Below are 133,944 nucleotides of genomic sequence, written 5' to 3'. Positions count from 1 at the left end.
AGCCACAAGACTGCATGTCATCACGTTTACTCACATCTTCAAGCAGAGTATAACACTTTGTCTGGATTTTTTGGGTTATCCTAGGTAATTTACACTATGTATACTTGTATTTATGTGTACCTGTGAGACAGAGATAGACAGTTAGAAAGAGAGACAGATTAAAAGAGATACAAAGACAAAGACAGACAGAGACAGAGACAGACACAGATAGACAGAGATAGAGATAGACAGAGGAAGACAGAGATAGAGATAGACAGAGGAAGACAGAGATAGAGATAGACAGACCCTAAACTTGGGGTTAACATTACTTTCCTCTTAAAAGAGGAGCGTTAATATGACATTACATAAGTGAATCCTTGGTGTTTGCTGCACTGTTTGCTCTAGCTGGCGCTCAATTTAACTGGCGCTCCCACAAGGTACTAAGTGGTCCCAGGTTTTTTAATACTGCGCACACTGAGCAATAGGACCCATTCTATGCTGACAAGGCATTTCAGGCCAATCGTGCCAAATTTGAAGGCAGGAAAAATAAAACGTATATAGTATACGTTTGAGGCGCTACGCATAAGAATGTATATATACGTTTGGACAGTTTAAGGGTTAACTCCCCTCAAAGAAGGTTCCTTGATGCTGGTGAGGGGCTCTTGATCTAGGGAATTGGATCTGTGCTCCAGCTCCCTGAATTAAGCCTGAATACCTTCCCCCCCCCCACAGGTGCTGCATAATCCTACGGGTTTAGTGCTCCCCCTTTATAATAATAATAATAATAATAAGGGTTAACTACACTAATAGAATAAAACCCTGTTAACTGTGTGGCTGATGCAGGCCTGGAAAATAGTTAACCAAGTTGATATTCATTTGTTTTTGATATTTTATATTAACTTTTTATGTTTATAACCAACCCAAAAAATGTAGATAATAAAAGCCCAGGACAGGTCATAACATAATATACCTTTATTTCAAATTTGTTGGTTGTAGGCTGTTCCAGTCATTGTTGATATTGTTTTTATTTATTTTTTTTTTCAACAAGTCGGCCGTCTCCCACCGAAGCAGGGTGACCCAAAAAAGAAAGAAAATCCCCAAAAAGAAAATACTTTCATCATCATTCAACACTTTCACCACACTCACACATTATCACTTTTTGCAGAGGTGCTCAGAATACAACAGTTTAGAAGCATGTACGTATAAAGATACACAACATATCCCTCCAAGCTGCCAATATCCCAAACCCCTCCTTTAAAGTGCAGGCATTGTACTTCCCATTTCCAGGACTCAAGTCCGACTATATGAAAATAACCGGTTTCCCTGAATCCCTTCACTAAATATTACCCTGCTCACACTCCAACAGATCATCAGGTCCCAAGTACCATTCGTCTCCATTCACTCCTATCTAACACGCTCATGCACGCTTGCTGGAAGTCCAAGCCCCTCGCCCACAAAACCTCCTTTACACCCTCTCTCCAACCCTTTCGAGGACGACCCCTACCCCGCCTTCCTTCCCCTATAGATTTATATGCTTTCCATGTCATTCTACTTTGATCCATTCTCTCTAAATGACCAAACCACCTCAACAAACCCTCTTCTGCCCTCTGACTAATACTTTTATTAACTCCACACCTTTTCGTAATTTCCACACTCCAAATTTTCTGCATAATATTTACACCACACATTGCCCTTAGACAGAACATCTCCACTGCCTCCAACCGTCTCCTAGCTGATGCATTTACCACCCAAGCTTCACATCCATATAAGAGTGTTGGTACTACTATACTTTCATACATTCCCTTCTTTGCCTCCATTGATAACGTTTTTTGACTCCACATATACCTCAACGCACCACTCACCTTTTTTCCCTCATCAATTCTATGATTAACCTCTTCCTTCATAAATCCATCTGCCGACACGTCAACTCCCAAGTATCTGAAAACATTCACTTCTTCCATACTCCTCCCCAATTTGATATCCAATTTTTCTTTATCTAAATCATTTGATACCCTCATTACCTTACTCTTTTCTATGTTCACTTTCAACTTTCTACCTTTACACACATTCCCAAACTCATCCACTAACCTTTGCAATTTTTCTTTAGAATCTCCCATAAGCACAGTATCATCCGCAAAAAGTAACTGTGTCAATTCCCATTTTGAATTTGATTCCCCATAATTTAATCCCACCCCTCTCCCGAACACCCTAGCATTTACTTCTTTTACAACCCCATCTATAAATATATTAAACAACCATGGTGACATTACACATCCCTGTCTAAGACCTACTTTTACCGGGAAGTAGTCTCCCTCTCTTCTACACACCCTAACCTGAGCCTCACTATCCTCATAAAAACTCTTTACAGCATTTAGTAACTTACCACCTATTCCATATACAGTACTTGCAACATCTGCCACATTGCTCCTCTATCCACTCTATCATATGCCTTTTCTAAATCCATAAATGCAATAAAAACTTCCCTACCTTTATCTAAATACTGTTCACTTATATGCTTCAATGTAAACACTTGATCTACACATCCCCTACCCACTCTGAAATCTCCTTGCTCATCCGCAATCCTACATTCTGTCTTACCTCTAATTCTTTCAATTATAACCCTACCGTACACTTTTTCTGGTATAATCAGTAAACTTATTCCTCTATAATTTTTACAATCTCTTTTGTCCCCTTTCGCTTTATATAAAGGGACTATACATTTTCTCTGCCAATCCCTAGGTACCTTCCCCTCTTTCATACATTTATTAAACAAAAGTACCAACCACTCCAACACTATATCCCCCCTGCTTTTAACATTTTTGTCATGATCCCATGAGTTCCCGCTGCTTTACCCCCTTTCATTCTACGTAATGCCTCACATACCTCCCCCACACTTACATTCTGCTCTTCTTCACTCCTAAAAGATGGTATACCTTCCTGACCAGTGCATGAAATTACCGCCTCCCTTTCTTCCTCAACGTTTAAAAGTTCCTCAAAATATTCTCGCCATCTACCTAATACCTCCCTCTCCCCATCTACTAACGCCCCTAATCTGTTTTTAACTGACAAATCCATACTTTCCCAAGGCTTTCTTAACTTGTTTAACTCACTCCAAAATTTTTTCTTATTCTCATTAAAATTTCTTGACAGTGCCTCTCCCACTCTATCATCTGCTCTCCTTTTGCACTCTCTCACCACTCTCTTCACCTTTCTTTTACTCTCCATATACTCTGCTCTTCTTATAACACTTCTGCTTTGTAAAAACCTCTCATAAGCTACCTTTTTCTCTTTTATCACACCCTTTACTTCATCATTCCACCAATCACTCCTCTTTCCTCCTGCCCCCACCCTCCTATAACCACAAACTTCTGCCCCACATTCTAATACTGCATTTTTAAAACTATTCCAACCCTCTTCAACCCCCCCACTACTCATCTTTGCACTAGCCCACCTTTCTGCCAATAGTCGCTTATATCTCGCCCGAACTTCCTCCTCCCTTAGTTTATACACTTTCACCTCCCTCTTACTTGTTGTTGCCACCTTCCTCTTTTCCCATCTACCTCTTACTCTAACTGTAGCTACAACTAAATAATGATCCGATATATCAGTTGCCCCTCTATAAACATGTACATCCTGGAGCCTACCCATCAACCTTTTATCCACCAATACATAATCTAATAAACTACTTTCATTACGTGCTACATCATACCTTGTATATTTATTTATCCTCTTTTTCATAAAATATGTATTACTTATTACCAAATCTCTTTCTACACATAGCTCAATTAAAGGCTCCCCATTTACATTTACCCCTGGCACCCCAAATTTACCTACTACTCCCTCTATAACATTTTTACCCACTTTAGCATTGAAATACCTAACCACCATTACTCTCACACTTGATTCAAAACTCCCCATGCATTCATTCAACATTTCCCAAAATCTCTCTCTCTCCTCTACACTTCTCTCTTCTCCAGGTGCATACACGCTTATTATAACCCACTTTTCACATCCAATCTTTATTTTACTCCACATAATCCTTGAATTAATACATTTATAGTCCCTCTTTTTCTGCCATAGCTTATCCTTCAACATTATTGCTACTCCTTCTTTAGCTCTAACTCTATTTGAAACCCCTGACCTAATCCCATTTATTCCTCTCCATTGAAACTCTCCCACCCCCTTCAGCTTTGTTTCACTTAAAGCCAGGACATCCAGCTTCTTCTCATTCATAACATCCACAATCATCTCTTTCTTATCATTTGCACAACATCCACGCACATTCAGACTTCCCACTTTGACAATTTTCTTCTTATTCTTTTTAGTAATCTTTACAGGAAAAGGAGTTACTAGCCCATTGTTCCCGGCATTTTAGTTGACTCTTACAACACGCATGGCTTACGGAGGAAAGATTCTTATTCCACTTTCCCATGGATATAAAAGGAAAAGTAATAAGACCAAGAACTATTAAGATAAAATCAAAGAAAACTCAGATGAGTGTGTATAAATAAACGTGTACATGTATGTGTAGTGTGACCTAAATGTAGGTAGAAGTAGCAAGACATACCTGTAATCTTGCATATTTATGAGACAGACAAAATATCTTTATTAAAATAAATAATGACATCTCTGCTTAGGATATTATATTTAATCTGCATCATGTGTGTACAAAAGGAGAGAATCAAGAATATTCTTAATTTCTTATAAATATGACTAAAAGTAATACGTACCTTCAGTGTGGAAGACTAAACATGTACTGTGGACCCTTGGGTGTTCGGCCGTTACTGTTATTGGCCAACTCATTGATCAGGTGGCTTTTTGGCTCCCGGTGATTGGCCGTTATTTTGGTGACTGGCTGTTTCAGACACGTCCATCCACTGGCTGAGGCCACTTGTGCGTCAGTTTGGCTGTCTCTCTTGGTGTGTGTGAGGAAGTTTCTGCTCATACATCCAAACATTTTGCTTGTTTTCCATTGTTTTTGTGTTTTTTTGCAGTGCAACTGCAAAACAAGTAACCATGACTCCAAAGAAAGTTCCTAGTAAAGTTCCTGTGGTAAAGAAAGTGAGAAACACCATGGAATTTAAGTGTGAAGTGTAGCAGGCATGCAGGAAGTGTAGCAGACATGCAGGAAGTGTAGCAGGCATGCAGGGAGTGTAGCAGACATGCAGGTGGCCCGGTGGCCTGGTGGCTAAAGCTCCCGCTTCACACATGGAGAGCCCGGGTTCGATTCCCGGTGGGTGGGAACATTTCGACACGTTTCCTTACACCTGTTGTCCTGTTCACCTAGCAGCAAATAGGTACCTGGGTGTTAGTCGACTGGTGTGGGTCGCATCCTGGGGGACAAGATTAAGGACCCCAATGGAAATAAGTTAGACAGTCCTCGATGACGCACTGACTTTCTTGGGTTATCCTGGGTGGCTAACCCTCCGAGGTTAAAAATCCGAACGAAATCTTATCTTATCTCTCTTAAGTGTAGCAGGCATGCAGGGAGTGTAGCAGACATGCAGGAAGTGTAGCAGACATGCAGGAAGTGTAGCAGGCATGCAGGAAGTGTAGCAGGCATGCAGGGAGTGTAGCAGACATGCAGGAAGTGTAGCAGGCATGCAGGGAGTGTAGCAGACATGCAGGAAGTGTAGCAGACATGCAGGAAGTGTAGCAGGCATGCAGGGAGTGTAGCAGACATGCAGGGAGTGTAGTAGGCATGCAGGGAGTACAGCAGACATGCAGGAAGTGTAGCAGACATGCAGGAAGTGTAGCAGGCATGCAGGAAGTGTAGCAGGCATGCAGGAAGTGTAGCAGGCATGCAGGGAGTGTAGCAGGCATGCAGGAAGTGTAGCGGGCATGCAGGGAGTGTAGCAGACATGTAGGGAGTGTAGCAGGCATGCAGGGAGTATAGCAGGCAGGCAGGGAGTGTAGCAGACATGCAGGAAGTGTAGCAGGCATGCAGGGAGTGTAGCAGACATGTAGGGAGTATAGCAGACATGCAGGAAGTGTAGCAGACATGTAGGAAGATGTCACATCTAAGGGCAGTGTGTAGTGTAAATATTATGCAGAGAAGTCATAGTGTGGAAATTAGGAGGTGTGCAGTTACAGAGAGTATTATTCAGAAGGCTGAAGAGGTGGTTTGGTCATTTAGAAAGGATGGAGCAAAATAGAACAGCTTGGAGTGTGTATAAATCTGCAGTGGAGGGGAGGAGTAGGGGTCGTCCTAGGGAATGATGGAGGGAGCGGATAAAAGAGGTTTTGTGTGCAAGGGGCCTGGACATGCGGCAGGCATGTGTTAGCGTGTTAGATAGGAGTGAATGGAGACAAATGGTTTTTGTGACCTGACAAGCTGTTGGAGTGTGAGCAGGGTAATATTTTGTGAAGGGATTCAAGGAAACCAGTTAGCCAGACTTTAGTCCTGGAGGTGGGAAGTACAGTGCCTGCACTGTACTGTTGGCTGTTTGGAGTGACATCTAAACTGTCATATCTGGGCACCTCTGTGAATGATGGTGAAAGTGTTTCTTTCTTTTTTGGGTCACCCTGCTTCGGCAGGAGATGGCTGGCATTTTTAAAAAAAAATGAACACCGATGCAATGGATATTCCTGCTGTCCCTTAACATTATGGAGTTAATTCAAATTTAGTGACCAGTACATACCTATTGGAGTGGGTTGCCTATCAAATAGGCAATGAATACTGTTGTCATGTGTAGATAGCTGAAGAAGGCAGGCATGGCATGGTGTGTGGCCACAAAGCAAAAGGTGGGGTAGTTTAACTCCTCCCAGACTAAACCCATCCTCACACACTCGGCATTCTAACTGTTAAAAGGAACAAAATACTGTAAGTGTATATGACAAATACCAAAAATTTTACATTAGTTTAAATTCACATTGCAGCCAATAATTACAAACTTTGTCAAAAAAAAGAAAATACATACAGTGGAACCCCGGATTTCATCTTTAATCCATTCCAGAAGGTCGGTCTTAATCTGAAAAGGATGAAAACTGAAGTAATATTTCTCATAAGAAATAATGCAAATACAATTAATCCATTCAAGACACCCAACAATATTAACAAAAAAATATATTTTTTAAAGAATAACTATAGTTTTACATACAGAAAACAATGAGAAAGAAATATAAATGACTAATGAAATACATAAATGAATATTTAACCCTTTCAGGGTCGGAAGGACCTCTCCCAAACCTGTTCTCAGGGTTGGTAAATATTCGGAAAAAAATTATTTTTTCTTATGAAAAGATAGTTTTTTTTTCTAAATTTTATAGACTAAAAAAAATTTTTTTTGCTATCAATACTTACCAAGATATGGAGGCATGAAGTTGACAGAAATTGAACTGCATACGGCAACATCGCCGACTGCCAGTCAACCGGTAATAGTTTATTTTGTTTTTCTATTATTTTCCTTTATTTTATAATTTATTTTTTCTAGTAACTTTTATGGCCTCTGAGACCGATATAAAGACTATTTGGTATATATTCACTCATTGTATACTACACAATAACAGCACAAACTCTGCTGTCATTATATTGTTTACAAAACATTTTACACAAACCAACAATAAAAAATGTTGTTTATTACTATTTTTCTATCATATATATATATATACAGTGGACCCCCGGTTAACGATATTTTTTTCATTCCAGAAGTATGTTCAGGTTCCAGTACTGACCGAATTTGTTCCCATAAGGAATATTGTGAAGTAGATTAGTCCATTTCAGAACCCCAAACATACACGTACAAACGCACTTACATAAATACACTTACATAATTGGTCGCATTTGGAGGTGATCGTTAAGTGGGGGTCCACTGTACTCATATAGAGTCACTGGACAGGTTCCTATAACTACAAGAGGTTGTGAAAGCTTGTAGTAGTGTGGGGGTGGACTTGTAAATGTGCTGTCACCAGTGTGTCGTGTGTCACAATGATGCATCATACCACCACTCACTAACCTCACTGCCTTCCACAACACATTCCTTTCTCCCCACACACCTACCTTCCTACCTACTTTCCCTCTTTCCTTCCTTCCCTCCTTCCTTCCTTCCTTCCTTCCCTCCTTCCTTCCTTCCTTCCTTCCTTCCTTCCTTCCCTCCCTCCTTCCTTCCCTCCTTCATTCCCTCTCTCCTTTTTTCCCTCCCTACTTCCTTCCCTCCCTCCCTCCCTCCCTCCCTCCCTCCCTCCTTCCTTCCTTCCTTCCTTCCTTCCTTCCTTCCTTCCTTCCTTCCCTCCCTCCCTCCCTCCTTTCTTCCCTCCTACTTTCCTTCCCTCCTTTCTTCCTTCCTCTCATCTCTTCCTTTCTTCCTCTCATCTCTTCTTTCCTTCCTCCCATTCTTCTGCCTTCCTTCCTTCTTCCTTCCTTCAGGTTGATTTCCTGGGCATTGCTTTCGGTCACAAACTCCTCAGAACCATGAAATTCATCTTCACTGATACTTCCATCTGTGTTTGAACTGTCACTCGGGAACAAAAGAGCCCCAATTAGCTGAGGAGTGAGGAGTTTCTTACCGCTAGGCATGGTGAACAAGGTGTAATAAAATGGCTTTCCCACAATGCACCACTGGGCCCCCAATTTTTTTTTATACCATGCACACTGACCATAGAGACCCATTCTCTCACATCCAGGACTACCAGCCTTTTCCTGCTTGATTTGAGGATGCTAGAATTTATGCGTACTAGTACAGCACCAACCCTGGCACGTAAGCCGTACTAGTACGGCACCAACCCTGAAAGGGTTAACATCACACATACCTTTATTAAAAACTTTTTGGGGTATGGGTGAACAGGGGAGGGAGAGGGAGGAGCAGAGGTTATTGTTTGGAAGGGGAATCCCCCTCCATAAGGACTTCAGGTATCAAAGCCTTATCTGGGGTTATTTCCCTTCTTTGTCTTTTACTGGCACTGGATCCCTGTCACACTAAAAATCTGTCCAGAGAGCTCTGTTTCTGGCGTCTCTTTAAGATTTGCCTAAAATGGGACAAGGTATTGTCATAGAACATGTTGCGGATACGGCTTGTATCAACTTGGTCAGGATGATATTTTTCCACAAAAGTTTGCACCTCATTCCACTCATCACTGAAGAAGGCACGTTCTCCCCTCTCTCTCTTCCTCCTCCCCCTCTGAAGCAATTTCCTCAGCTGTATTCCCTCGAACGCAGGCGAGAGAGAGACATGATAATATACACTTGGAAGGTCCTGGAGGGATTGGTACCAAACCTGCACACGAAAATCACTCCATATGAAAGCAAAAGACTTGGCAGGAGATGCAACATTTCCCCAATGAAAAGCAGAGGTGCCACGAGTACACTGAGAGACAACACAATAAGTGTCTGGGGCCCAAGACTGTTCAGTTGCCTCCCAGCATACATAAGGGGGATTACCAATATACCCCTGGCTGTCCTCAAGAAGGCACTGGACAGGCACCTAAAGTCAGTACCTGACCAACCTAGCTGTGGTTCGTATGTCAGCTTGCGTGCAGCCAGCAGTAACAGCCTGGTTGATCAGACCCTGATCCACCATGAGGCCTGGTCTCAAACCGGGCTGTGGGGGCATTGACCCTAGAAACCCTCTCCAGGTAAACTCCAGGTGGTCTGTTGCTGTTGCAGATGAAGGTCTTGAAAATATAAACACATATGCAGTATAATGTGATCCTTTATTGACAACGTTTCGCCCACACAGTGGGCTTTTTCAAGTCACAAACAGATCTACCTGGGGTGGAAGGTACACGAGTGTTTATAGTCAGGTTCAGAATGCTGAGGTCAGATGCAGCATTCTCCACCTGACCTCAGCATTCTGAACCTGACTATAAATACTCGTGTACCTTCCACCCCAGGTAGATCTGTTTGTGACTTGAAAAAGCCCACTGTGTGGGCGAAATGTTGTCAATAAAGGATCACATTATGCTGCATATGTGTTTGTATTTCCATTGTGTTGGTATTTTATACCATTTATTTCAGATGAAGGTCTTGCAGCCCTGCAGTGGTTAGCTCTTCCCTGTGGTCCTCCACCAACTCTTCCACATCCTGGTCACTCACCTCCAACCCCAGGGACATCCCCAAAGACACAGTAGATTCCACAACAGGCGTAGGTTCATCAGGGTCAGCCTCAAACCCTTCAAAACCCTTATCGAGGACACATTCTGGCCATAATTTTCTCCAAGCAGAGTTCAAAGTCCTGGAAGTCGCTCCCTGCCAAGCCTTACCTATAAAGCTTATGCAGCTGAAGATATTGAAGTGATTCCTCCAGAACTCTCTTAGGGTCAATTCAGTGTCCGAGGTCACTTCAAAGAACCTCTGAAACATTGCTTTCATGTAGAGTTTTTTTAATTTAGAAATGACCTGCTGGTCCATGGGCTGGATGAAAGGAGTGGTGTTAAGAGGCAAGAACTTATAAAACTGAAGTCCTTAAACAATGGGCCTTCCAAGTCTGGAGGATGAACAGGAATATTGTCCAGTACCAGGAGGCACATAAGTGGCAAATTATTTTCCAGGAGGTATTTGTTCCACACTTGGGCCAAACACTTCATGGATCCAGTAAATGAAAATTTGCCTTGTGACCCATGCCTTATTATTAACTTTCCACATCACACACAATTTACTCTTGATGACATTGTTTTTCTTGAACACTCAGGGATTTTCAGAGTGATACACCAGTAAAGGCTTCACTTTGAAATCCCCACTAGCATTACCACAGAACAAAAGAGTAAGCCTGTCTTTCATAGGCTTGTGTTCTGGCAGTGCTTTTTCCTCCTGCATAATGTAGGTCCCTTGTGGCATTTTCTTCCAAAACAGACCTATGTTGTCACAACTGAACACTTGTTGGGGGAGGAATTCTTCAGCCTCTACATACCCCTTGAATTACTGCACAAATTTTTCAGCCGCACATTTGTCAGAACTTGCAGCCAGCCTTTGCAGCGCCAACGAAAAAGCCGAGGCTCTGTGAGTCGTCAGAGAGCTCGTATTCATCCCTCAGAAGTCGACTGTCAAAATGCTGTTTAACTACGTCAACTTTCTTTCACTGCAACACTAGGATTATTTCTGACCTTCCGCAACAGTGTTTCACTTTATAGACAGTTAACCCTTTCAGGGTCGCCAGGCCCTCTCCGAGACTTGTTCTCAGGGTCGCCCAAATTTCAAAAAAAAAAAAAAAAAAAATTTCTTATGAAAAGATAGAGAATCTTTTCCCAATCATAATGACACCAAAAGTATGAAATTTGATGGAAAACTTACAGAATTATGCTCTCATAAAGTTAGTGGTCTCGACGATGCTTACGCATCAGCAATTTTGCCCACTTTGTGCCCTATTTTCGGCCAATTCCAGTGTACTAGTCGACAAAAATCATAACTATTTTGCTAGAACTCCATTTTTTCTATCGAATGAGTACAAGAAACCACCCATTTACTGATTTCAACCTCTTCAAGGGAGGCTCCTTGGCGTGGTGAAGAGGCTCTTGGTCTGAGGAATTAGACCTGTCGGTCTCCTTCCTCAGACCGAACCTAATTACCCCCATTCCCTATCCCATCCTCCCCTTTTTCCTTTCCTCCTCCTCCCCACCCCTCTTTTTTGCCCTTCCTTTTTGGCCTTTGGTTTTTTTTTTTTTTTTTTTTTTTCTCCCCACAGGCACGCTGGTTCCTGGGTAGGGGAAAGGGTACCAGGGTCCATCCCATTCCGTTGAGGTTCTTGGCGGTGGCGTAGTTTGCCATGGAATCTGGATTGCCTGGGGATGTCCTGATCCCTCTCCGGTATCCCGGAGAGTGGCTTTGGGTGTCTCTCGGGCGACGAGTGTATCTCTGGAAGCCACCTTTCGGATTCCGGGGGTGGTGGTCGAAAGAGGTATGCTTTGTGGTGGATTTCCGGCCGCCCTCTCTATTGTCCACCGAGGTAGCTCGGCAGATGTGAGGTTGCTATCCCGGATTGCCGGTTTACTGGCATGATGGGTAGGGTATGGCACGGGTTCCATGCTGCATCTGCGCTACTTGCGGTGCTGAGGTCCTCTTGGGCACGGAGGGAGATTTCTCGCCCTTTCATTCCTCCTAGGAACTATCCCTCCCTGGTCCCCCCTTTTTTTTATTCTTTTTTTTTATTTTTATTTTCTTTTCTTCTTTCTTTTTTTTTTCTTAAAAATAAAAAGAAAGAATTAACCTAACCATGGAAGCCCCAGTCCATGAACCTGCTACCCCCGGGCCCCTTCTTGATACCGCACCCCGTTCTGACCCCGCCTCGTCTTTGGACCACTCTTCGGACACTCCTCATGCCTCTGTACCTCTTGCCGGTGCTGTTTCCTCACCCGCTTCAGGTACTGAGGCCTCGACTGACTCCTTCGATTTATCTGACCTTTGCTCTCCTCTGACTATGCTTCCGGCCTCTCCCTCTACGGTGCGGCAATTTTTGAATCGCCTGCCCATTCCATGTCGGACCAACTCTGGTCCCACGCTTAAACGCCAACGACAATTACCTGCTGATGATACTTCACCACCTTCTCGTTCTTCTCAGAAAAGATCGACACGTCCTTCACTACCATTCCACGCTCAGTTTCAGACTGCACAATGGACTAAATTCTTCACTTTACGACCGACTTCCTCTACTGCCTATCTTTCTGACCACAGTATTGGCAAGGCACTCCTACGCCATGTTGGTAAAGATATTTCTTTTCATGCTCTTAAGAGCGGTACATGCATCATCACCGTACAGAATGCTACCCAGGCTCATGAGCTTTCTCGTCTTTCCCATATCGATACTGTTCCTGTCACTATTGAAAAACATCATTCCCTCAATTCTTGTAGTGGTACCGTCATTCTGCCCCATACCATAGTTCAACAAAATTTCCAGACATGTGGCACTGACATTCTTGAACAGCTGGAACTCCAAGATCTCCCAATCCTCAAGGTAGACACTTATGTTCTTCCTGCCAGCGGGCGGAGACGATACCCTAGCAATGTGGCTCGTTTAACTTTTGACAGCCGTGAACTCCCATCCTCAGTTTATGTAGCAGGACATCAGTTACAAGTTCGAAAGGTGATCCCTACACCGCAACAGTGTAGAAATTGCTGGCGATTTGGCCATCCAGCAAAATATTGCAGATCTATCGCCGAATGCCCGGTCTGTGGTGCCGATGACCATTCTAATATGTCTTGCAATCGACCTCCCTCTTGCCTTAATTGTCATGAGGCTCACCCTTCGTACTCTCGCCGTTGTCAAGTCTACTTAAACAAGCGGGAAATCCGTTACCTCAAAGAGGCAGAAGGTCTCCCTTATGCCATGGCAGTTTCTCATCTCCGCCTCCAAGGGAGACTACCTCGTGTTTCTTATTCCCGTGTTTCAAAACGTCCCCCCACTTCTGGGATCCCATCTTCTGCAACCACCTCTGTGGTTACCTCTCCCACAGTCACTCCTGTATCTAATACTTTTGCTGTCCTAGGCTCAGACGTCCCTACTTCAACGCCTCAGTCTGATCTCGCTTCTTCGTGTTCTCCCTCACAAGCCTCAGTAGCGACGAGATCTTGTGTGACACCTCCTCCTAATCGTCCCTCTACTTCTCAAAAGTCAAAAAAAGGTCCGTTAACACCTCCTACCGATCTTCCACCTCCTCATTTTAGCTTCCCTGTCTCTGTACCTGGTTCTTCCCCTCTCACTGGCTCTGTTACAAGTGTAGAGGTTCACCCTCCTCCTCGTACTGTACCTTCCTCCCCTGTTCCCTCCCAAGTTTCTTCCTCTTCTGCCACCTCCCAGGTTTCTGCTTCTTCTGTCCCCTTCCATGCTTCTCCAGTTCCCTCCACCCTTTTGCCCCCCCCCTACCTTGGTACAGTCCATTAAAGTTCCAATCTTTACTCATCCTCCCCTACCATTTCCAATATTGTCTCCCATACGACGTCTCTGAATTCCGAAACACTTGACGCAATCTCTGAATATATTGCAGAGACCAAACCATCAAAGGACACTGATCCACCCTCCGTTCCTTCTCTCTCCTCTGCTCCATCTGCACAACTCCTTTCTTCACAGCGCACCATTCCTTCGCTGCTTGAACGTTTTCCACTGCCTCCGCATGTGGACTTTTCTAACCCCTCTAGTCTGTAGGAACCCTTACCTGCGGATTTCAGGTATCTTTATCATTGCCAATCATGGCCTATTTACAGTGGAATATACGCGGCCTCAGGGGTAATCGGGGTGAGCTTCAGATGTTACTCTCCCAGTTTTTCCCTGTTGGTGTTTGCTTACAGGAACCAAAATTACACTCTGCTGTTATCTCTCCCATCTCAGGCTATAATTTATTGTATTCTTCAGATCCTTTTCATGATGGGACCTTTAATGAAAGTGCCCTTCTTCTACTCACTGATATTCCGTACCATCAGCTATTTGTTCGTACTTCGCTGCATTACACAGCAGCCCGTATCCACTTGCATAGGTGGTATACGCTCTGTTCTTTATATCTCTCTCCTTCTCGGGCATTATCTATTCCGGATATTGCCTTTCTTGTTTTGTCATTATCGCCACCGATTCTGTCACTTGGCGATTTTAATGCCCACCATTTCCTCTGGGGGGGTCTCACTGTGATTCCCGTGGCATTCAGTTAGAGGCTTTTCTTGCCACCCACCCCCTCCATGTTTTAAATACAGGTACTCACACCCATTTTGATCCTCGGACTCACACTCTCTCTTGCATCGATCTCTCAGTCTGCTCTTCCTCCGCTGCATTAGACTTCACTTGGTCTGTTCTCCCGGACTTACATGACAGCAATCATTTCCCAATCATTCTTACTTCCCCTTCATATTCACCACCTCTTCGCATCCCACGCTGGCAATTTGATCAGGCAAATTGGAACCTTTACTCACACCTAACTGTTTTTAGAGAGGTTCCTTCTTCGTCCTCCATCGATGAGCTTTTACACCTCTTCTCGTCCTCCGTTTTAACGGCAGCTTCTAATTGTATACCCCAAACTTCGGGCAGGCATTCTCAGAAATGCGTGCCTTGGTGGTCTCCTGCTTGTGCTCGTGCAGTACGTTTGAAACGCGCTGCATGGGGCAGGTACCGGTACAATAAAACCACGGAGAGACTTCTTGATTTTAAGCAGAAGCGTGCGATCGCTCGCCATATCATCCGTGACGCTAAACGCACTTGCTGGCGAGATTATGTCTCCACCATCACCTCTGCTTCCTCTATGAGTGCAGTCTGGAAAAAAGTACGAAAACTGAGTGGTAAATATTCTCCTGACCTGGCTCCTGTTCTGCGGGTTGCCGGTGTTGATATAGCAAACCCACTAGATGTTGCCAATGAAATTGGCAATCATCTGGTCCATATTTCTCAGGGACTCCATCTATGCCCCTCATTTCTTTCCTCAAAGCCTGCAAGAGAATTAGCACCCTTGGACTTTTCTTCTATCAGAGAAGAACAGTATAATGTGCCTTTTACACTTTAAGAACTGGAGGCAACACTCTCAGCTTGCTGATCATCGGCAGCTGGGCCCGACAACATTCATATTCGTATGCTACAACATTTACATCAGTCAGCCCTTGCAGTCCTATTACGCCTTTACAATCTTTTTTGGTCACAAGGAGTTCTTCCACAGCTGTGGAAATCCGCCATTGTTCTCCCTTTCCGCAAACCAGGCACTACGGGACATGAAGCCTCCCACTATCGTCCCATTGCTCTTACCAGTGCAGTTTGCAAAGTGATGGAGCGCCTAGTAAATAGACGTTTAGTGTTGTATTTAGAGACACACAACAGTCTCTCCACTTGTCAATATGGCTTTCGTAAGGGACGTTCTACCATAGACCCCTTACTACGCTTGGATACGTATGTTCGTAATGCCTTTGCGAATAACCACTCAGTTATTGCCATATTTTTTGACCTTGAGAAGGCATATGACACAACTTGGAGGTATAATATTTTAGCCCAAGCCCACTCCTTAGGCCTTCGAGGCAATCTACCATCCTTCCTTAAGAACTTTTTAACTGACAGGCATTTCCGTGTTCGGGTTAATAATGTGCTCTCCCTGGACTTTATCCAAGCTGAAGGTGTCCCCCAGGGATGTGTTCTGAGCACAACACTTTTTCTCCTTGCTATTAATGATTTGGCCTCTAGTCTTCCATCAAATATTTGGTCATCACTCTATGTTGATGACTTCGCTATTGCCTGTGCAGGCACTGACTGTCAGCTCATTACAGTTTCTCTCCAGCATGCAGTTGACCGTGTTTCCAATTGGGCCACCACACATGGGTTTAAATTTTCCAGCACTAAAACCCACCAAATTACTTTCACTAGACGCTCTGTCATTTCCGATCATCCTTTGTACCTCTATGGCTCCCGTATCCCCGAGCGTGATACAGTCAAGTTTCTGGGCCTCCTCTTTGACCGTAGGTTATCCTGGAAACCTCACATTACCTCTCTGAAGGCAACTTGTCACAGCCGGCTGAACCTTCTTAAAACCCTTGCTCATCTTTCATGGGGAGCTGATCGTCGAACCCTCCTTCGCCTACATTCCACCCTCATTTTATCGAAACTTGATTATGGTGACCAGATCTATTCAGCGGCATCTCCTGCTACTCTCTCTAGCCTTAACCCTATTCATCACCAAGGATTACGTTTATGCCTTGGTGCTTTTCGCTCTTCCCCTGTCGAGAGCCTCTATGCAGAAGCGAACGTTCCATCCTTATCCGATCGCCGTGATGCCCATTGCCTTCGCTACTATGTACGCTCTCATGATCTCCGCAATCCTTCCATTTATAGAATGGTCACTGATATTAGTAGACATTCTTTATTTGTTCGCCGCCCCTGTTTACTCCGTCCCTTCTCTCTTCGCCTTCATTCGCTCTTGTCTTCTCTTCAATTACCACCTTTCTATGTTCATGTAGCATCTCACTTTTCCCTACCCCTCCAGCTGTTCGAGTCTGTTCTTTCTCTCTCCCTTGCTCGAAAGCCCAACTGTCTACGGTCGCTTCCCGCTCTCTTTTTCTTGACCACTTCCACATTCATTCACATGCCATTGCTGTGTACACAGATGGCTCTAAGTCTTCTGACGGCATAGGATTCGCAGCAGTGTTTCCGGACAGCATCGTACGAGGGCATTTACTATCTTCGGCTAGTATTTTCACTGCTGAATTGTATGCCATCCTTGCAGCACTTATCCGTATTGCATCTATGCCTGTGTCATCATTTGTGGTTGTCTCAGACTCCCTTAGTGCTTTACAGGCTATACAGAAATTTGATACACCTCACCCCTTAGTCCTCCGTATCCAACTTTGGCTACGCCGCATCTTTACCAAGCATAAAGATATTGTTTTTTGTTGGGTCCCTGGTCATGTTGACGTACAGGGCAATGAACAGGCAGACACTGCTGCGCGGTCAGCAGTACATGACCTACCAGTTTCGTATAGAGGTATTCCATTTACGGACTATTTTGCTGCAATATCTTCCCACCTTCACACCCGTTGGCAACAACGTTGGTCTACTATGCTCGGCAACAAACTTCAATCTATTAAACCGAGTATAGGTTACTGGCCATCTTCTTATCACCAGTGTCGAGGTTGGGAGACTACTCTCTCCCGTCTTCGCATTGGCCATACTCGTCTTACTCATGGATATCTCATGGAGAGGCGCCCTGCTCCTCTCTGTGAGAATTGCCAAGCTCCATTATCAGTCAGCCACATTCTGTTGGACTGCCCACTTTATCAACGAGCACGCAGAATTTACCTCCGTCGTCGTCTTCGCTCCGCTGCTCTCTCTTTACCTTCCCTTCTCGCTGATGGACCTACCTTTCATCCGGACTCTCTCATTGACTTCTTGACAACAACTGACTTACTTCACAAATTCTGATACCTTCAGCCCTTTCTACTTCAATCTCTTGCTACCCTCTATCCCCGTACTATCCCCTGCCCTGCTGTTTTCTGTAACCTACTGATCATCCCTCCTCCCTTCTGCCATCCAATACCCTCGCTTCCTTCCCTACCCTGCAGCGCTGTATAGCCCTTGTGGCTTAGCGCTTCTTTTTGATTATAATAATAATACCGATTTCAACTATCAAATACAGTGATCAGAATTTGTCAATTTTGCCAATTTCACACAAATTTCAAAAGATGCCAATTTCCAAATAGGGTCCAGAATAAACAAGAAAGACATTCCTGGCACTAAAATAACATTTCCTCTGTTCATTAGTCACGTCCCCAGGCCCCTCTTACATTTCTTTTGCTTTCCACTTTGAATTTTTATTCTCACAAAAAATAGAAGATTTACTGTTATGCAGACTACTGCATTAGTGTAGAAATGGTATAAATAATATCAGCGCACTTGTGAAAGAATATTAGACTCACCAGTTGACGTGTATTGGACACTTGGCATGATTTGCTTACTTTTGAACTTTGGTAAAAATCGAACATTTCTGCTACTTTGAGCTCAATTTCAAGGTACTTTTCATTGTAAAACCAGTCAAAATCATCTCAATTTCTGTAATATGTCTTCCATTCTATAAAATGAGACCAAGAAAACTAGAATACAACAATAAATACCATACGAAAATACAGTGCAAAGTCGCTGTTTTATTCCAAAAAAACAGTCAAAGTTTTTTTTTTTTTCTCATTATGCACTGTGTGCTGCAGGATTTTTTTTATACTGTGCACACTGACCACATAGACCCATTCTTTCATATGTAGGCCTACCAGCTTTCTCCCACTAGATTTGAGGGCACTAGAATTTAGGCGTACTAGTACGTCAAAAACCCTGGGTCGTAAGCCGTACTAATATGGCCAAAACCCTCGAAGGGTTAATGGTAACCGAGGATGAGTCCATCCAGTCTACCATAGCCAGAGCTGAGACTGAACCTCTGCAAAGTGCAGAAGAACCCAACCTCACTGCAAAGGATTCTGCTGATACCAGAATGCCATCACACAAACTAGTTGTGGAGGAGCTAGCCATCCCTGCTAGCACATGTGGAACTACTGATCTGCCACTATTGATACCTATGCCTACACCTGAATATGGGGATGAGCTTGTCATTTTTCCCAATACACACAGCTACAACAATCAGACGGACACCACACAGGTAACCCCCCTGGAAACTGGAGATGAGTCAGATGCACAGGACCTACCTGCAATGAATAATGATAAGGCAGACTTGCCACAGGCACCAACAGAGAACACTAATGTAACCATGGTACCTGTTAAGGTGATAGGTGTTAAAGAAAGCACTAACTCAGAAGTGCCATCCTCCGGAAAGGCATTGGATTCGCCTGACCTTCCTCATATTATAACAAATTTGCAGAAAAAAATTTAGCATCTTGAACAGATCCTGACAAGTTTAATAAATATATGTATGCTCTTGAGTATGGTGGTGATGTCAAAAGTGCAGCAATCTCCATTCAGTTTCAAGCAATTTGTAAGAAAGAAGCCCTTGACTCTTGGCTTCAAGACTTGTCTTTTAACTGGCTGCCAAGATGCCGAAAAATGCTTAAAAATGAAGGTCCTGAAGATAAACAAGTACAAACTATGCTATTTGCTCTTAAGTGCCTGCACACTGTAGCCAAAACATAATAGTTTTACCATCTTATGAGCAAGAGATTGTAAAAACTCACTACAATGGATACATTACAAATCTTTTCATGGCTTAGCACTTCTTTTTGATTATAATAATAATAATTTTCATGGAACATTGATTCCATCAGGAAGCAGTTTCCTGACTTACATCATATTGGTGCAACCAAGAATATTGATGTCATCTGTTTGCAGGAATGTAGACTGAAAGATGGAGCACCTCCACCAAACTTGCCTGGATGTGCAGCTTATAACCTAAGGCCAATCAACTGTTGTGTGATGTATGTCAGAAAGAACTTGTCACATTCACTCCTTTCCTTGCCGAGTCGAGTTAACATGCAGTATCATGGTGTCAAAGGATAAGCAGGCGATTTTTCCATAAACATTTTTAATCTCTATGCCCCAGTGAACCAGCTTCGATCTGATGCTTTACCAGATCACATCAACAGTGAACCTACCATCATTCTTGGAGATTTGAATGCCAGACATAAGAATATTGGTGGGTCTATAACAAACACCAATGGAACTAAACTAATGAAATTGCTAAATGAGCATGATAATGTTCGAATTGTGGGCACTACTGAGCCTACTCACATATATGGTGGCATACTAGATCTGTGCCTTGGATTTAATACATCATATACGATGCATGACTCCGTCATAGTTGATGACCTTCTATCTGATCACTTCCCAAGACTAACAACTGTCAATCTTGATCACATCTCCAGCAATCAAGAAGCTAAATTCAGAAGGAGGAAACATATTCTCAACCAAGAACACAGAGACAACTTTATTAACCACTTGGATCAATGGTATAAGAATTACCAGCCCACTGGCACACAAAAATTTAATGATGATTTAGTTACCACTATTGAGACTGTCCTCACAGATCAAGTGGGCAGGAAAAGGAAACATAGACCCTCCGCTATAAATAATAATGAAAACCAATGTAAATACTATGATGCTCCAAAGCTATGCAATCTAACACATGCAGCTAGGAGGATTGGTAAAGCATACCGTGAATGTAGAACCCCAGACCTGCTCAGAACATTCCAAGCTGCACTAACAAATGCAAGGAATAGAAAGCAAAAACTTAGGCAACAGGAATGGGAACAATTTGTTAGTGGATTAAATAGGTTCACCCCTTTAAGTTTGGCTTGGAAAGGTATAAATAAAATAACCATGAAAAAGACTGGCAATGTTGCTCATCCCTTTCCTCTTGAAAAAGCAAATGACCTCGTAAATGACTGGTCCAAAACATCCAGGCATGAAAACCTTCCATCTCATATTAGAAAAAATTTAGAGAGTACAGTACTTCTGAAGAAATGCCGAAACTGATTAATTTTATGAGCCAAAATATTGATGGGAGTGATTGCCTCTTCACTGAGTATGAATTAGATAATGCATTAACTAAAGGTCAGTCAGCTGCTCCTGGAGAGGATGGTATAACCTATGATATTCTCAGAACTCTAAGTCACATGCCTGATAACCCTTTGTTGGCACTGTATAATACCAGTTACATTGAGGGCATTCTTCCTACTTCCTGGACCAATAGTCTCATTGTGCCTATCCCTAAACCCCAAAAGCCTGATACATTTAGACCGATCTCCTTAACTAGTTTTTTTTTTGTTTATTATTATTATCACACTGGCCGATTCCCACCAAGGCAGGGTGGCCCGAAAAAGAAAAACTTTCACCATCATTCACTCCATCACTGTCTTGCCAGAAGGGTGCTTTACACTACAGTTTTTAAACTCATATGCAACAGTTAGGTATCTTTATTTCTAACTGTTGCAAATGTGTCTTACCTAACAACCTGTCGGTATTTTATACCATTTTAATGATCAGTTTTTAAACTGCAACATTAACACCCCTCCTTCAGAGTGCAGGCACTGTACTTCCCATCTCCAGGACTCAAGTCCGGCCTGCCGGTTTCCCTGAACCCCTTCATAAATGTTACTTTGCTCACACTCCAACAGCACGTCAAGTATTAAAAACCATTTGTCTCCATTCACTCCTATCAAACACGCTCACGCATGCCTGCTGGAAGTCCAAGCCCCTCGCACACAAAACCTCCTTTACCCCCTCCCTCCAACCTTTCCTAGGCCGACCCCTACCCCGCCTTCCTTCCACTACAGACTGATACACTCTTGGAGTCACTCTGTTTCGCTCCATTCTCTCTACATGTCCGAACCATCTCAACAACCCTTCCTCAGCCCTCGGGACAACAGTTTGGGTAATCCCGCACCTCCTCCTAACTTCCAAACTACAAATTCTCTGCATTATATTCACACCACACATTGCCCTCAGACATGACATCTCCACTGCCTCCAGCCTTCTCCTCACTGCAACATTCATCACCCATGCTTCACACCCATATAAGAGTGTTGGTAAAACTATACTCTCATGCATTCCCCTTTTTGCCTCCAAGGACAAAGTTCTTTGTCTCCACAGACTCCTAAGTGCACCACTCACCCTTTTCCCCTCATCAATTCTATGATTCACCTCATCTTTCATAGACCCATCCGCTGACACGTCCACTCCCAAATATCTGAATACATTCACCTCCTCCATACTCTCTCCCTCCAATCTGATATCCAGTCTTTCATCACCTAATCTTTTTGTTATCCTCATAACCTTACTCTTTCCTGTATTCACTTTTAATTTTCTTCTTTTGCATACCCTACCAAATTCATCCACCAATCTCTGCAACTTCTCTTCAGAATCTCCCAAGAGCACAGTGTCATCAGCAAAGAGCAACTGTGACAACTCCCACTTTATGTGATTCTTTATCTTTTAACTCCACGCCTCTTGCCAAGACCCTCGCATTTACTTCTCTTACAACCCCATCTATAAATATATTAAACAACCACGGTGACATCACACATCCTTGTCTAAGGGCTACTTTTACTGGGAAATAATTTCCCTCTTTCCTACATACTCTAACTTGAGCCTCACTATCCTCGTAAAAACTCTTCACTACTTTCAGTAACCTACCTCCTACACCATACACCTGCAACATCTGCCACATTGCCCCCCTATCCACCCTGTCATATGCTTTTTCCAAATCCATAAATGCCACAAAGACCTCTTTAGCCTTATCTAAATACTGTTTACTTATGTGTTTCACTGTAAACACCTGGTCCACACACCCCCTACCTTTCCTAAAGCCTCCTTGTTCATCTGCTATCCTATTCTCCGTCTTACTCTTAATTCTTTCAATAATAACTCTACCATACACTTTTCCAGGTATACTCAACAAACTTCTTTCTTTCTTTCAACACACCGGCTGTATCCCACCGAGGCGGGGTGGCCCAAAGGGAAAAACGAAAGTTTCTCCTTTTGCATTTAGTAATATATACAGGAGAAGAGGTTACTAGCCCCTTGCTCCCGGCATTTTAGTCGCCTCTTACAACACGCATGGCTTACGGAGGAAGAATTCTGTTCCACTTCCCCATGGAGGTAAGAGGAAATAAACAAGAACAAGAACTAGAAAGAAAATAGAAGAAAACCCAAAGGGGTGTGTATATATATGCTTGTACATGTATGTGTAGTGTGACCTAAGTGTAAGTAGAAGTAGCAAGACATACCTGAAATCTTGCATGTGTATGAGACAGAAAAAAAAAGACACCAGCAATCCTACCATCGTGTAAAACAGTTACAGGCTTCAGTTTTACATTCACTTGGCAGGACGGTAGTACCTCCCTGGGCGGTTGCTGTCTACCAACCTACTACCTAGGACTCAACAAACTTATCCCCCTATAATTTTTGCACTCTCTTTTGTCCCCTTTGCCTTTATACAAAGGAACTATGCATGCTCTCTGCCAATCCCTAGGTACCCTACCTTCTTCCATACATTTATTAAATAATTGCACCAACCACTCCAAAACTATATCCCCACCTGTTTTTAACATTTCTATCTTTATCCCATCAATCCCGGCTGCCTTACCCCCTTTCATTTTACCTACTGCCTCATGAACTTCCCCCACACTCACAACTGGCTCTTCCTCACTCCTACAAGATGTTATTCCTCCTTGCCCTATACACGAAATCACAGCTTCCCTATCTTCATCAACATTTAACAATTCCTCGAAATATTCCCTCCATCTTCCCAATACCTCTAACTCTCCATTTGGTAACTCTCCTCCTATTTTTAACTGACAAATCCATTTGTTCTCTAGGCTTCCTTAACTTGTTAATCTCACTCCAAAACTTTTTCTTATTTTCAACAAAATTTGTTGATAACATCTCACCCACTCTCTCATTTGCTCTCTTTTTACATTGCTTCACCACTCTCTTAACCTCTCTCTTTTTCTCCATACACTCTTCCCTCCTTGCATCACTTCTACTTTGTAAAAACTTCTCATATGCTATCTTTTTCTCCCTTACTACTCTCTTTACATCATCATTCCACCAATCGCTCCTCTTCCCTCCCGCACCCACCTTCCTGTAACCACAAACTTCTGCTGAACACTCTAACACTACATTTTTAAACCTACCCCATACCTCTTCGACCCCATTGCCTATGCTTTCATTAGCCCATCTATCCTCCAATAGCTGTTTATATCTTACCCTAACTGCCTCCTCTTTTAGTTTATAAACCTTCACCTCTCTCTTCCCTGATGCTTCTATTCTCCTTGTATCCCATCTACCTTTTACTCTCAGTGTAGCTACAACTAAAAAGTGATCTGATATATCTGTGGCCCCTCTATAAACATGTACATCCTGAAGTCTACTCAACAGTCTTTTATCTACCAATACATAATCCAACAAACTACTGTCATTTCGCCCTACATCATATCTTGTATACTTATTTATCCTCTTTTTCTTAAAATATGTATTACCTATAACTAAACCCCTTTCTATACAAAGTTCAATCAAAGGGCTCCCATTATCATTTACACCTGGCACCCCAAACTTACCTACCACACCCTCTCTAAAAGTTTCTCCTACTTTAGCATTCAGGTCCCCTACCACAATTACTCTCTCACTTGGTTCAAAGGCTCCCATACATTCACTTAACATCTCCCAAAATCTCTCTCTCTCCTCTACATTCCTCTCTTCTCCAGGTGCATACATGCTTATTATGACCCACTTTTCGCATCCAACCTTTACTTTAATCCACATAATTCTTGAATTTACACATTCATATTCTCTTTTCTCCTTCCATAACTGATCCTTCAACATTACTGCTACCCCTTCCTTAGCTCTAACTCTCTCAGATACTCCAGATTTAATCCCATTTATTTCCTCCCACCGAAACTCCCCTATCCCCTTCAGCTTTGTTTCGCTTAGGGCCAGGACATCGAACTTCTTTTCATTCATAACATCAGCAATCATCTGTTTCTTGTCATCCGCACTACATCCACGCACATTCAAGCATCCCAATTTTATAAAGTTTTTCTTCTTCTCTTTTTTAGTAAATGTCTACAGGTGAAGGGGTTACTAGCCCATTGCTCCCGGCATTTTAGTCGCCTCATACGACACGCATGGCTTATGGAGGAAAGATTCTTTTCCACTTCCCCATGGACAATAGAAGAAATAAAGAAGAACAAGAACTATTTAGAAAAAGGAGAAAAACCTAGATGTATGTACAGTGGACCCCCGGTTAACGATATTTTTTCACTCCAGAAGTATGTTCAGGTGCCAGTACTGACCGAATTTGTTCCCATAAGGAATATTGTGAAGTAGATTAGTCCATTTCAGACCCCCAAACATACACGTACAAACGCACTTACATAAATACACTTACATAATTGGTTGCATTCGGAGGTGATCATTATGCGGGGGTCCACTGTATATATATATGCATGTGCGTGTCTGTGAATTGTGACCAAAGTGTAGGTAGGAGTAGCAAGATATATATATATTTTTTTTTTCAACAAGTCGGCCGTCTCCCACCGAGGCAGGGTGACCCAAAAAAGAAAGAAAATCCCCAAAAAGAAAATACTTTCATCATCATTCAACACTTTCACCACACTCACACATTGTCACTGTTTTTGCAGAGGTGCTCAGAATACAACAGTTTAGAAGCATACACATATAAAGATACACAACATATCCCTCCAAACTGCCAATATCCCAAACCCCTCCTTTAAAGTGCAGGCACTGTACTTCCCATTTCCAGGACTCAAGTCCGACTATATGAAAATAACCGGTTTCCCTGAATCCCTTCACTAAATATTACCCTGCTCACACTCCAACAGATCGTCAGGTCCCAAGTACCATTCGTCTCCATTCACTCCTATCTAACACGCTCACGCACGCTTGCTGGAAGTCCAAACCCCTTGCCCACAAAACCTCCTTTACCCCCTCTCTCCAACCCTTTCGAGGATGACCCCTACCCCGCCTTCCTTCCCCTATAGATTTATATGCTTTCCATGTCATTCTACTTTGATCCATTTTCTCTAAATGACCAAACCACCTCAACAACCCCTCTTCTGCCCTCTGACTAATACTTTTATTAATTCCACACCTTCTCCTAATTTCCACACTCCGAATTTTCTGCATAATATTTACACCACACATTGCCCTTAACCGTTTGAGGGTCGACAGGCCCTCTCCGAGACTCTTTCTCAGGGTCGGCCAAATTTAAAAAAAAAAGAAAAATAATTTTTTCTTATGAAAAGATAGAGAATCTTTTCCCGATTATAATGACACCAAAAATATGAAATTTGATGGAAAACTTACGGAATTCTGCTCTCGCGAAGTTAGCGGTCTCGGCGATGTTTACGGATCGGCAATTTTGCCCACTTTGAGCCCCATTTTCAGCCAGTTCCACTGTACTAGTCGACAAAAAACATGAATATTTCGCTAGAACTCCATTTTTTCTATTGAATGAGTGCAAGAAATCACCCATTTACCAATTTCAACTATCCAGTACAGTGGTCAGAATTTAGCAATTTTGCCAATTAAACACAAATTTCAAAAGATGTCAATTTCCGAATAGGGTCCAGAACAAACAAGAAATACATTCCTGGCACTAAAATGACATTTCCTCTGTTCATTATTCACATCTCAAGGCCCCTCTTACATTCTTTTGCTTTCCACTTTGAATTTTTATTCTCACAAAAAATAGAAGATTTACTGTTATGCAGACTACTGCATTAGTGTAAAAAATGGTATGAATCATATTGGCACACTTGCAAAAGAATATTAGACTCACCAGTTGACGTGTATTGGACGCTTGGCATGATTTGTTTACTTTTGAACTTTGGTAAAAATCGAACATTTCTGCTACTTTGAGCTCAATTTCAAGGTACTTTTCATTGTTAAACCAGTCAAAATTATCTCAATTTCTATGATATGCCTTCCATTCTATAAAATGAGACCAAGAAAACTAGAGTACAACAGTAAATACCATACGAAAATACAGTGCAAAGTCGCTGTTTTATTCCAAAATAACGGTAAAAAATTTTTTTTTCTCATTATGCACTGTGTGCTGCAGGATTTTTTTTATACCATGCACACTGACCACATAGACCCATTCTTTCTTATGGAGGCCTACAAGCTTTCTCCCACTAGATTTGAGGGTGCTATAATTTAGGCATACTAGTACATCAAAAACCCTGGGTCGTAAGCCATACTAGTACGTCCGAAACCCTCAAAGGGTTAAATAGGACATCTCCACTGCCTCCAACCGTCTCCTCGCTGCTGCATTTACCACCCAAGCTTCACACCCATATAAGAGTGTTGGTACTACTATACTTTCATACATTCCCTTCTTTGCCTCCATAGATAACGTTTTTTGACTCCACATATACCTCAATGCACCACTCACCTTTTTTCCCTCATCAATTCTATGATTAACCTCATCCTTCATAAATCCATCCGCTGACACGTCAACTCCCAAGTATCTGAAAACATTCACTTCTTCCATACTCCTCCTCCCCAATTTGATATCCAATTTTTCTTTATCTAAATCATTTGATACCCTCATCACCTTACTCTTTTCTATGTTCACTTTCAACTTTCTACCTTTACACACATTCCCAAACTCATCCACTAACCTTTGCAATTTTTCTTTAGAATCTCCCATACCTGGAGGTTACCTGGAGGTTATTCCGGGGATCAACGCCCCCGCGGCCCGGTCCATGACCAGGCCTCCCGATGGATCAGGGCCTGATCAACTAGGCTGTTACTGCTGGCCGCACGCAGTCCGACGTACAAGCCACAGCCCGGCTGATCCGGCACTGACTTTAGGTATCTGTCCAGCTCTCTCTTGAAGGCAGCCAGGGGTTTATTGGCAATTCCCCTAATGCTTGATGGGAGGCTGTTGAACAGTTTTGGGCCCCGGACACTTATGGTGTTTTCTCTTAGTGTACCAATGGCGCCCCTACTTTTTATTGGCGGCATTTTGCATCGCCTGCCCAGTCTTTTACTTTCGTAGGGAGTGATTTCTGTGTGCAGATTTGGGACCATTCCTTCCAAGATTTTCCAAGTGTAGATTATGATATATCTCTCCCTCCTGCGTTCCAACGAGTACAAGTCAAGTGCTTCCAAGCGTTCCCAGTAGTTAAGGTGCTTGACAGAACTTATACGTGCAGTAAAGGATCTCTGTACACTCTCTAGATCTGCGATTTCACCTGCTTTGTATGGAGATGTTAATGTACAGCAATATTCCAGCCTAGAGAGAACAAGTGATTTGAAAAGGATCATCATGGGCTTGGCATCTCTCGTTTTGAAAGTTCTCATTATCCATCCTATCATTTTCTTTGCACGTGCGATCGTGGCACTGTTGTGATCCTTGAAAGTGAGATCCTCAGACATTACTACTCCCAGGTCCCTTACATTATTTTTCCGCTCTATTGTATGGCCGGAGTCAGTAGTATACTCTGTTCTAGTTATTATCTCCTCCAGTTTTCCATAACGGAGTAGTTGGAATTTGTCCTCATTGAACATCATATTGTTTACCGTTGCCCACTGGAAAACTTTGTTTATATCTTCTTGGAGGTTAACCGCGTCCTAAGCAGATGACAGCCTCATGCAGATCCTAGTATCATCCGCAAAGGATGATACGGTGCTGTGGTGTATATCTCTGTTTATGTCTGATATGAGGATAAGGAATAAGATGGGGGCGAGTACTGTGCCTTGTGGAACAGAGCTCTTCACTGTGGCAGCCTCCGATTTAACTCTGTTGACCACTACTCTTTGTGTTCGATTTGTTAGGAAGTTGAAGATCCATCTCCCCACTTTCCCAGTTATTCCTTTAGCACGTATTTTATGGGCTATTACGCCATGATCGCATTTGTCAAATGCTTTTGCAAAGTCTGTGTATATTACATCTGCATTCTGATTTTCTTCCAGTGCATCCAAGGCCATGTCATAGTGATCCAGTAGTTGTGAGAGGCAGGAGCGACCTGCCCTGAACCCATGTTGCCCTGGATTGTGCAGATTTTGGGAATCCAGGTGATTTGCAATCCTGCTTCTTAGCACTCTTTCAAAGATTTTTATGATGTGGGACGTCAGAGCTATTGGTCTATAGTTCTTAGCTAATGCTTTGCTGCCACCTTTATGGAGTGGGGCTATATCCGTTGTTTTAAGTGACTGTGGAATTTCACCCATGTCCAAGCTCCTCCTCCATAGTGTACTTAGGGCACGTGAGAGGGGTTTCTTGCAGTTCTTAATGAAAACAGAGTTCCACGAGTCTGGGCCCGGGGCTGAGTGCATAGGCATGTTGTCAATGGCTTTTTCGAAATCTATCGGAGTTAGGGTAATGTCGGAAATCTGGCATACATTTATGGAGTTTTGAGGCTCATTCATGAAGAAATCATTTGGGTCGTCGATCCTCAGACCGATTAGTGGTTCACTAAACACAGAGTCGTACTGGGATTTCAATATTTCACTCATTTCCTTGTTGTCATCTGTGTAAGTCCCATCCTGTCTGAGTAAGGGCCCGATACTAGATGTGGTATTTGCCTTGTTTTTGGCATATGAAAAGAAATATTTTGAATTTCTTTCAATTTCACTAATAGCTTTAAGCTCCTCCTGCCTCTCCTGGTTCCTGTAAGAGTCATTTAGCTTAAGTTCGATAGTTTCCACTTCCCTGGTCAGCGCCTCCTTTCGTGTATCAGATATTCTAGCACTCCTGAGGAGCTCAGTGACTCTTCGTCGTCTTCTGTAGAGGGAGCGTCTTTTTCTCTCCAGTTTACTCCTGCTCTTCTTCTTTCTTAGGGGAATATGCCTAGAACATGCTTCGGCTGCCAGGAAGTTGATCCTTTCAAGGCACTGGTTTGGATCCATGTCATTTAAGACATCTTCCCAACATGTTTCGTTTAGGACATGGTTTACCTGGTCCCAGTTGATGTTCTTGTTGTTGAAATTGTATTTTGTGAAGACACCTTCACAGGTACATGCATTCTGCTGTTCAGGACCCCTATGCATGTACGTCTGGACTTCGATTAGATTGTGATCGGAATTAGTTGTTTTTGATATTCTTATGTCTCTTATCAGGTCCTCATTATTTGTGAAGATAAGGTCAAGTGTGTTTTCTAGTCTTGTTGGCTCCACTATCTGCTGGCTTAAGGTGTGTTTTTCGCAGAGACTTAGTAGTTCATGTGTGTGTGACCTTTCATCTGCGCTACCTCCGGGGATTGTTTCAGCTATAACATTATTTGCTACATTCTTCCATTTTGTATGCCTTAGGTTGAAATCACCAAGCAGTAAGATGTTTGGGGATGGAGCTGGAAGGTTTTCCAAACAGTAATCAATTTTCAGTAGCTGTTCCTTGAACTGTTGGGAGGTTGCATCTGGTGGCTTGTATACAACCACAATGACTAGGTTTTGGTTCTCGATCTTTATTGATAGAACTTCAACTACCTCATTTGTGGTGTTCAGCAACTCCATGCAGATAAGGGACTCTTTGACATACAGGCCAACCCCCCCTTGTTGCCTGTTTTTTCTATCACATCTAAAAAGGTTGTAACCATTTATCCATATTTCACTGTCAAAGTGATCTTTTGTGTGAGTCTCTGTGAAGGCTGCAAACATTGCATTAGACTCCACTAGAAGTCCACTGATAAAAGGTATTTTGTTGTTGGTGGATGGCTTAAGGCCCTGTATATTAGCAAATATGAACGAGGTTGTATTCTGTGTTTGTTGGGGGGATTTTGTTATTGGCATCAGTAGTTGTAATTCTGGAGGGCCATGGGTGGCCACAGTATCATCAGCAAAAAGTAACTGTGTCAATTCCCATTTTGAATTTGATTCCCCAAAATTTAATCCCACCCCTCTCCCGAACACCCTAGCATTTACTTCCTTTACAACCCCATCTATAAATATATTAAACAACCATGGTGACATTACACATCCCTGTCTAAGACCTACTTTTACCGGGAAGTAGTCTCCCTCTCCTCTACACACCCTAACCTGAGCCTCACTATCCTCATAAAAACTCTTTACAGCATTTAATAACTTACCACCTATTCCATATACTTGCAACATCTGCCACATTGCTCCTCTATCCACTCTATCATATGCCTTTTCTAAATCCATAAATGCAATAAAAACTTCCCTATATATATATATATAATATATATATATAATATATATATATATATATATATAATATATATATAAAATATATATATATATATATATAAAATATATATATATAAAATATATATACAGTGGACCCCCAGTTAACGATATTTTTTCATTCCAGAAGTATGTTCAGGTGCCAGTACTGACCGAATTTGTTCCCATAAGGAATATTGTGAAGTAGATTAGTCCATTTCAGACCCCCAAACATACACGTACAAACGCACTTACATAAATACACTTACATAACTGGTCGCATTGGGAGGTGATCGTTAAGCGGGGGTCCACTGTATATATATATATATATATATATATGTATATATATATATATATATATATATATATATATATATATATATATATATATATATATATATATATATACGTATATATATATACATACAGGAAAGTGGGTGCGGGAGGGAAGAGGAGCGATTGGTGGAATGATGATGTGAAGAGAGTAGTAAGGGAGAAAAAGTTAGCATATGAGAAGTTTTTACAAGGTAGAAGTGATGTAAGGAGGGAAGAGTATATGGAGAAAAAGAGAGAGGTTAAGAGAGTGGTGAAGCAATGTAAAAAGAGAGCAAATGAGAGAGTGGGTGAGATGTTATCAACAAATTTTGTTGAAAATAAGAAAAAGTTTTGGAGTGAGATTAACAAGTTAAGAAAGCCTAGAGAATAAATGGATTTGTCAGTTAAAAATAGGAGAGGAGAGTTATTAAATCGAGAGTTAGAGGTATTGGGAAGATGGAGGGAATATTTTGAGGAATTGTTAAATGTTGATGAAGATAGGGAAGCTGTGATTTCGTGTATAGGGCAAGGAGGAACAACATCTTGTAGGAGTGAGGAAGAGCGAGTTGTGAGTGTGGGGGAAGTTCGTGAGGCCGTAGGTAAAATGAAAGGGGGTAAGGCAGCCGGGATTGATGGGATAAAGATAGAAATGTTAAAAGCAGGTGGGGATATAGTTTTGGAGTGGTTGGTGCAATTATTTAATAAATGTATGGAAGAGGGTAAGGTACCTAGGGATTGGCAGAGGGCATGCATAGTTCCTTTGTATAAAGTCAAAGGGGATAAAAGAGAGTGCAAAAATTATAGGGGGATAAGTCTGTTGAGTATACCTGGCAAAGTGTATGGTAGAGTTATTATTGAAAGAATTAAGAGTAAGACGGAGAATAGGATAGCAGATGAACAAGGAGGCTTTAGGAAAGGTAGGGGGTGTGTGGACCAGGTGTTTACAGTGAAACATATAAGTGAACAGTATTTAGATAAGGCTAAAGAGGTCTTTGTGGCATTTATGGATTTGGAAAAGGCGTATGACAGGGTGGATAGGGGGGCATTGTGGCAGATGTTGCAGGTGTATGGTGTAGGAGGTAGGTTACTGAAAGCAGTGAAGAGTTTTTACGAGGATAGTGAGGCTCAAGTTAGAGTATGTAGGAAAGAGGGAAATTATTTTCCAGTAAAAGTAGGCCTTAGACAAGGATGTGTGATGTCACCGTGGTTGTTTAATATATTTATAGATGGGGTTGTAAGAGAAGTAAATGCGAGGGTCTTGGCAAGAGGCGTGGAGTTAAAAGATAAAGAATCACACATAAAGTGGGAGTTGTCACAGTTGCTCTTTGCTGATGACACTGTGCTCTTGGGAGATTCTGAAGAGAAGTTGCAGAGATTGGTGGATGAATTTGGTAGGGTGTGCACAAGAAGAAAATTGAAAGTGAATACAGGAAAGAGTAAGGTTATGAGGATAACAAAAAGATTAGGTGATGAAAGATTAGATATCAGATTGGAGGGAGAGAGTATGGAGGAGGTGAATGTATTCAGATATTTGGGAGTGGACGTGTCAGCGGATGGGTCTATGAAAGATGAGGTGAATCATAGAATTGATGAGGGGAAAAGGGTGAGTGGTGCACTTAGGAGTCTCTGGAGACAAAGAACTTTGTCCTTGGAGGCAAAGAGGGGAATGTATGAGAGTATAGTTTTACCAACGCTCTTATATGGGTGTGAAGCATGGGTGATGAATGTTGCAGCGAGGAGAAGGCTGGAGGCAGTGGAGATGTCATGTCTGAGAGCAATGTGTGGTGTGAATATAATGCAGAGAATTCGTAGTTTGGAAGTTAGGAGGAGGTGCGGGATTACCAAAACTGTTGTCCAGAGGGCTGAGGAAGGGTTGTTGAGGTGGTTCGGACATGTGGAGAGAATGGAGCGAAACAGAATAACTTCAAGAGTGTATCAGTCTGTAGTGGAAGGAAGGCAGGGTAGGGGTCAGCCTAGGAAAGGTTGGAGGGAGGGGGTAAAGGAGGTTTTGTGTGCGAGGGGCTTGGACTTCCAGCAGGCCTACGTGAGCGTGTTTGATAGGAGTGAATGGAGACAAATGGTTTTTAATACTTGACGTGCTGTTGGAGTGTGAGCAAAGTAACATTTATGAAGGGGTTCAGGGAAACCGGCAGGCCGGACTTGAGTCCTGGAGATGGGAAGTACAGTGCCTGCACTCTGAAGGAGGGGTGTTAATGTTGCAGTTTAAAAACTGTAGTGTAAAGCACTCTTCTGGCAAGACAGTGATGGAGTGAATGATGGTGAAAGTTTTTCTTTTTTGGGCCACCCTGCCTTGGTGGGAATCGGCCAGTGTGATAATAAAAAAAAAAATATATATATATATGTATATATATATATATATATATATATATATATATATATATATATATATATATATATATATATATATATATATATATATATATATATATAATTGGAATGACTTCCTAGGTAGTAGGTTGGTAGACAGCAACCGCCCAGGGAGGTACTACCGTTCTGCCAAGTGAGTGTAAAACGAAAGCCTGTAATTGTTTTACATGATGGTAGGATTGCTGGTGTCTTTTGTCTGTCTCATAAATATGCAAGATTACAGGTAAGTCTTGCTACTTCTACTTACACTTAGGTCACACTAAACATACATGTACAAGCATATATATACACACCCCTCTGGGTTTTCTTCTATTTTCTTTCTAATTCTTGTTCTTGTTTATTTCCTCTTATCTCCATGGGGAAGAATTGGAATGACTTATGCAGCAAGTAGCACCACCAAACAATACGAGCAGGTTGGTGTGGTGACCCTGTAAATTTGAAATTATGCTAGCCCAAATTAGTGCCGAATAACTGAAGGAACCGATTAACTGATTGCCGGATTTGTGATGGTGGACCTGTATACCTCCCTGGCCAGTGCATGAAATTACCACTTCCCCTTATTCGTCGACATTTAAAAGTTTCTCAAAATATTTTCACCATCTACCCAAAACCTCCATCTCCCCATCTACTAACTCCCCTACTCTGTTTTTAACTGACAAATCCATTCGTTCTCTAGGCTTTCTTAATTTGTTTTACTCCAAAAAATTTTCTCATTTTGATTAAAATTTCTTGACAGTGCCTTTCCTGCTCTGTCATCTGCTCTCCTTTTGCACTCTCTCACCATTCTCTTTACCTTTCTTTTACTCTACATATACTCTACTCTTCTTATAACACTTCTGCTTTGTAAAAACTTCTCGTAAACTAACTTTTTCTCTTTTATCACACCCTTTACTTCATCATTCCACCAATCACTCCTCTTTCCTCCTGCACCCACCCTCCTATAACCACAAACTTCTGCCCCACATTCTAATACTTCATTTTTAAAACTATTCCAATCCTCTTCAACCCCCCCCTTCTCATACTTGCACCAGCCTACCTATATATATATATATATATGTATATATATATATATATATATATATATATATATATATATATATATATATATATATATATATATATATATATATATATATATATATATATATATTTGTGTGTGTGTGTTTTTTAACACATCGGCCGTCTCCCACCGAGGTAGGGTGAGCCAAAAAGAAAGAAAATCCCCAAAAAGAAAGAAAATACTTTCATCATCATTCAACACAACACAACAGAATTCTTCCTCTCTAAGCCATGCGTGTCTTAAGAGACAACTAAAATGCTGGAAGCAAGGGGCTAGTAACCCCTTTTCTGTATACATTACTAAAGTTAAAAAGAGAAACTTTTGTTTTTCTTTTTGGGCCACCCTACCTCAGTGGGAAACAGTCGATTGGTTGAGAGAAAAAGAAAGATATACACACACAGGGAATCCTGTGTGTGTATATCTGCCTTGATGCAGATTTTGTAGATTTTTTTTGTGTTGAGTTTACAGTTCTCTGTCATGTTGTAACACACTGGTTGATGGTGTTTTGCTTTGTCAGGAGAACTTAGAAAATTTTCCTGATGCTGGTATTTGTCACATGATTATAAGATTAATGAAGTGTCTGGTGGCTGTACGGAATGCTCTTGCTAGGTTACTCTAGTCTTTTTAAACTTGCTAGCTAGGTATCTAACCTTTTAGGGCAAGAGTTTGAGAGCAAGTGATGAATAAATACTTATGTTGTGAAGTCTTTATTGGTGCAGCATTTCACCCACAAGTGGGCTTTATCAAGTACATAGACCAGTGAGAAAAATAGCTTGTATAGGGCATCTAGTGTGGATAGTCAGGTGTAACTATGTGTAGTTGTAATGCAAGAGGCCTACCAGCCCATGCTAGGTTACCTGTGTCCCACCACGAGGTCAGCTATGGGAGTCGTCAAAGTGAACATACCAAAATTTGTTTTATGGTTTGATTGTATATACCTCCAAACACCTTTGTGCCTGTTTTTCCTTGAAACTGTAGTTTGGCTCTGTCCCACGCCATAATATGGGTGTGGGTGTTGCATCGAGTTGTCCATTCTATAGGCATATTAGACGACTCATAGCAATTTCACCAATGTAAATTCTATAGGGGATGTAGACTCCTGTGTATGGTATGAAGGTTCTTGTGATGTCTTAGATAACTTTTACCATCAAAGCCATCCCAGACATTAAGAAGAACTCCACAGCCAGCCTACACAGGATATGGAAGTCTACAGCATATGATTGAGTTTACATTGGTGAAAATGCAAGGAGTCTTACCACAAGCCTATAACACAAATTCAGTATGCCTGTAGAATGGAGCACTTGACACCCACATCATGGAGTGAGAAACAGCAAGGCTGCTATTTCAAAAAAATCTACATTAAACATAGGTGTTTTGACTCTACAAACTAAATAGCACCATGAAACAAAATTGTGGGGTGTTTACTTTGGCAACTCCCATAGCACACATCTTGAAAAAACACAAATCCTATTATAATCAAAAGCACTAAACTACAAGGGTTATACAGCACACAAATCCTAGCATGGGCCAATAGGCCTCTTGCATTGCAACTAATCGGTATAGTTCCACTTGACCACCTGCCCTAGATACTCTATATAAATTATATTTTTTCTCATGTTGTGTACTTGAAGGTTATTCATGGGTCAACATTGTATCAATAAAGACTAAGTGTATATACCTATTGCTGATAAAACTTTTACAGTCTTTGTCACAAGTTATGTAATTTCACTTTTTTGTAAGACATGACAAGGTGTTTGAAACAGTAATCTTTAAAGAGAATTTTTTGGGACCGAACAGACTTTTGGATAATGATGGCTAATGTCCTCAAAATGAGAATGAGCTTTCGGTAAAAAACATTTATAAATACAATTCTAAATGAGAAATATGACTTGAATGAAAATTTCAGAAGTAAATAACACATTTGTTTAGTAAGTATTTATTATGTGGTTGCACTGAGTGTCGTCATTATAGTTGAAATTTAAATATTTTTGTCCATTTGTGACTTTGTACAGAATGTCACACCAGTTATAAAATGTAATTTTATTTTAGGAAGACAATAGTTTTTTATGCACAGAAATGATCTATCATATATTGCATTACATTTATCAACACTTTTTTTTGTTTTTCACCATACTATGTAGTAAGCAACAGCTTACACTAATAAATGCCACTGGTGAGAGAATTCACAAGTCATGTGCCAAGAAGGCTACCTGCTTACTATGAGGTAATATTAAGAGTACACTCTCATACTGAGGCTTCCTCTATCACTGTAATACTGCGGTTGTTGCCTGATCTAATGTGTGCCCTTTGGTTGTTCATGCTGGAAGCCTCCTGACTGGCAGACATTGTACTTCCCATTTCCAGGACTCAAGTCTGGTTATATAAAATAACCGGTTTCCCTGAATCCCTTCACTAAATATTACCCTGTTTACACTCCTACAGCTTGTCAGGTCCCAAATACCATTTATCTCCATTCACTCCTATCTGACATGCTCACACACACTTGCTGGAAGTCCAAGCCCCTCACCCACAACACTTCCTTTACCCCCTCCCTCTAGCCTTTTCAAGGACGACCCCTACCCCGCCTTCCTTCCCCTACAGATTTATACGCTCTCCATGTCATTCTACTTTGATCCATTCTCTCTAAATGACCAAATCACCTCAACAAACCCTCTTCAGCCCTCTGACTAATACTTTTATTAACTCCACACCTCCTAATTTCCACACTCCAAATTTTCTGCATAATACAGTGGACCCCCGGTTTACGATATTATTTAAGAACATAAGAACATAAGAATGTAGGAACACTGCAGAAGGCCTACTGGCCCATGCGAGGCAGGTCCTTATCAAAACGACATCTACCTAAAGCTACTCAAGAAATAACTCCCATACCCAATAACACCATTCAAACCCAGCCCCTCCCACTCATATATTTGTCCAGTCTCTTCTTAAAGCTACCCAAGGTCCTAGCCTCTATCACCCCACTAGGAAGACTGTTCCACGCATCTACAACTCTGTTAGAAAACCAGTACTTACCTATGTCCTTTCTAAATCTAAATTTATCCAACTTAAATCCATTATTTCTGGTTCTTACCTGGTTCGACACCCTCAGTACTTTATTAATATCTCCCTTGTTTATGCCCGTCATCCACTTATACACTTCAATGATATCTCCCCTCATTCTACGCCTCTCCAGAGAGTGGAGATTTAAGGCTTTAAGTCTATCTTCATACGGGAGGTTCCTTACGCAGTAAATCATTTTAGTCATTCTTCTCTGTATGTTCTCTAAAGAGTCTATATCCATCCTGTAGTAAGGGGACCAAAACTGAGCAGCATAATCTAGATGAGGCCTCACTAGTGATGTATAGAGCTTCAAAATAACTTTTGGACTTCTGTTACTTATACTTCTTGAGATAAATCCAAGTAATCTGTTGGCCTTGTTGCGCACACTAAGGCACTGCTGTCTTGGCTTTAGATTTCTGCTCACCATGACTCCCAAGTCCTTTTCACATTCTGTATGATCAAGCTCTACTTCACCTAGATTATAGCTTCGAGGGTTATTTTCATTACCAAGGGCTAGTACCTTACACTTATCGACATTGAACTTCATCTGCCATCTTTCAGACCAGGACATTAATTTGTCCAAATCCTCCTGGAGTTCAATGCTATCCTCCTCAGAGTGAATAATACGGCCTATCTTTGTATCATCAGAAAACTTACTCATGTCACTCGTAATCCCTTCTTCAAGGTCATTAATGTAAATTATGAACAAGAGAGGGCCTAAAACTGATCCTTGTGGAATGCCACTAGTGACTAATCCCCATTCAGATTTCACTCCATTAATGGTAACTCTCTGCTTTCTATTGGTAAGCCATGCCTCAATCCATGCTAGCTGCCATGAGCTGCCACTTTTTTCAAGAGTCTCCTGTGAGGTACTCTATCAAAGGCTTTACTAAAATCCAAATAAACAATATCATATTCCTTGTCACTGTCAACTGCCTCAAATGTTCTATTGAAGAACGTCAGCAAGTTTGTCAGGCAGGAACGACCTCTCGTGAATCCATGCTGAGATTCATTTATCAAGTTATGCTGTTCAAGGTGACTTCTAATAATGTCAGCTATAATTGATTCCAATAACTTGCCCACTGTAGATGTCAGGCTTATTGGACGGTAATTTGAAGGAACGGACTTATCCCCTGATTTGAATATAGGAACCACATTAGCCATCTTCCACAACTCTGGCACAACACCGGTAAGGATGGACACATTAAACACACTTGTTAATGGCTGACTAAGCTCCATCTTGCATTCCTTAAGTATCCTGGAAAACAACTCATCGGGTCCCGGGGACTTATTTTGCTTCAGTTTGTCTATCTGTTTAATAACCATGTCTCTTGTGACAGTAATATTAGTTAATTTAAATTCATCATTAACTAAATAATTGTTAATTACTGGAATCTCATTTACATCTTCCTGTGTAAAAACTGACAAAAAATAGTCATTAAATAAGGAACACATTTCCATTTCGTTATCTGTCAGCTGTCCATTCCCAATTTTCAGAGGTCCCACTTTTTCCTTCACCTTCGTCCTATACACTTGAAAGAACCCCTTTGGATTAGTCTTTGATTCACTAGCAACTCTAATTTCATAGTCACGTTTAGCCTTTGTAATCCCCTTTTTTACTTCTCTTTTAAGTTGAACATACTGGTCAGTAAGGTCAACCTCTCCTCTTCTGATGCACCTATAAATTCCCCTTTTCTCCCCTAATAGATGCTTTAACCTACTGTTAACCCATTTGGGATCGTTATTATTAGACCTAATATCTCTCGGGGGAATGTATATACTCTGGGCATGATGTATATTATTAAGAAAAAAATCATAAAAGCAGATCCCTTCATAAACATAAGTATGATCATCGCCAATAAAATCATTAGCTAGATAACTCCAATCAAGATTAGACAGATGTTCCCTAAGTCCATTATAATCGGCAGAACGGAAATCAGGGATTTTTACTATATTATCATTATTCTTGCATTCCCAGTTAATGCTAAAAGTGATGGATTTGTGATCACTTGCGCCAAGCTCTTCAGTGATCTCCAGATTATTCACGAGTGTTTCCTTATTTGACAAGACTAGGTCTAGCAAATTATCACCCCTGGTAGGCTCTGTCACGCTCTGCTTCAGAAAACAGTCCTGAACTGTTTCCATAAAGTCACTGGACTCTAGATTACCTGTCAAAGAATTCCAGTCAATTTGGCTAAAGTTAAAGTCCCCTACTATGACTACGTTACTGTGTCCAGAAGCCCTAACAATTTCGTCCCAAAGAAGTCTCCCTCTATCGTGATCCAAGCCTGGAGGTCGGTATATTACACCTAGAATTAGTTTTTCTTGACCCTCCACGAACTCTACCCAAACAGACTCTGTTACTGCTCCATCTATTTTTATACCTTTTTTAATGCAACAATTAATATTTTCTCGAACATACAATGCAACTCCTCCCCCCTTCCCATTACATCTATCCACATTGAACGACTTAAATCCCTGAATATTACACTCAGCAGTCATATCCCGACTCTTTAAATCATACCACGTTTCAGTTAATGCAATGATATCAAAGTTCCCAGCACATGCTACCAAATGTAGTTCATTAATTTTATTTCTTGCACTTCGACTGTTAGCATAAAATACCATCATATGTTTTTTCTCCTGCACATTTTTCCTTTTGATCTTTGTTTTTACACAATTTCTGAAATTATCATTACCCAGAGTTACTCCTTGACAGTTACTATTAAGATTTCATTCCAGAAGTATGTTCAGGTGCCAGTACTGACCGAATTTGTTCCCATAAGGAATATTGTGAATTAGATTAGTCCATTTCAGACCCCCAAACATACACATACAAATGCACTTACATAAATACACTTACATAACTGGTCGCATTGGGAGCTGATCGTAAACCGGGGGTCCACTGTATTTGCACCACACATTGCCCTTAGACAGGACATCTCCACTGCCTCCAACCGCCTCCTCGCTGCAGCATTTACAACCAAAGCTTCACACCCATATAAAAGTATTGGTACTACATATTAACATATTGTCGGTAATTCTACCAACGTTAATACATTTTAGAATGAGCTTTAAACATTTGCTGATTTGCAGGTGTGCCTTAATGTTAACACTGGATATTGTATTTTTATTTCAGACATTGATGAGTGTGAAGCTATCCCTGGGCTGTGTGAAGGAGGTATTTGTAAGAACAGTGTTGGGTCTTTCTCATGTGAATATCCTGAAGGCCAGACCAGGAATCCAGAGACAAATGCCTGTGAAGACCGAAATGAATGCAAGGATGCTGATATATGTCTTAATGGAAACTGTATTAACACTGATGGTAGCTTCTATTGTACCTGTAAAACTGGTTTCATTCCTAGCCAGGATTATACAAGGTGTATAGGTACTGTATTTAGATTTTTGTTATATCCTAAATTTTTTGTCACAATTTATATTTTTCCAAATGTTTCCTTGTTCTCCCTAACATTTCCTTTGGTGAGATAAAAAAAAAGGTCTTCAGGCAGCCTTTATGATCACCAGGATCCTCAAGTCTGTTTTATATTCCTTATTCCATAGATAAACGTTTATTGAAAACAATATTAAACTGACATTTACATAACGGCCATTCTGCATTGTAACAAAGTTAAATGGTTTTATTTTTTATAGTTGCTCGGCAAAGCACCTGTTACACAGAGTTGCTAAGCAGTGGGCATTGCAGGAAACCTCTTCCTATTCCTCTCACTCAGCAAGCCTGCTGCTGTAGCAAGAACATGGGCAAAGCATGGGGAGAAGGACTCCGTGACTGTGAACCATGCCCACTCCGTAGTGAAGGTAAGTTTTATATAGATCAAGAATACTGTTTGGTATTTTAGTTTCAAAGTTAAGTTTCTATATTTAGCAAAAGTTGAAAGTCTGAACTGAATTTGTACAGGTATATGATTTAAAAAAATAATACAGTACTGGAATTTATGGGTACTAATTGCTATAAGACTCTTTGATTTTTTGCCAGAGCTTTACAAGAGGTTGTGTGTGGAATCAGCATACAGATATCCCCCAGTAGATGAATGCACACTAAATCCAAACTTGTGTGGTAAAGGCAGTCGATGTGTTGACACCCCTGATGCATATGTATGTCAGTGTTATGAAGGATTCATCCATAATGTTGTCAGTGACAAATGTGAAGGTATGTAAATGTTCTTTATCCTCCTGTCTGCTTATTAATCTGAATAATAGGATGACTTGGGGGAAGTATAAATCTTTAGTGGAGGGAGGGAAGGGTAGGCATTATCCTAGGAAAGGTTGGAGGGAAGGGGTAAAGGAGGTTTTGTATGTAAGGGGCTTGGACATCCAACAGGCATGATCAAGCATATTAGTAGATAGGAGTGTGTGGAAGCAAGTGGTTTTTATGACTTGACATGCTGTTGGAGTGTGAGCAAGATAACATTGTTGGAATGATTCAAGGTAAATGGTAACTGGGCTTAAATCCTAAAGGTGGGGAGTACAGTCTGAAGGAGAGGTGGGGATATTGTAGTTTGGGGGAGCATATTAGTTGCAATGTTAGCATGCACTTGGATGATAAGTAAAAACTGAAAATGCAGGTTAGCTTTACTTTTGTTTATTTGGAGTCAGAGATAGTTTGGTTAGTTCTGTAACATGATAGATAATGGGCCTAGCATGATACAAGGATGATATAGCCTAAAAATATCTAGTGATATGATGGCACAAAACACAATTTTATGGCATGAGTGATATGGGATGAGGATGAACATGATGCACAATAAATTTGGTTATTTAAATAATAGCCCTCTATAAAGTTATATTACACATTTAACAGGCATACAGTAGTGATAAATTCAATAACCTAACCTAACTTAACAAAACCATTATACTAACTCAAAGGTATAATACTAATAAATTGATTCATAAAATGTATGCAATATCTGGGCATCCTTATTAACCCTTTGAGGGTCGACAGGCCCTCTCCAAAACTCGTTCTCAGGGTCGGCCAAATTTAAAAAAAAAAAAAATTATTTTCTTTTATGAAAAGATAGAGAATCAGAGAATCTTTTCCCGATCATAAAGACACCAAAAGTTTGAAATTTGATAGAAAACTTACGGAATTATGCTCTCGCAATGTTAGCGGTCTCGGCGATGTTTACGCATCGGCGATTTTGCCCACTTTGAGCCCCATTTCCGGCCAATTTCACTGTACTAGTCGACAAAAAAACATGAATATTTCGCTAGAACTCCATTTTTTCTATCGAATGGGTGCAAGAAACCACCCATTTATGAAATTCAACTATCCAGTACAGTGGTCAGAATTTAGCAATTTTGCCAATTTCACACAAATTTCAAAAGATGCCAATTTCCGAATAGGGTCCAGAATAAACAAGAAAGACATTCCTGGCACTAAAATGACATTTCCTCTAGTCATTAGTCACGTCTCAAGGCCCCTCTTATATTCTTTTGCTTTCCACTTTGAATTTTTATTCTCGCAAAAAATATAAGATTTACTGTTATGCAGACTACTGCATTAGTGTACAAAATGGTATAAATATTATTGGTGCACTTGTGAAAGAATATTAGACTCACCAGTTGACGTGTATTGCACGCTTGACACGATTTGTTTACTTTTGAAGTTTGGTAAAAATCGAACATTTCTGCTACTTTGAGCTCAATTTCAAGGCACCTTTCATTGTAAAACCAGTCAAAATCATCTCAATTTCTGTAATATGTCTTCCATTCTATAAAATGAGACCAAGAAAACTAGAATACAACAATAAATACCATACGAAAATACACTGCAAAGTCGCTGATTTATTCCAAAAAAAATGGTAAAAGTTTTTTTTTTTCTCATTATGCACTGTGTGCTGCAGGATTTTTTTTAGACTGTGCACACTGACCACATAGACCCATTCTTTCATATGAAGGCCTACCAGCTTACTCCCACTAGATTTGAGGCCGCTAGAATTTATGCGTACTAGTACGTCAAAAACCCCTACGCGTAAGACGTACTAGTACGACCAAAACCCTCAAAGGGTTAAAAGGTGTTTTGCCTGCACAAAACACTTTATCAATCTAAAGCAGAGGTATGGCGATAGAGATTTTCATATTAGAACCAGTGGAAGGAGTTGAACTATGCAGCAGTTGAAGATGTCATCACATGGGTAGAGCCTACTAGTGGAAGTAGGTCAGACCCATAAGGTGGACCATAGATTTAGCAAGGAATTCTTTGAGTATGAGAGAGATGCAGCAGTTGAAAGCATGGTCAGTGTGGTGGGGCCTACTAGTGGAGGTAGATCAGGCATATAGGATGAACCAGAGGTTTAACAGTAGGTTGTAGGTACTCTCAGTACCACTGGCTATGAGCTTAAAGTTTCTGTCCTCTTGCTTCTGTATTAAATAGACAAAGCCTGCTGCACAGGTGAAATGTCTTGATAAAATCCCCTGGTGTTGTTGTACATTACAGGATTAAAAACACAGGTTAATTTTTATTTCCTTTTTGTTTAATGTTTTACTGCTTTTTGGGGCAAAGTACTTAGTGTGTGGTGATCACTCATGATGAGGGATGAGACACTGAAAAATTAAACAAAATGGATAAATTGATAAATGTACTAAGTATGCTCTTTGAAAGTTCTGTATTTTAAAAAGTATTTTTGAAATTCACATCATTTATTAGTTAAAAAATAGTATACAAAAACATTATCTTTCTCAGATGTTGATGAGTGTCAGCAAGGTGCATGTCGTGGTGGTCAATGCTACAATACCCAGGGCAGCTTTACTTGTAGCTGTCCCACAGGGTTTGACATCTCATCAGATGGTCTTTCTTGTACATATTGGTATCTGACATTTTATTAAGTTTACACAAGATACTTATTAGTTATAATTTAATCTACTTATATTCAATATCTTTTACAGTATCATGCAATACAATATTCTAGTGTACTGCTAATACTGCTAATATTCAAAATATGTTTAAGTTATAAAAATGTTTGGAGATGGCTTTATTTTATTTTCTATGTGAAGTAAAGTGTAATGAAGTTTTATTGCTTTATAATGTATTTTTATGTTTATATGTATCTTTTAGATCACGATAAATGCAGCAAAACAGGTATGTGTGCTAATGGGATATGCACCAATATGGATGGGTCATTTAAATGTAGCTGTAACGCTGGCTTTATGCTCTCCCCATCGGGTTTTGCTTGCATAGGTATATGTATTTACTGTTTATCATTACAAATATTGGTTTTAAGCACATAAGTAAAAACTGCTGTGAAATTTATAGCAAGACATGAAAATTTTTGGCATCATTAGCTAACCCTGATGAGCATTACACAGAATTTGCATATGGCACTAGCATTCCAATCATATTTAATTTATCTTTCAGATATTGATGAATGCGAGGAGAACAGATTTATTTGTCTGTTCGGACGATGCGAAAACCTTGAGGGAAGGTACCAATGTGTATGTAGTAATGGCTATACACATGCCACTGATGGAAGTTTTTGCACTGACATAGATGAATGTAATGAGGCAGGCATGTGTGAACATGGTTCCTGTGTCAATATAGATGGGTCATTTAAGTGTGTGTGTCAACCTGGATATACATTGGCGCCCAGTGGAAGAACATGAATAACAAAAAGGCACAATACTGTGACTGGAACGATACACAATGTCCCTCTTGACGATGTCCTTGATTTCCTTAGAGAGAAGGCCCATGAAGGGTTTCTTCATCTCCCTATCCCCACTGATGTCTTTCTTGATCTGATCCGCCTCTGTGTGGACTCTAACTCCTTTTCCTTCCAAGGGAAATATTATTCTCAAACCTTCGGTGTCGCTATGGGCTCTCCTCTCTCTCCTGTTCTTGCTAATCTTTACATGGAATACTTCGAGACTGTTCTTCTTCCTATCCTCGATGTGCAACCTTCACTCTGGCTCCGCTATGTGGATGACATCTTTGCACTGTGGCCTCATGACTCCAGTCTCTTCCAACCTTTTCTTGAAGCTCTTAATAATCTTGCCCCTTCCATTAAGTTTAAAGCTGAATGGGAATCTAATTCCTTACTTCCTTTCCTTGATGTCCATGTCCACCGCTCAGTTACAGGTTTTTCCTTTTCCGTTTACCGTAAACCTATGCACAGTGGCATGTACATTCACTACTTTTCCTATCATGCTTCCCCTGTCAAGAAAAGTGTTCTTATCTCCCTCTTTCTCCGTGCCCTCCGCATCTGTGATCCTCAGTTCCTTCCAGCAGAAATTTCCACTCTTCATAATTCGTTCTCCCGTCTTGGCTACTCTTCCTATTTCATAGACTCTGCCCTCTCACGTGCTAAACGCAATTTCTTCTCTCCCAAACTCTCTACTCATGGGAACTCTTCTATCCTCTGCCTTCCCTACATTTCCGGTCTTTCTAATCTCAACAATTCTCTCCGTCCCTTAGACATCAAGCTTACCTTCCGCCAGACTAACACTCTTCGCACTAATCTCGTTCATACCTCTCCTCCCTCTACAGATGTTCCTGGTGTCTACTCTATTTCTTGCTCCTCCTGTCCTCTTCAATACTTCGGAGAAACTGGTCAATCTCTTTCTGACAGACTTAGGGAGCACAAAAATAGTGTTAGGCTTGCCGACACTAACAATGCTCTTTTCTGTCACGTCAGAGATCATAGCCATCCTATTGACTGGTCTTCTGCTAAAACTGTCTTCCCTACTTCCAACTCGAACAGTCGCCGTCTAGTTGAATCCTCTCTAATACACAACTTTCCTTGTATGAACCTTAGCCCTGGCTTTGTCTCTGTAGATGCCTTCCTCTCCCACTACATTGTAAAATGCTCCAAACTTCAGAACACCCGTGACTTAACCTGAATCCTCATTTTTTCTTTTTCTTTTTCTTCTTCCTCTTCCCCTTTCCTCTCTCCTTTTCTCCTCTGGGTTGTCTTTCTCTCTCCTGTCTCGTGTTTCTGTTCCTTCTTCATTTATTTTATTTCACCACTTCCCCTTTCACGCACCTCTGTGCGCTTGCTCTCCCTCTGTGGGTATCTAGCTCTCTTGCAGTGCTCCCCTTCCTTTGTATTTGACTGGCTTGTCATCCTTATTTCCCACTTCTACCACCACCACTACTACTACCTCTTCTTCTTCTACTACAACTACTGATGAAATTAAGACACATGTGCGGCGTCTGGTTGTCTTTGTTGTGGACGTTTCGCCATCCAGTGGCTGGCTGGATGGCGAAGCATCTACGATGGGGATGCCCGGGTGTTGTGCATGTGTCTTAATTTCATCCTGTCGGTATTATATACAATTCTTGTACTACTACTACTTCTACTACTACTACCTCCACCTCTTCCTGCCTATATATAGCCGTCCTGCTCCACCTCTGTTAGTGTGACTTTGTCAGTGGTCCAAGTCGGACCGAAACGTCGTCGTAAGCTTCTCTCTTTTATGTGCGGGTTATTTGTGTATGGAAGAACATGCATTGGTATGTTATATTTTTAAATGTATGCTTGATATAGGTAGTTGACAAAATCTGATTACTACACATATATGCTTTTCAGAAAGAGAGGTATCATCATACCTAATGAAATCTAACTACAGGTGTATCTCTCTTTAAGGTGTTAGATTTTAGTGTGTCTCATTAATACAATGCTTTTCAGTTACATATTATGTTTATTATTAACCCTTAAATGGTCCAAACAGATCGACATTCAAATTCGTAGTGCTCCATAAGTAGATCTAACTTTTTTTACATATTTTCAAATATAACAAAAAAAAAAATATAGATAAAAGTTTTTTTTACACGTTTTCAAATGTAAAACAAAAAAGATCTACATTTTTTTACATACTTTCAGATGTTGAAAAAACGTATATATATGTTTGGACCGTTTAAGGGTTAAGCGCTTCCCCCAGCGGCAGCAACGGTATCCTACCAGCTCTTCTTTCTCAAAAAAACATCGCTCATCAAAACTTGTGATGGCCTAAGTGAAAGTTCAACTACATGAACCCACGTAGACCACAACATGACCCAAGAATACTAAGAATGTAACCCAAATCTTGACAAAATTAGAAGATCTAAGGAAGACAGCCCTGCTAACCCAAACACTGCCTCCGCTGCCAGACAATCACCTAACCCAAGCTCCGAGAAAACAAGCCTTCTCCTCCATTGCTACACAGTATCTACTTCAGTGATACTATGAAAGGATATCGCAGAAGAAACAACACCAGTAATAAAAGAATAACAGCAAGGACCCTAGAACTCAACTTGTCTACCCAGCAGGACGCCAGTGTATCATCAACCCCCCTCACCGCCGCCACCCAAGGAACAACAACAACAACAACAAACATGGCTGACTCCCCCTCCAACTCCACTCCCTTCAAAGGATTCACCCATGATAACTCAGGTATGATTATTCCTGACAATATCAAGGACTACATCGTTGCTCTAGAAAATGAAATCAAAGATATCAAAGCAACACTCGAGCGACGAGAATCCAAGATAATCAACCTCGAGAATAAGATCCAAAACCTTGAAGAGAAGATTACATCGGGAAGTGTTGACACAGAAAATACTCTAAAAGCAGCTATAGCCAGTCACACTGAGCAAATAACAACAATAAATATGAAGGTTGAAGAAGCAATCAAGGACTGGAGTCAGAACATGCACACTCGACTAAATGAATACCTTGATTTCCAAGACGACAAAACTGAACAAGATAAGTTGTCTGATGCAGTTATAATAAACAGTCCACACATTCCAAGTGACATAACACAAGCACAGTGCAAAGAAACTGCTATCAGGATAATACAGAACCACGTACAAGTCATCGTGCAAAACAATGAAATCAAAGAAACACGTTTGTTAGGAAAACCAGGAAGTAAACACAGTATAATGATCAGACTTCATTCATCCGATAAAAGAAAACACCTAATTAAATCAGCAATTACAATGAAAAATGGAGTGTACATAAATGAGTGTCTAACAAAAAAACGTCAAAACCTTCTGTTCAGGCTGAGAAAACTTAAACAGGAAAACAAAATACACCAGTGTTTCACGCGAGATGGGAAAATACTAGTAAGGAAAACATCAACAGGACAACAATATACCATCTCAAATGAACACGATTTCTCTACCTTCCTTAGAAAAGCTGACATTTCTGTAACAGATTAGATAAGTGCCCTTAATACATATATACGTGTGGTACATATAGTGTACATTACTATTATATTGTGCATAATTATTTTTATTATTTTTCATCACTAGCTAATGCCAACTACCTCCAATACTCTATACTTCTTTCTTACTGCTATTAATTGCTCATAATTTTAAACTACAAGTCAAATCTTACTCCAAATTAATAATATTCATTATTCTTACCTGTCCATTTAATTTTGTTTATCACTACTTGTTTTTTTAGTCACTTTTCATTGTGTATGCAATTAGTGTACATTCCAATTACTTTTTTGCAAGTACCAAAACTATCTTTTGCTAGCTAGTACCAACTACCTCATTTTTTTTTACTTTTATTGTGCAATAAACTGCTCAATTTATTTAATATTACAAATCAGATCTTACTCCTAAACCAATATTATTTCATAGTGACCACCTGTCCATTTAACTTTGTTTACCATTACTTAATTTTAGTCCCTTATATATTTTCTCCTTTATTTTAGCTTTATATAACTACCCTAGTTTATATATTCACAATTGTTAAAATAATCAAGGTGCTATTCTCAGGTGCTAAAGTAGAATAAGTTCACAATTTTGCCATTATATTCCAAAGCTCATTATTTGATTACCACTTTATTGTTCACCACAACTTATATTAGTCCCTTTTATATTATTATTTTACACTATAATTCTAACTTTAAAGAATTACCTTTATAGTACTACCTACTATCATATTCCCAAGCTCCATTATTTGATCATCACTATATTTGTATTAGTCCCTTTTATATTGTCTCCTTTATTTTAGCTTAAAAAAAAAAAAAAAAAAAAAACTACCTTAGCTCATTATTTTACATTTGTTAAATAATTCAGGTGCTTTTTTTTAGCTTAAGACTATTTACTTTGTTTTATACTTAATTCTAACTATAGATTCACTACAAATCTTATGATTACAAGCATTGATCCTGATACCAATCTCTTATTTAATGACTTAAATGAATCAAACAGTTACTGTAATTACTACACTGCAGAACAATCAAAGGCACTTCTCAGTGCCAACAACAACATAACTATCTTTAACTACAATATCAGATCTTTAAGCAAGCATTACGATGACCTCATAGCATTACTAAATTCCTTACATGCCAATATGTCCATCATTACACTAACTGAAACCTGGCTAAAGCCTGATAGTACAGATGTCTATGCCATTCCTGGTTACACAGCCATACACAACTGTAGGCCAGACCAACAAGGGGGTGGCACAGCCATATACTACTCAGACCAACTAGAATGTATCACTAATACTTGCACAAGGGATGAACATGGGGAATATATAATAGCCAAATTCAAATCCAAATACCTACAAAAACCTCTCACATTGATAAACATCTACAGAGTTCCACAGTCAAACATTAGCCAATTTAGTCAAAACCTAGGAAGTATGATAACTGATGCACGCATGAACAAAGATCACTTACTACTCTCAGGTGACTTCAATATAAATCTCCTGCAAGACCAGGACCCACACGTTACTGAATTCACAAACACAATGAGTAACTGTATGTTGCTACCAACAGTAACAAAACCTACAAGAGTTACAGAGACTAGTGTTTCCCTACTTGACCACATCTGGACCAACACCATATCCCCTTTAAAATCAGGCATAATTACAGATAATACCACAGACCACTACCCTACTTTCCTCATAACAACTCTTGGTAAACTACCCCAAGACACTACTAAAGTCACCTTCAGACTTCACAATGAGGCAGCCATTAATAACTTCACAGCAGCAGTAGCAAACATTGACTGGCACACTGAGCTAGAAATCTATACAGACATTGACGAATGTATTAATAATTTTCTAAAAATGACCCAATACCTCTATAACAAGCACTGCCCTAAAAAAACTAAACAGATGACAGCTAAGAGACTGAACAGTCCCTGGCTAACACCCAGCATTCTCAAATCCATAAATACAAAACACCAATATGAAAAACAGTACAGAATGGGTCACATAACCAGAGACCAAACAAAACGTTACTCGTCAATCCTAACCAGCCTGATAAGAAGGGCAAAAAAATTGTATTATGAGAACAGATTATCCAACTTACGAGGTGATATAAAAAAGACCTGGAAAACCCTATCAGAAATTCTAGGAACAAAAAAGATATCACGAAATAGCGAAATAAAATTAGCAAAATCAGATGAACCCCAACTCCCACCAACAGAAACAGCAAACAGACTCAATGATTTCTTCTCCACTATAGGACAAAACCTTGCCAATAAAATCCCAAGCTCAGATACCCCACCAAATGACTACCTCACCGGCAACTACCCGAACACACTGTTCCTAGCTCCGACTAACCCATACGAAGTCTCACTTATTATCAACACACTAAAAAACAAGGCAGGAGATTTAAATACCTTACCACCCTTTATATACAAAAAAGTGTCACAAGTGCTATCACCAATCATAGCAACACTCTTTAACAAATCCATTGAATCCTCCACCTTCCCTACAGTACTCAAAATAGCAAGGGTCACCCCGATCCACAAAGGAGGAGACCAAACAGAGTTGAATAACTATAGGCCAATATCCAACTTACACCCTCTCTCAAAAATCTTCGAAAAATTAATTCATAAACGAATCTACTCCTACCTTATCTCCCAAAACATACTCAACCCCTGCCAATTTGGATTCAGGCCTAATAAAAATACTAATGATGCTATTATACACATGCTAGAACATATATACACTGCAATAGAGAAAAAAGAAGTCCCACTGGGGATCTTCATTGACTTACGTAAAGCTTTTGATACAGTTGACCATGACTTGCTCCACGTAAAATTGTCACACTATGGTATAAGAGGGCACTCCCTCAACTACCTCAAGTCATACCTCAGCAACAGAAGCCAATATGTGTATGCAAATGGGGCAAACTCCTCTGCACAACCAATTACAGTTGGTGTCCCACAGGGAAGTGTCCTTGGCCCTCTTCTCTTTCTCCTATACATAAATGACCTACCAAATGCTTCGCAATTACTCAAACCCACACTATTTGCAGATGACACTACATACGTCTTCTCCCACCCGAGCCCAGTCACGCTAGCCAATACTGTAAATACCGAATTACAGAAAATATCTACCTGGATGAGAACTAACAAACTTACACTAAACATTGACAAAACCTACTTCATTCAGTTTGGTAACAGAGCTACAGATGTCCCTCTTAACATAATGATAAACGGATCACCTATCACAAAGCTAACAGAGGGAAAATTCTTAGGAATCCACCTTGATAATAGACTCAAATTTCATACACATATACAACAAATTTCTAAGAAAATTTCCAAGACTGTAGGCATACTATCGAAGATACGGTACTATGCTCCACAGTCAGCCCTCCTGGCCCTATATCACTCTCTTATTTACCCCTATCTCACCTATGGAATTTGTGCATGGGGCTCAACAACAAGTAACCATCTCAGACCACTAATTACCCAACAAAAGGCTGCAGTTAGAATGATAACAAATTCTCACTATAGGCAGCACACTCCACCAATATTCAATACACTAAACCTCCTCACCATACAAAACATCCATACTTACTACTGCACCTATTACATACATAGAACACTTAACTCTGATATTAACCCTCCCCTCAAACATCTCCTTGCCAACCTCAACAGAACACATGACCATAACACAAGGCACAGATCACTCTTTGATGTTCCCCGTGTCCATCTCACACTATGTAAAAACTCAATGCACATAAAAGGCCCTAAAATCTGGAATTCATTACCTGTAAATATAAAAGAAACACTACCTGTTTATAAATTCAAGTCTCTTCTCAAAGATCACTTACTCACCCAAAACCAAATAAATACTGAATAACTGAACCTTATAAATTGTATATCTTAAATGTTTCTCACAATTATATCACATAAATGTTAAACCTAAAACCCAATCTAACTTCAGTATTTTTTAAATACACTACCTAACAGAATACTCCATTCTACTGAATGTACAACAATGCATACAACCATATGACCTGTCTTTGTAATACTCACTTGTGCTTTATAGTAACCTGTTTACATTAATGTTTTATCACTGATTTCATCATTGCTTAGTTAATCTTAAGTTAATTTTAAGCCAGCCCGTAATGCTATGCATAGTATAAGTGGCTTTGGCATACTGCTCTTACCTGTATTTGTTGTACCTCTGTATGTGTGCTCAAATTTTTAAATAAATAAATAAATAAATAAATAAAGATGCTGAATTCAGCATCGTGTTTTAGGTCTAGCGTTATTGCACTTGATAAACGATTGCATTCTCCGGAACGTAACCTTCATAGTAAGGGGAAAGGGTGTATCAAGTTCTGCGTCTGTGGATGACTAATTCTGAGTGTATCATAAAAAAAAAAAAATAAAAAACTATGTTTCAATAATTAACATTTTATCTTATTCCAATGTTTTAATTTGTGATCAATTCCCAAAGATCTAGATGAGTGTGCATCAGGACCTTGCAAGAATGGCTGTTGCATCAATACTGATGGCAGCTTCCAGTGTGAATGCCCTCCAGGTTTCACATTAGGTGTGAATGGTGTGACTTGCCTGGGTAAGCTATATACATATTTATTTATACATACATACATGCATGTGTGTGTGTGCATGTATATATATATATATTTTTTTTTTCAACAAGTCGGCCATTTCCCACCGAGGCAGGGTGACCCAAAAAAGAAAGAAAATCCCCAAAAAGAAAATACTTTCATCATCATTCAACACTTTCACCACACTCATACATTATCGCTGTTTTTGCAGAGGTGCTCAGAATACAACAGTTTAGAAGCATATACATACAAAGATACACAACATATCCCTCCAAACTGCCAATATCCCAAACCCCTCCTTTAACCCTTTGACTGTCGCAACCCCCAATCCTGAGGTGTCTCCTGGTGTCGCAAAATTTAAAAAAAAAAATTATTTTTTCTTATGAAATGATAGAGAATCTTTTCCCGATTGTAATGACACCCAAAAAACGAAATTTGATGGAAAACTGACGGAATTATGCTCTCGCGAAGTTAGCGACCTCAGCGCTATTTACAAATCGGCGATTTCGCCCACTTTGAGCCCTATTTTCGGCTAATTCCATTGTTCCAGTCGCCCAAACTCATAGCTATTTCTTTAGAACTCCATTTTTTCTATCGATTGAGTACAAGAAACTGCCCATTTACCAATTTCAACTACATAATAATGTGGTCAGAAATTTGCAATTTGGCCAATTTCACGAAAACTAAAAAATATGACAATTTCAAAATAAGGTCCAGAATGAACAATGCAGACATTCCTAAAATAACATTTTCTTTGCTCATCAGTCATGTCTCCAGGGCCCTCTGATATTACTCTTGCTTTCTATTTTGAATTTTTATTCAAACAAAAAATAGAAGACTTACTATTATGCAGACTACTGCAATACTGTAATAATTGTATAAATAACATCAACCCATTCATGACTGCATATTAGAATGGCTAGTTGGACATTTATTGGACAATGACATCATTTGTTTACTTTTGAACATTGGCAAAAATCAAACATTTCCCCTACTTTGAGCTCCATTTCTAGGTTCTTTTTATAGTAAAATCAATCAAAATCACCTCTGTTTCTATAATATGTTTTCCATTCTATCAAATGAGATCAAGAAAACGAGAATACAACCATAAGTACTATACGAAAATAGACCACAAAGTCGGCATTTTAATTAAAAAAAAACGGAGGCCTGGTCACAGACCGGGCCGCGGGGGCGTTGACCCCCGGAACTCTCTCCAGGTAAACTCCAGGTAAACTGCGTGCTCCAGGATTTTTTTTATATGGTGCACACTGACCACACAGACCCATTCTCTCACATGTGGGCCTACCAGCTTTCTCCTGCTTGATTTGCAGCTGCTAGAATTGATGAGTATATATACGTCAAACGGTACCTCGTAATACGTATATATACGGCCGCGACAGTCAAAGGGTTAAAGTGCAGGCATTGTAGTTCCAATTTCCAGGACTCAAGTCCGACTATATGAAAATAACCGGTTTCCCTGAATCCCTTCACTAAATATTACCCTGCTCACACTCCAACAGATCGTCAGGTCCCAAGTACCATTTGTCTCCATTCACTCCTATCTAACACACTCATGCACGCTTGCTGGAAGTCCAAGCCCCTCGCCCGCAAAACCTCCTTTACCCCCTCTCTCCAACCCTTTCGAGGACGACCCCTACCCTGCCTTCCTTCCCCTATAGATTTATATGCTTTCCGTGTCATTCTACTTTGATCCATTCTCTCTAAATGACCAAACCACCTCAACAACCCCTCTTCTGCCCTCTGACTAATACTTTTATTAACTCCACACCTTTTCCTAATTTCCACACTCCGAATTTTCTGCATAATATTTACACCACACATTGCCCTTAGACAGGACATCTCCACTGCCTCCAACCATCTCCTCGCTGCTGCATTTACCACCCAAGCTTCACATCCATATAAGAGTGTTGGTACTACTATACTTTCATACATTCCCTTCTTTGCCTCCATAGATAACGTTTTTTGACTCCACATATACCTCAACGCACCACTCGCCTTTTTTCCCTCATCAATTCTATGATTAACCTCATCCTTCATAAATCTATCTGCTGACACGTCAACTCCCAAGTATCTGAAAACATTCGCTTCTTCCATACTCCTCCTCCCCAATTTGATATCCAATTTTTCTTTATCTAAATCATTTGATACCCTCATCACCTTACTCTTTTCTATGTTCACTTTCAACATTCTACCTTTACGCACACTCCCAAACTCGTCCACTAACCTTTGCAATTTTTCTTTAGAATCTCCCATAAGCACAGTATCATCAGCAAAAAGCAACTGTGTCAATTCCCATTTTGAATTTGATTCCCCATAATTTAATCCCACCCCTCTCCCGAACACCCTAGCATTTACTTCTTTTACAACCCCATCTATAAATATATTAAACAACCATGGTGACATTACACATCCCTGTCTAAGACCTACTTTTACCGGGAAGTAGTCTCCCTCTCTTCTACACACCCTAACCTGAGCCTCACTATCCTCATAAAAACTCTTTACAGCATTTAGAATTTTACAGAAACTGTGTAATAACAAAATGCAGTTAGCATGACATTTATACATATTTGAGGAATTTAATTTGTTTTTTCAGATTCGTGTAACCTTGAGTGTTGTTCACTTTGTTATAGTACTGTACTTTGAATTTAACCTTAAAAATTTCTTGCAATATTACAGACACAAAATTGGACTTCTGCTATGCGATGTATCGGGATGGCCAGTGTTCTAACCCATCGACTACTCCGACCACCAAGTCAGCCTATTGCTGCTGCATTGTTATCCTTGGTCAACCTATGGGTTGGGGAACTCCATGTCAAGCTTGCCCACAGACAGGCACTCAGGAATTCCTAGCACTCTGCCCTCATGGAACTGGCATTACTCACGAAGGACATGGTTAGATTTTTTTCTATTTCTATTATTTTTTAACATGGTGGTCTCCTCCCACCAGGACTCAAGTCTTGCTAACTGGTTTCCCTGAATCCTTTCACAAAATATTACTATTACTATTATTATTCCTCTTTTTTTTCAACACGCTGGTCATCTCCCACCGAGGCAGGGCGACCCAAAAAAAGAAACACTTTCACTATTATTATTATTATTAACATACCAGCTGTCTCCCACTGAGGCAAGGTGACCCAGAAAAGAATCACTTTCACCATCATTCACACTGTCTCTGTCTTGCCAGAGGTGCACAGATGTGACAAATTCAATGTCCCTCTAAACAGCAAATATCCTAAACCCCTCCTGTAGAGTGCAGGCACTAAACCCATGAGGGTCATACAGTGCCTGGGGAATGGAAGGTAATCAGATTTGATCAGTGGAAGGGGAGGAATAACTCCAGTTTCTTGAATCAAGAGTATATTGCCGGCATATGGGACACCCCTATTGAAAGGATGGTTAGATTTTTAAATCATTACCAATTAGAATTTAAACTGATAGGTATAATGGAGGCAAAGAAAGGAATGTGCAAAGTATAGTGGTACCAACATTCTTATATGGGTGTGAAGCTTTGGTTGTAAATGCTTCGGCAAGGAGGCGGCTGGAGACAGTGGAGATGTAGTGTCTAACTAAGGGCAATATGTGGTGTAAATATTATGCAGAGAATTCGGAGCGTGGAAATTAGGAGGAGGTATGCAGTTACTAAAAGTATTAGTCAGAGGGCTGAAGAGGGGTTGTTGAGGTGGTTTGGTCATTTAGAAAGAATGGAGCAAAGTAGAATGACTTGGAGAGCATATAAATCTGTAGGGGAAGCTAGGTGGGGTAGGGGTCGTCCTTGAAGAGGTTGGAGGGAGCGGGTAAAGGAGGTTTTGTGGGTGAGGGGCTTGGACTTCCAGCAAGCATGCGTGAGCATGTTAGATCGGAGTGAATGGAGACGAATGGTTTTTCAGACCTGACGATCTGTTTGAGTTTGAGCAAGGTAATACTTTATGAAGGGATTCTTGGAAACCAGTTAGCCGGACTTGAGTCCTAGAGATGGGAAGTACAATGCCTGCACTTTAAAGGAGGGGTTTGGGATATTGGCAGTTTGGAGGGATTTTTAAACTGTCATATCTGAGTGCCTCTGCAAAGACAGTGATTATGTATGAATGATGGTGAAAGTGTTGAATGTTTAAAAGTATTTTTCGTTCTTTTTGGGTCACCCTGCCTCAGTGGAAAATGACCGATGTGTTAAAAAAAAAAAAAGTATAATGTGGCAATTACATAATTTTAAGACCACTAAAGATTAAGTTACCTATTTTAAAGACCTCATTAAGGATCAAGTACTACCTATTTTAAAGACCTTATTAATTTTTTTTTTTATTTTATTTAAAACTTCATGTACAAATATTTATAGATACATATATCAATATGTAACATTGACACTGGTGATGAGCAATAAACATTCATTACACAATCTACTGAATAAGCACATACATTAAAGACAATAAAATAAAATGAACACAACCTACAGACTGCTTCTATGTACGTTGTCTCACAAGTACACAAGGTATTAATTAAGGCAGCGCACTCAGCTCACACACTGAGGTCCGTGGTTCGATCCCCTGTATAGGTGGAAAAATTAGGGCATGTTAAGAATCTGACGTTAACACATGAACTTTTTTATTTTTCGTTCGATTTCTTTCATTTTTTTTTGTACGTAAAGAAGCGCCTTTCAATAGTAATGTGCCCAAGTTTCAATAAGATAGCTCAAAAAACAACTGAGAAAAAATTATTTACTAATAATCATACATATTGAACAGAAACTTCGACATGAGACTTGGAGAAGCTGTTTTGGCATTATCTACGCATAAAACAATGCTAAACTGTATTTCTAATGATTATCCTTTCTGTAATTTATCCTTTCTTCATTCTTAAAAAAAATAAAGTTTGTATGGTTTTGACATTCAGCCAAATATCTGACTTTTGCCCTCACAAGAATCAAAAACAAATTATGATATCTCAAAAAGCAAACCATTAGCTTGTAAAACAATCTTTCCGATTTTTTTTTTTTCGAGAAAATAACATTTTTCTCAGCAGTACGAGTGTATATCATAGTTACCCATGTTCGTTTTCTTTAATATAAGGACCCTGGAGGTGAAAGAAAGAGAATGGAAGCCCCTCTCTGAGAATGGGAATCTATTCCCGATGGAGCGCTCTGAGAATATGCCATATATTATTCATTCTGGGAAGTACTACCGTCCTGCCAGATGACTGTGAAACAAAAACCTGTAACTGTTTTGCATGATGGTAGGATTGCTGGTTTCTTTTACTGTCTCATAAACACGCTAGATAACAGGGATATCTTGCTACTCCTACTTACACTTTGGTCACACTTCACAGACACGCACATGCATATATATATATATACATACATCTAGGTTTTTCTCCTTTTTCTAAATAGCTCTTGTTCTTTTTTATTTCTTCTATTGTCCATGGGGAAGTGGAAAAGAATCTTTCCTCCGTAAGCCATGCGTGTTGTATGAGGCGACTAAAATGCCGGGAGCAATGGGCTAGTAACCCCTTCTCCTGTATACATTTACTAAAAAAGAGAAGAAGAAAAACTTTATAAAACTGGGATGCTTAAATGTGCGTGGATGTAGTGCAGATGACAAGAAACAGATGATTGCTGATGTTATGAATGAAAAGAAGTTGGATGTCCTGGCTCTAAGCGAAACAAAGCTGAAGGGGGTAGGAGAGTTTCAGTGGGGGGAAATAAATGGGATTAAATCTGGAGTATCTGAGAGAGTTAGAGCAAAGGAAGGGGTAGCAGTAATGTTAAATGATCAGTTATGGAAGGAGAAAAGAGAATATGAATGTGTAAATTCAAGAATTATGTGGATTAAAGTAAAGGTTGGATGCGAGAAGTGGGTCATAATAAGCGTGTATGCACCTGGAGAAGAGAGGAATGCAGAGGAGAGAGAGAGATTTTGGGAGATGTTAAGTGAATGTATAGGAGCCTTTGAACCAAGTGAGAGAGTAATTGTGGTAGGGGACCTGAATGCTAAAGTAGGAGAAACTTTTAGAGAGGGTGTGGTAGGTAAGTTTGGGGTGCCAGGTGTAAATGATAATGGGAGCCCTTTGATTGAACTTTGTATAGAAAGGGGTTTAGTTATAGGTAATACATATTTTAAGAAAAAGAGGATAAATAAGTATACAAGATATGATGTAGGGCGAAATGACAGTAGTTTGTTGGATTATGTATTGGTAGATAAAAGACTGTTGAGTAGACTTCAGGATGTACATGTTTATAGAGGGGCCACAGATATATCAGATCACTTTCTAGTTGTAGCTACACTGAGAGTAAAAGGTAGATGGGATACAAGGAGAATAGAAGCATCAGGGAAGAGAGAGGTGAAGGTTTATAAACTAAAAGAGGAGGCAGTTAGGGTAAGATATAAACAGCTATTGGAGGATAGATGGGCTAATGAGAGCATAGGCAATGGGGTCGAAGAGGTATGGGGTAGGATTAAAAATGTAGTGTTAGAGTGTTCAGCAGAAGTTTGTGGTTACAGGAAAGTGGGTGCAGGAGGGAAGAGGAGCGATTGGTGGAATGATGATGTAAAGAGAGTAGTAAGGGAGAAAAAGTTAGCATATGAGAAGTTTTTACAAAGTAGAAGTGATGCAAGGAGGGAAGAGTATATGGAGAAAAAGAGAGAGGTTAAGAGAGTGGTGAAGCAATGTAAAAAGAGAGCAAATGAGAGAGTGGGTGAGATGTTATCAACAAATTTTGTTGAAAATAAGAAAAAGTTTTGGAGTGAGATTAACAAGTTAAGAAAGCCTAGAGAACAAATGGATTTGTCAGTTAAAAATAGGAGAGGAGAGTTATTAAATGGAGAGTTAGAGGTATTGGGAAGATGGAGGGAATATTTTGAGGAATTGTTAAATGTTGATGAAGATAGGGAAGCTGTGATTTCGTGTATAGGGCAAGGAGGAATAACATCTTGTAGGAGTGAGGAAGAGCCAGTTGTGAGTGTGGGGGAAGTTCGTGAGGCAGTAGGTAAAATGAAAGGGGGTAAGGCAGCCGGGATTGATGGGATAAAGATAGAAATGTTAAAAGCAGGTGGGGATATAGTTTTGGAGTGGTTGGTGCAATTATTTAATAAATGTATGGAAGAGGGTAAGGTACCTAGGGATTGGCAGAGAGCATGCATAGTTCCTTTGTATAAAGGCAAAGGGGATAAAAGAGAGTGCAAAAATTATAGGGGGATAAGTCTGTTGAGTGTACCTGGTAAAGTGTATGGTAGAGTTATAATTGAAAGAATTAAGAGTAAGACGGAGAATAGGATAGCAGATGAACAAGGAGGCTTTAGGAAAGGTAGGGGGTGTGTGGACCAGGTGTTTACAGTGAAACATATAAGTGAACAGTATTTAGATAAGGCTAAAGAGGTCTTTGTGGCATTTATGGATTTGGAAAAGGCGTATGACAGGGTGGATAGGGGGGCAATGTGCCAGATGTTGCAAGTGTATGGTGTAGGAGGTAGGTTACTGAAAGCAGTGAAGAGTTTTTACGAGGATAGTGAGGCTCAAGTTAGAGTATGTAGGAAAGAGGGAAATTTTTTCCCAGTAAAAGTAGGCCTTAGACAAGGATGTGTGATGTCACCGTGGTTGTTTAATATATTTATAGATGGGGTTGTAAGAGAAGTAAATGCGAGGGTCTTGGCAAGAGGCGTGGAGTTAAAAGATAAAGAATCACACACAAAGTGGGAGTTGTCACAGCTGCTCTTTGCTGATGACACTGTGCTCTTGGGAGATTCTGAAGAGAAGTTGCAGAGATTGGTGGATGAATTTGGTAGGGTGTGCAAAAGAAGAAAATTAAAGGTGAATACAGGAAAGAGTAAGGTTATGAGGATAACAAAAAGATTAGGTGATGAAAGATTGAATATCAGATTGGAGGGAGAGAGTATGGAGGAGGTGAACATATTCAGATATTTGGGAGTGGACGTGTCAGCGGATGGGTCTATGAAAGATGAGGTGAATCATAGAATTGATGAGGGAAAAAGAGTGAGTGGTGCACTTAGGAGTCTGTGGAGACAAAGAACTTTGTCCTTGGAGGCAAAGAGGGGAATGTATGAGAGTATAGTTTTACCAACGCTCTTATATGGGTGTGAAGCGTGGGTGATGAATGTTGCAGTGAGGAGAAGGCTGGAGGCAGTGGAGATGTCATGTCTGAGGGCAATGTGTGGTGTGAATATAATGCAGAGAATTCGTAGTTTGGAAGTTAGGAGGAGGTGTGGGATTACCAAAACTGTTGTCCAGAGGGCTGAGGAAGGGTTGTTGAGGTGGTTCGGACATGTAGAGAGAATGGAGCGAAACAGAATGACTTCAAGAGTGTATCAGTCTGTAGTGGAAGGAAGGCGGGGTAGGGGTCGGCCTAGGAAAGGATGGAGGGAGGGGGTAAAGGAGGTTTTGTGTGCGAGGGGCTTGGACTTCCAGCAGGCATGCATGAGCGTGTTTGATAGGAGTGAATGGAGACAAATGGTTTTTAATACTTGACGTGCTGTTGGAGTGTGAGCAAAGTAACATTTATGAAGGGATTCAGGGAAACCGGCAGGCCGGACTTGAGTCCTGGAGATGGGAAGTACAGTGCCTGCACTCTGAAGGAGGGGTGTTAATGTTGCAGTTTAAGAACTGTAGTGTAAAGCACCCTTCTGGCAAGACAGTGATGGAGTGAATGATGGTGAAAGTTTTTCTTTTTCGGGCCACCCTGCCTTGGTGGGAATCGGCCAGTGTGATAATAAAAAAAAGTAAAAAAATATTCATTCTGGAGTATTTACCATATTTCTTTGTTATTTATATTGTTTATTATGTCATATTAGATCAATTGTGATAGATAAATAAGCCGTAGAAGCTATAATAGCGTTATATTGAGCCATATTCCCCGGCCACCCCGAGACTGGAATTTTCCATGACGTCAGCAAAATGGTGTCGGGAGGTTCCTGGTTGGTTGGTACTCTACGTACAAGTCCCACCCACTGTATTATGATGCCAAATCGTCAATTATTATCTGCCATCTTACTATCATATTATAACCAAGACATTACCATTGTTATTTTTTTACTATTATTCTTTTGGTACTTTAATTGTGAATTTTATTTTGTCAATTTAAATCTAGTTATAATCTTGATCTTGTCAACAACCTATACCAGACTCTAGTGCAATTGCAAGTACCATTTCAAATTGTATTTTTATATTATAAGTTTATATTATAATTCCTACCATCTGTCCATTTAACTTTGTTTACCATTACTTAATTTTAGTCCCTTATATATTTTCTCCTTTATTTTAGCTTTATATAACTACCCTAGTTTATATATTCACAATTGTTAAAATAATCAAGGTGCTATTCTCAGGTGCTAAAGTAGAATAAGTTCACAATTTTGCCATTATATTCCAAAGCTCATTTATTTGATTACCACTTTATTGTTCACCACAATCTATATTAGTCCCTTTTATATTATAATTTTATACTATAATTCTAACTTTAAAAAATTACCTTTATAGTACTACCTACTATCATATTCCCAAGCTCCATTATTTGATCATCACTTTATTTGTATTAGTCCCTTTTATATTGTCTCCTTTATTTTAGCTTAAAAAAAAAAAAAAAAAAAAAACTACCTTAGCTCATTATTTTACATTTGTTAAATAATTCAGGTGCTATTTTTTAGCTTAAGACTATTTACTTTGTTTTATACTTAACTCTAACTATAGATTCACTACAAATCTTATGATTACAAGCATTGATCCTGATACCAACCTCTTATTTAATGACTTAAATGAATCAAACAGTTACTGTAATTACAACACTGCAGAACAATCAAAGGCACTTCTCAGTGCCAACAACAACATAACTATCTTTAACTACAATATCAGATCTTTAACCCTTTGACTGTTTCAGGCCCCTCTCTGAAACTGTCATTCTATGTCGCCAAATATTCAAAAAAAAAAAATTTTTTTTTTCTTATGAAAATGTTAAGATTATTTTTCTGAGTGTTTTAGTCCCAAAAAAAAATTTTTGCCATTGGTACTTACTGAGATATAGAGCCGTGAAGTTTGCAGAAAATGAGCCGCGTATGGCAACAGCGGCGACTGCCGCTCACCCGGTAAACTTTAGTTTACTTGTAATTGAAGGTTTTTTGTTTTTTTCACTATTTTATTTTTTCACATAACTTATGTGGCCTGTGAGACCAAAGTAAGGTGCAATGTACATATATACACTCGTTGTATACAATACAATAAGCACACAAACATAATTATCAATATATTGTTTACAAAACTTGTTTACAAAACAAACAAACAATCATCCTCCTCCTCCTCCTCCTCCTTCTCCTCCTCCTTCTCCTTCTCCTCCTCCTTCTCCTCCTCCTTCTCCTCCTTCTCCTCCTCCTTGTCTTGTGTGCGAGTGTGTGGCTTATAATTGTTTTGAGTCAGAAGTCGGCAGCTGTCAAAGTGACATATTGTCTCATTACTCATTCCCCCTCCTGCCTGTCAAAACAATGGGGTCGGATGCTGCTTCCCCTCCTCCATTCTATCTAATTATCTTTCTCCCTCATTCTATATCTTTCAATCTGTCTCTCTTTCTATCTGTCTGCCTATCTCTGTCTCACAGGTACACATAAATACAAGTATACATAGTGTAAATTACCTAGGATAACCCAAGAAATCCAGACAAAGTGCTATACTCTGCTTGAAGATGTGAGTAAAAGTGATGACACAGTCTTGTGGCTCTCTCTGAGACAGAGCTAGATGGACAGACAGGGAGCTTGACAGAGAGACAAATAGACAGACAGAAATGTTTGTGTACCAGCAAAAACAAAGGGAGGGCGATGGTCATGTAATATTTCCTTAGCTCTACCCTCGTTTACGCTCATCAAAGTCAGCTCTTATCAGATGTTATCTCCCCTTATCTTGTCACTGTCATGGGGTGGACTTTTTTTTTTCTTGCTTCAAAGGAACAATATTATTACATCTTCTTCTTCTTCTTCTTCCTCCTCCTCCTCCTCTTCTCCTCCTCCTCTTCCTCCCCTCCTCCTCCTCTTCCTCCCCTCCTCCCCCTCCTCCTCCTCCATTCCTTTTGGTCTCAAACTCCTCCAAATCATGAAATTGATCTTCACTGACACTTCCATCTGTGTTAGAGCATCACTTGGGAAGAGAAGAGTCCCAGATTTGCTGGGGAATCACATATTTCTTACCGCTAGACATGCTGAAAATGGACAACTGAAATGGCATTCCCACAATGCACCACTGGCTCCCCGATTTTTTTTATATGGTGCACAATGACCATGGAGACCCATTCTCTCACAGGTGGGCCTACCAGCTTTCTCCTGCTTGATTTGAAGCTGCTAGAATTTATGCGTATAAATACGTCAGAAACGTTGGCTCGTAAGACGTATTTATACGTCGGAAACAGTCAAAGGGTTAAGCAAGCATTACGATGACCTCATAGCATTACTAAATTCCTTACATGCCAATATGTCCATCATTACACTAACTGAAACCTGGCTAAAGCCTGATAGTACAGATGTCTATGCCATTCCTGGTTACACAGCCATACACAACTGTAGGCCAGACCAACAAGGGGGTAGCACAGCCATATACTACTCAGACCAACTAGAATGTATCACTAATACTTGCACAAGGGATGAACATGGGGAATATATAATAGCTAAATTCAAATCCAAATACCTACAAAAACCTCTCACATTGATAAACATCTACAGAGTTCCACAGTCAAACATTAGCCAATTTAGTCAAAACCTAGGAAGTATGATAACTGATGCACGCATGAACAAAGATCACTTACTACTCTCAGGTGACTTCAATATAAATCTCCTGCAAGACCAGGACCCACACGTTACTGAATTCACAAACACAATGAGTAACTGTATGTTACTACCAACAGTAACAAAACCTACAAGAGTTACAGAGACTAGTGTTTCCCTACTTGACCACATCTGGACCAACACCATATCCCCTTTAAAATCAGGCATAATTACAGATAATACCACAGACCACTACCCTACTTTCCTCATAACAACTCTTGGTAAACTACCCCAAGACACTACTAAAGTCACCTTCAGACTTCACAATGAGGTGGACATTAATAACTTCACAACAGCAGTAGCAAACATTGATTGGCACACTGAGCTAGAAATCTATACAGATATTGACGAATGTATTAATAATTTTCTAAAAAAGACCCAATACATGTACCTCTATAACAAGCACTGCCCTAAAAAACCTAAACAGATGACAGCTAAGAGACTGAACAGTCCCTGGCTAACACCCAGCATTCTCAAATCCATAAATACAAAACACCAATATGAAAAACAGTACAGAATGGGTCACATAACCAGAGACCAAACAAAACGTTACTCGTCAATCCTAACCAGCCTGATAAGAAGGGCAAAAAAATTGTATTATGAGAACAGATTATCCAACTTACGAGGTGATATAAAAAAGACCTGGAAAACCCTATCAGAAATTCTGGGAACAAAAAAGATATCACGAAATAGCGAAATAAAATTAGCAAAATCAGATGAACCCCAACTCCCACCAACAGAAACAGCAAACAGACTCAATGATTTCTTCTCCACTATAGGACAAAACCTTGCCAATAAAATCCCAAGCTCAGATACCCCACCAAAGGACTACCTCACCAGCAACTACCCGAACACACTGTTCCTAGCTCCGACTAACCCATACGAAGTCTCCCTTATTATCAACGCACTAAAAAACAAGGCAGGAGATTTAAATACCTTACCACCCTTTATATACAAAAAACTGTCACAAGTGCTATCACCAATCATTGCAACACTCTTTAACAAATCCATAGAATCCTCCACCTTCCCTACAGTACTCAAAATAGCAAGGGTCACCCCGATCCACAAAGGAGGAGACCAAACAGAGTTGAATAACTATAGGCCAATATCCAACTTACACCCTCTCTCAAAAATCTTCGAAAAATTAATTCATAAACGAATCTACTCCTACCTTATCTCCCAAAACATACTCAACCCCTGCCAATTTGGATTCAGGCCTAATAAAAATACTAATGATGCTATTATACACATGCTAGATCATATATACACTGCAATAGAGAAAAAAGAAGTCCCACTGGGGATCTTCATTGACTTACGTAAAGCTTTTGATACAGTTGACCATGACTTGCTCCACGTAAAATTGTCACACTATGGTATAAGAGGGCACTCCCTCAACTACCTCAAGTCATACCTCAGCAACAGAAGCCAATATGTGTACACAAATGGGGCAAACTCTTCTGCGCAACCAATTACAGTTGGTGTCCCACAGGGAAGTGTCCTTGGCCCTCTTCTCTTTCTCCTATACATAAATGACCTTCCAAATGCTTCGCAATTACTCAAACCCACACTATTTGCAGATGACACTACATACGTCTTCTCTCACCCGAGCCCAGTCACGCTAGCCAATACTGTAAATACCGAATTACAGAAAATATCTACCTGGATGAGGACTAACAAACTTACACTAAACATTGACAAAACCTACTTCATTCAGTTTGGTAACAGAGCTACAGATGTCCCTCTTAACATAATGATAAACGGATCACCTATCACAAAGCTAACAGAGGGAAAATTCTTAGGAATCCACCTTGATAATAGACTCAAATTTCATACACATATACAACAAATTTCTAAGAAAATTTCCAAGACTGTAGGCATACTATCGAAGATACGGTACTATGTTCCACAGTCAGCCCTCCTGGCCCTATATCACTCTCTTATTTACCCCTATCTCACCTATGGAATTTGTGCATGGGGCTCAACAACAATTAACCATCTCAGACCACTAATTACCCAACAAAAGGCTGTAGTTAGAATGATAACAAATTCTCACTACAGGCAGCACACTCCACCAATATTCAATACACTAAACCTACTCACCATACAAAACATCCATACTTATTACTGCACCTATTACATACATAGAACACTTAACTCTGATATTAACCCTCCCCTCAAACATCTCCTTGCCAACCTCAACAGAACACATGACCATAACACAAGGCACAGATCACTCTTTGATGTTCCTCGTGTCCATCTCACACTATGCAAAAACTCAATGCACATAAAAGGCCCTAAAATCTGGAATTCATTACCTGTAAATATAAAAGAAACACTACCTGTTTATAAATTCAAGTCTCTTCTCAAAGATCACTTACTCACCCAAAACCAAATAAATACTGAATAACTGAACCTTATAAATTGTATATCTTAAATGTTTCTCACAATTATATCACATAAATGTTAAACCTAAAACCCAATCTAACTTTATTATTTTTTAAATACACTACCTAACAGAATACTCCATACGACTGAATGTACAACAATGCATGCAACCATATGACCTGTCTTTGTAATACTCATTTGTGCTTTATAGTTATCTGTTTAAAATAATGTATTATCACTGATTTCATCATTGCTTAGTTAATTTTAAGCCAGCCCGAAATGCTATGCATAGTATAAGTGGCTTTGGCATGCTGCTCTTATCTGTATTTTTTTGTACCTCTGTATGTGTGCTCAAATTGTTAATAAATAAATAAATAAATAAATAAATAGAAAGAATAATACAATAAATACACGAAAAAAAACGGAAAAAAAAACAAAAAAAATTGACGACAGGTTAGCACACCTGCCGCGGGTGGTGACGTCACCCTAGGTGATTTAAATGACCATAATTCCTTGTAGGAATGTCGTAGAACAATGATTCTGGTACCATTGTGTTGCCAGAGAGTTAAGCTATTTTTCTATAAGATTAACTCAGTTTGTGAATTTTTTGACAAAATTTTTCATTCGCGCTGAGTGAGTGCTAATTCCCCCTTAAGACATCTGCTGACCATGTTCACCTAGCTGTAAATAGGTACCTGGGTTTTAGCTGACCGGTGTGGGTCGCATCCAGGGGACAAAATTAACCTAATTTGCCTGAAGTGCTCTCTGTAAAAAGGAGCTTTCTATATGGTATGTCATTGATGCCATCTAGGTCTGTGTGTTGTACATTATTTTTTTTATTATCACACTGGCCGATTCCCACTAAGGCAGGGTGGCCCGAAAAAGAAAAACTTTCACCATCATTCACTCCATCACTGTCTTGCCAGAAGGGTGCTTTACACTACAGTTTTTAAACTGCAACATTAACACCCCTCCTTCAGAGTGCAGACACTGTACTTCCCATCTCCAGGACTCAAGTCCGGCCTGCCGGTTTCCCTGAATCCCTTCATAAATGTTACTTTGCTCACACTCCAACAGCGCATCAAGTATTAAAAACCATTTGTCTCCATTCACTCCTATCAAACACGCTCATGCATGCCTGCTGGAAGTCCAAGCCCCTCACAAACAAAACTTCCTTTACCCCCTCCCTCCAACCTTTCCTAGGCCGACCCCTACCCCGCGTTCCTTCCACTACAGACTGATACACTCTTGAAGTCATTCTGTTTCGCTCCATTCTCTCTACATGTCCGGACCACCTCAACAACCCTTCCTCAGCCCTCTGGACAACAGTTTTGGTAATCCCGCACCTCCTCCTAACTTCCAAACTACGAATTCTCTGCATTATATTCACACCATACATTGCCCTCAGACATGACATCTCCACTGCCTCCAGCCTTCTCCTTGCTGCAACATTCATCACCCATGCTTCACACCCATATAAGAGCGTTGGTAAAACTATACTCTCATACATTCCCCTCTTTGCCTCCAAGGACAAAGTTCTTTGTCTCCACAGACCCCTAAGTGCACCGCTCACCCTTATCCCCTCATCAATTCTATGATTCACCTCATCTTTCATAGACCCATCTGCTGACACGTCCACTCCCAAATATCTGAATACATTCACCTCCTCCAAACTCTCTCCCTCCAATCTGATATCCAATCTTTCATCACCTAATCTTTTTGTTATCCTCATAACCTTACTCTTTCCTGTATTCACTTTCAATTTTCTTCTTTTGCACACCCTACCAAATTCATCCACCAATCTCTGCAACTTCTCTTCAGAATCTCCCAAGAGCACAGTGTCATCAGCAAAGAGCAACTGTGACAACTCCCACTTTATGTGTGATTTTTTTTATCTTTTAACTCCACGCCTCTTGCCAAGACCCTCGCATTTACTTCTCTTACAACCCCAGCTATAAATATATTAAACAACCATGGTGACATCACACATCCTTGTCTAAGGCCTACTTTTACTGGGAAATAATTTCCCTCTTTCCTACATACTCTAACTTGAGCCTCACTATCCTCGTAAAAACTCTTCACTGCTTTCAGTAACCTACCTCCTACACCATACTCCTGCAACATCTGCCACATTGCCCCCCTATCCACCCTGTCATACGCCTTTTCCAAATCCATAAATGCCACAAAGACCTCTTTAGCCTTATCTAAATACTGTTCACTTATATGTTTCACTGTAAACACCTGGTCCACACCCCCCCCCTACCTTTCCTAAAGCCTCCTTGTTCATCTGCTATCCTATTCTCCGTCTTACTCTTAATTCTTTCAATAATAACTCTACCATACACTTTACCAGGTATACTCAACAGACTTATCCCCCTATAATTTTTGCACTCTCTTTTATCCCCTTTGCCTTTATACAAAGGAACTATGCATGCTCTCTGCCAATCCCTAGGTGTTGTACATGGGCTTATAAAAATAAAGATTATTATTATTATTATTATTATTATTATTATTATTATTATTATTATTATTATTATTATTATTATTATTATTATTATTATAAGGCTCTAATATTTTGTGAAGGGATTCAGGGAAACTGGTTAGGTGGACTTGAGTCCTGGAAATGGGAAATACAATGCCTGCACTTTATATTTAGGAGGGGTTTAGAATATTGGCAGTTTGGTGGGATATCTAAACTGTCATATCTGAGCACCTCTGCAAAGACATTGATTATGTATGAGTGATGGTGGAAGTGTTGAATGATGACGAAAGTATTTTCTTTTTTGGGTTTTTCTTTCTTTTGGGTCACCCTGGCTTGGTGGGAAACAGCTGACATGTTAAAAAAAAAAAAGGATCTAGTATTACCTGTTTTAGAGACCTCATTAAGGATCAAGTACTAATTTAAATACAGTGGAACCTTGACTTACGAGTTTAATCCATTCCAGGAGCTAGCTCGTAACTCAATTTACTTGTACAGTAGTTGTAACTGTAGCTGTGTTAAGTAAAGTTGAAGTAATAGTTGTAACTGTAGCTATGTTAGGTAAGTTGGAGTAATAGTTGTAACTGTAGCTGTGTTAAGTAAAGTTGGAGTAATAGTTGTAACTGTAGCAGTGCTAGTGGCTGTAGTAATAATTGTAACTAGCAGTGTTAGCGGCTTGAGTAATGGTTGTAACTAGCAGTGTTAGTGGTTGGAGTAATAGCTATAACTAGCAGTATTAGTGGCTGGAGTAATAGTTATAACTAGCAGTGTTAGTATCTGGAGTAATAGTTGTAAGTAGCAGTGTTAGAAGCTAGAGTAATAGTTGTAACTAGCAGTGTTAGTGGCTGGAATAATAATTGTAACTAGCAGTGTTAGTAGCTGGAGTAATAGTTGTACAGTAACTAGCAGTGTTAGTAGCTGGAGTAATAGTTGTACAGTAACTAGCAGTGTTAGTAGCTGGAGTAATAGTTGTAACTAGCAGTGTTAGTAGCTGGAATAATAGTTGTGACTAGCAGTGTTAGCAGCTGGAATAATAGTTGTAAGTGTAGCAGTGTTAGATACAGTGTGAGCAGCAGTAGTTGTAATAAGAACAATTACAGCTGTAATAATTTCTTACTGATCAGTATCCCTCTTTACCTAAAAAAATTCTTGTTTTATGTAGATATCAATGAGTGTGCCTTGAACCCAACCATTTGTTGAAATGGTGCCTGTGAGAACTTGGAAGGAGGATATCGCTGCATTTGTAATACTGGCTATAGGGTGGATGATACTGGTCGCCTCTGTCACGACATCAACGAATCTGCCATTGACAACTTGTTGTGTGATGGTGGCCAGGTAAATTACACTATACAATTAATATTCATGTCGGTGAATTATGAATTGCATTCATAGCATTTGCAAAAACTCAGAATATTCTTTGAAATCCAATGACTCTTAAAAGTTGATGTTGTTTGCCCTGAAACCCTGATTAATGCATAGAGTGTGAGTGATAAATTTTGATAGTAAAAAAATGCTGGAGGCTAATATATTTCCTTTAGGATATGAAAATTGTACCTAATGGAAAAGAATGAATAACTAAAAGAAGTGTTAAACATAGGCTTGAGAGGGGATACTGATTAATGGAAGTGTGTTGCAAAGTTAACTACAGTTTAATTAAATCAGCTAATGCAAAAGTATAAATATTAGGATCTTAGACTGTTATGGTAAAAAGTCCTTTTTATTAAACCTTATGGTTAACAGAGCACAAAACTACGTACAAATATTTCATCAACTAAAGCCTATATATGAATGTGAAGGAAATATATATGATATTTAGTTTTAGTGCCTAAGAACAGTTAATTCTTCATAGCTGTGTAATACTGTAAACCTGATTTATATTATTGTATTATAGTGTCGAAACACACCAGGAAGCTACCAGTGTATCTGCCCGTCTGGTACACAACTTAATCCCAGCACGCATGTCTGTGAGGATGTTGATGAGTGCAGTGAACTCGGGGAGGATGCCTGTGTGGGAGGGACTTGTGTCAATGTCATTGGCTCATACAGGTGTGAATGTGATGAAGGAACAATTCTTGATTCAACTGGCAGGTATTGCATTGGTAAGATACTACTGTAAATCATTTAAATGCTAATTTAAATGTACATATTCTAAGAATGTAAGTGATTGCAGAGTCCTATACACAAGATAACAATATGTGTTTTAAAAAATTCTTGTATTCTTATTATATAACTTAAAGATTTTATTCTTGAGCTTTTATACTATCTTATATACATAATTTATTACCACAATATAAACCTTTATTCTAATTCAGTAATTTTTTTTTTTTTTATAAATTTGTGTTGAGCTTTACCATGATCCAGTAAATATCATTAGGAAATATATTACTTTTGCAAATTTTCTAGACAACCGACGTGGGTCATGCTGGACTAAGGTGAAGGATGGACGCTGCGAAAACAATCTACCAAAAGTGACTCTCAAATCAGAATGTTGCTGCACCATTGGAAAAGCTTGGGGTTCCCCATGTGAAATATGCAACCCAGCTGATTGTGACTGTCCTATTGGTTTTGCTAAGGTTTGTTTCAGTTTTTATAATATTGTCATAATATCTGGTTCATTTTTTTTATAGCTAAGAGTTTCTAATAAGTGTAAATTGTATGATAAAGAAATATTTAATGAAACTCATTCATTGAGTGGTTGAATTAATGTGGAGGAATCAAAGCATGAGGATTTACAGACATTTAATAGACATAAATCTGGAGTATCTGAGAGAGTTAGAGCTAAGGAAGGGGTAGCAGTAATGTTGAAGGATCAGTTATGGAAGGAGAAAAGAGAATATGAATGTGTAAATTCAAGAATTATGTGGATTAAAGTAAAGGTTGGATGCGAAAAGTGGGTCATAATAAGTGTGTATGCACCTGGAGAAGAGAGGAATGTAGAGGAGAGAGAGAGATTTTGGGAGATGTTAAGTGAATGTACAGGAACCTTTGAACCAAGTGAGAGAGTAATTGTGGTAGGGGATCTGAATGCTAAAGTAGGAGAAACTTTTAGAGAGGGTGTGCTAGGTAAGTTTGGGGTGCCAGGTGTAAATGATAATGGGAGCCCTTTGATTGAATTGTATAGAAAGGGGTTTAGTTATAGGTAATACATATTTTAAGAAAAAGAGGATAAATAAGTATACAAGATATGATGTAGGGCAAAATGACAGTAGTTTGTTGGATTATGTATTGGTAGATAAAAGACTGTTGAGTAGACTTCAGGATGTACATGTTTATAGAGGGGCCACAGATATATCAGATCACTTTTTAGCTGTAGCTACACTGAGAGTAAAAGGTAGATGGGATACAAGGAGAATAGAAGCATCAGGGAAGAGAGAGGTGAAGGTTTATAAACTAAAAGAGGAGGCAGTTAGGGTAAGATATAAACAGCTATTGGAGGATAGATGGGCTAATGAGAGCATAGGCAATGGGGTCGAAGAGGTATGGGGTAGGTTTAAAAATGTAGTGTTAGAGTGTTCAGCAGAAGTTTGTGGTTACAGGAAAGTGGGTGCGGGAGGGAAGAGGAGCGATTGGTGGAATGATGATGTGAAGAGAGTAGTAAGGGAGAAAAAGTTAGCATATGAGAAGTTTTTACAAAGTAGAAGTGATGCAAGGAGGGAAGAGTATATGGAGAAAAAGAGAGAGGTTAAGAGAGTGGTGAAACAATGTAAAAAGAGAGCAAATGAGAGAGTGGGTGAGATGTTATCAACAAATTTTGTTGAAAATAAGAAAAAGTTTTGGAGTGAGATTAACAAGTTAAGGAAGCCTAGAGAACAAATGGATTTGTCAGTTAAAAATGGAGAGGAGAGTTATTAAATGGAGAGTTAGAGGTATTGGGAAGATAGAGGGAATATTTTGAGGAATTGTTAAATGTTGATGAAGATAGGGAAGCTGTGATTTCATGTATAGGGCAAGGAGGAATAACATCTTGTAGGAGTGAGGAAGAGCCAGTTGTGAGTGTGGGGGAAGTTCGTGAGGCAGTAGGTAAAATGAAAGGGGGTAAGGCAGCCGGGATTGATGGGATAAAGATAGAAATGTTAAAAGCAGGTGGGGATATAGTTTTGGAGTGGTTGGTGCAATTATTTAATAAATGTATGGAAGAGGGTAAGGTACCTAGGGATTGGCAGAGAGCATGCATAGTTCCTTTGTATAAAGGGAAAGGGGACAAAAGAGAGTGCAAAAATTATAGGGGGATAAGTCTGTAGTGGAAGGAAGGCGGGGTAGGGGTCGGCCTAGGAAAGGTTGGAGGGAGGGGGTAAAGGAGGTTTTGTGTGCGAAGGGCTTGGACTTCCAGCAGGCATGCGTGAGCGTGTTTGATAGGAGTGAATGGAGACGAATGGTTTTTAATACTTGACGTGCTGTTGGAGTGTGAGCAAAGTAACATTTATGAAGGGGTTCAGGGAAACCGGCAGGCCGGACTTGAGTCCTGGAGATGGGAAGTACAGTGCCTACACTCTGAAGGAGGGGTGTAAATGTTGCAGTTTAAAAACTGTAGTGTAAAGCACCCTTCTGGCAAGACAGTGATGGAGTGAATGGTGGTGAAAGTTTTTCTTTTTCGGGCCACCCTGCCTTGGTGGGAATCGGCCAGTGTGATAATAAAAAAAAAATAAGTCTGTTGAATATACCTGGTAAAGTGTATGGTAGAGTTATTATTGAAAGAATTAACCCTTTCAGGGTCCGTCCCGTAGATCTACGGCTTTACGTTCAGGGTCCAAACCGTAGATCTACGCCATGAGCTCAGCTCACTCTGATAAACTGTGAGTGGTACATTTGGGCCTAGATATGAGAGAATACATCTATGTGGTATGTGTGCACCACATAAAACAGATCCTGCAGCACACTGTGTATAATGAGAGAAAAAAAATGAAATCATGATTTTTCGATTAAAACAGCAACTTTGCAGTGTTTTTTCATATGTTTTTTATAGTTGTATTTGCGATTTCTTGGTCTCATTTGATAGAATGGAAGACATATTACAGAAATAGAGATGATTTTGATTGGTTTTAACATTGGAAATGGCTTGAAACTGAGCTCAAAGTAGCGGAAATGTTAAATTTTTGCCGATATTCAAGAGTAAACAAACGACCTCACACGTCTAATACACGTCAGCTGGTGGGTCTAATATACATTCACAAATATGGTGATGATATTTATACAATTATTACAGTATTGCATAACAGTAAATCTTCTATTTTTTGGTGTGAATAAAAATTCATTATGTGAATAAAAAATCAAAATGGAATTTATTTGTAAAGCCTCAAAACATAACTAATGAACAGAGGAAATGTTAGTTTAGTGCCAGGAATGCCTACATTGTTCATTCTGGACCCTATTTTGAAATTGGAATATTTTGAACTTTGTGTTAAATTGACCAAATTAACAATTTCCAATCACTTTATTTTGTAGTTGAAACAGTTGACTTGGCGATTTCTTGTGCTCAATCGATAGAATAGAAGTAATACTAGTGAAATAGCTAAGAATTTGGTTGATTGGAATAATGTAATTGGCCTAAAATGGGAGTCAAAGTCGGCAAAATCGCCGATTCGTAAATATCGCTGACACATCAAAATTCGCGAGAGCATAATTTCATCACTTTTCCACCAAATTTCGTACTTTTTGTTTTATTACCTTCACAAAAAGATTCTCTACGATTTCATAAGAAAATATAACAAATATTTTTTTTGAAAATTCTTGGACACTGGTGCGTGACTCCAGATTTGGACCTTGGACCCTGAAAGGGTTAAGAGTAAGACGGAGAATAGGATAGCAGATGAACAAGGAGGCTTTAGGAAAGGTAGGGGGTGTGTGGACCAGGTGTTTACAGTGAAACATATAAGTGAACAGTATTTAGATAAGGCTAAAGAGGTTTTTGTGGCATTTATGGATTTGGAAAAGGTGTATGACAGGGTGGATAGGGGGGCAATGTGGCAGATGTTGCAGGTGTATGGTGTAGGAGGTAGGTTACTGAAAGCAGTGAAGAGTTTTTACGAGGATAGTGAGGCTCAAGTTAGAGTATGTAGGAAAGAGGGAGATTATTTCCCAGTAAAAGTAGGCCTTAGACAAGGATGTGTGATGTCACCGTGGTTGTTTAATATATTTATAGATGGGGTTGTAAGAGAAGTAAATGCGAGAGTCTTGGCAAGAGGCGTGGAGTTAAAAGATAAAGAATCACACATAAAGTGGGAGTTGTCACAGTTGCTCTTTGCTGATGACACTGTGCTCTTGGGAGATTCTGAAGAGAAGTTGCAGAGATTGGTGGATGAATTTGGTAGGGTATGCAAAAGAAGAAAATTAAAAGTGAATACAGGAAAGAGTAAGGTTATGAGGATAACAAAAAGATTAGGTGATGAAAGATTGGATATCAGATTGGAGGGAGAGAGTATGGACGAGGTGAATGTATTCAGATATTTGGGAGTGGACGTGTCAGCGGAAGGGTCTATGAAAGATGAGGTGAATCATAGTCTGTGGAGACAAAGAACATTGTCCTTGGAGGCAAAGAGGGGAATGTATGAGAGTAAAGTTTTTACCAACGCTCTTATATGGATGTGAAGCATGGGTGATGAATGTTGCAGCGAGGAAAAGGCTGGAGGCAGTGGAGATGTCATGTCTGAGGGCAATGTGTGGTGTGAATATAATGCAGAGAATTCGTAGTTTGGAAGTTAGAAGGAGGTGCGGGATTACCAAAACTTGTCCAGAGGGCTGAGGAAGGGTTGTTGAGGTGGTTTGGACATGTAGAGAGAATGGAGCAAAACAGTTTGACTTCAAGAGTGTATCAGTCTGTAGTGGAAGGAAGGCGGGGTAGGGGTCGGCTTAGGAAAAGTTGGAGGGAGGGGCTTGGACTTCCAGCAGGCATGCGTGAGCGTGTTTGATAGGAGTGAATGGAGAGAAATGGTTTTTAATGCTGTTGGAGTGTGAGCAAAGTAACATTTATGAAGGGATTCAGGGAAACTGGCAGGCCGGACTTGAGTCCTGGAGATGAGAAGTACAGTGTCTGCACTCTGAATGAGGGGTGTTAATGTTGCAGTTTAAAAACTGTAGTGTAAAGCACCCTTCTGGCAAGAGAGTGATGGAGTGAATGATGGTGAAAGTTTTTTCTTTTTCGGGCCACCCTGCCTTGGTGGGAATTGGCCAGTGTGATAATAATAATTTTAAATATGTTCTCTTTAACAATATGTAAAGATGTTGGGGAACTTTTGGCATTTTCAATCAATGAGTTCATATATTTTGGACATTTTTTCTGCATCGAGTTTTTAAACAGATTGAGACATACATGTGGAATGTCAAAGAGATACTTGTTCCTTGCATTGTGTCCATGTGTTCTGTTGCAGCTCTCCAGATAGTACTTAAGCCCTGGGTTAATGTTTGCACCAAGTGTCCTGTAGACATTTTGTGCTAAGTAGAAAGTGTGAATATTTTGTATGTTAAACATATTTAAGCTTTTAATATGGAGTGAGTGAGTGTTGCCTAATCCCTAAATTATTTTGAGAGCTGATTTTTGCTATGTAACTACAGGTTTAAGGTGATTAGCTGTTGTTGATTCCCATGCACAGTTACCATAAGCAAGGTATGGATAGACTACAGAGTAGTATAAAGTGAGCAGATGTGTTTGAGAATCAAAATAGCATATTTTAGTTAGCTTTGCAGATTTTTCTCAGTATTTTATAAAATACAAGTGTTTATGGTCCTAAAAGAATTGTGAGATATTTGTTCATTTTGAGTTTTAATTAAAAATTTTGTCTCATTGGCTACCAAATAATAATTGTTTAATTTCAGATGGATGGGAAGACATGTCAGGATATCAAAGAGTGTCAGTTGAACCCAGGAATCTGTCAGGGTGGTGGTGAATGTGTAAATACTGATGGTTCCTTTACCTGTAACTGTCCTCCTGGTCTCACCCACGATGACACCAAGACAAAATGCCTCGACCTGAGAGAAGAGACGTGCTTCCTTGAGTACAGGAATGGCGTGTGCAGCAAAGAGTTGGAGGTACCACTTCCATTTAATTTTCAGATAATGTCATTTTTTTTAACACTGGCTGTCTCCCACCAAGGTAGGGTGTCCTAAAAAGAAAAGCATAGGTTTTTCTTTTGAATGTAGTAATTTATATAGGAGAAGGGGTTACTAACCTCTTGCTCCTGGCATTTTAGTTGCCTTTTACGGCTCACGTGAATTACGGAGACAAGATATTTGTTCTGCTTACAGTTTTAAACTACTTTTCAGGTGAGAAGTAAGCTCAGGATTAAACACATGATACTGTAATCAACAAAGAAGACGATCATATTTTGTTATAAATATATTTATTGTAAAACGTAGCATTTTAATGAGACACATCCAACTTTAAATTACTATTACTAGCTAGCTATACAATAGTCTCTGGGTTATTATGTATCACAATAGTTGTTTCCTAAGACAGTGTGCTAGGAGAGCATAGTATTATCCTGACTGTCTTCGTGTCTTCCAATAAATTTTTGCCCCTCTTTATAACGTTACTAATTTTTTTTTGGGTAGAACTTAGTTTTTGCAGTTATTAACTTTATCCTTAAACTGAAATCGTACTTGGTACAATTTCATTTGTTTCATATTACACTCACCATCCGACTTATGACCACCACTCGACTTACGACCGTGCGTCTGGCAGCAGGGCTGCTAGACGCATGGTCAGACGCAGCAGTATAGTGTGATACTTTATTAACAACGTTTCACCCACACAAGTAGAGGTAGTAGTAGTAGTTATACAAATGGTGGAAAAGTTATCTTGTACATAAGAAAGAAAGGTTACAAAAGCTATGGCTTGGGTAGCATAAAAAATAGGTTGGGCAAATGTATATGGATGGATGGATTTGAGAAGGCATGCCCAATTTGGGCCAACAGGCCTGCTGCAGTGTTCCTTTTCTCTTATGTTGTAGATGAATGGTTCAAAGAACCGACAAGTTGATAAATTAGACACACGTGCAATACTTGGGTATCTTTAATGAGGAAACATTTCGCCACACAGTGGCTTCATCAGTCCATTAAAAGGAGAATGGTGAAATGTTTCTTATGTTCTTATGTAATAGAGAGGGGACACTGAAACATGCTTTACAATATTAAGATTTGACTTTTGAAGTATCCCTATCGGCAGTTTTCTAAGGTTCGACTTACACCCATTTTGACTTACGACCGGTTGGTTGGAACCAAGCTCGTTCATGAGTCGGATGGTACCTGTATTTACCCCCAATTTTTTTGTTTAATTATCTTGGTGACTAAAAAATTTTGTCTCTTCCTGCTTTAAAAATTATTATAACTGTCCTAATTGAACTATTAAATTATAGTTATTAAGGAGGGGTGTTAATGTTGCAGTTTAAAAACTGAAGTGTAAAGCACCCTTCTGGCAAGACAGTGATGGAGTGAATGATGGTGAAAGTTTTTCTTTTTCGGGCCACCCTGCCTTGGTGGGAATCGGCCAGTTTGATAAAAAAAAAAAAATAAAAAAAAAAAGTATAAGCTTTTTGGTACATCATATAATGGACCGGACTAGAACCTTGTCAGCATTTGTAAGTTAAGTTTTATGTCTTGTGTTACAGGGGCTGTTCCAAAAATCAACGTGCTGTTGTACAGTGGGGAAGGCCTGGGGAGAGTCGTGTGAAGCTTGCCCTCGACCTGGTGCTGAAACCTTCGATGAACTATGCCCAAAAAGCTATGGCTATGATGGACGCAGAGATGTGAATGAGTGCACAACTTATTCTGACATGTGTGACAATGGCCGCTGTAGAAACTCAATTGGCTCCTTTTCATGCCGATGCAATCAAGGCTACGCGTTGGATGAAGATGGCATAAAATGTGTAGGTAAGTATTGATCATTGCAATCCAGTGGTCCCTCGCTTTTCGTAGTTCTCGGCAATCGTAAATTTCGCCAATCATAGGGGTATTTTCGTATAAACATGGACTCGCTTATCATAGGTTGACTCGCAAATAGTAGTTCGTCCGGGACGCGTACGCACGGTGTGAGCCGGGGAGGCCTCCCTACCCAGCCAGTCTGGCATTGTTTACCAGTGAGTGAAGGTCCCCTCAAGTGCTCCTACGAAATATTTCATAATATTCCACTCATTTTAGTGCTTGCAAGTACTAAATAAGCTACCATGGCTCCAAAGAAAGCTCCTAGTGCCAAGCCTGTGGTAAAGAAGGTGAGAAATATGTACAGTGACAAAGTCTTGGGCCATTTTAGGGAAGTGTTAAAGAGATGCCAGAAACAGAGCTCTCTCCACAGTTACTTTGTGAGACAGGACTAGAGTGACTCTCAAGGTGGTCCTAGTGGCATTAAGAAACAGAGAAGAGAAGCAACCCCAGAGAAGCAATTGGTACCTGAGGTGTTGCTGGAAGGGGATTCCCCTTCCAAACTGTAAACAATCCAATCTCTCTCCCCCTCCAGTCTCCCATACACTAAGAAGAATCTCCAATAAAGGTAAGTGTTATGCTGTTAATGTTTCATTCATCATTTCCCATTGTATTGTTTATGTACTACATGTATATTTCATGTAAAAAAAATTTTTGTTTTAATACTTCTGGGTGTCAGGAACTGATTAATTGTATTTACATTATTTCTTATGGGGAAAATTGATTCGTAAATCGTAAATTTCGTTTATAGTAGCTCCTCCAGGAATGGATTAATTACGAAAAACGAGGGACCACTGTACATGGAATAATTTTCATACTCATTATAAAGTTTAGTGAACACTGTCATAGTTTCAAGCACAATTTCCTAGTTGAAATATTTTGTTTCATATATTAATATCTAAGATATTTTATTACTTTTTTACTGTATATATTGAAATTTTTATTTTGTCACATGTTTTACAAGTTGTATTATATCTGCAGATATTGATGAGTGTGGCATCATGCATGATGTTTGTGGCAATGGTACCTGCCAGAATACTGCGGGCTCCTTCATATGTGACTGTGATGAAGGCTTTGAATCTACAATGATGATGCAAGTTTGCATGAGTGAGCCAGTAAACACAACAAATGCATTAAATATATTTTCCGTACATTGCTCATAACTAATATAAAGTCATAACTTAGTCAAGTCAAGAACAATTGTAATGCAACTTTATATCAGCTATGAATAACATCGATTGTCAAAATGAGCTCGAAACATATACAGATATGAATGAATGTATAAATAATTTTCTAAAAAAAGCCCAGAGCCTCTATAACAAACATTGCCCCCAAAAAACTAAACAGATCACAGCAAAGAGACTGAATAATTCCTGGCTAACACCAAGCATCCTCAAATCCATTAACACAAAGCACAAATATTAAAAACAGTATAGAATGGGTCATAGAGAACAGTCTAAACATTACTCGTCAGCACTTACCAGCCTGATTAGAAGGTCTAAAAAATTGTATTATGAAAATAGATTAAATAACATCAACGACGATATGAAAAAAACCTGGAAAACTCTATCTGAAATTCTTGGAACTAAAAAGTTATCCAAAAACAAAACAATCAAACTAACAAAATCAGATGAACCCCTACTCACACCTACTGAAACAGCGAACAGACTCGATGTTTTCTTCTCCACCATAGGAAAAAATCTAGCGAACAAAATACCAAGCGCAAACACCTGTCCATCAGACTACCTCATAGGTACCTACCCAAATACGCTATTCCTAGTTCCAATCAACCCCATAAAAGTTACGCTCATCATAAACACCCTTAAAAACAAGGCAGGAGACATAAACAACTCGCCTGCTTTTATGTACAAAAAAGCTTCTCAAGTATTGTCACCAGTTATTGCAACGCTCTTTAACAAATCCATTGAATCATCTTCCTTCCCAACAATCCTCAAAATAGCGAGGGTCACTCCGATCCACAAAGGAGGTGACCAAGCTGACTTGAATAACTATAGACCAATATATAACTTATCACTGCTCTCTAAAATCTTTGAAAAATAATTCATAGACTGATCTATTCCTACTTTGTCTCACACAACATATTAAACCCTTGTCAGTTTGAATTCAGGAATAATAAAAGCACAAATGATGCTATCATACACATGCTAGAACTAATATATACCACACTTGAAAAGATAGAAGTCCCGCTGGGCATTTTCATTGATTTACGTAAAGCTTTTGATACAGTCGACCATAAACTGCTGTACTCCAAATTAACGCACTGTGGTATCAGAGGCCACTCCCTCAACTACCTAAAATCATACCTTAGTAACAGAACTCAATATGTGTATGCAAATGATGCAAACTCTTCCACCCACCCAATCACAGTAGGAGTCCCACAAGGAAGTGTCTTTGGACCACTCCTCTTTCTCATCTACATCAATGATCTACCAAATGCATCACAGCTACTCAAACCCATATTATTTGCAGATGACACTACATATGTCTTTTCCCACCCAAACACAGTCATACTAGCAAACACAGTCAATGCCGAATTACAGAAAATATCTGCCTGGATGATGACTAACAAACTTACCCTGAACACTGATAAAACCTATTTCATTCAGTTTGGAAAGAAAACTGCAAATGATCTAATTAACATAATGCTAAACAGATCATCAGTCACAAGACTCACAGAGGGAAAATTCCTAGATATCCACCTTGACAGTAGCCTTATTAAGCTCTGGACACACATACAACAAATCACCAAGAAAATCTCCAAGACTGAAGGCATACTATCGAAGATAAGGCACTACGTTCCACAATCAGCTCTCCTGGCACTGTACCATTCACTCACATACCCTTATCTTACATATGGAATTTGTGCATGGGGATCAACAACATCCAATCACCTAAAACCCCTAATAACCCAGCAAAAGTCAGCAGTAAGAATGATAACAAATTCCCACTCCCACCAGCATACTCCACCAATTTTCAAAAGTCTAAATCTGCTCACCATTAAGAACATCCATACTTATTCATGTGCCTACTACATACACAGAACAATACACGCAGACATAAACCCTCCACTCAAACTTCTCCTCACCAACCTAAACAGGACACATGACCACAACACAAGACAGATCTTTTTTTGATATACCTCGTGTCCATATCACACTGTGTAAAAACTCTATGCACATAAAGGGCCCCAAAATATGGAATTCATTACCAGAAGATATTAAAGTAACCCAGTCTGAAAATCATTTAAGACAGATTAAATACTCAGTACACACATACTCACTTATGTACTCCCACATCATAACTTCAACAGTTACTTTGAACCTTTTATCCATTGTTGACAGGAATATAACTGAATCATTGTTTTCACAAAAAGTATTTTCGAATATATGAATATATCTTTTGTCTAATATAAATTTTGATTCATTTATAATTAATAATCTACTGTACAACTATGAAATAATTACTATCCTACTGTACAACTATGATATAATCCTTAGTGTTAAGTAGTATGTAAGCCAATAATGTTAAGTTGGCCCATAATGCCTAGGCATAATAGAGGCTCTCTTTGTATTGCAACCCACTATTGTAAATACAAAATCTCAATGTACTGTTTGCAAAGACATAAAATAAATAAATAAATAAATAAAAGCACAGTAGGAGGGAGGGGGTAAAGGAAATTTTGTGTGCAAGGGGCTTGGTCATTCAGCAGGCATATGTGAGTGTGTTAGATAGGATATACTGTTGGAGTGTGAGCAAGGTAATATTTTGTGAAGGGATTCAGGGAAACTGATTAGCCAGACATACGTCCTGGAGGTGGGAAATACAGTGCCTGCACGCTAAAGGAGGGGTGGGGATATTTGCAGTTTGCAAGGGTATCTGAAATGCAATATCAATGCACTTCTGGCAAGAAAATGATAGAGTGAATGACAGTAAAAGTGTTTCTTTTTTGGGTCACCCTGCCTAGGTGGGAGACTGCCAATGCGATAAAAAAATTAAGAAAGGAGACAAGCAGGAAGCATTGAACTACAGACCAATTTCACTGACATGTATACCATGCAAGGTAATAAGAACGTAAGAAAGAAGGAACACAGCAACAGGCCTACTGGCCTATAAAAGACAAGTCCAATTCTCCCACCGGCTTAAGCCAGTGCCTTGACCTAGTGAGGTCAGACACGTCACTTAAGGGAGGAGCACGACATCCAGCCTAGTAGCACAAGCTAGTCAGGTCCATCTCATACCCACCCACACCCACTCATGTATTTTTCCAACCTATTTTTTAAACTACATAACGTCTTAGCTTCTATGACGGTACTCAGGAGTTTGTTCCACTCATCCACAACTCTATTACCAAACCAGTGCTTTCCTATATCCTTCCTGAATCGGAATTTTTCCAATTTGAAGCCATTGCTGCGAGTCCTGTCTGTTAGATAATTTTAGCACTCTATTTACATCCCCTTTATTAATTCCTGTTTTCTATTTATACACCTCAAGCCATAACGGTTTGACAAAGCTCCTGGAGAGCGAAACGTTGCCACACTAAAATGTCACATTAGTTGCACTTGTGTCCTTTTAATTTACATATTTATGTTAATTTATTCTTCTGTGGGGTGTATTTATCATGTTTGTATGTTACGTAGTGGGTTTATTATACAGTGGACCCTCGGTTATCGGCCACAATCCGTTCCAAAAGGTTGGCCTAAAACCGAAATGGCTTAAAACCGGAATAATATTTCCCATAAGAATTAATGTAAATACAATTAATCCATTCCAGACACCCAAAATATTAACAAAAAAAAATACATTTTTTAAAGATTAATTATAGTTTTACATACACAAAACAATGAGAACTACAGCAGACCATCATTTAGCACGAGTTTATTTGGTACGATTTGAGTATTGCACGATTGAAGAATGTAACACGTATAATTAATTTAACACAGTTCAGTTTGTGGGAAGGAAAAAAAAATTCTGTTTTGCTCAAGCAGCCGCCTTGATGTGGAGCAGCCATGGAGCCCTCCTGCCATCCCCTACCCCTACCCAACACCACTCCACCACCCCAGCGTTCATAATTCATAAGTGTCCAGGCTTTCTCTGCTACAAGGCAGCTGTGTTTGTGAATTGTGTTATGATATTTTAATTACTTACCTGGAGTTTACCTGGAGAGAGTTCCGGGGGTCAATGCCCCCGCGGCCCGGTCTGTGACCAGGCCTCCTGGTGGATCAGAGCCTGATCAACCAGGCTGTTACTGCTGGCTGCAAGCAAACCAACGTACGAGCCACAGCCTGGCTGGTCAGGAACCTACTTTAGGTGCTTGACTGACTTACTGAATGACTTGCCTGACTTACTGAATGACCTGACTAACTTACTGAGTGACTTGACTGACTTACTGAATGACTTGACTGGCTTAATGACTTGACTGACTTACTGAGTGACTTGACTGACTTACTGAATGACTTGATGGACTTACTGAGTGACTTGACTAACTTAGTGAGTGACTTGATTGACTTACTGAGTGACTTGGCTGACTTACTGAGTAACTTGACTGACTTACTGAGTGACTTGACTGACTTACTGAGTGACTTGACTGACTGACTGAATGACTTCAAGTTAGACACTCCAATACAACCATCGACTTCAGTACCAGAACCTCTACCATCCACCTCAGCCCAGTAGGACCACAACATAACTCTCCACTCTCTTCACAATCATCCACAAACACCAGCACCCACAATTTAAGGTAAGAAATATTATTATTTCTGTTACATTTGTAGTCTTAACCCTTTCAGGGTCAGCAGGCCCTCTCCGAAACTTGTTCTCAAGGTCAGAAAATTTTCGGAAAAAACAAAAATTATTATTTTTTCTTATGAAATGATAGAGAATCTTTTCCCGATCATAATGACACCAAAAGTATGAAATTTAATGGAAAGCCTACGGAATTATGCTCTTGCGAAGTTAGCGGTCTCAACAATGTTTACATATCGGCGATTTCGCCTACTTTGAGCCCTATTTTTGGCCAATTCCAATGTACCAGTCGACAAAGATCATAACTATTTCGCTAGAACTCCATTTTTTCTATCGAATGAGTACAAGAAACGACCCATTTACCAGTTTCAATTATCCAATAAAGTGGCCCGAAATTGCCAATTCTGCCAATTTCACACAAATTTCAAAAGATGCCAATTTCGAATTTTTTTTTTTTTTTTTTATTATCACACCGGCCGATTCCCACCAAGGCAGGGTGGCCCGAAAAAGAAAAACTTTCACCATCATTCACTCCATCACTGTCTTGCCAGAAGGGTGCTTTACACTACAGTTTTTAAACTGCAACATTAACACCCCTCCTTCAGAGTGCAGGCACTGTACTTCCCATCTCCAGGACTCAAGTCCGGCCTGCCGGTTTCCCTGAATCCCTTCATAAATGTTACTTTGCTCACACTCCAACAGCACGTCAAGTATTAAAAACCATTTGTCTCCATTCACTCCTATCAAACACGCTCACGCATGCCTGCTGGAAGTCCAAGCCCCTCGCACACAAAACCTCCTTTACCCCCTCCCTCCAACCTTTCCTAGGCCGACCCCTACCCCGCCTTCCTTCCACTACAGACTGATACACTCTTGAAGTCATTCTGTTTCGCTCCATTCTCTCTACATGTCCGAACCACCTCAACAACCCTTCCTCAGCCCTCTGGACAACAGTTTTGGTAATCCCGCACCTCCTCCTAACTTCCAAACTACGAATTCTCTGCATTATATTCACACCACACATTGCCCTCAGACATGACATCTCCACTGCCTCCAGCCTTCTCCTCGCTGCAACATTCATCACCCACGCTTCACACCCATATAAGAGCGTTGGTAAAACTATACTCTCATACATTCCCCTCTTTGCCTCCAAGGACAAAGTTCTTTGTTTCCACAGACTCCTAAGTGCACCACTCACTCTTTTTCCCTCATCAATTCTATGATTCACCTCATCTTTCATAGACCCATCCGCTGACACGTCCACTCCCAAATATCTGAATACGTTCACCTCCTCCATACTCTCTCCCTCCAATCTGATATTCAATCTTTCATCACCTAATCTTTTTGTTATCCTCATAACCTTACTCTTTCCTGTATTCACCTTTAATTTTCTTCTTTTGCACACCCTACCAAATTCATCCACCAATCTCTGCAACTTCTCTTCAGAATCTCCCAAGAGCACAGTGTCATCAGCAAAGAGCAGCTGTGACAACTCCCACTTTGTGTGTGATTCTTTATCTTTTAACTCCACGCCTCTTGCCAAAACCCTCGCATTTACTTCTCTTACAACCCCATCTATAAATATATTAAACAACCACGGTGACATCACACATCCTTGTCTAAGGCCTACTTTTACTGGGAAAAAATTTCCCTCTTTCCTACATACTCTAACTTGAGCCTCACTATCCTCGTAAAAACTCTTCACTGCTTTCAGTAACCTACCTCCTACACCATACACTTGCAACATCTGCCACATTGCCCCCCTATCCACCCTGTCATACGCCTTTTCCAAATCCATAAATGCCACAAAGACCTCTTTAGCCTTATCTAAATACTGTTCACTTATATGTTTCACTGTAAACACCTGGTCCACACACCCCCTACCTTTCCTAAAGCCTTCTTGTTCATCTGCTATCCTATTCTCCGTCTTACTCTTAATTCTTTCAATTATAACTCTACCATACACTTTACCAGGTACACTCAACAGACTTATCCCCCTATAATTTTTGCACTCTCTTTTATCCCCTTTGCCTTTATACAAAGGAACTATGCATGCTCTCTGCCAATCCCTAGGTACCTTACCCTCTTCCATACATTTATTAAATAATTGCACCAACCACTCCAAAACTATATCCCCACCTACTTTTAACATTTCTATCTTTATCCCATCAATCCCAGCTGCCTTACCCCCTTTCATTTTACCTACTGCCTCACGAACTTCCCCCACACTCACAACTGGCTCTTCCTCACTCCTACAAGATGTTATTCCTCCTTGCCCTATACACGAAATCACAGCTTCCCTATCTTCATCAACATTTAACAATTCCTCAAAATATTCCTTCCATCTTCCCAATACCTCTAACTCTCCATTTAATAACTCTCCTCTCCTATTTTTAACTGACAAATCCATTTGTTCTCTAGGCTTTCTTAACTTGTTAATCTCACTCCAAAACTTTTTCTTATTTTCAACAAAATTTGTTGATAACATCTCACCCACTCTCTCATTTGCTCTCTTTTTACATTGCTTCACCACTCTCTTAACTTCTCTCTTTTTCTCCATATACTCTTCCCTCCTTGCATCACTTCTACTTTGTAAAAACTTCTCATATGCTAACTTTTTCTCCCTTACTACTCTCTTTACATCATCATTCCACCAATCGCTCCTCTTCCCTCCTGCACCCACTTTCCTGTAACCACAAACTTCTGCTGAACACTCTAACACTACATTTTTAAACCTACCCCATACCTCTTCGACCCCATTGCCTATGCTCTCATTAGCCCATCTATCCTCCAATAGCTGTTTATATCTTACCCTAACTGCCTCCTCTTTTAGTTTATAAACCTTCACCTCTCTCTTCCCTGATGCTTCTATTCTCCTTGTATCCCATCTACCTTTTACTCTCAGTATAGCTACAACTAGAAAGTGATCTGATATATCTGTGGCCCCTCTATAAACATGTACATCCTGAAGTCTACTCAACAGTCTTTTATCTACCAATACATAATCCAACAAACTACTGTCATTTCGCCCTACATCATATCGTGTATACTTATTTATCCTCTTTTTCTTAAAATATGTATTACCTATAACTAAACCCCTTTCTATACAAAGTTCAATCAAAGGGCTCCCATTATCATTTACACCTGGCACCCCAAACTTACCTACCACACCCTCTCTAAAAGTTTCTCCTACTTTAGCATTCAAGTCCCCTACCACAATTACTCTCTCACTTGGTTCAAAGGCTCCTATACATTCACTTAACATCTCCCAAAATCTCTCTCTCTCCTCTGCATTCCTCTCTTCTCCAGGTGCATACACGCTTATTATGACCCACTTCTCGCATCCAACCTTTACTTTAATCCACATAATTCTTGAATTTACACATTCATATTCTCTTTTCTCCTTCCATAACTGATCATTTAACATTACTGCTACCCCTTCCTTTGCTCTAACTCTCTCAGATACTCCAGATTTAATCCCATTTATTTCCCCCCACTGAAACTCTCCTACCCCTTTCAGCTTTGTTTCGCTTAGGGCCAGGACATCCAACTTCTTTTCATTCATAACATCAGCAATCATCTGTTTCTTGTCATCCGCACTACATCCACGCACATTTAAGCAACCCAGTTTTATAAAGTTTTTCTTCTTCTCTTTTTTAGTAATTGTATACAGGAGAAGGGGTTACTAGCCCATTGCTCCCGGCATTTTAGTCGCCTCATACGACACGCATGGCTTACGGAGGAAAGATTCTTTTCCACTTCCCCATGGACAATAGAAGAAATAAAAAAGAACAAGAGCTATTTAGAAAAAAGAGAAAAACCTAGATGTATGTATATATATATATGCATGTGCGTGTCTGTGAAGTGTGACCAAAGTGTAAGTAGGAGTAGCAAGATATCCCTGTTATCTTAGCGTGTTTATGAGACAGAAAAAGAAACCAGCAATCCTACCATCATGCAAAACAGTTACAGGTTTTTGTTTCACAGTCATCTGGCAGGACGGTAGTACTTCCCTGGGTGGTTGCTGTCTACCAACCTAGGGTCCAGAATAAACAAGACAGACATTCCTGGCACTAAAATAACATTTTCTCTGTTCATTAGTCACGTCTCCAGGCCTCTGTTATATTTCTTTTGCTTTCTACTTCGAATTTTTATTCTCACAAAAAATAGAAGATTTACTGTTATGCAGACTACTGCATTAGTATAGAAATGATGTAGAAATTGTATAAATAATATCTGCACACTTATGAAAGAATATTAGACTCACCAGTTGATGTGTATTGGACACGTGGCTTGATTTATTTACTTTTGAACTTTGGCAAAAATCGAACATTTCTGCTACTTCGAGCTCAGTTTCAAGATACTTTTCATTGTAAAACCAATAAAAATCATCTCAATTTCCGTAATATGTCTTTCATTCTATAAAATGAGACCAGGAAAACTGGAATACAACCATAAATAGCATATGAAAATACACTGCAAAGTCGCTGTTTTAAACCAAAGACACGGTCGGAGTTTTTTTTCTCATTATACACTGTGTGCTGCAGGATTTTTTTTATTACCTGGAGAGAGTTCTGGGGGTCAACGCCCCCACAGCCCAGTCTGTGACCAGGCCTCCTGGTGGATCAGAGCCTGATCAACCAGGCTGTTACTGCTGGCTGCATGCAAACCAATGTACGAGCCACAGCCCGGCTGATCAGGAACCGACTTTAGGTGCTTGTCCAGTGCCAGCTTGAAGACTGCCAGGGGTCTGTTGGTAATCCCCCTTATGTATGCTGGGAGGCAGTTGAACAGTCTCGGGCCCCTGACACTTATTGTATGGTCTCTTAACGTGCTAGTGACACCCCTGCTTTTCATTGGGGGGATGTTGCATCGTCTGCCAAGTCTTTTGCTTTCGTAGTGAGTGATTTTCGTGTGCAAGTTCGGTACTAGTCCCTCTAGGATTTTCCAGGTGTATATAATCATGTATCTCTCCCGCCTGCGTTCCAGGGAATACAGGTTCAAGAACCTCAAGCGCTCCCAGTAATTGAGGTGTTTTATCTCTGTTATGTGCGCCGTGAAGGTTCTCTGTACATTTTCTAAGTCAGCAATTTCACCTGCCTTGAAAGGTGCTGTTAGTGTGCAGCAATATTCCAGCCTAGATAGAACAAGTGACCTGAAGAGTGTCATCATGGGCTTGGCCTCCCTAGTTTTGAAGGTTCTCATTATCCATCCTGTCATTTTTCTAGCAGATGCGATTGATACAATGTTATGGTCCTTGAAGGTGAGATCCTCTGACATGATCACTCTCAGGTCTTTGACGTTGGTGTTTCGCTCTATTTTGTGGCCAGAATTTGTTTTGTACTCTGATGAAGATTTAATTGTAACTGCACACACTGACCACATAGACCCATTCTTTCATATGTTGGCCTGCCAGCTTTCTCTCGCTAGATTTGAAGGCGCTAGAATTTAGGCGTACTAGTGTGGCACCCACCCTGGTGTGCAAGCCATACTAGTACGGCACCAACCCTGAAAGGGTTAAGCAGTAAAAACAACATACTACATCACAACAGTGAACCACAACTACATATTCACTTATATTTTTGGAAGATGTGGAGGCCAAAAAAAAGTTGTTTGGCTTTTTGGGGGCTCCCAGAATCGTAACCCTATTTTTCCCATAAGTTCCTCAGTTTATCTAACACGATTTTACCTAACACGGCACTTTTCAGGAATTTAACTACTGTGCTAAATGACGGTCTACTGTAAATAAATTAAAAAATGAACATTTAAATCACTATTACATACCTTTATTGAAGACTCTTGTTGGTTTATGGAAGACAGGGAGGAGGAGAGAGGGAGGACTGATTATTTTTTGGAAGGGGAATCTCCCTCCATAAGGACTTCAGGTATCAAAGCCCTCTCTGGGGTTACTTTCCTCCCTGCATGCCTGCTACACTCCCTGCCTGCCTGCTACACTCCCTGCCACCCTTCCATACTCCCTGCTACACTCCCTCCCATGCTACACTCCCTCCATGCTACACTCCCTTCCTCCATGCTACTCCCTGCCTCCCTGCTACACTCCCTGCCTCCATGCTACACTCCCTGCATGCCTGCTGCACTCCCTGCTTCCCTGCAACACTCCCTCCCTCCATGCTACACTCCCTGTCTGCCTGTTACACTCCCTGCCTTCTTTCCACACTCCGTGTTTCCCTGCTACACTCCCTCCCTCCATGCTATACTCCCTGCCTGCCTGCTACACTCCTTGCCTCCCTGCTACACTCCCTGCATGCATGCTGCACTCCCTGCTTCCCTGCTACACTCCCTGCCTCCCTTTCACAGCATATGTGTAAAGAACCTAGGATAACCCAAAAAAAGTCAGGCAGAGTGACATATTTTCACTGGGGTCCTGCCTGCCTGCTTCACTCCCTGCCTCCCTACTAAACTTCCTTTTGCAACATTAGCTTCCTTGATTTCTACTTTCTTTGCCAGAAAGTTCTAGCACTCAAACACCACTCTTATACTTTTCAACAACTTCTTTCTTAAATTCCATCGTGTTTCTCACTTTCTTTACCAAAGGAACTTTACTAGGAACTTTCTTTGGGCCCATGGCTTATTTTGCAGTTGCACCCAATCAGTAACCACCAAAAACAATAGATTATAGCGAAATGTTTGGATGAATGAGCAGAAGTTTTTACACTTGCCCAGAGACACAGCCAGACTGACTCATGAATGCACGAGCAGCTGGTGGACGCATCCAATACGGCCGATAAGCAAAATAATGGCCGGTAACTGGAATAAAATTTCGGCCAAAAAAACGGGCGATAACCGAATTGGCCGATATCTGGAATGGCTGATAACCAAGCGTCCACTGTATAATTTTGAAAAAATATCATAGATGGATTAATAAAAATATCTATAGTAATGTAATATATGACATTTAATGTGCCTCAGAGTGATTATTATTGCATTTTAGTATTATTATTATCATTATTAATATGGCATCTTTGAGACTAATAAGACACTCTTAATGATTTTAATGTGTACCTGCATGCCAGCACAGTGTGTAAGTTTATTTAGGTACAGGTAAACATGAGTATAATTATCAGAGTATATATATGTGAGTGAGGTGAAAGTGTTGAATGATAATGAAAGTATTTTCTTTCTTTTTGGGTCACCCTGCCTCGGTGGGAGACGGCCGACTTGTTAAAATAAATATATATACATGTGGAGTCAAAAAACGTTATCTATGGAGGCAAAGAAGGGAATGTATGAAAGTATAGTAGTACCAACACTCTTATATGGATGTGAAGCTTGGGTAGTAAATACAGCAGCGAGGAGACGGTTGGAGGCAGTGGAGATGTCCTGTCTAAGGGCAATGTGTGGTGTAAATATTATGCAGAAAATTCAGAGTGTGGAAATTAGGAGAAGGTGTGGAGTTAATAAAAGCATTAGTCAGAGGGCAGAAGAGGGGTTGTTGAGGTGGTTTGGTCATTTAGAGAGAATGGATCAAAGTAGAATGACATGGAAAGCATATAAATCTATAGGGGAAGGAAGGAGGGGTAGGGGTCGTCCTCGAAAGGGTTGGAAAGAGGGGGTAAAGGAGGTTTTGTGGGCAAGGGGCTTGGACTTCCAGCAAGCGTGCATGAGCGTGTTAGATAGGAGTGAATGGAGACGAATGATACTTGGGACCTGACGATCTGTTGGAGTGTGAGCAGGGTAATATTTAGTGAAGGGATTCAGGGAAACCGGTTATTTTCATATAGTCGGACTTGAGTCCTGGAAATGGGAAGTACAATGCCTGCACTTTAAGGGGGGCTAGTATATTGGTCCATATGTGGTCTATTATGGTTGCACTTGTCTCAGTGAGCCTGGTTGGTTTAGTTATTGTTGGTATGAGAAGTGTGTTGTTCATATTGTTGATGAAATCAGTTACAGGCTGATCATCTAGTAATCCAAGGTTGATGTTGAAGTCTCCAGCTAAGAGAAGGTGGTGCTTATTCATTTGTCTGTTTGTTATTAGTGACTTTAATTTCTCACTGAAATTTGGGATGTTTGTGTGAGGTATCCGGTAAATGGCACCGATTGTTATAGGTGTCTTAAGGTTTTTTACAGTAAAATTAGCAAAAATGTATTCCCCATATTCATCACTAAAGCAAGTGGTGCTAATACAAAATAATTGGTTAGAGTAATAGATTGCAATACCACCCCCAACTTGGTTTGGTCTGCAGTTGTGAATTGCTGTGTATCCTGGTAGAGGGTAGATATCTATTGTGTCCTGCTTAAGCCAGGTCTCACTGGAAACAAACAATATTAATTAAAGGTAAGTTAAAGAATTGTATATACTGGACATGTATACCTGTCTACAGCAACTATGTAGGTGTATCTACATAACTTTTGTCTCACTACATATTTATCTACAAATCAATGGTACCTTGAGTTTCGAACAACTCCCAATTCGAACAATTATGTAAGTGTAGTTTTGTAACTGCTTTTGTAAGTGTATTTTTGGGGGTCTGAAACAGACTAATCTAATTATATTACATATTCCTTATAGGAACAAATTCATTCGGTATCGGCACTCGCACAGCCTTCTGTAATGAATTAAGTTCGTAACTCGAGGTACCACTGTATATAGAACTGTACTGGAGTCATGATAGTGCCAAAAAAAAATGGCTACATATTTATTTTCATGCTCTTATTTTCTGATATATTTGTGTACAAACTAAAAGCAACTAGGAACACCAATATTAGCGTTAGGTAAAGGACACAAGTACAGTGGACCCCCGGTTAACGATATTTTTTCACTCCAGAAGTATGTTCAGGTGCCAGTACTGACCGAATTTGTTCCCATAAGAAATATTGTGAAGTAGATTAGTCCATTTCAGACCCCCAAACATACACGTACAAACGCACTTACATAAATATACTTACATAATTTGTCGCATTCGGAGGTAATCGTTATGCGGGGGTCCACTGTACAACTACTGTGGTAATTCAACCAACATTATTACCAATATTAGTGTTAACAATTTGATAATATATAGTACAGTACAAAGAGTGCAGTATGTTATAGAAATTCCTATAAACATACATGAAGAACAAATATGAACTGATGTCTGAAAGATTTTGAGTGAAAATATAGTGGCACACTCAGCAAAAATTTCTATATGCTTAATTCTAATTTTGCTTACATAGGAAGAGACTGCAGAAGCTGGGAACATCCCTTAGCATTATGGGGCAATGCAAAGGATAAGATCGGAAGAATATCTTCCAAATAGTTAGGTTATATGACATTTTTCTTGCGGCAGAACTCTAACACTTCGATAGCCAGATCTAATACACGAGGCAGTGGTACATGCTGAGACCATGCACCCAACTCGTGCAATGATTTCAAATCCTATGGAAGATAATGTCAGCACAATAAAATTACAATTTTTTTGATTGAATTCTGGCAAAATGCAAAAGTTCAGTATAATATTTGTACAGTATGTACTGCAAATGCAAATTTTACCATTTCCTTCAATCTTTAAACCAAATTTGAAAATAAAAACGAGTAACTTCTATTTAAAAAAAATTACATAGTAAAAAAAAAAAACATGACTTGGACTACAAACTTACCGGAAAGTCACTGACTGTGCTGAGTATTAAGTATTTTAACATTATTCCTTATCACTAGAACTTAATCTAATAAATGAAAAACACTGCATATGCAAAGTTGATATTTTTTGAATGCTTAGGTTGATTTAAAGATTATAATCTAATCAGAATTGTGAATAATGTTCTAAAGTAAAAGGACACAAGTGCAACTAATGTGACATTTTATTGTGGCAACGTTTTGCTCTCCAGGAGCTTGACAAAGCTCCTGGAGAGTGAAACGTTGCCACAATAAAATGTCACATTAGTTGCACTTATGTCCTTTTACTGTCTGACTTATTTGGGTTATCCTAGGTTCTCTACACATATGCTGCTATGTATGATAATTCTATGTAACTGTATTTGTGTATACCTGAACAAACTTACTTGCTTAATTCTGCCAACTTTATTACAATAATGTTCTAGCTCTGTAGCTGTACATAACTGATTTTGAAACCAATGTCTTTCATAAAATTAATATAATTGCTCCTAATTTATATATATACATTATAAGAGTACCATTTTATCTTAAAAAAGTGTACATGGAAACCACAGGATTTTTTTCTTGGTTGTGTCTAGTCACTGCCTTATATATGGTATAGACATAATTCCATCTGAAAAATATAAATTACTAGTAATATTGCTTATATATAAAATAATAGTTATTATTCACAAATTATACATATCACACCTAAGCCACATCTTCTGCATTTGCATTCAAAGTCTGCTTCATGACAATGTTATGAATTATGACAAGGAAACCATACAATGTGAAAAAATATAACTGGAAAAAACTATCCTTTGCAATGGAGTATATAAAAACTATCCTGTATTAAGGAATACGTCAGGAGAACCATCCTGTGTTACGGAGTATATATGAAAGGGACACCATCCTGTGTTATAGATTATTATTTTTATGATTAAAACTAAGTGTTAAACCTGTGTTTCAGAGCATATGTAGCTGGAAAACCATTCTGTTATAATGACAGGCAAAACTATCCTGTAATAGGGTGATATGTAAGCATAGTTTTTTCTTCTAGGCATGTGAAGTGCTGTATACAGTATCTCATTATTTTTATATTCATAAGGAAGCATTAACCTATATGTATTATGCAACATCTGAGAATGGGCATCCTTCATAAGTCATGTATGTCATAGTAACCACACAATGGGGCTGTATCTAATCTTGCTTAAAATTCATTAGTGCAGAGGTAGTGTCAGGCTTACACCTGACAGGACCCCAGGTTGTGCCATGAACTAGGAAAGATGTATGAGAAACTCACCCAACACCTGCTGCTCTTCTTGCCTAGCAGTAAATACTGTAGATACCTAGGTATTTATGGTTGAGTAAGTTTATTCAGGTACACGTATATATAAATACAGTTATATAAATTATCAAACATAGCAACATAGATTACCTAGGATAACCCAAAAGAGTCAGACTTATTTCCACTGGGACCTAGCTACTGGTAAGTAGGTACTTGGGTGTTAGCTGACTAGGGCAAGTAATATCCTAGGATGATCAAAGGGCCTCAATAGGTTATTCTGAGTTACTAATAATCCGAATCAAATTTTCTTCTTTAACCCGTAAACGGTCCAAACGTATATATACGTTTTTTCAACATTTAAAAGTATGTAAAAAAAAGTAATTTTTTTCTTTTTACATTTGAAAATGTGTAAAAAAATGTAGATCTACTTTTGGAGCACTACACGTGAACGTAGATCTGCTTGGACCGTTTACGGGTTAAAGGGTTAGTCGATAGTTATAAGGTGCATCCTGGGGAGAACCAAATAGGACCCCAATAGAAATATGCCACACTGCCTGTCTTCTCGGGTTATTCTGGGTTATATGGGATAGCTACTAGTACATATTATTATATTAGTAAACAAGCGCTATATTATTTTTTTTTTTTATTTTGCCACTGAAGTGGCTAGTTTATTGTGCACCCCATATTCATCCTGTGGACGGTAGCACAAGAACATATGGATACACAAAAGGCCTAGGAACTAGGCCCCAAAGGGTTAACAGGAATACATATAGATTTATATCTACATATCTATAGTTCACTTATCTGTTACAAGCAAATTTAGGAAATTTGCTTAGTATATCTGGTATCTTATTTTCACTAATAAGATATCTTGACATGTCACACAGGTTATTATACTGTCTGTCTCTGTATTCCTCAATAAGTGGATATTACAACCCAAATGGCCTGTTATCCCGGGTGTAATGGGAGCAAAATAAACACAGCAGAAAAAGTTTAGACTTATATTATCCTTCACCAATTTAGAACAGCAATATGTACAGTGATAAGTATAGTGCACTCCACGGTAAGCAAGGCAGAAATAGAAGCCACAAGATAGCAGACCGTGCTTCAACCAGCTCTAGAATGGGAATGACAAGGGCAGACAGGAGAGTGGTACCCACATAACCTCTGCGATTGCCAAAACCATCTTCTTATTGGCTAGAACCTGGTCACTAGTTGAACGACGGGGCCCCATCATCAACTCTTAGCAACCTGGTTCGCTGGTTGGGGGAGATAGCCTGTAAATGAGGGTGTGTACATGCGCCGAATAAAGGTTACGTACTCTTTGCATGCCACACCCCCACCCCGAGAAGGCTCAGGATTAGGCTGCCACCTCCCAGTGGTAACCGTGCCGCCATGGCACAAAATAATGGGACCGCCTTTCCTCTCCACCATCCAACTCTTAGATAGAGCTCAGCTTTTCTCGTGACCAAAAGCCAAACCCTAAACTTAAGAGTGAGACAGCAGTCAGTCAGGCTAGCATAGGTCCAAGATACAGGCGGACGGTAGCCCGCATCCCCTCACTAAAAAAAAAACCCCACACCAGGGGATAAAAAAAAAAAGTGTGAAAAGGGGTTACCACAAATAACATCCTAACCTAAATAAATAAAAATATTAGACTCTAGATAAAGAGTCTGCCAACATATTTTCTTTGCCGGCAATATATTTAATGGAAATATTATAGGGCTGCAGCCTTAGCGTCCAGCGCATAAGCCTTGTGTTGTGGTTCTTCATGGCTTGGAGATATACTAAAGGATTGTGATCACTGTAGACTGTGACCACCTGCGATGTCTGGCCCACATAAACATCAAAATGCTCCAAAGCCAGTACCAGCACGAGGGCTTCCTTTTCAATGGTAGAGTAAGCCCTCTGATGTGGCTGGAACTTGGCTGAAAAGTATGCTACAGGCTGCAACTCCTTGTTCCCGATTTGTAATAGTACTGCCCCAACCCCAGACTCGCAAGCATCAACCTGTAATGAAAAAGGTTTGGAGAAGTCTGGAGACAAGAGAATGGGTGCAGTACACAATAATCTTTTTGCTTTATTAAAAGCAGTGTTACAGTCTGAGGTCCAATTAAAGGGAACTTTGTGACTGGTAAGAGAGGTAAGAGGGGCTACAATATCTGAGAAATTCTTACAGAATCTTCTGTAAAATCCTATCATGCCTAGGAAACGTTGAAGAGATTTCCTATCATGAGGAACTGGACAATCTTTAATAGCAAGAACTTCAGCAAGTTTAGGTGCAACTTTACCACTACCTACTTCATGGCCTAGAAAAGTGACAGTGGCCTGGCCAAAGGAAGATTTAGATAAATTAACTGTTAAATGGGAACTCTTAAAGGTCTCAAAAAGAGCCTTAAGTCTAAGTAGGTGTTGATCCCAAGTATCAGACACCACAACAATATCATCTAGGTATGCTGCCGTGCCTTCAAGTCTGTTAATAGCCTGATGGATAAGTTTCTGGAATGAAGAGGGGGAATTTTTCATTCTGAAGGGGGTAACTGTGTATTGATAATGACCTCCTGGAATTACGAAGGCAGAGATTTCCTTTGCCTTATCCATCAAAGGTACCTGATAGTAGCCTTTAAGGAGATCTAACTTGGACACAAAAGTAGCCTTACCCACAAAGTCAATTACATCATCCACACGAGGAAGAGAGTAAGCATCTGTAATTGTGACCTCATTCACCTTACGGTAGTCTGTACACATACGAAACCCTCCATCAGCCTTCTTCACAAGGATGCACGGTGAAGCCCATGGACTAGATGACTCCTCCACTAAACCATGCTTTAACAAAAATTCTACTTCCTGCTGAAGTAGCCTCTGCTTTTCAGGATTAGCTCTGTAGGGGGAGAGTTTAATTGGTTTAGAGTTTCCCACATCTACATCATGATAACCTAACATACATTTTTTCGGCACATCCGAAAAAATATTAGGATATGACTGTAGAAGCTCCGTTAAATTTGTTGCTTGCATTTCAGATAATCCCTCCATTAACCCTTTCAGGGTCCAAGGCCAAAATCTGAAGTGGTGCCCCAGTGTCCAAGAATTTTAAAAAAAAAAAAAATTTATTTTTTCTTATGAAATGGTAGAGAATCTTTTTGTGAATGTAATGAAACAAAAAGTACAAAATTTGATGGAAAATTGACGAAATTATGCTCTCGTGAATTTTGATGTGTCAGCGATATTTACGAATCGGCGATATTGCCGACTTTGACTCCCATTTTAGGCCAATTACAATATTCCAGTCGACCAAATTCTCAGCTATTTCACTAGTATTACTTCTATTCTATCGATTGAGCACAAGAAATCGCCAAGTCAACTGTTTCAACTACAAAATAAAGTGACCGGAAATTGGTAATTTGGCCAATTTAACACAAAGTTCAAAATATTCCAATTTCAAAATAGGGTCCAGAATAAACAATGTAGGTATTCCTGGCACTAAACTAACATTTCCTCTGTTTATTAGTTATGTTTTGAGGCTTTACAAATAAATTCCATTTTGATTTTTTATTCACATAATGAATTTTTATTCACACCAAAAAATAGAAGATTTACTGTTATGCAATATTGTAATAATTGTATAAATATCATCACCACATTTGTGAATGTATATTAGACCCACCAGCTGGCGTGTATTAGACGTGTGAGGTCATTTGTTTACTCTTGAACATCGGCAAAAATTTAACATTTCCGCCACTTTGAGCTCAATTTCAAGCCATTTCCAGTGCTAACACCAATCAAAATTATCTCTATTTCTGTAATATGTCTTCCATTCTATCCAAATGAGACCAAGAAATCACAAATACAACTATAAAAAACATACGAAAAAACACTGCAAAGTCGCTGTTTTAATCGAAAATCATGGTCTCAGTTTTTTTTCTCTCATTATACACAGTGTGCTGCAGGATTTGTTTTATGTGGTGCACACATACCACATAGATGTATTCTCTCATATCTAGGCTCAAATTTACCACTCACAGTTTATCAGAGTGAGCTGAGCTCATGACGTACATCTACGGTTTGGACCCTGAACGTAAAGCCGTAGATCTACGGGACGGACCCTGAAAGGGTTAAAGGGCTAGGATCCTTGAGGAGGACAGAATTTGAAAGTTTAATATTAATTTCAGAGATAGAGTGCAAAGAATCAGAGTCGTCCTCAGAGGTAGAGGACAGAGTCATTACTGGGACTTTATCTGGTGTATGAAAAGATTTTAATTGATTAATGTGGTAAGTTTTAGTTTTTGAGGTCTTATCAATGGGAGCTACCACATAATTTACATCAGATAATCTACTTACAATCTGCATAGGTCCCATAAATCTAGCTTTCAAGGTGTGGCCAGGTATAGGTTCCTGCACCAACACATTGTCTCCTGGATGGAAGGAGCGAAATTTTGCACTTCTGTCATACCTCTGTTTCATCTTTCTTTGAGCTGTCTTTAGGTTAGCCTTTGCTAACTGACGTGCCACCTGCAACCTTGAAGACGGGTTGTAGAGTGTCGAGCTAACGTCTTCTCCCATCCATCCTTCTTTGAGCACCCGAAGAGGACCTCGTACATTGTGCCCAAAGATCAGCTCAAACGGACTATACCCTGTAGACTCTTGCACCGTCTCTCGTACTGAGAACAGCAACAAAGGTAGTGACTCATCCCAGTCTGTAGGAAAAGAAAATGCAAAAAGTTCTCATCATAGTTTTTAACGTCTGATGGAATCTTTCCAAGGCGCCTTGGGACTGAGGATGATAGGCAGTGGATAAGTTGTGGATTATCCCTAACCTAGTTAATACTTCCCTAAATGCTTTGGCAGTAAAGTTAGTACCTTGATCACTTTAAATAGTTTTAGGAATGCCAAAACAAGAAATGAATTTTGTAAAAGCTTTGAGAATAGCTTTAGTATTAATACTACGCATGGGAATTGCTTCAGGGTATCTGGTTACTTTATCCATAATCGTAAATAAATATTGATTTCCAGACTTTGACCTAGGTAGTGGACCTACACAATCTATAATTAAATCTGCAAAAGGTTCTCCATCAGCAGGTATAGGTTGGAGAGGTGCAGGTTTAATGGAATGTCCAGGTTTTCCAACTTGCTGACATTCTCGGCAACAGCTAATATGATTCTTCACATCTTTCTTTAATTTTGGCCAATAAAATTCTTTTGCAATTCTATACAAGGTTTTTGTAATTCCTAAGTGACCTCCTAATGACGCATTGTTACGCGCCCCTACTTCACTCCATTATATACAAAAATAAAAGGCCTGGTTAAAATAAGTTCTGTAATAATATATCGCGAACCACTTTATTACTAGCTAGATAAAGCAGGTTCGACTATATATTATTATCGGGTACAGTATGAATCATCAAAAGTACTCTCATTGTATTATATTTATTATTATTTTATTATTTTTTTATTATCACACTGGACGATTCCCACCAAGGCAGGGTGGCCCGAAAAAGAAAGACTTTCACCATCATTCACTCCATCACTGTCTTGCCAGAAGGGTGCTTTACACTACACCCTTCTGGCAAGACAGTGATGGAGTGAATGATGGTGAAAGTTTTTTCTTTTTCGGGCCACCCTGCCTTGGTGGGAATCGGCCAGTGTGATAATAAAAAAATAATAAAATAATAATAAATATAATACAATGAGAGTACTTTTGATGATTCATACTGTACCCGATAATAATATATAATAATAATAATATATTATATTATTATTAGGTTAGGTATTACGAATGTGTAACCACTACTGTAGTGACCAATTGGTGGTTCTAGAATTGATGCCACGCGTCGCCTTCTGGCCGAGCTGAAGTCATACTATGAAGTAGTTGAGTGAGTCAGTCAGCTCCTAGCTCTAACTCGGTACGGGTCTTCAACCCAAAGCTCCTAGCTTAAACTAAAACTTTTTACCAAGTCTATTGTCTTGCCTTTGCCATTAGTTTCCTGAAGTCTGGTAATTCATGTCACTTATGAAAGATAACTATTTCGTTACCCCAGACCTTTCTAAAAGAGTTAAATGGTGAGATTAGTAGATTATTAATTGAAATTATTGTATCATGCTCTGTTAATGAGAATTTGAACGTAAGATTGGGTTTCTTGCTGAATAGTGTTTCATTTATAATTGCTTGTGGTTATTTTAATTCACTAACCAAATACCAATGAAACTAAATGATTGGTAATAAAATAAAACTAACAAAAAAAAAAAAAATGGAGTTATTTGTGCCCCTATTGTTACGGTGAAGATTAAGTCGTAACAAATGGGTTGTCTGTCCGGGAGTTACTTACCCTGAAGTACATATTTGTTTTGCATTAAAATTAAGCTCCCTTGCGAGAATTAAGAAAATGGATCCAGAAATTAAGTCATTATTAGATGAATTAATAGAGGCTACTCTTGACACTTTAAAATTACAGACGTGTTGGCAAATAGCTAGACAGTTAGATATACCTTATAATAGATACCATAGCGCAGAGACTCTTAGGTCCCTAATTAAGGAAAGATTATTTCCGAAATCCCAAGCAATGCCAGAACTAGATTCGGAAGATAGTTTTATTTCCCAGTTCGAGGAAGTAGAAATCCCACGGACGGGAACTGCCTTAAATAATGAAGTTGAACCAGGGTTTACAAGCCCTTACTACTCAGTCCAGTCTCAAAGCTCTCTCCCGTTCATTTCCCCGGAGTATGTATCGGTGGTTGGAACGAACCCTCAGTCAAATGACGGGGATAATTTTAGGACTGGTGCTCGTCCCAAAATACTTCCGGAGAAGACGCCCGAATTCCCCTCGGTGTCATTACCTCTTGGGAATTTCACGTCTGAACAACTAGAGAGAATAGAACGCATATTACTATTACAAAACTCTCAAATCGAAGCTAGAAGACGTCTAAACGAGGAAGAATTTAGGCGTGAAAGGTTTCGTTTTGAAACAAAGCAGAAGGGAGTTCCGGAAGAAAGAGACGTGAAGAGCACGGTAACCGGGTTTGACTTGCATAAAGCAGCTCTGATGGTACCTAAATTTAACGAAACAGACTTAGATGAATTCTTTGAAATTTTTGAGAATCAGGCACGTTCAATGGGCTGGCCCAAAGACAAATGGACCACATTGCTGCACACGTCTCTATATGGAAAGGCGCAGTCTTATGTCGCCTCCTTACCATATGAGTTTTATGTCCAGTACGACGTAGTAAAGAGAACTATTTTAGAAGCATATGACATGCTCCCTATTAGTTACCAAATAGCTTTTCGTTCCATGAAACGGCAAACAGGACAAACTTATTTAGATTTTGCCCGAGGGAAAGCAGTGGCGTTTGAACGTTGGTGTCGAGCTTCTCGGGTCACGACTTTAAAAGATCTATCACAATTAATGTTACTAGAAGATTTGTATGCAAATTTTCCAGAGGGAGTTCGCCAGTATCTTGTTGGCCATCCGCAAACGACGTTGTTACAGACTGCTGTGCTGGCAGACAACTTTGAGATTTCCCAGAGGTTGGTACAATCTGAAAGCAGCCAGGTTATCAAACCAGCAACAAGACCCGAACCTGCGAAGCCTTTCGGTAAGCGACCTACCCAACCCGTTCACTCCCGTGTAACAAGTAAACCCGAAGTAAAACACCAAATTCAATCGAGCCCATCCTATAGACCAGATAGGTCATGGGAAAAAATTAAATGTTCGTACTGTTCGAAGCTGGGACATTTCAAATCACAATGCTTTAAGCGTGATAGGGACCAGGGAAGGAGTCCATCCTATAGATTGCCCACACAAATAATATCCTCTACGACTCATCCAAGGAAGTCCGAGCCAAGAGTAGATGCTCTGTCCCAAGGAAAACTAACAGATCCTTCTAGTTGACTAAGCAGAATATGGGTATCATCATCAAACTTGTCAAGAGCTATGAGTCCTTACTTTTCCAAAAGCAAAGTAGGAATTACCGATAACCAGTTTGTAAAGTAAAAGGACACAAGTGCAACTAATGTGACATTTATTGTGGCAACTATCGCAACAGACACAACTATCGCAACAGACACAACTTCCTACAAGATTGCCTGGCAGAGAAGGTGATCCCTAAGTCTACTCCTGCACAACTCTCCAACTCCAAGCACCCCTTCTCTCCAGCTACCCAAGCTTACTTAACTGAATGTGCCGAAGAACTTTCTAACATCGCTAAGGAAACCTTCGAAACTGCAAGGAATATGAGGGCCAATCTTCAGATTGACCAACACACTGCTGAGCATATTCTCAGCACAGTCACCACAGCTAACTTCCAACAGAAGATCAAACTCAATCGCAAACTTCAGTACCTCTGCACTAACAGTCGATGGAAGGAAATGGGACGCGAATCCCTGATAAACAACTTATCGTCACGCACCTTAACCGACTACGAGAAACAAGCACTGAGTCTGGGACTCAAATTTACCACCAACATACGCAAACCTAACTATCAACTCAATCTTGTTACCAGGAACCATAGACACAGTGACAGCAACTTCCAGAAGGGTTATATACAGGGCCTTCTCACTGCAGCTTTATGTGAACCTTCTTCTTCTAATCTTCCTAGAAGATACATCACTGCCCTTAAGGACCTCGCCAACGACCCCAACATTATCGTCACCACCGCCGACAAAGGAGGTGGAGTCGTCATACTCAACACCAGTGACTACAACACTAAAATGATGGACCTTTTGAATGATCAATCTACATACGAACCCATCAGCACTCAACAGTGGGAGACGCTCACCAAAGACTTTTTATACAAAACCAGACAAATACTCAAACGCACTAGAGAAGGGAAGAAACTTCTGTACTTGTTACCAAGCAACCCTAAACCAGCACACATGTATGGTTTACCCAAGACCCATAAACACAATATTCCTCTCAGACCAATCACGTCAGGAATAGGCAGTGCTCCACACAAACTAGCCGGAGTTCTTGCCAAACATCTTTCCTGCCTTCTGGGGACCATCAGCCCCGCTCATCTTAAACACTCAGGCGACCTTCTCAACCGCATCCGTAACCTCTCCATCCGTAACAAGAAACTAAGCAGTTTGGATGTGACTTCCCTCTTCACAAAAGTACCTACCAAAAAAGCCATCGAGGTTCTACGACGTAAAGTCAACCAGGACCTTAATCTTCCTTTACCTCCCGGAGATTTTGTTGACTTGATTGAACTCTGTGTTAACTTCAACTGTTTTTCCTTCAATAACAAGCTCTACAAACAAACCTACGGCATGGGAATGGGGTCCCCAATAAGTGCCGTCCTAGCCAACTTATACATGGAACACCTAGAGTCCGAACACTTCGCCAACATCATCCCTTCAAGCGTCACTTGGTTACGTTACGTGGACGATGTCCTCGTAATAACTCCAAAACGTTTTGATGTACGGGATCTTCAGGCAAGGCTCAACGCAGTTGAACCAGCGATTCAGTTTACACTAGAAGAAGAGTCCAATGACAAGCTACCTTTCCTCGACGTCCTCATTCACAAAGTAGACAACAACCTAAGATTTCAAGTTTATCGGAAACCCACCAATAAAAATGATCTTACACACTTCTATTCCAGTCAAGATACCAAGACCAAAAGAGGCATCATCATTGGGTTTTTCCTAAGAGCATACCGAATTTGTAGTCCTGAGTTTCTTGATGAAGAATGTACTTACATTCACCAAACATTCACTGAGTTACAATTTCCTTCTTTTTTCATCAAAGACTGCAAGAAAAGAGCTCTTCAGATCATCAATTCTCCACGCATCAACACCGCTCCCAACAAAGTTATAATTCTTCCCAACAGCCAGGTTGCACTAAACGTCTCAAAAGTACTTTCACAAGCTAACACCAGAGTCGCCATCGCTTCTACCACTTCAATAAAGGATCTAACCAGGACAAAACCCAAGCACCACGAACCAGTCAATGCAGGAGTTTACACTATACCCTGTGGAGGCTGTGACAAGATCTACGTAGGTGAAACAGCAAGAAACCTCGACACCCGCCTCAATGAACACATATACGCATGTAGGAACGACAACTTAAACAACGCCTGTGTACAACACCGAAATTCCACCAATCATCTTATGAAATTCAGAGACGCCCAATTAGTGATAAAAGAAACTAATTTCCGCACACGCAAGTGCCTTGAATCATCACTGATCGCTGTTTCGAATACAATTAAACAAAACAACGGCAGCTTCACCATCTCCGAAGTCTTAGCAAGAATCCTCCTGAAAACAGTAAACCCTGCCATCACATAGTCTCTCCTGTTATACTACACAAAGCACAGAGAGAGAACACTGAAACAAGCTGCTTCATTCCAGTTTATATTTGTCCAACCTATTTTTATGTTACCCAAGTAATAGCTTTTATATCCTTTTACTCATGTACGAATTAATTGCTCTACCATATTGTATTACTTTTGTCACTACCACTACTACTACTACTACTACCACTAGTGAACATCGAAATGGTACCTCACTAGTATTCACCTCACTCTGAGCCTTTATATACCCTCTGTGTCCATGTATTGTTTGTAATGGCTTGATAAAGCTCCTGGAGAGCGAAACGTTGCCACAATAAATGTCACATTAGTTGCACTTGTGTCCTTTTACTTTACATATTGTCGGTAATTCTACCAACTTTATTACGATAACCAGTTGTTGCAATTAAATTCCTTTAGGGATACGGGGTCCTACTTAACATTATTAAGAGAGGGACTGCTATCATTCCCTGCCGGATCATATACGGGTTTTGACGCTCTGTTGGAAGCTTATGGTGGCTCCACTACACGAGTACCCCTGTACAAGTTATATGTTGAAACTCCTATTTTTACAGGCTGGACGTCAATCGGAGTGTCTCCAACTAACTTCCCCATAAAAGACGTAGACCTATTGATTGGGAACGACTTAGCGGAAGAAGGAATATGGAAAGAGCCCATAGTTATGGAAAATCCAACCGAGGAAAATTACGTCATCGAAGCCCAACGAACGGAACCTACCCTCTTTCCTCTGAGCATAGTAACCCGGGCAATGACCAAACAGTCGCGTTCTCCGTTGGTATCGGAGGAAGTCATGGACGACGTCGACGTAGGAGTAGGAGACATATTCAACGAAAGCTCGAGTGTCGAGCCAACAATCCACCCAGAACCGATACCAGTTCCTAAGTCGGTGGTTTCCGAAATAGATTTATTCTCGAAGGAGGATCTAGTAAGAGAACTCCGAATAGACCCCTCCTTAAGTGACCTCAGGAAGCTTGCTGTGTTGGGAGAAGAAGCCCTTAAAAGTGACAGCTCTTACTATTGGGAGAAGGACTTACTGAAAAAGAAACTAGGATCTCTTAAAAGCGATCATCTACTGGTCTTGCCTACCCCGTTTAGAAATTTAGCATGTAAGTTTGCTCATGACAGTCCTCAAGGTGGACATCTGGGACAAAAGAAAGACTTTTAGAAAAATTGCTAAGCACTTCACATGGCCAAAAATGAAGGAAGAAGTGGAACGGTATGTAAGAAGCTGTTCCGTGTGTCAACTAGTAGGCAAACCTGCACATAATCCACCACCTGCGCCGTTGAACCCTATACAAGTAAGAGGCGAACCCTTTTCACGTCTGGTGATCGACTGTGTCGGCCCGCTACCCAAGACTCGGCAGGGCAACCAGTTCCTGTTCACTATCATGGACACAGTCACCAGGTACCCGGAAGCAGTTCCTCTCAGGAGGATTAATGCTCGCCTAATAGTGAGAGCACTGATTAAGTTCTTCTCTCACTTTGGATTTCCAAGAGAAGTTCAATCAGATCAAGGGTCGAATTTTACTTCAAAATTTTTCTGTGAAGCCTTGGCTCAGTTAGGGGTCAAGACGGTTTACGCGACGGCCTATCGACCCCAATCACAAGGCGTGGTGGAAAGGTTCCATCAAACTTTGAAGATTATGATGAGGTCCTATTGTTTACAGTATTCCAAAGATTGGGGTGAAGGTATTCCACTACTCTTGTTTGCCCTAAGAGAAAGCGAACAAGACAACTTGAAGTTTTCGCCATTTGAGTTAATATATGGGCATCAAATTAGAGGACCAGTACAGGTTCTCAAAGAAGCTTGGACCGGGGAAGAAACGCCGACTTTTAGGAGCTCTCCTACCTTAATGAAAGAACGCCTGAACCTAGCTAGTGAATTGGCCACCGAAAACTTACGACAAGCACAGAGTAAGATGAAGGAGGAATACGATCGTCGAACTAAACTTCGTTCATTTGAACCAAAAGATCAAGTTCTGGTTCAACGATTTCATCAGGGACATGCTCTACAGCCCAAATTTGAAGGTCCTTTAGAAATTGTGAAGCGCCTAAGTGACGTGAACTACTTGGTAAGGACGCCGAAGAAGAGGAACTCACAAGGGACGTATCACGTTAACCAACTTAAACCCTATTCAGGAATCGTTTCACCAGTTTCTACTATAACTCCTCTGAACCAAGAACAGGTTCCAGTAAGTTCGGATGAAATGATAGGAATACCAGTTCTTCTGAACAATTCGACAGCCTTAAAGAATTTAAATTCTCTACTGATAAATCTGGAAGTGGACAAAGGACACGAAATAAAATCCCTGATTAAGGCAAATCTCCACCTATTCAACGACGTCCCAAAACCGTGTACGTTGGGTGTGCACGATGTTACTCTCAGAGAACCTACTCCAATCAAGCAATCTCCCTACAGAGTGAGTCCCAAAAAACAAGGTGAGCTAGAGGCAGAGGTGAACTTCTTACTCTCACACGGGTTGATAAAACCAAGTAACAGTCCTTGGGCATCCCCGTGCAATCTAGTCCCCAAACCAGACGGGACCTCCCATATGTGTACGGATTTTAGAAAAGTCAATGCTGTAACAGTACCTGATGGGTTTCCAATACCCAGAATTGACGACTTAATAGACAAGGTCTCCAGAGCTAAGTATATCAGTAAATTGGACTTGTTAAGAGGGTATTACCAAGTCCCGTTGTCACCAAGAGCTCAAGAGATATCGGCTTTTACGATACCTGGTGGCCTATACAAGTACGTATTGCGTTATGCCCTTCGGCTTCTGTAAAGCGGCTTCTACGTTCCAGCGTATTATGAACATACTTATGGGCGGGTTGGACGGAGTAGAAGCTTACTTAAACGACTTAGTCGTATACAGCGACAGTTGGCCCCAACACCTTAGACAGCTTAAAGCCTTGTTTGATGCCTTAAGTAAACATAATTTTACAGTGAATTTGTCCAAGTGTGAGTTTGGCCAGACGAAAATTAAATACTTGGGATTTCGGATTGGACAAGGTGAAGTCGCTCCTTTGAACGCCAAAGTAAAGGCCCTCTTAGAATTTCCTACCCCTAAGGACAGGAAAAGCGTATCAAGATTTTTAGGAGTTGCCGGTTACTACCGTCGGTTCTGTCCGAATTTTGCACAGGTAGCTTTTCCCCTAACTGAATTAACAAGTCCAAAAACAAAGTTTTCATGGACCCAGGACTGTGAAATTGCTTTTAATCGTTTAAAAAGATTACTATCCTCTTCCCCAGTATTGCTAAGTCCTGATTTTAATAAACCATTCCACTTACAAATAGATGCCAGTGCGTATGCTTTGGGAGCCGCATTGTTACAGAAGGCTCCAAATTCTGACCTATTACAACCTGTTTCTTATTTTTCTTCCAAGTTAAAGAAACACCAAATTAATTATTCAACTATAGAAAAAGAAGCCTTTGCTCTCGTTGTATGCCTAGAGAATTTTGATGTATATTTAGGATCTTCTACCCATCAGATATCGGTGTACTCCGATCACAATCCTTTGACCTTCATAAATACTATGAAATCAAAGAATGCGAGAATACTTCGTTGGGCTCTGAGAATTCAACCCTTCTCTATCTCTATTTCCCATATAAAAGGAAAACATAATCTCATTGCTGATGCCCTCTCTAGGCCTTTAAATTTTTATTAATATACCTTTATTTTAACAGTATGAGTCGGTACTTTTATGACTATCTATGTTGTGGAGAAAGCTGGAGATGATGTAGGACTGCTGTCTATGTTACAACCTCTGCTACTATGACAGATGCTACCCACCACAGAGAGTACAAGTCAATGGCGACCGTCAGTCGCGAGGGGGGAGGTGTTATGCGCCCCTACTTCACTCCATTATATACAAAAATAAAAGGCCTGGTTAAAATAAGTTCTGTAATAATATATCGCGAACCACTTTATTACTAGCTAGATAAAGCAGGTTCGACTATATATTATTATCGGGTACAGTATGAATCATCAAAAGTACTCTCATTGTATTATATTATTATTAGGTTAGGTATTACGAATGTGTAACCACTACTGTAGTGACCAATTGGTGGTTCTAGAATTGACGCCACGCGTCGCCTTCTGGCCGAGCTGAAGTCATACTATGAAGTAGTTGAGTGAGTCAGTCAGCTCCTAGCTCTGACTCGGTACGGGTCTTCAACCCAAAGCTCCTAGCTTAAACTAAAACTTTTTACCAAGTCTATTGTCTTGCCTTTGCCATTAGTTTCCTGAAGTCTGGTAATTCATGTCACTTATGAAAGATAACTTTCGTTACCCCAGACCTTTCTAAAAGAGTTAAATGGTGAGATTAGTAGATTATTAATTGAAATTATTGTATCATACTCTGTTAATGAGAATTTGAACGTAAGATTGGGTTTCTTGCTGAATAGTGTTTCATTCATAATTGCTTGTGGTTATTTTAATTCACTAACGAAATACCAATGAAACTAAATGATTGGTAATAAAATAAAACTAACAAAAAAAAATGGAGTTATTTGTGCCCCTATTGTTACGGTGAAGATTAAGTCGTAACACGCATTATGAGCTATATTTAATATTTGAGGTCTATACTTTGTTGGAACCACTAACCTGTTAAACAATTGTCGGCCCTCTATCTCCTTACCAGTCTCAGTGCAGATCAAATAATTGTTTTTAACTTCATACTTGACCGGATGACCCAAAGAGGATTTACCCATGGCTGCCTGAAAAGCGAATTTTAAAGAAGGGTCCTTTCGTTGTTCCTCCCGGAAGGACAGTCCCTCGGGCATGGAAACAGAGACATCTGGCAATCCTGCAACATGGGAATAGGAAGGCTTGATCGGGGTCTGTTCACTTGATTTACGAGGCTCCAGCCGGTGTGCCTCATAAAACAACATGGCTATTCCGAGATCGGAGTCGTCCAAGGATAGGTCAACATTCTCTCCAGACAACCCTTGGGATGTAAAGTAAAAGTACACAAGTGCAACTAATGTGACATTTATTGTGGCAACGTTCTCCAGGAGCTTTATCTAGCCACAATAAATGTCACATTAGTTGCACTTGTGTCCTTTTACTTTACATATTGTTGGTAATTCTACCAACTTTATTACAACCCTTGGGATGTTGCCCGAGTTATGGCCAACACTAGAGAAGAATTACTCATTATAGGTTCAGGACACGCACTAACAGTAGTAATGTTATTACCCAGTAATAACATGGCATCTTTCATGGGGAATCCTTTTGAGACACCTACAGTCAAGTACCCAGTGTAATATTTGCACTGTACATAAATTTTATGCAAAGGAACATAATATATAGCTCCTCCAAATGCTTCCAATAAAACAGAGGAATTCAAGGAAGTGTTCTCTGAAAGGGGTAATATTCCTTCTCTTATAAGTGAGCAATATGCTCCAGTATCTCTAAAGGTCTTTACTTCAGTTGTTTCTGAGTTTTCCTGAAGGGAAATAAGACTCTTGCAATAATAAGGGGCCATACCTTTTTCTACTTCTCTAGGGGACATGTTACTAGGGATATTAGAGATTTTCCCAATGGGTTGGGGTTTATGGGGGCAGTTGGGACGGATGTGACCTACTTTGTTACAGAGGAAGCAGACGACAGGCTTGCCCTTTACTCCCTGCTGACGTTGCAAATGGTGTCGTTCTGGCTGGTGTCTCTCTGGATACTGTTGTCGAGATGCACCATGAGTAGTTTGCCTCTCCGCAGGTGGACCATATGTTGAGAAGCGTGGCTCACCAGGTGACTTAGTTGCCTGATGTAGACGTTCTCCCTCCGGCTGGCACTTCATTCTCCAAGGTTGACGATCTCTGCTCATGCCAGGCTGTTGAAAAGAGAGACGGGACCGCTCGGACAAGGAGCGGTTAGTTTCGAAGGTATCAGCCAACCTGGCTGCCTCCAATGCAGTGGTTAAGTCACGATCCTGCAGAAAGACTCGAACCTCTGGTCCCACAGACTCCAGCAGGTTATCAATCAGAATAAGCTGTACCAGCTGGTAAAAGCTTTGGTTTGCTGTCTCACAAAGTCCACTAGGGATTGACCAAGCTGCCGCCTGCTTAATTTAAAAAGCTTACGGTATTTGGCTGGGATACATGTATATGCTCCCAACACTGTGGTTTTCACTACTTTATAATCAGAAAATTCAGCGTCATTTAATGCTGACATAAATTCCTGTGCCTTACCCAATAATGCTGTATGAACCAACGATGCCCAACGCTGCTCCGGCCACCTCAAGGCTCGAGCCTGATTTTCGAAGCTTTCGAAAAATTGTTCTGGTTCGGCCTCATTGAAGCGGGGAACAAGCTGTACTGCTTTTTGTAAACTAAAATAATTTACAGAATGCGAAAACTGCCTCCTTTCTCTTTCCCTACCAAATTCTTCCCTTGCGAATGCTCTCTGTTCCCTAGTTTGCTCAAGATTGATTTTTGCCAGCTCAAGTGCCAAAGACGCTGATTCACCTTGAGACAACCCAGCTGCACTATACTGACCATTTTGCTCCGTAGGTGTATCATCTTCCTCCTGCGAGAACATAGTAGTTTTTGCCCTAGCTCCCGTAGAGGGAGGAGTCTGATGTGCCATCTCTTCTTCTATAAGTTTGTCAGCAATCAGAGAACGCAGTTGCGCAGCTGTGAGAGTGCGTTTGTATTTAATGCCAATGGAACGAGCAATTTTCCAACAACACTGTAGGGACAATTTGGTAGGTTATGCAAAGTATATGCCGACACCAGACGTCTGACTCGTCTAGGTGGCATAAGTTATTCGCTATGCACAGTACGATTGCAGAATACCCCAACGTAACACGTTAATTTGCAGAACACTCTTAGCTATGCACAGTACGATTGCAGAATACGCATACAAGCAAAGCCAACTGCAAAATTCTCCACACCGAACAGGCTAGTAACAACTGACATGCAAAATTTGTAAAGCAATGCCAGACAGCTACACTGTTCTAGAAGACTGACCGTAGCGAAGCGAGCACACCGAACAAGGTAGTAGCAAGCTGTTGAACGATCACACAATAGCAAGGCTGACCATAACAGTAACTGACACGCAAAATTTGTAAAGCGTAGGCAAAGTTAATGCAATGCCAGACAGCAAGCTGCACATTGTTCCTGCTACGAGCTTCACCCTAAGCTCAACCATTTCTCTAAGTCCAGCTCCAGCTCCCGGACAGGCCCCCATATTACAACCCAGGATTCCAAATGGCCTGTTATTCCAGGTGTAATGGGAGCAAAATAAACACAGCAGAAAAAGTTTAGACTTATATTATCCTTCACCAATTTAGAACAGCAATATGTACACTATGTACAGTGATAAGTATAGTGCACTCCACGGTAAGCAAGGCAGAAATAGAAGCCACAAGATAGCAGACCGTGCTTCAACCAGCTCTAGAATGGGAATGACAAGGGCAGACAGGAGAGTGGTACGCACATAACCTCTGCGATTGCCAAAACCATCTTCTTATTGGCTAGAACCTGGTCACTAGTTGAACGACGGGGCCCCATCATCAACTCTTAGCAACCTGGTTCGCTGGTTGGGGGAGATAGCCTGTAAATGAGGGTGTGTACATGCGCCGAATAAAAGTTATGTACTCTTTGCATGCCACAGTGGACAATTAAGCACATAGTGTTCAAGACAGTGACCATATGCCTGACCACATAATTTGCAAGTGCACACACTATCACTCAACAAGTGCACACACCACACACTATCACTCAACATGTGCACACACCACACACTATCACTCAACAAGTGCAAACACCACACACTATCACTCAAGTGCACACACCACACTCAACAAGTGCACACACCACACACTATCACTCAACAAGTACACACACCACACACTATCACTTAACAAGTGCACACACCACACACTATCACTTAACAAGTGCACACACCACACACTATCACTTAACAAGTACACACACCACACACTATCACTTAACAAGTACACACACCACACACTATCACTTAACAAGTGCACACACCACACTCAACAAGTACACACACCATACACTATCATTCAACAAGTGCACACACCACACTATCACTTAAGTGCACACATCACACTATTACTTAACAAGTGCACACACCACACTATCACTTAACAAGTACACACACCACACACTATCACTCAAGTGCACACACCACACTAAACAAGTGCACACACCACACTCAACAAGTGCACATACCACACTCAACAAGTGCACACCACACACTATCACTTAACAAGTGCACACACTACAACTTAACAAGTACACACACCACACACTTATCACTCAACAAGTGCGCACACCACACACTATCACTCAAGTGCACACACCACACTCAACAAGTGCACACACCAGACTCAACAAGTGCACACACCACACTCAACAAGTACACACACCACACTATCATTCAACAAGTGCACACACCACACACTATCACTTAACATGTGCACACACCACACGCTATCACTTAACAAGTACACACACCACACACTATCACTCAAGTGCACACACCACACTCAACAAGTGCACACACCACACACTATCACTTAACAAGTACACACACCACACACTATCACTTAACAAGTATACACACCACACTATCACTTAAGTTTACACCACACTCAACAAGTGCACACACCACACTCAACAAGTACACACACCACACACTATCACTTAACAAGTACACACACCACACACTATCACTTAACAAGTATACACACCACACTATCACTTAAGTTTACACCACACTCAACAAGTGCACACACCACACTCAACAAGTACACACACCACACACTATCACTTAACAAGTACACACACCACACACTATCACTCAAGTGCACACACCACACTCGACAAGTGCACACACCACACTCAACAAGTGCACACACCATACACTATCACTTAACAAGTGCACACACTATCACTTAAATACACTTCTGCTGATACTGACTTAACCTATATATAAATCACACACGATAGCATTCTTAGGTCTCTTCAGTATCTGAGAAACAACGACGAAATGGGTAGATTAGATTTTGCCACTGAAGTGGCAAGTTTATTGTGCACCCCATATCCATACTGTGGATGGTAACACAAGAGCATATGGATACACAAAAGGCCTAGGAACTAGCCCCCAAAGGGTTAACAGGAATACATATGGATTTATATCTACATATCTATACTTCACTTATCTGTTACAAGCAAATTTAGGAAATTTGCTTAGTATATCTGGTATCTTATTTTCACTAATAAGATATCTTGACATGTCACATATGTTATTATACTGTCTGTCTCTGTATTCCTCAATAAGTGGACAATTAAGCACATAGTGTTCAAGAGAGGGGCCATATGCCTGATCACATAATTTGCAAGTGCAAACACCACACACTATCACTCAAGTGCACACACCACACACTATCACTCAAGTGCACACACCACACATTATCACTCAACACGTACACACACCACACACTTATCACTCAACAAGTGCACACACCATACACTATCACTCAACAAGTGCACACACCACACACTATCACTCAACAAGTACACACACCACACTATCAATTAACAAGTGCACACACCACACACTATCACTTAAGTGCACACACCACACTATCACTTAACACATGCACACACCACACTATCACTTAACAAGTACACACAGCACACACTACCACTCAAGTGCACACACCACACACTATCACTTAACAAGTGCATGCACCACACACTATCACTCAACAAGTGCACACACCACACACTATCACTTAACAAGTGCATGCACCACACACTATCACTCAACAAGTGCACACACCACACCCAACAAGTACACACTCCACACACTATCACTTAACTAGTACACACACCACACACTATCACTCAACAAGTACATACACCACACTATCACTCAAGTGCACACACCACACTCAACAAGTGCACACACCACACTTAACAAGTGCACACACTATCACTTAAATACACTTCTGCTGATATTGACTTAACCTATATATAAATCACACACAGTAGCATCCTTAGGTCTCTTCAGTATCTCAGAAACACCGATGAAATGGGTAGATTAGATTTTGCCACTGAAGTGGCTAGTTTATTGTGCACCCCATATCCATCCTGTGGATGGTAGCACAAGAGCATATGGATACACAAAAGGCCTAGGAACTAGGCCCCAAAGGGTTAACAGGAATACATATGGATTTATATCTACATATCTATACTTATCTGTTACAAGCAAATTTAGGAAATTTGCTTAGTATATCTGGTATCTTATTTTTATTAATAAGATATCTTGACATGTCACATAGGTTATTATACTATATTTCTCTGTATTCCTCAATAAGTGGACAGTTAAGCACATAGTGTTCAAGACAGTGACCATATGTCTGATCACATAATTTACATTTAGTTTGATCATCATCTGTGTGTCTCCCAAACTGCCAGAAGCCTAAGCCTGGCCACTACAACATCAGTCAGTCTGTTCACATTGCACATTGCTCCATAAACATATTTATCTACATTCATGTTATCATAGTGGGTTATAGATCCACTCAGGCTTCTAACTGCATTCCTATAACAATCATTTTCATTATTTACTTCTCTCCTAATATTATTCCTAATGCTAGACACAGTTATACCAAAGTTATATTCTACATTCTCCTTCTGGGTACTCTTCTTGGCTAACATATCAACTTTATCATGAAGGAGTAGTCCAATGTGTGATGGGATCCATAGCAATTGTACATTAATTCCCTTGTCTCTGATTTTTGAGTATCTATACATGGCTTCTCCAATGAGCATGTTGTTGGAGTCATTATATGAGTCAAGAGCCTTCAATGATGACATAGAATCAGTAATGATGATAGAGTTAAACTCAGTGTCATAGGTTAGCTTAAGCGCCATTAGGATTGCAAACAATTCAGTTTGCAGTGTAGACGCCCAGTTGTTAATTCTTATGCCTAACTCAACAAATTTATTATCGTTCTTAACTAGGGAGGTGGCAACAAGAGCAGATGCAGCCCTGCCAGAAGACTCCTGTTTAGATCCATCAGTGTATATAACTTGTGATAACTTATTACTACCAGCTAGGCGAGAAATTTCTTCTTGAGCAGTTGCTTTAACAAGTGATTTAAGGAAGGGATTACTAGCAATGAGCTTCTTCGGAGGGACTTGCAGGTATGTGATATTAAATGAACACATCTTCCATGGAGGGGTGAAATGCTCTTGTTGCCTACAGTGATACAGTTCATGCAATTGCACGTTTTCACAATCCATTTAGATCTGTGTGTATTTACCTCTAGACACTTGGTAAGATTCATTGTGACAGAGTCTGGTTCATTTCTCAATATTCTAATATCGAGTACAGTGTTAATCTCAACAATCCTATCACTGATACTAGAAATACCAAGCCCCTCCTCATATTAAGAACCTTTGTAGATTTGGGACAGCCAAGAATAATTCTGAGAGCTTCATTTTGCATTAACTCCAAGGGTCGGAGAGAACTTTCTCTAGCTAATATCAACATGGGAGCAGCATAATCAATTAAGGACCTAACATAGGCTATGTACATCATCCTCACGATTCTCACATTAGCACCATAGTTCGGGTTGTAGCCAGCAACAGCTTTGAGAGCATTTAGCCTATCTTTGCATTTTTTATTTAGTTATGGTATAGTGGATTTGTTAAAGGGTACATCTACACCAAGATATCTGTAAGTTTTAACGTAGCTAATGGTTTCACCCTGCAAATAGATCGGTATGGGATGTTGTTTGCTTGTTAATATCTTTGTTTTAGAGGAAGATATTATGAGGCCTAGTCGATTACAAATTGCTTGAACTTCATTAAGAATGGTGCTCATCTTATGCCCTGTTGTATGTATCATGATGTCATCAGCATAGCTTATAACTATATGTTTAGGTGAGGCAGGTAGAGCATTTAGGAGAGCATTAATCAGAATATTAAATAGCATGGGACTAAGAACTCCTCCCTTCGGTGTACCTTAAGACATTTCTTTAGACTCACTTCTAAAGCCTTGGTAAAGGACAGAGGATACTCTATTTGACAGGTATCCTATTATTCAGCAGAGTAAGCTACCACCAATATTCATTTTGGCTAGTTCAAGTAGTATAACGGTTCTTTTCACAATATCAAATGCAGATTTTAGATCAAGAAAAGTGGTAAAAGTAGTAGAGGTGTGTGCAGTGAGAAAGGTGGAAATACAGTTCTGCACACTTTTACCTTTCATGAACCCATAGGGGTAGGGGGAAAGTTGGTGTCTGATTCTGTAGTACAGTCTGTTAAGTATCATTTTTTCAAAAGTTTTACAAAGACAGTGAGATTAACAAGTTAAGGAAGCCTAGAGAACAAATGGATTTGTCAGTTAAAAATAGGAGAGGAGAGTTATTAAATGGAGAGTTAGAGGTATTGGGAAGATGAAGGGAATATTTTGAGGAATTGTTAAATGTCGATGAAGATAGGGAAGCTGTGATTTCATGTATAGGGCAAGGAGGAATAACATTTTGTAGGAGTGAGGAAGAGCCAGTTGTGAATGTGGGGGAAGTTCGTGAGGCAGTAGGTAAAATGAAAGGGGGTAAGGCAGCCGGGATTGATGGGATAAAGATAGAAATGTTAAAAGCAGATGGGGATATAGTTTTGGAGTGGTTGGTGCAATTATTTAATAAATGTATGGAAGAGGGTAATGTACCTAGGGATTGGCAGAGAGCATGCATAGTTCCTTTGTATAAAGGCAAAGGGGACAAAAGAGAGTGCAAAAATTATAGGGGGATAAGTCTGTTGAGTATACCTGGGAAAGTGTATGGTAGAGTTATTATTGAAAGAATTAAGAGTAAGACAGAGAATAGGATAACAGATGAACAAGGAGGCTTTAGGAAAGGTAGGGGGTGTGTGGACCAGGTGTTTACAGTGAAACATATAAGTGAACAGTATTTAGATAAGGCTAAAGAGGTCTTTGTGGCACTTGTGGATTTGGAAAAAGCGTATGACAGGGTGGATAGGGGGACAATGTGGCAGATGTTGCAGGTGTATGGTGTAGGAGGTAGGTTACTGAAAGCAGTGAAGAGTTTTTATGAGGACAGTGAGGCTCAAGTTAGAGTATGTAGGAAAGAGGGAAATTATTTCCCAGTAAAAGTAGGCCTTAGACAAGGATGTGTGATGTCACCATGGTTGTTTAATATATTTATAGATGGGGCTGTAGGAGAAGTAAATGCAAGGGTCTTGGCAAGAGGCGTGGAGTTAAAAGATAAAGAATCACACATAAAGTGGGAGTTGTCACAGTTGCTCTTTGCTGATGACACTGTGCTCTTGGGAGATTCTGAAGAGAAGTTGCAGAGATTGGTGGATGAATTTGGTAGGGTGTGCAAAAGAAGAAAATTAAAAGTGAATACAGGAAAGAGTAAGGTTATGAGGATAACAAAAAGATTAGGTGATGAAAGATTGGATATCAGATTGGAGGGAGAGAGTATGGAGGAGGTGAATGTATTCAGATATTTGGGAGTGGACATGTCAGCAGTTGGGTCTATGAAAGATGAGGTGAATCATAGAATTGATGAGGGGAAAAGGGTGAGTGGTGTACTTAGGAGTCTGTGGAGACAAAGAACTTTGTCCTTGGAAGCAAAGAGGGGAATGTATGAGAGTATAGTTTTACCAACGCTCTTATATGGGTGTGAAGCATGGGTGATGAATGTTGCAGCGAGGAGAAGGCTGGAGGCAGTGGAGATGTCATGTCTGAGGGCAATGTGTGGTGTGAATATAATGCAGAAAATTCGTAGTTTGGAAGTTAGGAGGAGGTGCGGGATTACCAAAACTGTTGTCCAGAGGGCTGAGGAAGGGTTGCTGAGGTGGTTTGGACATGTAGAGAGAATGGAGCGAAACAGAGTGACTTCAAGAGTGTATCAGTCTGTAGTGGAAGGAAGGCGGGGTAGGGGTCGGCCTAGGAAAGGTTGGAGGGAGGGGGTAAAGGAGGTTTCGTGTTCGAGGGGCTTGGACTTCCAGCAGGCATGCGTGAGCATGTTTGATAGGAGTGAATGGAGACAAATGGTTTTTAATACTTGACGTGCTGTTGGAGTGTGAGCAAAGTAACATTTATGAAGGGGTTCAGGGAAACCGGCAGGCCGGACTTGAGTCCTGGAGATGGGAAGTACAGTGCCTGCACTCTGAAGGAGGGGTGTTAATGTTGCAGTTTAAAAACTGTAGTGTAAAGCACCCTTCTGGCAAGACAGTGATGGAGTAAATGATGGTGAAAGTTTTTCTTTTTCGGGCCACCCTGCCTTGGTGGGAATCGGCCAGTGTGATAAAAAAAAAAAAAAAAAAAAAAATTAATCCGTTCCAGAAACCCAAAAGTATTCACACAAAAAATACATTTTATAGAGATTAATTGCAGTTTTACATACAACAAATACTATAGGTTTTAATTATGTGTAGTAATACATATAAAATAACATTTTTACTTACCTTTATTGAAGATTGGTGATGGCATCTGGAAGATAGGGAGGAGGAGAGAGGGAGTTGGGGTTAGTGTTTGGAAGGAGAATCCCCCTCCATTAGGACTTCAGGTAAAGCCCTCTCTGGGGTTACTTCCCTTCTCTGTCTTTTAATGCCACTAAGACCAGCTTGAGAGTCACTGGACCCCTGTCTCACAAAATAACTGTCCACAGTCCTCTGTTTCTGGCACCTCTTTAACATTTCCCTAAAATGGGACATGGTTCTGTCGCTGAACTTGTTGCAAAGATGGCTTGTTTCAGCTTGCTCAGGGTGGTACTTCTGCACAAACATTTGGACATCATTCCACTTGGCACAAATCCCCTTAATCTTTGAAGAAGGCACCTCATCCACTTCCTCTTCCTCCTCCTCTGAAGCAAGTTCCTCAGCTGTGGTCTGATACTGCTCCAGATGAAGCTCTTACAGCTCTTCAGTGGTTAACTCTTCCACATCCTCACCACTCACCTCCAACCCCAGGGTGTTCCCCAATGCCACAATAGAGTCCACAACAGGCAGAGAGTGAGCTGGGTCAGGGTCAGGGTCAGCCTCAAACCCTTCAAAATCCCTCTTTTGGACATAATCTGGCCACAATTGTCTCCAAGCAGAGTTCAAAGTCCTGGAAGTCACTCCCTCCCAAGCCTTACCTATAAGGCTTACAGAGCTGTAGATGTTGAAGTGATTCCTCCAGAACTCTCTTAGGGTCAACTTAGTGTCTGTGGTCACTTCAAAGCACTTTTCAAACACTGCTTTTGTGTAGAGTTTTTTGAAGTTAGAAATGACCTGCTGGTCCATGGGCTGGAGGAGAGTGGTGTTAGGAGGCAAGAACTTCAGATTGGCATGCAACTTCCTTGCCTTTTCGCAAATAATCGTCTCTGAAACACTATCACCTGCAATCTCTTTATCCTTGATCCACACCAGCAACAACTTCTCAATCTCTTCAACTATTTGTGGTCTTTTTTTGGTTAGCATATTAACACCTTTTGCAACATCAGCTTCCTTGATTTGTTCTTTCTTTGACTTGTTTTCCCCATACATCCTGGCAAGCTCAGCAAGTCTCACACCACTCTCATACTTCTGTATTATTTCCTTCTTCACATCTATGGTGTTTCTCACTTTCTTTACCACAGGGGTACCACTAGCAAGTTTCTTTGGGCCCATGGCAGCTTATTTCACAGTCCCACAAGCACTAAACACAACAAAATAATCGTAAAATGCGTGAATGAGAGAGTAGGTTAGTGTTCACTCAAGCATAAACAAAGCTAGACTGCTCACGGCGCCTGCGCGGGGACGCGGACCGAGCGGGCGGCAGACAGATCCCGTACCCGGCGGTCCGAAAATAGGGGCGCGTTCGATAATAGGGACACAGTTTGTCTGAAAAAATGGTCCTATTTTCGAAACGTTCGATATGTGATACGTTCGATTTTTGAGGTTCCAATGTACACATTTATATATACACACACTCATCTGAGTTTTCTTTGATTTTATCTTAATAGTACTTGTTCTTATTATTTTTCATTTCACATCCATGGGGAAGGGGAATAAGAATCTTTCCTCCATAAGTCATGCACGCTGTGAAAGTCAACTAAAATGCCAGGAGCAATGGGGCTAGTAACCCCTTTTCCCGTATAGCCTACTAAAAAGAAAGAGAAAAAACAGTCAAAGTGAGATGCTTGCATGTGCGTGGTTGTAGTGCGAATGATAAGAAAGAGACAATTGTGGATGTTATGAATGGAAAGAAGCTGGATGTCCTGGCTCTAAGTGAAACAAAGCTGAAGGGAGTAGGAGAGTTTCAGTGGGGAGAAATAAATGGGATTAGGTCAGGGGTTTCTAATAGAAAAATTTGATGCAGCAAAATTTACAAGAGCATAACTCTGTCAATTTTCCATCAATTTCGTACTTTCTGTTTTATTACCTTCAGAAAAAGATTCTCTACCATTTCTTAAGAAAAAATAATTTTTTTTTTTTAAATTCTTGGACCCTGTGAACAAGTTTCAGAGTGGAGGGTCTGAACTCTGAAAGGGTTAAGGGAGGAATAGAGCTAGGCCTAAAAATTGTATATGTATACAGTACATAAATTACTTGAAAATATTTTCGTCCTTAGCTTATAGTGAGTGGTGAATATATTTACGGTAGGAAGTTTGAATAAATGAAGAATGGGTATAACTGATAACTGCTGCATTAGCAAAACCCAGTAAAGCAAAGCAATGTAAAGTGGGGCCACACCTGTATTAAGATTTCATGAGGGGTGTGTCAAAGTATTGGTATCAATTATTTTTTGTGGTATCAGTTTTGGCTTAAAAGTGTGTAGTGGTATCAGCATTGGTGGGTATCAGCTAAATAAATTTCAGTATCATAGTATCACAAATAAAAAATAAAAAAATTGCTAGCTACATATCAGTGAATAAAAAACAAGCTCTGGAAAATCTTTTTTAAACTCACAATGATGGGCAGTGCAAAAGTTCTTAAGAATACAAATGAAACCAAATTTCTAAAATCTGATCATTACCAAATACAATAAAACCTGTGTATCTGCAGGGGATACGTTCCAAGGACCTGCCGTGGATACCAAAACCGTGGATAGCAGTAAACCCTATAGTATATAAGTTCTATACATACCTATTATAAAGTTTAATTGATAAATTATGAACAATAAGTGGAGAATTATCATTTCTTCGCTAATGGGAAGCACTTCACAGCTTCTTTTAGGCTTTGAAGAACTGCTAGCTTCTCTACTTCTGTGCTTTGAGGCCATTATTATGCAAAATTAAGAGGTACTGTTGGGCCTCAGTAAACCATGAATAACTGAAACCGCAGGTACCGAATCAGTGGATACAGGGATTCTATGCAGTATATTGGTAAAGTAGTTTACATATAATAAAATATCATTATGCGATGCATTTCGGTTAAGTATCGTGTCTTATATCTACACTGTTGTTGGTAGCAGTGTGTGGGGTTAGCAGGGAGGGAGGCTTGTTATTCTGTTGTATTTACAAAGCTCTGAAACCATTTTGTTATTCAGTATTTTAAACAAATTCCATTTCTAACATTATGTAACTTGTTACTTTTTTTTCTAACCCTCAAGCCGTCTCCCACGGAGGTAGGTAACTGTTGTGGCCAATAACTCTCATATTACATAAATTATAATCAGAGTACAAGTAAATCTAATCAAAATCTATTTTCCACATTCAGCAGTCCATGTCCGTGTCATTAATCAGGAGTGTGAGAAAATTCAGAGCAAAGGGGTAATATCCCTAACATTTATGCTGAACAAGATGCTGGCTTCTAAGACAGGCTAGTACTCTGTTGGAAGAGTGCTGCACCTAACCGAAAAGAGACCCCCCCCTTCCTTACCCCTCAGCACAAACCACAAACCCCACCACTGCATTAAGGTGACCCCAGCATTGAGGGAAGGGGTAGGCTGTAGTAAGGGAGGGACAGTCGGGAGTATGCTGTTATCACTGCCTAAACCTCTAGCACAAGAAAGTAATTTTCGGCGATGACAACAAATATTAACCCTTTCAAGGTTCATGCCGTAGTTCTACGGCTTTGAGTTGAGGGTCCAAACCATAGATCTACGCCATGAGCTCAGCTCACTCTGATAAGCTGTGAACTGTAAATCTGGGCCTAGATATGAGAGAATACATCTATGTGGTATGTGTGCACCACATAAAACAAATCCTGCAGCAAACAGTACATAATGAGAGAAAAAAAACGATGTTGTAATTTTCTATTAAAACAGTGACTTTGCAATGTTTTTACGTATGTTTTTTATAGTTGTATTTGTGATTTCTTGGTCTCATTTAATAGAATGGAAGATATATTACAGAAATAGAGATGATTTTGATTGGTTTTAGTACTGGAAATGGCTTGATTTAACATTTCCTCAAAGTAGAGGAAATGTTAAATTTTTGCTGATGTTCAAGAGGAAACAAATGACCTCACACGTTCCCTTTACATAAAGTTTAAATTCACAGAAACAAATAAAAAAAATACAGAATGCTATATACAGTTAAACAATATCTAACTAAACAGATATTTTAAATTTTAAGAAATGCTTACTCTGCTTCTTAGGAGTACATGCCATGGCTTCACGCTCAGTCTGCAGAAATTTAACTTGAAGTGACGATTGCAAGTGAAATGAGGGGTAGCTCCAATGTCTTGGATGAAGAGCCTTTCACTGGCATTAAGGCACCCTTCTTCCCCAGCCCTGAAAAAATAACAGATAATTAGACTCTTTTTACGTACGAGTATTCGAGATATTTGTTAATGACCTATTAGGTAAATTAATATTTGAACTTTTATACTGTACATTATTATCAGTAATATAAGATGCAATTTATAAAAAATTCACTGTTTAATGTTGCCAAAGCTAAAAACTATCTTTTTTTTTAATGCTTAATTTAACTACCATCTATTATCCTGTTTTGCTACATCTGTGCCATGTCAAGAAACTTCTATATACTGTACAGTATAATAGCACTATACTATGCTATTTTTGTAAAAAAATATCAGAAACATTACATTAGAGTAGTGTCAAATATTTCACATCATTTGAACTGAAAAAACAAAAAACATCCCTGTCAGGAAAACAGATATTATTTATATAAGCAGTTGAACTGAAATCTATGCACACACCTGGCAAGAAAACTACTGAATGAATGATGATGAATGCATTTCCTTTGTGTGGGTCACTCCACCTTAGTGGGAGATGGCTGATATAAAAAAAATACTCCTGAACTATAAGTTTTGGCATCATACTTCATAGAATTTTTACTACATTCATAGGGAAGTAGTAAATCAGTAGGGGTCACAGTGCCTGGGAAAATTAGTGGCATTCAATTCAATTGAAGGAAGGTGAGGGCAGGCCCAACTTCTTAAATCAAGAGCCACTTGTTGGCATTATGGAGCCTCCGTTGAGGGGATACCTTACAGAAACATTCGTACTGCAAAATGTTTAAAAATAAAAAATTGTAATCCTCGATTTAACGAAATATTAGGGAATAGCTGGTGGATGGTAATGGCAATTGTGGTGGATAGAGGCCGAGACTAAACTGGTTGTTTTAAAGTGACCCAGCAGATTTGTGTGTGAGCATGTTAGGTAGGAGCAAGTGGAGACAAGTGGTTTTTAATCAACTTGCCGTGGAAGTGTGAACAGGGTAACTTTTATGAAGGGATTCAGGTAAACTGGTTAACCAGCCTGGAGTCCTGGAGGTAGGAAGAGCAGTGTCTGCACTCTGAAGGAGTGGGGATGTTGCAGTCACAGGATAATCTGACTGTTGTGTCAACACACTTCTGGAAAAAAACAGAGTGAATGAATGTTGGTGAATGCATTTTCCTCTCTGGGTCAACCTACTTAGCAGGAGATAGTTATTGTGGTAATAAAAAAAATGATATCCATTAAATTGAGAATTTACTGTATTTGGTTTGTAATACTGTTCAGTTTTATCATCAAAATTTGATACGTCAGTGTGTGGCTACCCTGACTTTGATATTTTATGAGGTAGGAGCAGAAACATGTTTAACACAATTATGCAGAATGGTATTCCTGTTATAGCCCAACACAGGATGACTTTACATACGACGTAATGAAACACATTAGATTACACTAGAAGACTTAGGGGAATGAGTACACCATCAAGCATTCAACTATGGTCTCAGTATTCTAAGTGCTATACTCACATTTCAATTGTAAAGTTTTAATGTGGCAACAGATGGCACATAGTCATTAGGAAATGCTATGCCCAAATGGGTCATAGAGAAGAGGAAATGGAAAGTAATCCAGTTTGATTCAAGGGAAAGTCAGGTCTCAAAAAGGGGAAGGGTAGTGTCAGTTCCTTGGATCAAAAGCATTTCTCCAGCATACAAGCATCCCCATGAAATGTATAATACAGTATACAGGTGTGTCTTTTTATTTGGTAGATTCATTCCTGGCCTATGGAGCATAAACTGAACCCATTGTAACATGTAAGACAAAGAGTAGTTCTGAAACTTTGCTAATTCCATATTTCTTGACTAATGTTTACAAAAGAAAATAAACTTACCACACATGCACCAATTGGTCACATACAAAAAAGGATTTGGTTGAAAACAACTAAGAAAAAGTAACATCTAAAATTCAGTCAAAATTCTTGTGTAATGTGATATATATACATTGGTACTCACCAACAGCATCCAGATACTCAGGCACTGCTGGATGTAAAGACAGAGGATGCTGACGAAGGTCTACTCGGTGACACAGGATGGAGCAGTGTCTACTCGGTGACACAGGATGGAGCAGAGTAGCTAAGGTCAAACTCCACATCACTTGCAGAAAGCAGAGTAACATCGAGGAAGAGGCACATGCAAGAGGCTTGTCAAACCAGCCCTAACTAGCCCTGAAGGGCTATTGATCACTTGCATCTTGTATTAGGCAATCATAAGTTTCCAGGGCCTTAACCCTGATTGCAGCAGTGCAAACATTCATTTTCTTCTGGTTCTGAGTTTTCCATCCATGCTACCAGCCTTTGCTCCAGCAACAGATTTCTTACTCTGCCTGATACTCTAGCATAAGGGTTTAGAGTGCATTATAGACGTCCTAATGCTTTCAGAATCCTTGCTGAAAATTGGGTGCACCTTAACCTCCCTCCCTGCCACCCAAACAGTTTACATAAGGCACAAAACCCATGTGTTACTCAGCAAAAGTGGGTAAAACTATCCATCACTTGTCCAATATACGAAATTGGTGAAAGTTCGGACAGACAATTTCATGAAATTTTTTGATAATAATAATGGTGAAGTACTAAACATGTAGGGGTCAAATAGTACATGGGTGGTAATCAAGTTTCATCCATGGTGAAGGGGAAGATAACTTTAATTCTGTGGCACAAATGACTATCATCAGAACAAGACTTCGCCCCTTTAATGATATTTCATCGGGGGGAAAAAATATGGAAGCTTCACTTTTGGTATTTAGTATAAATATAAGCACAGTTCCTGCACTCTGAAGGAGGCATGAGGATATTGCTGTGCAAAGGGTCACCTGATCTTTGACATCAGCATGCTTCTAACAGAACAGTGATTGAATGAGTGATGGTGAATGTATTTCCTCACTTCCTTTTTTTTTGGGGGGGGGGGGGGTCACCCTACCTTAGTGAGAAACCTCTAGTGTGTTAAAAGAAAATATGGTAATGAGGATGAATTAATTTTATTATTATTATCATCATAATTAATGAGGATGAAGCCATCACTACAAATGTAATCAGCGATAATTCACAGGTTTTGTCAAGGCACAAGTTTGTATAAAAAAGTTCAATGCCCTTGCAATTATCAAGTGAAAGTGAAAACACTCTGGGAATGTGAATGCCATATATCTGCCAAAATACTTAAAGAAAGCCCTTGAATTAACAGACTAATAGGGGAGAGGAGGTGGCCAGTAATAGTGATGGTGATGGAGATGAGATTGTTTTGCTGTGCTTGTAACAGTAAAAAACAATTCTCTAAACAGACTATTGTTCTCAAATCATCTGACCCAGCAGATTTTGTCCTGTATTACCCACGCCCATTAAACTAAGGACTTACTGTAGTACTGTAGTTGCAATGTGTCTCTAATGTACAATATTGTAGCAATATGTGTATTAAGTTATAAAAATAAACTTTTGGCTTTGTGAATTATAAAAGATACAGCAAAAGCACCAGTCAAATCCATAAACAGTGATAAAAAAAAGTACTTACATTGTACAAATTAGAGAAAAAATTAAAAAAAAAAAAAAAGTTGTCTCAAAATGTTATTGACATTTTAATATGTGCATTTGTGGGAGTTGTAAAGCAGTCCAATAAGAGCATTCAGATCATAACTGAAAGGACCTAGGTTTAATACCTGGGCAAGATTAACAGGCATTTTTTTTTTTTTACATCTACCATCCCTGTTCACCTAGCATGAAAGACACAATACCTAGGAGTTAGTTTGATGTTTTGGGTCACATCCAAGACAACAAGACCTACGGATCCCAATGAGGTAAGGCACACTGCTTGGCTTATCCCAAGTAACCTTCCAAGATAATTAATCATATGTGATCAAGAGTTCTAAGAAAATTTGACTATTGTGTATTCAACAAAAGCACAAAAGTAACTCAACTGAATAAGCAAAAAAAAATTCATTAATAATTCTTTTTAACACACTGGCCATTTCCCACTGAGGCAAGAAGAAGAAACACTTTCATCATCACTCGCTCCATCACTGTCTTGCCAGAAGCATGCTGATACTAGTTAAAAAAACTCAACATAATAAATTATGTCGGCACCAATCACTCAATATAAGTAACTGAAATAAGTGTATACTTCTGCTGTAAAGTATTGCACACAAAGCATAATGCAATCTCACTACTGTATTAACAAATTTATTAATAAATATGGGTTACATTTTTCTTTTTTAATTAAGGCTCCTTTGAGCTTTGTAATCTACAATACAAAAGTAAAAAATACAAAAAAATTCAAAATGCAATAATTGGAAAATCAAATTAATAGCAAATAAACAAGGTCTTTTATCTCTGGTACATATTAATACTATATGTAATAGTGATACATGTGAATACAACTAGATAAAAATTATTCATAACCTGCACTTAAGTGAAGCACCATTTTTGTGTACCTACATATTAATATTTAATAATTTCTATTCTAATTTGGTTCTCAGTGTGTTTTCATTTGCACAAAACTGCTTATTTACACAACCTTTAAATTTCCTAGATATATTATAAGCTCCCCCCTTTACACTTCCTTCCCCAGACTTTAGCAACTTTCTCCATGAAGCATTGTATGAGCATTTTTTTGTGACTAAAATCATTTTCATTTACCTATCCTGTCAGTGACATGGTTCTTTTGGGAGACTTTCTAGAAAAGTTACTAAGGTTTGTAAATAAATTTAGAAAGATGTGTAAAAGTGGGAAATTAAAAGCAAACACAGGAAAGAACAAGGTGATGAGAGGAACAAAAAATCTACGAAGTGGAAAATCAGATATGACAATGAAGGGAGAAAGTATGGAGGAAGAAAATTTTTTCAAATATTTGGGGTTGATTTATCAATAGTTGGGTCTATGAAAGATTAGGTCAACCATAAAATACATGATGAGGGGGAGGGGGATGCATTGAAGCATGTGTGGAAATAAAACTTTATCCATGGAGGAAAAATAACAAAAGGGAGAGGGGGTAGAGGTACCAGACAGTAATGATATCGACAATGTTATACAGAGTATAAGGCACAGGCTTTAAACATTACAGTGAACAGGAGACTAGAGACAGTGATGTCATGTTTGAGGACAATGTAGTGTGAATATTATGCAGAGAACCTGTTCTTGGAGGACTGAGAAGAGGTCAAGAGAGAAAAACAGGATAATTATAAGGGTGTATAAATTGAGGATGGAAGGAAGGAGGGAGAAACAGAGGCTGTATCAGAGTGGTTAGAGGGAGGGGATGAAGGAGATTTAAAGTGCTAGGGGCTTAAGCATATAGCAAGCTTGTGTGAGCATTTTAGATCAAAGAGAGTGGAGACAAGTGATATTTATGGCTTGACGTGCTGTTGGAGTGTAAGCAAGATAACATTTAAGAAGACATTCAGGAAAACCGGTTAATCAAATTCAAGTCTTGGAAGTGGAAAGGAAAGTGACTGAAAACTGAAGGACAAGTGGAGATAATCTTAATTGGAGGGTCATCTGTACTGTGATGTTAGCAGACTTTTGGCAAGACAGTAATTGAGTGAATGGTAAAGTGAAGGTTATGTTGAAAATGGTATAAAATACCAAAAAGTTGATGATTAAGACACATGTGCAACAGTTAGGTATCTTTATTGTTACACACGTCTTAATCATCAACTTGTTGGCTTCTGAAGAGGTCTACTGTGTAGGTGAAACATTTCAACAATAAAGTATAGGCATTTTCTTTCTTTTTTGGTGGAAATGGCTTTAAAATACAAGCTGGATAAATAAAGTGAAAAGGGTTGGGTTTGAGAAGCTCCTACCTAGCATGGGCCTACTGCAGTGCTCCTTTATTCTTATGTTCATATGGTTTTAGCAAGACTTGTCTAGCATGAGCTAATAGCCCTACTTCAATACTCCTCTAATGTTATCACCCACAGTGCAGGGATCATAGAAACAGGCTGCAAACAACAAGAGCCTGGTCAAATATGTAATCAACAGAAAATCCTGAGTCCAGGTTGGACTGCAAGGGCAGAAAAAACAAAACTAATTACAGATATATTACAGGTATCAACATTTTAACCATTTGAAAATATTACCCACAAATAAGTCAACCCCCATACCTGTCACAAAAGAAACTGGGCTTTAAACCTCAATGTATATTCAAATTATATATACTTTTTTCAGGATGTCCTAATGGATGATTGCTGAAATGCAGAAACATTTGCAAGGATCACCTCCTTTATGTTCTTCACCATCTCTTCTGGAGTCCATTGGGGGTTGTATCTCTGTTCTGTGAGTTCCTTGGAGTATGGCTCTCGAGGGCTGTTATGATACAGAGACTGCAGCACAATCTTTGGTGCTTGTTGCTGTAATTATAGACAATAATCACTAGTCATGAATACACATTGATAAAAAGTTAAGAACTGGAAGGAAAGGGGGGGGGAAAGAACAAAGAATATCACTGGGAAAGACAAGAGAAATTGAATAAAAAGCACAAAAAAGAAAACTTCTAAACCATTTCTTTTTTCAGTTTCCTTTCTTGTACCCACCCACCCTCCCTCCCTCCCTTCCTCCCCCTCTCCCTCACCCTCTCTCCCCCTCACCCTCCCTCTCCCTCCCTCCCTCTCTCTCTTTCACTCTCTCTCTCTCTCTCACTCTCTCACTCACCCTCTCTCTCACTCTCCTTCTCTCTCCCTCTCCCTCCCTCCCTCCTTCTCCCACCCTCCCTCCCTCCTCCCTCCCTCCCTCCCTTCTCTCACTCTCTCTCTCTCTCTCTCTCTCTCTCTCTCTCTCTCTCACTCTCTCACTCTCTCTCACTCTCTCACTCTCTCTCACTCTCTCACTCTCTCACTCTCTCACTCTCTCACTCTCTCTCACTCTCTCTCACTCTCTCACTCACTCTCACTCTCTCATTCTCTCACTCTCTCTCATTCTCTCTCATTCTCTCTCATTCTCTCTCATTCTCTCTCATTCTCTCTCACTCTCTCTCATTCTCTCTCACTCTCTCTCACTCTCACGCTCACTCAATACTCTTGCCTATTTTAGGTAAAAAACTTTTGAGTAACATCAGAAAAATGACTTACACTTTAATCTAGTTTTAAGAGTAAAAAATATATCCAACTTGAAATATATCTACGTAACTTGAATACACGCCGAATATCAGTAAAAAATTTCAGGCATAACTAAGGAGATGTAGGAGACTGGCATCAATATGACGGATAAAGTAACAAGAGTAACAAAAACAGAATCCTTTGGTATACTTGTACATGTGCTCCTCGGCTCATGATGGTTCGACTTACCATATTTCAACTTTATGATGGTGAAAAAAGAATTACTCTGGAGATGAAACTTAAGATAATTACCCAGCATGAAGGCAGGAAGTCTAATTTGTATTCATTTATTTACTTTTCAATACTGGTTAGTACAGTAACTATTTATTTACTTATTCAGTGACAGTAGTTATTTACTTATTTATTTAGCATATACAGCCTCTCCTCACTTAACGACGGAGATCTGTTCCTAAGACCACATCTTTTATTTTATTTAGTAATTTGAGCATACATACAGAGGTACAAAAAAATACAGGTAAGAGCAGCATGCCAAAGCCACTTGTATGCATAGCATTACGGGCTGGCTTAAAATTAACTTAAGATTAACTAAGCAATGATGTAATCAGTGATAAAACATTATTGTAAACAGATAACTATAAAGCACAAATGAGTATTACAAAGACAGGTCATTTGGTTGCATGCTTTGCTGTACATTCAGTCAAATGGAGTATTCTGTTAGGTAGTGTATTTAAAAAATAACAAAGTTAGATTGGGTCTTAGGTTTAACATTTATGTGATATAATTGTGAGAAACATTTAAGATATACAATTTATAAGGTTCAGTTACTCAGTATTTATTTGGTTTTGGGTGAGTAAGTGATCTTTGAGAAGAGACTTGAATTTATAAACAGGTAGTGTTTCTTTTATATTTACAGGTAATGAATTCCAGATCTTAGGGCCTTTTATGTGCATTGAGTTTTTGCATAGTGTGAGATGGACACGAGGAACATCAAAGAGTGATCTGTGCCTTGTGTTATGGTCATGTGTTCTGTTGAGGTTGGCAAGATGTTTGAGGGG

At 39.9% G+C, this 133,944-nt stretch overlaps 2 protein-coding genes and 1 long non-coding RNA gene across 5 annotated transcripts in view; 1 reads left to right on the top strand and 2 right to left on the bottom strand.

Annotated features, from left to right (window-relative positions):
* Nucleotides 1-40,874: 40,874 nt before the first annotated feature.
* On the top strand, nt 40,875-86,557 carry LOC128695365 (fibrillin-2-like). The gene is made up of 10 exons (XM_070096764.1): nt 40,875-41,221; nt 41,485-41,649; nt 41,828-42,001; nt 44,534-44,657; nt 53,484-53,603; nt 56,296-56,511; nt 72,688-72,857; nt 78,094-78,306; nt 79,884-80,145; nt 81,175-86,557. Exons 3-10 carry the CDS (start codon nt 41,939-41,941, stop codon nt 81,354-81,356), a joined length of 1,350 nt encoding a protein of 449 aa, XP_069952865.1. The 5' UTR covers nt 40,875-41,221; nt 41,485-41,649; nt 41,828-41,938; the 3' UTR covers nt 81,357-86,557.
* Nucleotides 86,558-95,243: 8,686 nt separating this feature from the next.
* On the bottom strand, nt 95,244-96,183 carry LOC138854331 (uncharacterized). Its single transcript, XR_011393528.1, has 2 exons — nt 96,088-96,183; nt 95,244-95,332 (listed from the first exon to the last, which is right to left on the bottom strand). It is a non-coding gene; the product is annotated as an uncharacterized lncRNA (long non-coding RNA).
* A 33,970-nt stretch (nt 96,184-130,153) lies between these two features.
* Nucleotides 130,154-133,944, bottom strand: part of LOC128695248 (BRISC and BRCA1-A complex member 2-like) — a 36,207-nt gene continuing 32,416 nt past the window's right edge. For all 3 annotated transcript variants that reach the window (XM_070096774.1, XM_070096768.1, XM_070096782.1), the window contains one exon: nt 130,154-132,184. In XM_070096774.1, coding sequence (XP_069952875.1) covers nt 131,999-132,184 — 186 coding nt within the window. In that variant the 3' untranslated portion in view covers nt 130,154-131,998. The remainder of the gene's footprint in view (nt 132,185-133,944) is intronic.

This window comes from Cherax quadricarinatus, chromosome 4 (genome assembly GCF_038502225.1).
Source record: "Cherax quadricarinatus isolate ZL_2023a chromosome 4, ASM3850222v1, whole genome shotgun sequence".
Lineage (NCBI taxonomy): Eukaryota > Metazoa > Arthropoda > Malacostraca > Decapoda > Parastacidae > Cherax > Cherax quadricarinatus.
This window is presented reverse-complemented; position numbering and strand designations above follow the sequence as displayed.

Bases quoted from the DNA above. Each gene is read 5' to 3' on its own strand.
- LOC128695365 (XM_070096764.1), top strand. From the start codon at position 41,939: ATGCATATGTATGTCAGTGTTATGAAGGATTCATCCATAATGTTGTCA. The intron at 53,604-56,295 runs GTAAGCTATATA...GCAATATTACAG, and splicing joins GAATGGTGTGACTTGCCTGG to ACACAAAATTGGACTTCTGC. The intron at 56,512-72,687 runs GTTAGATTTTTT...CAAATTTTCTAG, and splicing joins CATTACTCACGAAGGACATG to ACAACCGACGTGGGTCATGC.